The sequence below is a fragment of the Triticum urartu genome, chromosome 2 (genome assembly GCF_003073215.2).
Source record: "Triticum urartu cultivar G1812 chromosome 2, Tu2.1, whole genome shotgun sequence".
In the NCBI taxonomy this organism is placed as follows: Eukaryota; Viridiplantae; Streptophyta; class Magnoliopsida; order Poales; family Poaceae; genus Triticum; species Triticum urartu.
In genome coordinates this window covers 404,940,631-405,084,809 of record NC_053023.1, presented here as the reverse complement: position 1 = coordinate 405,084,809, position 144,179 = coordinate 404,940,631, and the positions used below count along the sequence as shown (strand labels likewise).

General features: G+C 44.0%; 4 protein-coding genes across 6 annotated transcripts; 1 reads left to right on the top strand and 3 right to left on the bottom strand.

Annotated features, from left to right (window-relative positions):
* Positions 1-45,376: 45,376 nt before the first annotated feature.
* LOC125537553 (DDB1- and CUL4-associated factor 4) lies at positions 45,377-50,581 on the top strand. The gene is made up of 11 exons (XM_048700870.1): positions 45,377-45,518; positions 45,625-45,887; positions 45,971-46,101; positions 46,448-46,680; positions 46,818-46,994; positions 47,597-47,697; positions 48,036-48,194; positions 48,388-48,440; positions 48,527-48,584; positions 49,298-49,418; positions 49,930-50,581. Exons 1-11 carry the CDS (start codon positions 45,506-45,508, stop codon positions 50,136-50,138), a joined length of 1,518 nt encoding a protein of 505 aa, XP_048556827.1. The 5' UTR covers positions 45,377-45,505; the 3' UTR covers positions 50,139-50,581.
* On the bottom strand, positions 50,515-55,100 carry LOC125537551 (protein DETOXIFICATION 18-like). Its single transcript, XM_048700869.1, has 7 exons — positions 54,075-55,100; positions 51,930-52,474; positions 51,748-51,834; positions 51,600-51,656; positions 51,230-51,468; positions 51,023-51,141; positions 50,515-50,901 (listed from the first exon to the last, which is right to left on the bottom strand). Exons 1-7 carry the CDS (start codon positions 55,083-55,085, stop codon positions 50,773-50,775), a joined length of 2,187 nt encoding a protein of 728 aa, XP_048556826.1. The 5' UTR covers positions 55,086-55,100; the 3' UTR covers positions 50,515-50,772.
* Positions 55,101-91,986: 36,886 nt separating this feature from the next.
* LOC125537550 (glutamate--glyoxylate aminotransferase 2) lies at positions 91,987-97,197 on the bottom strand. Of its 3 annotated transcripts, none has more exons than XM_048700866.1 (12): positions 96,780-97,122; positions 96,568-96,685; positions 96,057-96,138; positions 95,856-95,943; positions 95,596-95,754; positions 95,000-95,173; positions 94,634-94,765; positions 93,991-94,056; positions 93,709-93,773; positions 93,512-93,603; positions 93,206-93,362; positions 91,987-92,352 (listed from the first exon to the last, which is right to left on the bottom strand). In XM_048700866.1, the coding sequence occupies exons 1-12, from the start codon at positions 96,963-96,965 to the stop codon at positions 92,232-92,234; spliced, it is 1,440 nt and encodes a 479-aa protein (XP_048556823.1). In that variant the 5' UTR covers positions 96,966-97,122; the 3' UTR covers positions 91,987-92,231. The 3 variants fall into 3 exon arrangements, with proteins under 3 accessions (XP_048556823.1, XP_048556825.1, XP_048556824.1); XM_048700868.1 differs by having other exon boundaries at positions 92,200-92,467; positions 96,780-97,197; XM_048700867.1 differs by lacking the exon at positions 91,987-92,352 and having other exon boundaries at positions 93,309-93,458; positions 96,780-97,180.
* Positions 97,198-118,642: 21,445 nt separating this feature from the next.
* Positions 118,643-119,771, bottom strand: LOC125541588 (protein C2-DOMAIN ABA-RELATED 4-like). Its single transcript, XM_048704958.1, has 3 exons — positions 119,377-119,771; positions 119,173-119,268; positions 118,643-119,079 (listed from the first exon to the last, which is right to left on the bottom strand). Exons 1-3 carry the CDS (start codon positions 119,485-119,487, stop codon positions 118,801-118,803), a joined length of 486 nt encoding a protein of 161 aa, XP_048560915.1. The 5' UTR covers positions 119,488-119,771; the 3' UTR covers positions 118,643-118,800.
* Between the last annotated feature and the right edge of the window lie 24,408 nt (positions 119,772-144,179).

The following is a 144,179-nucleotide window of genomic DNA, read 5'->3' as shown; positions in this document are numbered from 1 at the left end:
GTAAATTAAGACCATGTATTTCTTCAATAGGAGGTAAATTCTTAACATCTTCAGCTTTTATACCTTTTTCTTTCATAGATTTCTTTGCCTCTTGCATATCTTCGGGACTGAGAAATAGAACACCTCTCTTCTTCGGAGTTGGCTTAGGAATAGGATCATTAATTGGAGCAGGAGCTGGTTCAGGAGGTGCCCAATTATTTTCATTTGTCAACATATTATTCAATAAGATTTCAGCTTCATCCGGTGTTCTTTCCCTGAAAAGAGAACCAGCACAACTATCCAGGTAATCTCTGGAAGCATCGGTTAGTCCATTATAAAAGATATCAAGTATTTCATTTTTCTTAAGAGGATGATCAGGCAAAGCATTAAGTAACTTGAGAAGCCTCCCCCAAGCTTGTGGGAGACTCTCTTCTTTAATTTGCACAAAGTTGTATATTTCCTTTAAAGCAGATTGTTTCTTATGAGCAGGGAAATATTTAGCACAGAAGTAATAGATCATATCCTGGGGACTATGCACACAACCAGGATCAAGAGATTTAAACCATATCTTAGCATCACCCTTTAATGAGAACGGAAATATTTTAAGGATATAAAAGTAGCGAGATCTCTCATCATTAGTGAACAGGGTGGCTATATCATTTAATTTAGTAAGATGTGCCACAACAGTTTCAGATTCATAGCCATGAAAAGGATCAGATTCAACCAAAGTAATTATATCAGGATCAACAGAGAATTCATAATCCTTATCAGTAACACAGATAGGTGAAGTAGCAAAAGCAGGGTCAGGTCTCATCCTAGCATTTAGAGATTGCTTATTCCATTTAGCTAATAACCTTTTGAGTTCATATCTATCTTTGCAAGCTAAAATAGCTAAAGAAGCATCTTGATCAAATAAATAACCCTCAGGAATAACAAGTGATTCTTCATCATCACTTTCATCTTCATAATCAGATTCAATATTTTCAATCTCTCTAGCCCTAGCAAGTCGTTCCTCGAGAAAATCACTAAGTGGCATAGTAGTATCAGGCATAGAGGTAGTTTCATCATAAGTATCATGTATAGCAGAAGTAGCATCATCAATAACATGCGACATATCAGAACGAATAGCAGAAGCAGGTTTAGGTGTCGCAAGCTTACTCATAACAGAAGGTGAATCAAGTGCAGAGCTAGATGGCAGTTCCTTACCTCCCCTCGTAGTTGAGGGATAAATTGTTGTCTAGCGTCTTTCAAATTCTTCATAGTGTCTAGCAGATATAAATTCCAAGTGAGTCAAAGAATAGAGCTATGCTCCCCGGCAACGGCGCTAGAAATTAGTCTTGATAACCCACAAGTATAGGGGATCGCAACAGCTTTCGAGGGTAGAGTATTCAACCCAAATTTATTGATTCGACACAAGGGGAGCCAAAGAATATTCTCAAGTATTAGTAGCTGAGTTGTCAATTCAACCACACCTGGAAACTTAGTATCTGCAGCAAAGTAATATGATAATGATGGTAACGATAACAAAAGAGTAATGAAAGCAAAGTAATGTTTTTGGTATTTTGTAGTGATTGTAACAATAGCAACGGGAAAGTAAATAGGCGTAAACCAGTATATGGAAAGCTCGTAGGCATTGGATCAATGATGGATAATTATGCCAGATGTGGTTCATCATGTAACAGTCATAACATAGGGTGACACAGAACTAGCTCCAATTCGTCAATGTAATGTAGGCATGTATTCCGAATATAGTCATACGTGCTTATGGAAAAGAACTTGCATGACATCTTTTGTCCTACCCTCCCGTGGCAGCGGGGTCCTAATGGAAACTAAGGGATATTAAGGCCTCCTTTTAATAGAGAACCGGAACAAAGCATTAGCACATAGTGAATACATGAACTCCTCAAACTACGGACATCACCGGTAAGTATCCCGATTATTGTCACTTCGGGGTTAACGGATCATAACACATAATAGGTGACTATAGACTTGCAAGATAGGATCAAGAACACTCATATATTGATGAAAACATAATAGGTTCAAATCTGAAATCATGGCACTCGGGCCCTAGTGACAAGCATTAAGCATAGCAAAGTCATAGCAACATCAATCTCAGAACATAATGGATACTAGGGATCAAACCCTAACAAAACTAACTCGGTTACATGATAAATCTCATCCAACCCATCACCGTCCAGCAAGCCTACGATGGAATTACTCACGCATGGCGGTGAGCATCATGAAATTGGTGATGGAGGATGGTTGATGATGACGACGGCGACGAATCCCCCTCTCCGGAGCCCCGAACGGACTCCAGATCAGCCCTCCCGAGATGTTTTAGGGCTTGGCGGCGGCTCCGTATCATAAAACGCGATGATTTCTTCTCTCCTATTTTTTTCTCCCCGAAAGCAGTTATATAGAGTTGGAGTTGGAGTCGGGGGGTCTCCAGGGAGCCCCCCACCCTCGTGGCAAGGGTGTGGGCCCCCTGGTCTTCATCTTTGGCAAGGATTTTTTATTATTTATTGTAAGATATTCCGTGGTGTTTCAGGTCATTCCGAGAACTTTTGTTTTCTGCACATAAAACAACATCATGGCAATTCTGCTGAAAACAATGTCAGTCCGGGTTAGTTCCATTCAAATCATACAAGTTAGAGTCCAAAACAAGGGCAAAAGTGTTTGGAAAAGTAGATACGATGGAGACGTAACATTGAGGTGACCGGCTTGCTGGCAGGGAGCGTTGCATGCTTTGGCTCGTGAAAGGCCTATCTCCCAGAGCTGGATCCGGCTCAACTGGCTGAAGGATTCCCAGAGTTCAACGTAGATGGGACTCCTTTCTCAAAGGAGGATTATATGTGTTGCATGAAGTTGAACTAGGTGGCGGTGACCAAGATCACAGAAGAGAACGACTTATCCAAATTTCAAGCTGCCTACCCTGACGCCGGCAAGCGCCTGAATCGGCCAACGCCGCAACCCTTTGAACTGAATCCACCACGTAAGAAAATTTTCACTCCTGACGTCAATACTTCCACTATGATGAACAAAGATTCAATTTTTGAAGCTTCAGAATCAATCCAGTGGCTGGCAGACGAAGAAACAACCTCCAAGGACCAAAGAAAGCCGAGACGGAATGAGCCGGTCGCTCCTGGCGTATGATGGTCTTCACTCCATAGGCTTCTTTGGTCAACTTGTAGTGAAATTGTCGCCGACTCAATACTTCATGAAATACTTTGATGAAATGTGGCCCATCTTGTGGCATGTAATATTTTGGTAGAAAACTCCTGTTGATATTTCCATGCCTTCGTGCATTGAATATACTGTTACTTTGGTGTTATCATAATATGATGAAGTTGATTTTTGGTCAACCTGATAATAAATCTTTGATATTTTGTCGTTCTAAAAACATGGGTTGTCTTCAGGAAAATGACTCGGCAAAGGGATGTATAAAATAATCCTATGTTGTGATATATTTCCAAAACACAAAACACAAAACAAATTATGTAAGTCCGGGTCAAACTTGTGACCCAATCATTATATATAAGCTGGTACAGTATTAGAAATAAATATCTGCAAGTAAAATATAGAAAAACTGGCAATGATATAAAAAGTATACAACATAGAAAAAAGTTAAGCCGGCATTGCACAGCAGAAAGACCGGCTTTCGAGGCACGTGTCTTGCTTCAGTGAAGCACACCTCATAGCCTAACAGTTTGTCCTTTCTCTCTGAAAGCCGGCTCTCACATGACTTAAACTATTGTTTTAACCTTGGTAAGTTCAGGGTCAATACAGGTCGTGATAGGCATCAGTATGATTGACTTATAAAGAGTTCAGTCGGGTCATCTTTTTGGAGTGGCATCTTGCTAACAGGCAGGTTTAACTAAATATCATAGTGGCATATGATGGGTCAAAAGGGATGTTAGTAGCTAAACTCGATGAGTTGGAAGGCCCCAAGTGACCAGTGACCAAAAAATAAAGGCTCAATACACAATTTCTGAGTTGAAACGACAAAGTATGTATTCCAGAGGTGCTGACTTTATTTCATTGATCACCAAATACACACACACACACACATAAATACTATTTTGATCATGGGATCAGAAATAATATTCTGATAACTACCCGACCTGTCGTGGTAGTAGTAGTTGAACTTCACCCAAGGACAGGTTGAAGTTCTACGGACATTGTCCACATGAGCCTTGCGTTATACCATTAGAAAGCTATGGACATGTGGATCACAATGTAAGTTCATTTTTTGTCAAAATCTACACAGATTAAGATAAGTTTTATAAACCATTTTTCTTCATACAGGAAAACATGAATCGTATTTTTCTAAACCATTTATTGGAATGAGTCAAAAAATACGGCATTCGAAAGTTGCTGCAAATCCGCTCATTATATATATATAGCTTTCTCAAATTACCTACGGTTAAAGAGCAATTTGAAAAATGGCAGAATTTCTGAAACCGAACAACCAAGCTCGTTTTTTTGGCCTAATTTGAAAACGGCTAATCGGATTGATGCAAATGATATGGTGTTGGAAATCTTATGAAAATGCGCTTCCTTTTCATATAGAAAGTTTGTTCCAATTATGAACGGTTTAAAAGTAATTTAGAAAACTGTCAAAGTTCCTCTGAGTTCATATTTTTGGGTTATTTTTAAATGGTTCATTGGAATGCAGCAAAGGATATGGCGTTCAAAATCCTGAACAAATACTAAAAAAATTGTATATAATATTTCTCACAATTCTGTACAGTTTTAAGTCAATTTCAAAAATAGCTAAAAATGTTTTTTGGCCATAATTTTTGCAAACTTTGTTGGAATGGGGAACATAATTTACCATTGGATATCTATCGAAAATGTGAAACTTTTCCATATAGAAAGTTTTCTCTGATTTGTAGTCGCTTTTACGTAATTTTGAAAATGGCGAGATCATGCGTTCTGCCTTCATCGCAAAAACAGAGTCTTCGGAAATGCACTGCGTGAAGAAGTTAAACTTCTGAGGCATGTCTGTTTGAACTTCACTTTATTTTCACGTGTTGTTTTTTGCCTGTAACTCCCCAACTACTTACCGGAATTGAGCAAATGATATATCAATGAAAAGATGTTGAAACATGCAACTTTCCCATGTTGATCATTTTTTCATACTCGTAACAGTTTGAAAGATTTTTTTAATACGTAAAAACACGTTTTTAACGGTATACATGAAACTTTTAACCCATTCATAAGAATTTAGCATATAATATACCGTTGGAAAGCTTATGAATAGGAGCAACTTTTTCATGTAGACAGTAGTTACAAATTTGTTGATGTTTGAGAGTAGTTTTAAAAATGGCAAAAACAATGTAGTTTTTGCCTTTTAAAAAACATTTAATAGAAGGTCAGAAGTCTCGCGGTATAATTTTTGAACCGTGTAGGGAGGAGGACATGAACTTCTTGCAAACAACCTTTTAGGCTTTCAATTTTTTATTCTTTTCTTTCTCATCTGAAATGCATCCCGTGTAGTAGTTGAACTGCTCGCTATTTTCACTTTGAACTTCCATCACGTATTTTTGTTCATAATTCCTCACCCATTTTATCAGAGTTGCACAAATGATATACCATTAGAAACTTGTTGAAAAGACGCAACTCTTTTCATACGGTTAAACTTTTCTTTTCGAACAACATACACCAATTTATTTTAACTGTTTATTTTGGAATAAGAATGGTATACAACCTTAGAAAGTTATTGAATATGAGGAACTTTTTTCATGTAGAGCATTTTTGCTTCAAATTTGTAATGGATTGAGAGAATTTTTGTAAACACCAAAAACAAATTTTCGTGTGTGTTTTTGAACATGTAAATACACGGTGAACCTCTCTCAAAAGAAGGTTTGAAATTTCCCATGCCGAGCACCAAAACTTCTAGCAACAATCTTTTTATACTTTGCCTTCTTATTCCTTTTTCTCATATCAAAACACACACCATGCAGTATGTGGACTTCTCATTATTTTCAATTTGAACTAATCTCTAACTTTTTTGCCGTTGACTCCTAAAGCACTCATCAAATTTGACCAACTGATACCAATAGAAAACTATTGGAAAGTGTTTTTTTACAAAACATGACGGGTTATGAGCATCTTTTTGAACATGCTAAAACTTGTTTTGAACGATATACAAGAAAGATTCAAACTATATTACGGGAAGAATGTGTATGATATACCATTGAGAAACTTATGTTATAGAAGTAATTTTTTCATGTAGACAACCTTTTCAAATTCATTGTCATTTATGGGTAGGTTTGAAAATGCTAAAAAATGGCATCGATTTTTTAACTTGTAAATTCTAGGTTTTTTTAAACTTTGAACTTCTTTGTTATTTTAATTTGAACTTCTCTGGGTTTTTTCTAACTCATGACAGTTTTAAGAGCTTTTTTGAATATGTTGAAAGTTATTTATTTTTTGAAATGATATAGACCAAAATTTAAAACCATTTATCGGAATAGATCATATGATTTTTTTGTTGGAGGGAGTTTGAATAGGTAGAAAGCATGGCATGTAGAGAGTTTTTAATTTGACTATTTCGTATACATCAAACTATTCCGTTTTTAATTTGAACTTTTTGATTTTATTCTCTATGTACAAGGAAACTCTTACTTTTTTGAACATTGAACTACTCTACTTTTTACTTTGGACTTCTTGGTTTTTATTCGTAAGTACAAGAAAAATCTCGGTTTTGTAAATTTCGAACTTCTCCACTTTTTGAAGTTGAACTTCTTGGCTTTTTTCATTACTAACGAGGAAAATCTGAGTTTTTTTATATAGAGTGAACTACTCCGTTTTTTAAATTTGAACTTCCTGGTTTTATTCTTTTGTATTGAGGTAAATCCCCTTTTTGTAAAATTTAAATATGTTTTTTTAATAAAACATACCTCTTAAAATAACTTTTTATAACTTATATACAAATATACCCAAACATAACTCATTACATTGTCTTCCTTGTCCAACTTCAACTAATTTTCTCAAGTTTGAAAATAATTAATGGGTATTCACAATCATAAAAGATGTCCCAGATAATATATTTATATGTGAAAGTTCTCTTCATTATGCTAATCATTCATGAATTGCTTGTATGACCAGCATTGTGATTGTCAAACTTCAATAGATTTTACTTTCTAAACCCAATGTGGAACTACTACTAGGCATGATACAAGCATATGAAGCACATATAATTTAAAATTTATGATATTCAATTCCTTCAACAATTTACTCTTAGGATATAAGTGAAGAACGAGAGTAAATGACAAACTACTCCAAAAAGATATAAGTGAAGATCAAATGAGTAGTCAAACAATTAAGTAGCTATGTGAGGACTCTCTCTCTCATTTAAATTTTTCAGATCTTAAGTATTTTATTCAAAAAGCAAACAAAGCAAAATAAAATGACATTCCAAGAATAGCACATATCATGTGAACAAGTAAAAACTTAGGCTCAACCAAAACTAACTGATAGTTGTTGATGAAGAAAGATGGGATGCCCAGGCTTAGATGCTTGAGACTTCTTGGACTATTAAATTGGGATGCCTTGGGCATCACCAAGCTTGAGCTCTTGTGTCTCCTTAATTCCTCTCATATAACGGTTTCCCTAAATCTCAAAAACTTCATCCACACAAAACTCAACAAGAACTCGTGAGATAAGTTAGTATATAACAAGGCAAAACCTTATCATTCTCTCCTGTAGAAAATCACTAAAATTATAATTTGACATTGCATACTAAATGCATCTGCATATTTAATACTCCTATCCTCAAATAGAATCATTAAACAAGCAAGCATATGCAAACATAACAAAATTCTGTCAAAACAGGATAGTTTGTTAAGGATGCAAAAAGGTTCATTCTTCTTTAACTCCAAAAAATATGAATTTTTCCACACCGTAGAAAATTTATCATAGCTCACTGTGTAAAAAATTTAGGATTTTATCACATTCCGACTTTTCTGAAGAATTCATACAATGATAGAAAACTTTCTATTTTCAAACAGCAAAATATAAGCTTGCAAAATAAGCATGGTAAAGGCTATACTTGACACATTTACTGAAATAAAATATTCAAAACATTATTCTAAATAACAGCAAGAAAATCTTAACAAAATAAAGTAACGCTCCAAGAAAAACTCATATCATCTGATGAATAAAAATATAGCTCCAGGTGAGGTTGCCGATAATGTTGAAGACGAAAGCGGGGATGCCTTCCGGGCATCCCCAAGCTTGGATGCTCGGGTATTCCTTAAATATTACCTTGGGAGCACCTTGGGCATCCCCATGCTTAGGTTCTTGACACTCCTTATGCTCCTCATATCGATATCTCACCCAAAACTTGAAAACGTCAATCACACAAAACTTAACGGAACATCATGAGATATGTTAGTAAGATAAAGAGCAAATCATTCACTTTGGTACTATAAAGACAAGATTGAAAGTTGTTCTCAAAAAAATGCCAACTGTACCCTAAAATTTCTACAATTTATACTGACCAATATAAGCCACAGAAACTATAAAACAAGCAAACTATGCATTGAAAATAGAATATGTCAAAAACAGAACAGTATGTAATGATTGAACAGCATCCATACTTATGTAAATCCAAAAATTCTCAAAAATTAGGGAAACTTAGAAAAATTATATACTAATCGTTTTAAAAAAAATCAAAATTTTATCACACTCCAGGAAATCTCAACAATTCTGCTACTGGACACAAAAGTTTCTATTTTTTGCACATAATCAAGTCAACTATCATCCACACTATCCCATAGGTTTTACTTGGTACTTTATTGAAATAAAAGCTATAAAATATGATTACTACAGTATCTTAATCATGTGAACACAGAAAAATAGTAGGGGTAAATGTTGGGTTGTCTCCCAACAAGTACTTTTATTTAATGCCTTTTTAGCTAGGCATGATGATTTCAATGATGCTCACATAAAATATAAGAATTGAAACATAAAGAGAGCATCATGAATCACATGGAAATCACACTTAAGCCTAACTCACTTCCTATGCATATGGATTTTGTGAGCAAACAATTTATGGGAGCAAGAATCAACTAGCATAGGAAAGCAAAACAAGCACTTCAAAATTTTCACCACAAAGAGAAGAAACTTGATATTATTGCAATACCTACAAGCATATGTTCCTCTCTCATAATAATTTTAAGTAGCATCATGAATGAATTCAACAATATAAATATCACATAAAGCATTCTTTTCACGATTCACATGCATAAATTTTTTATACTCTCCACATAAGCAAATTTCTTCTCCTCAATAATAGTGGGAGCAAATTAAATGAAATAACTATCATATGATACTTGATTTACATAATCAAATTGTGCATTAAAATCACGATGAAAAGTTTCATGGTCATAATTATTATTTACAACATACATGTCATCACAATAATCATCATAGATAGCAACTTTGTTGTCATAATCAATTTAAACCTCTTCCAAAGTAGTGGATTCATCACTAAATAAAGTCATGACCTCGCCAAATCCACTTTCATAATTATTGCAATAAGATTCAACACCCTCCAAAAAGGTGGGACCATTACTACCTAGAGTTGACACTCTTCCAAACCCACTTTCATCATTGTAATCATCATAAATAGAAGGCATGCTACCATCATAATAAATTTGCTCATCAAAACTTGGGGGACTAAAAGTATCATCTTCATCAAACATACCATCCCCAAGCTTATGGCTTTGCATATCATTAGCATCATGGATATTGAGAGAATTCATACTAACAACATTGCAATCATGCTCATCATTCAAAGATTTTATGCCAAACATTTTATTGAATTCTTCTTCTAACACTTTGGTACAATTTTCCTTTCCATCATTTTCATGAAAGACATTATAAAGATGAAGCAAATGAGGCAACCTAAATTCCATATTTTTGTAGTTTTCTTTTATAAACCAAACTAGTGATAAATCAAGAAACTAAAGATTCAATTGCAAAATCTAAAGATATACCTTCAAGCACTCACCTCCCCGACAACGGCGCCAGAAAAGAGCTTGATGTCTACTACATAACTTATTCTTGTAGACTCGTGTTGGGCCTCCAAGCGCAGAGTTTTGTTGGACGGTAGCAATTTTCCCTCAAGTGGTTGACCTAAGGTTTATCAATCCATGGGAGGCGTAGGATGAAGATGGTCTCTCTCAAACAACATTGTAGTTAAATACAAGAAATCTCTTATGTCGCCAACACACCCAATACAATGGCAAATTGTATAGGTGCACTAGTTCGGTGAAGAGATGGTGATACAAGTGTAGTATGGATAGTAGATATAGGTTTTTGTAATATGAAAATATAAAAACAGCAAGGTAGCAAGTGATAAAATAGAGCACAAATGGTATAGAAATGCTTAGAAACAAGGCCTAGGGTTCCTACTTTCACTAGTGCAATCTCTCAACAGTGCTAACATGATTGAATCATATAACAATCCATCAACGTGCGACAAAGAGTCACTCCAAAGTTCTTATCAAGTGAAGAACATAAGATGAAATTATTGTAGGGTACGAAACCACCTCAAATTTATACTTTTCGATCAATCTATTGAGCTATTCCTATAAGTGTCACAAACAACCCTAGAGTCCGTACTAAAATAACACCATATGATACGCATCAACCAACTCTAATGTCACCTAGATACTCCAATGTCACCACAAGTATCCATGAGTTGATTATACAATGTGCATCAAATAACTTCAGATTCATAATATTCAATCCAACACAAAGAAATTCAAAGAGTGCCCCAAGATTTCTACCAGAGAAAGTAGGACAAAAGCGTGCATCAACCCCTATGCATAGATTAGCCTAATGTCACCTCGGGAATCCATGAGTTGAGTGCCAAAACATACATCAAGTGAATCAATATAATACCTCATTGTCACCACATGTATTCATATGCAAGAGATACATCAAGTGTTCTCAGATCCATAAAATTATTCAATCCGATAATAGTGAAACCTCATAGGTAAAACTCAATTCATCACAACAAGATAGAGAGGGAGAAACACCATATGATCAAACTATATAAACAAAGATCGCGGTACATCAAGATCGTGCCAAATCAAGAACACGAGAGAGAGAGAGAGGGAGAGATACAGAGAGATCAAACACATGGCTATTGGTACATACCCTCAGCCCTGAGGGTGAGCTACTCCCTCCTCGTCATGGTGGCTGCCGAGATGATGAAGATGGCCTTCAGTGGTGATTTCCCCCTCCGGCCAGGTGCCGGAACAGGGTCCTGATTGAGTTTTCGTGGATACAGAGGGTTGCGGCAGCATAATTTCTCATCTAGGGTTATTTCTGGGGGTTTAGGTATTTATAGGAATTTTGGCATCGGTTTCATGTCGAGGGGGCCCATGAGGGAGCGACAAGGTTGGGGGGCAGGCTTGTCGTGCCGTTATGGATCTTCTGGCCTAGATCCAGTGCTTTGTGGGTCTCTTCTAGTCCACAAAAAATCACCGCAAATTTTCAGCCCATTTCGAGAACTTTTATTTCTGCACAAAAAACAACACCACGGTAGTTCTGTTGAAAATAGCATCAGTCCGGGTTAGTTCCATTAAAATAATACCAAAAGCATATAAAATTGTTGTAAACATGGCATGAATACTTCATAAATTATAGATACATTGGAGACATATCATTGGACACTAGAACCGAGGCCAATACCTGTAAATGACACCGTTAGCTTCCTCGGATGACATCGATCCATTGGTCGACTTCTTCTTTCCGACCAGGGTCGCGGGGACTACCGTATATTCATTTCCATACAGGTTTAGTTTCTATAAGACCCCCGAGTAAGATCTTGTTATCTAACTCAGGGCTCGGGGGCTACTATGGTTACACATCCATGGTGCACGTCCGCAGTGACATAAGTCCTCAGACAATTTTATCCGCTAAAGGTCTACCAGATATATCTAGTGGTAATAGCTTTTTGCATTGATGCAAATTCTGAAAAATAACCGAAGGTTACCTCAAAGCCTTGATAGAGGCCCTTGAAGGCCTCCCTTATACCGGCCTCTGTGGACCGGTAGCTTTGCAGCACCGCGCCTAGAAGGACGCGGTGCTCGACAATGATGGAGGATCCTATCACGGACGCCTCCATCTCTTCCATCCACCTCGCAGACGCCTGCTCTTACACAGGCCAGGACAGATGGGCCACCTTGGTTCTCCCCATCATAGAGGAGCGACTGTCGTGGTAGGCTATCGGGGTGGCTCCGGGTCGATGGGGCCGAAGTTGTCATCTGCCCCAGTTTCTCCCCCTCCATAGAGGTGGGGTTCTTCCCCAGCAGGTCCTCAGGGGCCTCTGCCTCGGCCATGGAGACATCGGCGCTGCCCCCCATGGTAGGCACGGGTGGGGCTTGCTGAGAGGTCGCCTCCCCTAGCCCATCATGGGAAAGAGGGGAGGGGTGACGCTCCTCCGATGTGGTGGGTGAAGGAAATATGCCCTAGAGGCAATAATAAAGTTGTTATTTATATTTCCTTATATCACGATAAATGTTTATTATTCATGCTAGAATCGTATTAACAAGAAACTTGATACATGTGTGGATACGTAGACAAAACACAGTGTCTCTAGTAAGCCTCCACTAGACTAGCTCGTTAATCAAGGATAGTTAAGTTTCCTAGCCATAGACATGTGTTATCATGTGATGAACGGGATCACATCATTAGGAGAATGATGTGATGGACAAGACCCATCCGTTAGCTTAGCATAATGATCGTTAAGTTTTATTGCTATTGCTTTCTTCATGTCAAATACATATTCCTTCGACTATGAGATTATGCAACTCCTGAATACCAGAGGAATACCTTGTGTGCTATGAAACATCATAATGTAACTGGGTGATTATAAAGATGTTCTACAGGTATCTCCGAAGGTGTTTGTGGGGTTGGCATAGATCAAGATTAGGATATGTCACTTCGAGTATCAAAGAGGTATCTCTAGGCCCTCTCGGTAATGCACATCATTATAAGCCTTGCAAGCAATGTGACTAATGAGTTAGTTGCGGGATGATGCATTAAGGAACGAGTAAAGAGACTTTTTGGTAACAAGATTGAACTAGGTATGAAGTTACCGTCGATCGAATCGCGGGCAAGTAACATACTGATGACAAAGGGAATAACATATGTTGTCATTACGGTATGACCAATAAAGATCTTCATAGAATATGTAGGAACCAATATGAGCATCTAGGTTCCGCTGTTGGTTATGGACCGGAGAGGTGTCTCGGTCATGTCTACATAGTTCTCGAATCCGCAGGGTCCGCACGCTTAACGTTCGATGACGATTTTGTATTATATGAGTTATGTGATTTGGTGACCGAATGTTGATCGGAGTCCCGAATGAGATCACGAACATGACGAGCAGTCTCGAAATGGTCGAGAGGTAAAGATTCATATATAGGACGATAGTATTCGGACACCGGAAGTGTTCCGGGGGTATCGGGTATGTATCGGGTCAGCGGAAGGGGTTCCGGGCAACCCCCCACAAACTATATGGGCCTAATGGGCCAAAAGAGGGACAGACCAGCCCCTAAGGGGTTGGTGCGCCCCCTATAGGCCGAATAGGAGAAGTAAAGGAAGGGGAGAGAGAAGGAAAGGGGAGGATTCGGCCTCCCCCTCTCTTTCCTTCCCCTCCGATGTATATGGAAGGGGGAGGCCGACTTGGAGGAGGCGCCCAAGTAGGATCCCTCCTACTTGGGGCGCCCCTTGCAGCCCCTCTCCCTCTCCCACCTATATATATGTGGGGGGCACTGCTAGAACACACAACATTGATTCCTAGCCGTATCCGGCACCCCCCTCCGCAGTTTACGCCTCCGGTCATATTGTCGTAGTGCTTAGGCGAAGACCTGCGCGGATCACTTCACCATCACCGTCACCATGCCGTCGTGCTAACGAAACTCTCCCTCGACATTTTGCTGGATCAAGAGTTTAGGGACGTCATCGAGCTGAACGTGTGCAGAACTTGGAGGTGTCGTACGTTCGGTGCTTGATGAGTCGGAATGAGAAGAAGTTTGACTACATCAACCACGTTGTCAAATGCTTATGATTTTGGTCTACGAGGGTACATGGACACACTCTCCCCCTCTCGTTGCTATGCATCTCCTAGATAGATCTTGAGTGAGCATAGGAATTTTTTTGAAATTGCATGCTACGTTCCCCAACAGTGGCATCCGAGCCAGGTCTATGTGTAGATGATATGCACGAGTAGAACACAAAGAGTTGTGGTGGTGATCGTCATACTGCTTAACACCTATGCCTTATTTTGATTCTATGGTATTGTTGGATGAAGCGACCCAGACCAACCTTACATGACCACGTTCATGAGACCGGTTCCACCGACAGACATGCACTAGTTTTGCATAAAGGTGGCTGGCGGGTGTCTGTTTCTCCAACTTTAGTTGAATCAAATTTGACTGCGGTCGGTCCTTATTGAAGGTTAAAATAGCAAATTTGATAAATCACCGTTGTGGTTTTGATGCGTAGGTAAGAACGGTTCTTTCCAGAAGCCCGTAGCAACCACGTAAAACTTACAACAACAAAGTAGAGGACGTCTAACTTGTTTTTGTAGGGCATGTTGTGATGTGATATGGTCTAGACATGATGTGATATACGTTATTGTATGAGATGATCATGTTTTGTAGAAGTTATCGGCAACTAGAAGGAGCCTTATGGTTGTCGCTTTATTGTATGAAATGCAAACGCCATGTAATTGCTTTACTTTATCACTATGCATTTGCGATAGTTGTAGAAGCAATAGTTTGCGAGATGACCACGACGCTACGATGGAGATCAAGGTGTCAAGCCGGTGATGATGGAGATCATGACGGTGTTTTGGATATGGAGATCAAAGGCACAAGATGATGATGGCCATATCATGTCACATATTTTGATTGCATGTGATGTTTATCTTTATGCATCTTATTTTCCTTAGTACGACAGTAGCATTATAAGATGATCCCAAACTAAAATTTCAAGGTATAAGTGTTCTCCCTGAGTATGCACCATTGCGAGAGTTCATCGTGCTGAGACACCATGTGATGATCGAGTGTGATAAGCTCTACATTCACATACAATGGGTGCAAGACAGTTTTGCACATGTGGAATACTCGAGATAAACTTGACGAGCCTAGCATGTACATACATGGCCTCGGAACACTGGAGACCAAAAGGTCGAATGTGAATCATATAGTATATATGATCAACATAGAGATGTTCACCATTGAAAACTACTCCATCTCACGTGATGATCGGACATGGTTTAGTTGATATGGATCGCGTGATCATTTAGATGACTCGAGGGATGTCTATCTTAGTGGGAGTTCTTAAGTAATATGATTAATTGAACTTAATTTATCATGAACTTAGTCCTGATAGTTTTTGTATATCTATGTTGTAGATCAATGGCCCGTGCTACCGTTCCCTTGAATTTTAATGCGTTCCTAGAGAAAGCTAAGTTGAAAGATGATGGTAGCAACTACATGGACTAGGTCCGTAACTTGAGGATTATCCTCATTGCTGCATAGAAAAATTATGTTCTTGATGCACCGCTAGGTGACAAGCCCCCTCCCGCTAATGTAGACACTTTGAACATCTGGCAGACGCGGTCTGATGACTACTCTATAGTTCAGTGTGCCATGCTCTACGGCTTAGAATCGGGACTTCAAAGACGCTTTGAGCGTCATGGACCATATGAGATGTTCCAGGAATTGAAGTTAATATTTCAAGCAAATGCCCGAGTTGAGAGATATGAAGTCTCCAACAAGTTCTATAGCTACAATATGGAGGAGAATAGTTCTGTCAGTGAACACATACTCAGAATGTTTGGGTATCATAACCACTTGACTCAGCTGGGAGTTAATATTCTAGATGATAGTGTTCTTGATAGAGTTCTTCAATCACTGCCACCAAGCTACAAAGGCTTCATGATGAACTATAATATGCAAGGGATGGATAAGACAATTTCCGAGCTCTTCGCTATGCTGAGAGCTATGGAGGGAGAAATCAAGAAACAGCATCAAGTGTTGATGGTTAACAAAACCACTAGTTTCAAGAAAAACGGCAAGGGAAAGAAGGGGAACTTCAAGAAGAATGGAAAGCAAGTTGTCACTCCTGGGAAGAAGCCTAAGTCTGGACCCAAGCCTGAAACCGGGTGCTTCTGCTACAAAGGGACTGGTCACTGGAAGCGGAACTACCCCAAGTATTTGGCGGATAAGAAAGATGGCAAAGTGAACAATTGTATATTTGATATACATGTTATTGATGTGTACCTTACTAATGCTCATAGTAGCGCCTGGGTATTTGATATTGGTTCTGTTGCTCATATTTGCAACTCGAAACAGGGGCTACGGATTAAAGGAAGATTGGCTAAGGACGAGGTGACGATGCGCGTCGGAAATGGTTCCAAGGTCGATGTGATCGCCGTCGGCATGCTACCTCTACATATACCTTCGGGGTTAGTTTTAGACCTGAATAATTTTTGTTTGGAGCCAGCGTTGAGCATGAACATTATATCTGGATCTTGTTTGATGCGAGACAGTTATTCATTTAAATCGAAGAATAATGGTTGTTCTATTTATATGAGTAATATCTTTTATGGTCATGCACCCTTGAAGAGTGGTACATTTTTGTTGAATCTCAATCGTGGTGATACACATATTCATAATATTGATGCCAAAAGATGCAAAGTTGATAATGATAGTGCAACATATTTGTGGCACAGTCATTTAGTTCATATTGGTGTAAAGCGCATGAAGAAACTCCATGCAGATGGACTTTTGGAATCACTTGATTATGAATCATTTGATGCTTGCGAACCATGCCTCATGGGCAAGATGACTAAGACTCCATTCTCCGGAACAATGGAGCGAGCCACTGACTTATTGGAAATAATACATACAGATGAATGCGGTCCGATGAGTGTTGAGGCTCGCGGCGGGTATCGTTATTTTTTGACATTCACAGATGATTTGAGCAGATATGGGTATATCTACTTAATGAAACACAAGTCTGAAACATTTGAAAAGCTCAAAGAATTTCAGAGTGAAGTAGAGAAACATCGTAACAAGAAAATAAAGTTTCTACGATCTGATCGCGGAGGTGAATATTTGAGTTATGAGTTTGGCCTTCATTTAAAGCAATGTGGAATAGTTTCACAACTCACACCACCTGGAACAGCATAGCGTAATGGTGTGTCCGAACGTCGTAACCACACTTTATTAGATATGGTGTGATCTATGATGTCTCTTACCGATTTACCGCTATCATTTTGGGGTTATGCATTAGAGACAGCTGCATTCACTTTAAATAGGGCACCATCTAAATCCGTTGAGACGACACCGTATGAACTATGGTTTGGCAAGAAACCTAAGCTGTCATTTCTTAAAGTTTGGGTTGCAATGCTTATGTGCAAAAGCTTCAGCCTGATAAGCTCGAACCCAAATCGGAGAAGTGCATCTTCATAGGATACCCAAAAGAAACTGTTGGGTACAACTTCTATCAAAGATCCAAAGGCAAGATCTTTGTTGCTAAGAATGGATCCTTTCTAGAGAAGGAGTTTCTCTCGAAAGAAGTGAATGGGAGGAAAGTAGAACTTGATGAGGTAATTGTGCCTTCTCTCGAATTGGAAAGTAGCTCATCACAGAAATCAGTTCCAGTGATGCCTACACCAACTAGAGAGGAAGCTAATGATAATGATCATGAAACTTCAGATCAAGTTACTACCGAACCTCGTAGGTCAACCAGAGAACGTTCCACACCTGAGTGTACGGTAATTGTCGGTGTCAAAACCGGCGGATCTCGGGTAGCGGGTCCCGAACTGTGCGTCTAGGATCAATGGTAACAGGAGGCAGGGGACACGATGTTTACCCAGGTTCGGGCCCTCTTGATTGAGGTAATACCCTACGTCCTGCTTGATTGATATTGATGATATGAGTATTACAAGAGTTGATCTACCATGAGATCGTAGAGGCTAAAACCCTAGAAGCTAGCCTATGGTATGATTGTTGTATATTATCTATCGACTAGCCTGGCCTCAGTTTATATAATGCACCAGAGGCCTAGGATAACAAGAGTCCTAGCCGAATACGCCGGTGGGGAGCAGTCCTTGTCTTGATCACCAAGTCTTGTGGAATCTTCCATGTATGCGGTAGCTGTCCGAACTGGCCCATGAGTATACGGCCATGGGGGTCCTCGGCCCAATCTAACAGATCGGGAGATGACGTGTTGAGTACCCCCTAGTCCAGGACACCGTCAGTAGCCCCCTGAACCAGTCTTCAAGTTAGGGACGCTCCTCGATTCTTCCGAACTATTCTTCATCTTCGGTTGTCGGTCTTGAAAACTGGTTCAACAAATCTTCTCATCTTTGATCTTGAGGATCGCCGAAATGCATTCGACGAGTTTATACGTCGGGTATCCGAGGAGCCCCTTTAAGTTTCTAGCTTTTATCAATGCCTTGTTATTTTTATGCCACACCTCGGGTTTGAAGTTGTTCCCAGGAGGCAGTGTCCTCTTGTGTCCGAGCTCCAACGCCGGACTGCATTTGAGGTATCTTTTGCAGATGAGCACCAACGCCAGACCGCTTCCGAGCTCCAACACCGGAATGTATCCGAGCTCCAACGCCGGACTGTATCCAAGCTCCAACGCTGGACTATGTCCAAGCTCCAACGCCGGACTATGTCCAATCTCCAACGCCGGACTGTCATAAATCACCTTGGTTCAAAAAAGTTGAAGGAGTTTAGCCGAGCTTAATGCCGGAAATGCCCTCTATGGAGCCAGCCACTAGCGCCTGAGCTTTATGCCGGACTACTTCCGAGGTGGTGCACCACCCCGACTGTGGGCCGGTTTTTTGTCAATATTTTTGATTGATGCAATTTATTCTCTGCCGAGATATATAGCCAGTAGCCCTCAAGGTGTGTATCAGTCTAAAACCCGAGATGCATCTGAAGGATGACGTAAGACCGCTGATCCCAGTAGCCGCTGAGACTCAGGTTGATTTGCAAAAATCGGCCTAAGGATCAAGTCCTAGCTCGGCAGAATACTTCGGGACACAAAAAGTGGCGTGCTCAGTCCTCGAGACTCAGGTTGGGTGCGGCCGACCAACCTGGGGATCAAAATCTCCTCGGAAACTGTATTGCACTTAAAATTTTATGCATTGGACAAGCAATGCAGTAGCCCCCGAGACACTGGTCGGGTGCCAACACCAGATCAGGGGATCGATGTGCCCCCTTAATATTTGTAAATAATAAGCCCGAAGCCCAGTAGCCTCCGAGCCTTAATGCGGGCACGGGTGGCCGAATTAAGGATCGATATCCATAGTAAAATCACAAATTATGTGTAATGACTCTATGTATCCAAGTACTTTACGTCATTAATGCTCGGATCCGCATTGTACAAAACTTTGTTGACCGACCATCGGCTTCAACCTCCTCGGCCAATAGCCGAGGAGTGTTTGTCCTACTTTATAAAGCCTTTATGTGTAACACCCCGGAGACCGTTGCCAGGTGTCGTCCAGTTATTCTGTTGTTGCGTTGTCTTTGCTTGCGTGTCATGCATTGCCATATCATGTCATCATGTGCATTGCATTTGCATACGTGTTCATCTCATGCATTTGAGCATTTTCCCCGTTGTTCGTTTTGCATTCCGGCGCTTCATTCTCCTCCGGTGGTCATTTCTACCTTTCTTTCGTGTGTGGGGATTAAACATTTCCGGATTGGACCGAGACTTGCCAAGCAGCCTTGGTTTACTACCGGTAGACCGCCTGTCAAGTTTCGTACCATTTGGACTTCGTTTGATGCTCCAACGGTTAACCAAGGGACCGAAAAGGCCTCGTGTGTGTTGCATGCCAACACACCTCCAAGTTGGCCCAAAACCCACCAAAACCCTCTCCATCATCTAGAGCATTTGATCATGATCGCGTGGCCGAAAACCGCACCTCATTTGGACTCTCCTAGCTCCCTCTATGTCTATATATAGAACCCCCTCCTCAAATCCCGGGTCTCTTCTCCTCCTAACCCTAAGATTCCTCGCGCCACCGCCGGACATGTCCGTCTCCGTGCCGGACACCACCCCGCGCCAATAGACGAGCGCCACGTGGTGGCTCCTGCCCTCGCCGCCGCCGAAGCCCGCCGGGCCCAAGGCCGACCCTCTCCGCCCCGCGCCCGGGCCCCGCCTCCTCCTCCCGAGCGCCTCGCCGCGCCGCCCCTTTGCCTCGTCGTCCGGCCGCCGCGCCGCCGTGGTCGCCATCGCCGCCTGGCGCCGCCTCCTTGTTCCGGCGTAGCCCCGCCGCGATGCTTCCGCCGTCCGACGCCGCCGCGCTCCGGCGACCGTGCCGCGCCGGCGCCGCCTCCTCCACGTCGACGAGTCCCTGGGCCGGACCTCCCCTCCAGCCGCCGTCCGCAGCTACTCCGGCGAACTCCCCTACTGTTCCGGTGACCTCGGTTCCCGTGCACGAACTGGATCCAGATCTGGATCTGAGGTTGGCCTAATCTCGCCCGAAACCATAACTTTTTGCGTTTTTCATCATGCTATAACTCCGCATCCGTAGCTCCGTTTTGGGCATATAGCATATCAAAATGTTTGTCTCAAAGAGCACATCATTTCATCTCATTGCATCATTTTCATTTGAGTCCATCTTGATGCCTGAAATGCTGTTAGAAGAATGCTATTTGAGATAATTGTCAGATCTGCTGCTCCAATTAGATATTTGTCATTTTTGCCATGATTATTGTGTGCATGATATGCCCCTGAGCTCTACATATGTTTTGTTATGTGCTTTGTCATCTTTCCAGTGGTGCCATCCATGTATTTTTGTGATGTGTGTGGTGACTAGCACAAGCTTGCAAAGTGGAGCATTCGTTAATGCTGATTTCAGGGACTTAGCATTTCCACTAAGTCCTTGAGCTGTTTATCTCATATTGTCATATGTTCATGTTGTTTCCTAGTGATCCGTGCCTCTTTTGAGGATGATCAGTAAGGATGTTTTGTTAGTCTTGTAGTGATCTATCCATCCATGCCTTTGTTTGCAATTATGGAGCACCCTAGCTTGAGTCAATCGAACTCTACTTTTGTCATTTCGTGAATCTGGGCAGATTGTCTACTTGTTAGCAATTTTGCCGAGGATGTTGTAGTTGATCTGTGGATGCTATGTTATTGTTCTTGCCATGTCTAGCTTGTATTTTGTGTATTCTTGATGGGTGTATGCTTAGTTTGTCATGACATGCTCTGTAGTGAGTGCATCGAGTTCGTAAACATGCCTACTTGATATCTGTTTTCAGCATGCTCCAGTTTTCACTAAGTCTATGATCTGATTATGTTTTTGCCATGTTCACATGCTTGCAAATGTATTTTCTTATCCCTTTTGGCTCAAGGTCACTAAGGGACTTTTGTTAAGATCTTTGAGTAGCTCCATGCCATGCTTTACTTTGCCATGTTCAGGTCCTATAGCATATAGTTTTCATGCTCCAAAGAGTGATATCTGATCTGAAATTCCAGACAAGTGTTAATTTCACTAAGTCTGAGATCTGTTTGCCAAATGCATTTTTGCCATGCTTGTTTGAACCTGTTAATGGATGAATTGGCCGTAGCTCAGTGCTAGTCTTTTGTTAAGCATCATGAATGGATCCCTGCCATGTATTTTGATGCCATGTTTGGGTGCTGTAGCATGTTTATCTTGTTGCATCTAGTTGGCTACTTGCTGTAAATCGCAGAACGTGGTCATTTTTGAATTGCTTGCCATTTCCAAACCGTAACTCTGATTCCGGCGTTCTTTATATCGTTTTCAAGCGATTTCATCTCATCTTTCCAGTGGCACACTTGGATTTCCAAGTTGAGGCCAGGTTCATTCTTTCCTTGTCAAATCTTGCATATGCATCACATATTGCATCCCGCATAGCATACCATCTTTACATCATGTTGTTTGAGTTTGCACGTGGTTGATTGTGTCCTTGTTGCTTGTTTGTCTTGTTTGGGTAGAGATGGGAGACGAGTTCGCTAACGAGGAGCCCGTTGAGTTTGCTTTCGAGGATCCAGTCAACTCTGACAACTTTGCAGGCAAGATGATCATACCCTCGAAATCACTACTATCTTTGCTTTGCTAGATGCTCGCTCTTTTGCTATGCCTATGCTACGATGCCTACCACTTGATTATTTGCCTCCCAAATTGCCATGTCAAACCTCTAACCCACCATGTCCTAGCAAACTGTTGATTGGCTATGTTACCGCTTTGCTCAGCCCCTCTTATAGCGTTGCTAGTTGCAGGTGAAGATTGGAGACCGTTCCTTGTTGGAACATTATTTACTTGTTGGGATATCATTATATTGCCTTGTTATCTTAATGCATCTATATACTTGGTAAAGGGTGGAAGGCTCGGCCTCTCTCCTAGTGTTTTGTTCCACTCTTGCCGCCCTAGTTTCCGTTAGATCGGTGTTATGTTCCCGGATTTTGCGTTCCTTACGCGGTTGGGTTATGATGGGAACCCCTTGATAGTTCGCCTTGATTAAAGCTTTTCCAGAAATGCCCAACCTTGGTTTTACCATTTGCCACCTAGCCTCTTTTTCCCTTGGGTTTCCGGAGCCCGATGGTCATCTTATTTTAAACCCCCCGGGCCAGTGCTCCTCTGAGTGTTGGTCCACTTGTCAGCTGCCGGTGGCCACCAGGGGCAACTCTGGGCTGGCCTACCCGTACCTAGAACAATCTGAGTGTGCCCTGAGAACGAGATATGTGCAGCTCCTATCGGGATTTGTCGGCACATTCGGGCGGTGTTGCTGGATTGGTTTTGACTTGTCGAAGTGTCTTGATGAACCGGGATACCGAGTCTGATCAGAATGTCTCGGGAGGAGGTCCATTCCTTCGTTGACCGTGAGATCTTGTCATGGGCTAAGTTGGGACTCCCCTGCAGGGATTTGAACTTTCGAAAGTCGTGCCCGCGGTTATGGGCAGATGGGAATTTGTTAATGTCCGGTTGTAGATAACTTGAACCTTAATTTAATTAAAATGAATCAACTGTGTGAGTTACCGTGATGGTCTCTTCTCGGCGGAGTCCGGGAAGTGAACACAGTGTTGGAGTAATGCTTGCCGCAGGATGCCCTCTAGTTACTCAATCGCGCTTTGCCTCCTCTTCTCGCTCTCTTTTGCGAACAGGATAGCCACCATACATGTTAGTCGCTTGCTGCAGCTCCACATATTTTTCCTTTGCCTTACCTATAAGCTTGAATAGTCGTGATCGCGAGGGTGCGAGATTGCTGAGTCCCTGTGGCTCACAGATTACTTCCAAACCAGATGCAGGGCCTGATGATTCCGTTCCAGATGACGCGCTTGAGCTCAAGTGGGAGTTCGACGAGGACTCACGCCGATACTACGTGTCTTTCCCTGATGATCAGTAGTGGTGCCCAGTTGGGGTGATCGGGACCGTGTCGCTTGTTGGGTTTATCTTTTATTTTGGCGCCGTAGTCGGGCCATGAGTGTTTGAATGTTGTAATGCTATTTATGTACTTGATTGACGTGGCGAGTGTAAGCCAACTATGTTTCTCCCTTTTTTATCTATATTACATGGGATGTTGTGAAGATTGCTTAACTTGCGACATTGCTTTCAATGCGGTTATGTCTCTAAGTCGTGCCTCGACACGTGGGAGCTATAGCCGCATTGAGGGCGTTACATTATGAGGGCAAAGATTTACGACAAACAAGGCAAACTGGCCATACGGTTTTATAAACAAAGGTACGCAGAGAGATATGTTATATTACTGTTTAACATAAGAAATGTCTTCCAAAGAAAATAGTCCCGCTAGCAGTTCCTTTCTTTGGGTTGTCATGCTAAGCATGATCATGAAACCTCAGCTCTAATGTAAGAGCAAAATATTGAGGATTTAGTTTGGAAGGCCAGTTACTAGCCCCCGGTAGTGTTCGGCAACAGTCGAGGTCAAGCCGTAAACACTTTGGCCAATGTTATGAATGGCCCATCATATAACACAGTCATCGGATCGCTGACCAGTTTACGCTTATTGTGACAGTCAATTTTTGGCTTTCTCCACTGAGGTGCTTAACAATGTGAGCTGGAAGCACAATCGCAGTGGTTCTCCCTTTGCACACCTAGCCGAACAAAGCGGAGCGTAGGAGGCAAGCGTAGGAGCCGGGCAACCCAACTATTGACCGAAGACACAATTTGAAACCGATGCATATATAGCAATATCCGAGAATGTTTTTGCCGAATCTCTAAAGGTGTCCGGCGTTGCACTGCAAGACTTGTGCTGAAAACACACAAATAATTTAAAAGTGCCAAGAGCTTGGAAAACCAAAAAATGTCAGTAAAAACATGACGTCCGAACAAGATCAAGTGTTCGGTGCCAATCCGAAATTGATCTTAAAAAAAGAGTGCTTCTGTCGTGCTTTAACATGACACATCCTATCTCAAGACTCCAAGTGGGTCAGCCTACGGCTTCAACCTCCTATCCCGAAGGCGGAGTACTTCTCATTAGGCCAGTTTAGCAAACTAAACTCTAGCGTCTTTGAGAGAGAAATTAGGCTCCCCGACTAGTGACCACACACTCGTGTCGAAAAAAGGAGTGATGAATAATAATAGTAATAAAAACTTTGCAACAACTAAGAAGAAGAACACTTATTATAAAATGGCTCGTATAAATTTAAGAGCCGCCAAGTGACTTTGGTAAAAGAATTTTATGTATAATGATTATATGTACCAAAGTACTAATATCATATCTTTGTTCACCCGGACTTTAAACGCGTCTTAACCGACTGTCGGCTTCTCCCTCTTCGGTCAAGGACCGAAAAGTGTTATGTACTCCACCTGTCGAGAATATCGACAGTGTTTCTGATAACCAGGCAACCGGGCCATAAGGCTGTAACAGACAAAGCGCGCTCAGGGAACTTATGCTATATTACAGACGAAGTGTAAGAAGCATCTTCGAAGAAAATAGTACCCCCACCGATACCTTTCTTCGGTGCTCATTATTACTATGAGACTTGTGCAATAGATTTTTTTGTACTCATGAGTTCCGTTGTGTGCCGACCATGATTGAAAACAATAAGAGCGCTAGCTTTCGGCTTCACCTAGTCTGAGGTCAGAGCTTGGATGACCCGGTCGTGACAATCGCAGAGGTGCTCCCTTTACTCCCTAGCCGAACAATCGGGAACGTAGGGGTAAGCACAGGAGCCAGGCAACCCAGCTTGCAAATCGCTTAAGTCAATATGGTGCATATTGTGGCGTAATACACGAACAAGGAACGAAGCCGTACAAGTATAATCATATGCAAGAGGAAAATGCTTCATGAAGGAAGCCCCCAAGTGAACTGGGTATTTGAATTTATGTGTCACAAACAAGGTTATGACAAGTAATTTTTTTCACAAACAACTTTTTTCCAAAAAGTTGTAATGCTAGGTTGAACCGAACACAAGTTAAAAATTTAAAACTTTGAGCATGAAGGCAACTTAGCTGGTTAATGTGTTCGGCATTGATGACGCGGTCCGAGCTTGATGCGGGACAAGGTTCCATCCCCCAAGCCGGTCCCGAGGTGGCGGAGCAAAGAGCTCGGCACTCCGAAATGGTGACATAGCACGGTCAATGCGGGCTGGCAGAGTGATGCCGAAGTCCCTGGCATGGGGTAATGAAGTGTTGACCAAGCCCCCCGTCCAACCGAGGTGGCGTGGTATGTAAGTATGCCGAGTTGACGATACTGCCCAATCCGGATCATTTTCCTGTGCATAAAAAATGGTGCAAACCGGAGATAATAGTAATAATAATAATTAAAAAAATCATTGCATAATGAATAATTTATGCAAAGTGAGTAATAAAAGAAATATGGCCCGGCGCCGAAGTCAAGGCGGGGGCATCGGCATGATGCGGTAAAGGTGTGGCAAAGCCTGAATTCACAGGTCGGTCCGAGTTCCGGATGCGGCGTTCATCGGACTATGTACGGAAACTGGCCGAACCACCACGCGATTGTCATTAGTGCAGCCGTCATTCGATAGACCTGTGTACAAATGATGGAACAAACCAGAGTAATAATTTCTTGGGAAAAATAAACCCCAACAAGCAAAAAATACCAGGATTAATAGCACCTGGTTTATTTGTTGTAGCAATCCGAAGAGAGGTGATTCTGAAAATTGGGACTCGATCCGCACACCCATTACCTGATGGGCGATAAAGCGATGGCATGGTGATGCTGGCAAAGGTTGGCTCGCCGAGGCAAAGCCCTTGGTCCAGCTAACATGATGGAGCTGGTCGGCTATTGACACCGAAGTCTCCGGAGTAGGTTGATGAAGAGATGGCAAAGCCCCCAGTCCAGCCGAGATGTCGAAGCCTCGATGTCAGCCGATGAGTCGAAGTAGGTCGGCGTGATGGACACCAGCTTGAAGAAGCAATAGTGCGGCCCTGCCGATGCAGGTCGTGACGTGGTCGATGCCAGCTTGATGAAGTGACCGTGCGGCGATGCCGGTATGCCCGCTCCGTGTAATCCGTGGGGCGGCGATGTTGGTGATGATTTATCCTTCATGATGCCGGACTCTTATTCGGCTTGCCGAGATGATGATCCAAAGAAGTTGAGCTCGGCTCAACAAAGTGACGACGTGTCTAGCGCAGGTCGGCAGCCTTGGAGCAATATTGTCGGACTGGTTTGACACCAGCATGATGATCAAGATGACCTCAGGGGAGGCTTAAAAATTTATGGGCATGTGTTTAAAAACAACGCACAATACCCTAGAAGAGAATTCCTCTAAAAAGGTTGTCCAATATCACGTTCATAAAGAAATATGAATTCAGGTCGGATCCGTATTCGCGCAGAAAACAGATCCGAAAATTGGTCCACTCATCGGAAGATTCCCGAAGTTTGAACCGTCGGATCGAGCTGAAATTTGGAGGGGTGGTAGATATGGGAATTCGCAATATATGAACGGTTGGATCTTCCAAAGGACCTCCGAGCTGGGCTCTGGAGACCATGCCCTAAACTCGTCCAGATTCCCGTCCAGATTTGACAGGGCTCCGGTATATCGTAGATTGTCGGAGATTCCTTCATCGGAACTCGACGAAATTTTGCATGGCTGTTGTAGACATAATTCCGCACTATTTCACCGAAGCAATCGTCAAACCGACGCTCAAAGAGGTGGTGACGGCGAATACAAGTTTGTTGTCCATAAAAACAGCATGACCGCCCGAGGGTAATGTTGACGTTGAGCCATCGAGCTCCATGGATGACTCCTCTATGATCATGATAGAGATCGGAGTTGATGTTGAAGAAGGACCCCGTACGAACATGATGATCGGAGATGGAGCACGATCCTCGGTCGAGCCAAGGTGACCAGTCGAGCCGACGACGAAGATGCCGGCGTCGCAGTTGACCTGCGGGCGAGCCATTGATCCTTTTGCCGATCACACAGCGGAACTCTCAATGAAAGCACCAATGTCGGTGTCAAAACCGGCGGATCTCGGGTAGGGGGTCCCGAACTGTGCGTCTAGGATCGATGGTAACAGGAGGCAGGGGACACAATGTTTACCCAGGTTCGGGCCCTCTTGATGGAGGTAATACCCTACGTCCTGCTTGATTGATATTGATATTTAAGTATTACAAGAGTTGATCTACCACGAGATCGTAGAGGCTAAAACCCTAGAAGCTAGCCTATGGTATGATTGTTGCATATTATCTATCGACTAGCCTGGCCTCGGTTTATATAATGCACCAGAGGCCTAGGATAACAAGAGTCCTAGCCGAATACGCCGGTGGGGAGGAGTCCTTGTCTTGATCACCAAGTCTTGTGGAATATTCCATGTATGCGACACCTGTCCGAACTGGCCCATGAGTATACGGCCATGGGGGTCCTCGGCCCAATCTAACAGATCGGGAGATGACGTGTTGAGTACCCCCTAGTCCAGGACACCGTCAGTAATCCTGTTCTGGAAGTCATGTTGCTAGAGCATGACGAACCTACGAACTATGAGGAAGCGATGATGAGCCCAGATTCCGATAAATGGCTTGAGGCTATAAAATCTGAGATATGATCCATGTACGAGAATAAAGTGTGGACTTTGGTTGACTTACCCGATGATCGGCAAGCCATAGAGAATAAATGGATCTTCAAGAAGAAGGCTGACGCTGATGGTAATGTTACTGTCTACAAAGCTTGACTTGTTGCGAAAGGTTTTTGACAAGTTCAAGGAGTTGACTACGATGAGACTTTCTCACCCGTAGCGATGCTTAAGTCTGTCTGAATCATGTTAGCAATTGCTGAATTTTATGATTATGAAATCTGGCAAATGGACGTCAAAACTGCATTCCTTAATGGATTTATCAAAGAAGAGTTGTATATGATTCAACCAGAAGGTTTTGTCGATCCTAAAGGTGATAATAAAGTGTGCAATCTCCAGCGATCCATTTATGGACTGGTGCAAGCATCTCGGAGTTGGAATATACGCTTTGATAGTGTGATCAAAGCATATGGTTTTATACAGACTTTCGGAGAAGCCTGTACTTACAAGAAAGTGAGTGGGAGCTCTGTAGCATTTCTAATATTATATGTGGATGATGTATTGTTGATTGGAAATGATATAGAATTTCTGGACAGCATAAAAGGATACTTGACTAAGAGTTTTTCAATGAAAGACCTCGGAGAAGCTACTTATATATTGGGCATCAGGATCTACAAAGATAGATCAAGACGCTTAATTGGACTTTCACAAAGCACATACCTTGATAAAGTTTTGAAGAAGTTAAAAATGGATCAGTCAAAGAAAGGGTTCTTGCCTGTGTTACAAGGTGTGAAGTTGAGTCAGACTCAATGCACGACCACTGCAGAAGATAGAGAGAAAATGAAAGGCATTCCCTATGCCTCGGCCATAGGATCTATCATGTATGCTATGCTGTGTACCAAACCTGATGTGTGCCTTGCTATAAGTCTAGCAGGGAGGTTGAAAGGATCGAGATGGACCTAGAGGGGGGTGAATAGGTACAATTACAAATTTTAATTATTACTTAGCAATTTTAGGCAATAATGCGGAATATGAAAGTGAGCCTAACAATTGCAAGTAAGATGTTAAGAGCTAAGCAAGATAAACAAGTAACCCAAGTATGTGAGTAAACAAGCACAATAAGATATATGTAAGTGCTAAGAGACAAGTAACCATAAGTGGAGAGTTAGGGTTAGGAATAACCGCAACTTCGGGAGACGAGGATGTATGCCGATGTTCACTTCCTTGGAGGGAAGCTACGTCACCGTTAGAGAGGTGGATGTTACCACAAAGGCACACCAACGCCACGAAGGCTCACCCTATTCTCCCTTTGAGACAACACCATGGAGGTGTTTCTCAACCACTAGTGGTAGACCTTGGGGTGATCTCTAAACCCTCACAAACTTTTCCGGGGTAATCACAATGTTCAATTCCTCTCCGAAAGACTCCTACCGCCTAGGAGTCTCCAACCTCCAAGAGTAACAAGAACGTTTGGAAATGCTCAAGAACTTGCTCAAATCATGAATTCCTTTGGTGAGAAGACGGGGAAGGAGTGGATCTATCACTTGATTGGAGAACTTCTCTCAAATGTTCTCAAATCCCTTCGGGATCTAGGATTTAGTGTAGGGAGTCAAGAGAGGGAGTGAGATGTGTTGTTAGTAAGCTCAAAGTGAATGGTCAACCTTATCCCGCGGGAGGGAGGGGGCTATATATAGTGATAGTATAAAACTGGCCGTTGAGCCACACAGTGTACTGGAGCTGTCGGACGTCTGGTGAGTACCGGAGGTCCGATGACTCAGATTAGACCGGACGTCCGGTCGGGCCGCCGGTCATCTGGTCGCTGGAAGGCCTACCAGGCCACAGAAAAGACATGAGGCACACAGCCAGCGGACGTCCGGAAGATGCCGGTCGTCCGGTGACCGGACGTCCAGAGAGGTCGGAGATCCGCTAATAAACATTTTGTTGGGGCAGTACCGGATATCCGGAGAAGGATGGTCGTTCGGTGACCGGTCGTCTGGTAAGACCGGATTTCTGCTATTTTATTTTCTGTGCAGATGCACCGGACATCCGGGAAGAGCCGGATGCCCGGTCGGCTGTGAGAGATCGAACATCCGTAGAATTTTGGACGTCCGGTGATAGCTGAACCCACTAGCTTAGAATCACACCAGTTTTTCTGCACAAGGTAGATGAAGAATTAGAGATGAAAGCAAGATGATGTGAGAGGGTACTTTGTGGGTTTTGAGCAAGTTCTTTCACGAAATCCGATGATCCCCTCTTAATAGTGCGGGATCCCTATACTCAAGAACAAACCGGAAAAGAGCCGAAGCTTTTGTCTTTGTCTTGTATCTCCGCTCTTGAGTGATATATATATTTATGTCCGTAGTCATGATCCACACACGACCCTTGAGACATAATCCTGAGATATACTTGATAAACATGATTAGTCCCAGTATGCATGTTGTCATCAACATCAAAATACGATTAAGGGCATGATTGCACTTTTAGAGGTACCAAACTAATCCAGGAGTGGATCACTGGATAGCGGTCAAGAACATCCTGAAGTACCTGAAAAGGACTAAGGATATGTTTCTCGTTTATGGAGGTGACAAAGGGCTCGTCGTAAATAGTTTGCTAGCTTTGACAATGATCCAGATGACTCTAAGTCACAAACCGGATACATATTTATATTGAATGGTGCAGCTGTCAGTTGGTGCAGTTCCAAGCAAAGCATCATGGCGGGATCTATGTGTGAAGCGGAGTACATAGCTACTTCGGAAGCGATGAATGAATGAGTCTGGATGAAGGAGTTCATATCCGATCTAGGTGTAATACCTAGTGCATTGGGTCCAATGAAAATCTTTTGTGACAATACTGGAGCAATTGCCTTGGCGAAGGAATCCAGATTTCACAAGAGAACCAAACACATCAAGAGACGCTTCAACTCCGTCCGTGATCAAGTCAAGGAGGGATACATAGAGATTTGCAAAATACATACGATCTGAATGTGGCAGACCCGTTGACTAAGCCTCTTCCATGGGCAAAACATGATCAGCACCAAGACTCCATGGGTGCTAGAATCATTACAATGTAATCTAGATTATTGACTCTAGTGCAAGTGGGAGATTGAAGGAAATATGCCCTAGAGGCAATAATAAAGTTGTTATTTATATTTCCTTCTATCATGATAAATGTTTATTATTCATGCTAGAATTGTATTAACCGAAAACTTGATACATGTGTGGATACATAGACAAAACACAGTGTCCCTAGTAAAGCTTATACTAGACTAGCTCGTTAATCAAAGATGGTTAAGTTTCCTAGCCATAGACATGTGTTGTCATTTGATGAACGGGGTCACATCATTAGGAGAATGATGTGATGGACAAGACCCATCCATTAGATTAGCATAATGATCGTTAAGTTTTATTGCTATTGCCTTCTTCATGTCAAATACATATTCCTTCGACTATGAGATTATGCAACTCCCGAATACCGGAGGAATACCTTGTGTGCTATCAAACGTCACAACGTAACTGGGTGATTATAAAGATGCTCTACAGGTATCTCTGAATGTGTTTGTTGGGTTGGCATAGATCAAGATTAGGATTTGTCACTCCGAGTATCGGAGAGGTATCTCTGGGCCCTCTCGGTAATGCACATCATGATAAGCCTTGCAAGAAATGTGACTAATGATTTAGTTGCGGGATGATGCATTACGGAACGAGTAAAGAGACTTGCCGGTAACAAGATTAAACTAGGTATGAAGATACCGACGATCGAATCTCGGGCAAGTAACATACCGATGACAAAGGGAATAACATATGTTGTCATTACAGTATGACCGATAAAGATCTTCGTAGAATATGTAGGAACCAATATGAGCATCCAGGTTCCGCCGTTGGTTATTGACCGGAGAGGTGTTTCGGTCATTTCTACATAGTTCTCGAACCGTAGGGTCCGCACGCTTAACGTTCGATGACGATTTTGTATTATATGAGTTATGTGATTTGGTGGCCGAATGTTCTTTGGAGTCCTGGATGAGATCACAGACATGACTAGGAGTCTTGAAATGGTCGAGAGGTAAATATTCATATATATATATATATATGACGATAGTATTCGGACACCGAAAGTGTTTCGGGGGTACCGGGTACGTATCGGGTCATCGGAAGGGGTTCTGGGCAACCCCCGGCAAACTATATGGGCCTAATGGGCGTAAAGGGGGACAGACCGGCCCCTAAGGGGCTGGTCTGCCCCCTATAGGCCGAATAGGAGGAGAAGGAAAGGAAGGGGAGGGAGAAGGAAAGGGGAGGATTCGGCCTCCCCTTTCCTTCTCTCCCCCCTCTCTTTTCCTTCCCCCTCCGATGTATATGGAAGGGGGGAGGCCGACTTGGAGGAGGCGCCCAAGTAGGATCCCTCCTCCTTGGGGCGCCCCTTGCAGCCCCTCTCCCACCTATATATATATATATATATATATATATATATTAACACACAACATTGATTCCTAGCCGTGTGTGGCACCCCCTCCACAGTTTACGCCTCCGATCATATTGTCGTAGTGCTTAGGCGAAGCCCTGTGCGGATCACTTCACCATCACCGTCACCATGTCGTCATGCTGACGAAACTCTCCCTCAAAACTTTGCTGGATCAAGAGTTCGAGGGACGTCATCGAGCTGAACGTGTGCAGAACTCGGAGGTGTCGTACGTTCGGTGCTTGATCGGTCGGAATGAGAAGAAGTTCGACTACATCATCCGCGTTGTCAAACGCTTCCGCTTTTGGTCTATGAGGATACGTGGACACACTCCCCCCCTCTCGTTGCTATGCATCTCCTAGATAGATCTTGCGTGAGCGTAGGAATTTTTTTTGAAATTACATGCTACGTTCCCCAACACTGGGTGGAGGTAGCCCACTCGACGACGATTTGTCGCTGATGTGGGAGCGTTGTGGGCTGCGAAAAGATGAATAATCAAATAGATTTATAGAAATTAGGAACCAGCATGCATACGACGCATACAAGATTAAGGTGTACCTCCTTGGCGGCATCCTTAGCCAGTGCGGCTCGATGAGGCCGTCCTCCATTTCAAAGGAGATGATCTCGGCCGCAGCAGGGTCCTTGCGGGGTGCGGTGTCGACGACCTTCACAAGGTGACGGCGGGTTTGGGCGGTGTTGGCCTCCGTGGCGTCTTCAGACGCCGCCCTCTTTCTCTGTAGGGAAGAAGAGCCCTCCTCCCCTTCTTATTTCTCTCTCTCTCTTTCCTCCTCGTCTGAGGAAAGAGCTCGGATGTTCTCGGACTTAGGGTCTGAGGGGTCTCGGATCCAAAGACCCTCCCTTTTCTTCTCCGGCTCCATAGCCTTGGCCGGAGCCTTTGGGGCACCACGGCCAAAAGGGCTTGTAGCTCGGGGGTCTTGTTGTCTTTGGGCAGCGAAACAACACATTTGACGAGTGCCTCCATGGACGCCCACTTCTGAAAATGGAGGGGGAAGACTTAGGAAAATGCGGAATATGGAGTTATTATTTAACATACGAAACGATGGTTACCTCAGAGGGGCCACATGTGGCGCTGTAGCCTTGTCCGTCCCATCTTCAGGGAATTCGTTTTGGGACGGCTTGAAGAGAGCCGTCCACATCCCATCTATGTTGGTGTGGAAGAAGTTCCGCGGTGTTGCTATGTCCTCGGGCTTTGAAGGAAATATGCCCTAGAGGCAATAATAAAGTTATTATTTATTTCCTTATATCATGATAAATGTTTATTATTCATGCTAGAATTGTATTAACCGGAAACATAATACATGTGTGAATACATAGACAAAGTGTCACTAGTATGCCTCTACTTGACTAGCTCGTTAATCAAAGATGGTTATGTTTCCTAACCATGAACAAAGAGTTGTTATTTGATTAACGGGATCACATCATTAAGTGAATGATCTGATTGACATGACCCATTCCATTAGCTTAGCACCCGATCGTTTAGTATGTTGCTATTGCTTTCTTCATAACTTATACATGTTCCTATGACTATGAGATTATGCAACTCCCGTTTGCCGGAGGAACACTTTGTGTGCTACCAAACGTCACAACGTAACTGGGTGATTATAAAGGAGCTCTACAAGTGTCTCCAAAGGTACATGTTGGGTTGGCGTACTTCGAGATTAGGATTTGTCACTCCGATTGTCGGAGAGGTATCTCTGGGCCCTCTCGGTAATGCACATCACTTAAGCCTTGCAAGCATTGCAACTAATGAGTTAGTTGCGGAGATGATGTATTACAAACGAGTAAAGAGACTTGCCGGTAACGAGATTGAACTAGGTATTGGAATACCGACGATCGAATCTCGGGCAAGTAACATACCGATGACAAAGGGAACAACGTATGTTGTTATGCGGTCTGACCGATAAAGATCTTCGTAGAATATGTAGGAGCCAATATGAGCATCCAGGTTCCGCTATTGGTTATTGACCGGAGACATTTCTCGGTCATGTCTACATTGTTCTCGAACCCGTAGGGTCCGCACGCTTAAGGTTTCGATGACAGTTATATTATGAGTTTATGAGTTTTGATGTACCGAAGTTTGTTCGGAGTCCCGGATGTGATCACGGACATGACGAGGAGTCTCGAAATGGCCGAGACATAAAGATTGATATATTGGAAGCCTATGTTTGGATATCGGAAGTGTTCGGGTGAAATCGGGAATTTTACCGGAGTACCGGGAGGTTACCGGAACCCCCCGGGAGCTAGATGGCCATAGTGGGCCTTAGTGAAAAGAGAAGGGGCTGCCCAAAGTGGGGCTGCGCGCCCCTCCCCTCCCTTGGTCCGAATATAGACAAGGAGAGGGGGGCCGGCCACCCTCTCTCTCTTCCCCCTCCGCGAATCCTATTCCAACTAGGACTTTGGGGGGGGGGGAATCCTACTCCAGAGGGAGTAGGACTCTCCTGGCGCGCCTCTTAGGCCGGCCGCACCCCCCCCTTTAGTCCTTTATATACGGAGGTAGGGGCACCCCAGAAACACACAAGTTGATCCACGTGATCTTATTCTTAGCCGTGTGCGGTGCCCCCTTCCACCATAGTCCTCGGTAATATTGTAGCGGAGTTTAGGCGAAGCCCTGCTGCTGTAGTACATCAAGATCGTCACCACGCCGTCGTGCTGACGGAACTCTTCCCGACACTTTGCTGGATCGGAGTCCGGGGATCGTCATCGAGCTGAACGTGTGCTAGAACTCGGAGGTGCCGTAGTTTCGGTGCTTGATCGGGGCCGTGAAGACGTACGACTACATCAACCAAATGCTTTCGTTGCGATCTATAAGGTACATAGATCATACTCTCCCCTCTCGTTGCTATGCATCACTATGATCTTGCGTGTGCGTAGGAAATTTTTTAATTACTACGAAACCCAACAGTGGTATCAGAGCCTAGGTTTTATATGTTGATGTTATATGCACGAGTAGAACACAAGTGAGTTGTGGGCGATATAAGTCATACTGCCTACCAGCATGTCATACTTTGGTTCGGCGGCATTGTTGGACGAGATGACCCGGACCAACCTTACGCGTACGCTTACGCGAGACCGGTTCCCTCGACGTGCTTTGCACACAGATGGCTTGCGGGCGACTGTCTCTCAACTTTAGTTGAACCAAGTATGGCTACGCCCGGTCCTTGCGAAGGTTAAAACGGAGTCTATTTGACAAACTATCGTTGTGGTTTTGATGCGTAGGTAAGATTGGTTCTGCTTAAGCCCGTAGCAGCCACGTAAACTTGCACAACAAAGTAGAGGACGTCTAACTTGTTTTTGCAGGGCATGTTGTGATGTGATATGGTCAAAGCATGATGCAGAATTTTATTGTATGAGATGATCATGTTTTGTAACCGAGTTATCGGCAACTGGCAGGAGCCATATGGTTGTCGCTTTATTGTATGCAATGCAATCGCGGCTGTAATGCTACTTTTATCACTAAGGTAGCGATAGTCATGGAAGCAAGTTGGCGAGACGACAACGATGCTACGATGGAGATCAAGGTGTCGCGCCGGTGACAATGGTGATCATGACGGTGCTTCGGAGATGGAGATCACAAGCACAAGATGATGATGGCCATATCATATCACTTATATTGATTGCATGTGATGTTTATCTTTTATGCATCTTATCTTGCTTTGATTGACGGTAGCATTTATTAAGATGATCTCTCACTAATTATCAAGAAGTGTTCTCTCTGAGTATGCACCGTTGTGAAAGTTCTTCGTGTGAGACACCACGTGATGATCGGGTGTGATAGCCTCTACGTTCAAATACAACGGGTGCAAAAACAGTTGCACACGCGGAATAATCAGGTTATACTTGACGAGCCAAGCATATACAGATATGGCCTCGGAACACGGAGACCGAAAGGTCGAGCGTGAATCATATAGTAGATATGATCAACATAATGATGTTCACCAATGAAACTACTCCATCTCACGTGATGATCGGACATGGTTTAGTTGATTTGGATCACGTAATCACTTAGAGGATTAGAGAGATGTCTATCTAAGTGGGAGTTCTTTAAGTAAATTAACTGAACTTAAATTTATCATGAAACTTAGTACCTGATAAGTATCTTGCTTGTTTATGCTTGTTTGTAGATAGATGGCTCGTGTTGTTGTTCCGTTGAATTTTAATGCGTTCCTTGAGAAAGCAAAGTTGAAAGATGATGGTAGCAATTACACGGACTGGGTCCGTAACTTGAGGATTATCCTCATTGCTGCACAGAAGAATTACGTCCTGGAAGCACCGCTGGGTGCCAGGCCTACTGCAGGAGCAACGCCGGATGTTATGAATGTCTGGCAGAGCAAAGCTGATGACTACTCAATAGTTCAGTGTGCCATGCTTTACGGCTTAGAATCGGGACTTCAACGACGTTTTGAACGTCATGGAGCATATGAGATGTTCCAAGAGTTGAAGTTAATATTTCAAGCAAATGCCCCGGATTGAGAGATATGAAGTCTCCAATAAATTCTATAGCTGCAAGATGGAGGAGAACAGTTCTGTCAGTGAGCATATACTCAAAATGTCTGGGTATAATAATCACTTGATTCAATTGGGAGTTAATCTTCCAGATGATTGCATCATTGACAGAATTCTCCAATCACTGCCACCAAGCTACAAGAGCTTCGTGATGAACTATAATATGCAAGGGATGAATAAGACTATTCCCGAGCTCTTCGCGATGCTGAAAGCTGCGGAGGTAGAAATCAAAAAGGAGCATCAAGTGTTGATGGTCAACAAGACCACTAGTTTTAAGAAAAAGGGTAAAGGGAAGAAGAAGGGGAACTTCAAAAAGAACGGCAAGCAAGTTGCTACTCAAGAGAAGAAACCCAAACCTGGACCTAAGCCTGAAGCTGAGTGCTTCTACTGCAAGCAGACTGGTCACTGGAAGCGGAACTGCCCCAAGTATTTGGCGGATAAGAAGGATGGCAAGGTGAACAAAGGTATATGTGATATACATGTTATTGATGTGTACCTTACTAATGCTCGCAGTAGCACCTGGGTATTTGATACTGGTTCTGTTGCTAATATTTGCAACTCGAAACAGGGACTATGGATTAAGCGAAGATTGGCTAAGGACGAGGTGACGATGCGCGTGGGAAACGGTTCCAAAGTCGATGTGATCGCAGTCGGCACGCTACCTCTACATCTACCTTCGGGATTAATATTAGACCTAAATAATTGTTATTTGGTGCCAGCGTTAAGCATGAACATTATATCTGGATATTCTTTGATGCGAGACGGTTATTCATTTAAATCAGAGAATAATGGTTGTTCTATTTATATGAGTAATATCTTTTATGGTCATGCACCCTTGAAGAGTGGTCTATTCTTATTGAATCTCGATAGTAGTAACACACATATTCATAATGTTGAAGCCAAAAGATGCAGAGTTGATAATGATAGTGCAACATATTTGTGGCACTGCCGTTTAGGTCATATCGGTGTAAAGCGCATGAAGAAACTCCATACTGATGGACTTTTGGAACCACTTGATTATGAATCACTTGGTACTTGCGAACCGTGCCTCATGGGCAAGATGACCAAAACACCGTTCTCCGGTACTATGGAGAGAGCAACAGATTTGTTGGAAATCATACATACAGATGTATGTGGTCCGATGAATATTGAGGCTCGTGGCGGATATCGTTATTTTCTCACCTTCACAGATGACTTAAGCAGATATGGGTATATCTACTTAATGAAACATAAGTCTGAAACATTTGAAAATTTCAAAGAATTTCAGAGTGAAGTTGAAAATCATCATAACAAGAAAATAAAGTTTCTACGATCTGATCGTGGAGGAGAATATTTGAGTTACGAGTTTGGTTTACATTTGAAAAATTGTGGAATAGTTTCGCAACTCACGCCACCCGGAACACCACAGCGTAATGGTGTGTCCGAACGTCGTAATCGTACTTTACTAGATATGGTGCGATCTATGATGTCTCTTACTGATTTACCGCTATCGTTTTGGGGATACGCTCTAGAGACGGCCGCATTCACGTTAAATAGGGCACCATCAAAATCCGTTGAGACGACGCCTTATGAACTGTGGTTTGGCAAGAAACCAAAGTTGTCGTTTCTGAAAGTTTGGGGCTGCGATGCTTATGTGAAAAAACTTCAACCTAATAAGCTCGAACCCAAATCGGAGAAATGTGTCTTCATAGGATATCCAAAGGAGACTATTGGATACACCTTCTATCACAGATCCGAAGGCAAGACTTTTGTTGCTAAATTCGGAAACTTTCTGGAGAAGGAGTTTCTCTCGAAAGAAGTGAGTGGGAGGAAAGTAGAACTTGACGAGGTAACTGTACCTGCTCCCTTATTGGAAAGTAGTACATCACAGAAAACTGTTTCTGTGACACCTACACCAGTCAGTGAGGAAGCTAATGATGATGATCATGAAACTTCAGAACAAGATACTACTGAACCTCGTAGATCAACCAGAATAAGATCCGCACCAGAGTGGTACAGTAATCCCGTTCTGGAAGTCATGCTACTAGATCATGATGAACCTACGAACTATGAAGAAGCGATGGTGAGCCCAGATTCCGCAAAGTGGCTTGAAGCCATGAAATCTGAGATGGGATCCATGCATGAGAACAAAGTATGGACTTTGGTTGACTTGCCCGATGATCGTCAAGCAATTGAGAATAAATGGATCTTCAAGAAGAAGACTGACGCTGACGGTAATATTACTGTCTACAAAGCTTGACTTGTCGCAAAAGGTTTTCGGCAAGTTCAAGGGATTGACTACGATGAGACCTTCTCACCCGTAGCGATGCTTAAGTCTGTCCGAATCATGTTAGCGATTGCCGCATTTTATGATTATGAAATTTGGCAGATGGATGTCAAAACTGCATTCCTGAATGGATTTCTGGAAGAAGAGTTGTATATGATGCAACCAGAAGGTTTTGTCGATCCAAAGGGAGCTAACAAAGTGTGCAAGCTCCAGCGATCCATTTATGGACTGGTGCAAGCCTCTCGGAGTTGGAATAAACGCTTTGATAGTGTGATCAAAGCATTTGGTTTTATACAGACTTTTGGAGAAGCCTATATTTACAAGAAAGTGAGTGGGAGCTCTATAGCATTTCTGATATTATATGTGGATGACATATTACTAATTGGAAATGATATAGAATTTCTGGATAGCATAAAGGGATACTTGAATAAGAGTTTTTCAATGAAAGACCTCGGTGAAGCTACTTACATATTAGGCATTAAGATCTATAGAGATAGATCAAGACGCTTAATTGGACTTTCACAAAGCACATACCTTGACAAAGTTTTGAAGAAGTTCAAAATGGATCAAGCAAAGAAAGGGTTCTTGCCTATGTTACAAGGTGTGAAGTTGAGTAAGACTCAATGCCCGACCACTGCAGAAGATAGAGAGAAAATGAAAGACGTTCCCTATGCTTCAGCCATAGGATCTATCATGTATGCAATGCTGTGTACCAGACCTGATGTGTGCCTTGCTATAAGTCTAGCAGGGAGGTACCAAAGTAATACAGGAGTGGATCACTGGACAACGGTCAAGAACATCCTGAAATACCTGAAAAGGACTAAGGATGTGTTTCTCATATATGGAGGTGACAAAGAGCTCATCGTAAAAGGTTACGTTGATGCAAGCATTGACACTGATCCGGACTATTCTAAATCGCAAACCGGATACGTGTTTACATTAAACGGTGGAGCTGTCAGTTGGTGCAGTTCTAAACAAAGCGTTGTAGCGGGATCTACATGTGAAGCGGAGTACATAGCTGCTTCGGAAGCAGCAAATGAAGGAGTCTGGATGAAGGAGTTCATATCCGATCTAGGTGTCATACCTAGTGCATCGGGTCCAATGAAAATCTTTTGTGACAATACTGGTGCAATTGCCTTGGCAAAGGAATCCAGATTTCACAAGAAAACCAAGCACATCAAGAGACGCTTCAATTCCATCCGGGATCTAGTCCAGGTGGGAGACATAGAGATTTGCAAGATACATACGGATCTGAATGTTGCAGACCCGTTGACTAAGCCTCTTCCACGAGCAAAACATGATCAGCACCAAGGCTCCATGGGTGTTAGAATCATTACTGTAATCTAGATTATTGACTCTAGTGCAAGTGGGAGACTGAAGGAAATATGCCCTAGAGGCAATAATAAAGTTATTATTTATCTCCTTATATCATGATAAATGTTTATTATTCATGCTAGAATTTTATTAACCGGAAACATAATACATGTGTGAATACATAGACAAAGTGTCACTAGTATGCCTCTACTTAACTAGCTCGTTAATCAAAGATGGTTATGTTTCCTAACCATGAACAAAGATTTGTTATTTGATTAACGGGATCACATCATTAAGTGAATGATCTGATTGACATGACCCATTCCATTAGCTTAGCACCCGATCGTTTAGTATGTTGCTATTGCTTTCTTCATAACTTATACATGTTCCTATGACTATGAGATTATGCAACTCCCGTTTGCCGGAGGAACACTTTTTGTGCTACCAAACGTCACAACGTAACTGGGTGATTATAAAGGAGCTCTACAGGTGTCTCCAAAGGTACATGTTGGGTTGGCGTACTTCGAGATTAGGATTTGTCACTCCGATTGTCGGAGAGGTATCTCTGGGCCCTCTCGGTAATGCACATCACTTAAGCCTTGCAAGCATTGCAACTAATGAGTTAGTTGCGGGATGATGTATTACAGAACGAGTAAAGAGACTTGCCGGTAACGAGATTGAACTAGGTATTGGAATACCGACGATCGAATCTCGGGCAAGTAACATACCGATGACAAAGGGAACAACGTATGTTGTTATGCGGTCTGACCGATAAAGATCTTCGTAGAATATGTAGGAGCCAATATGAGCATCCAGGTTCCGCTATTGGTTATTGACCGGAGACATGTCTCGGTCATGTCTACATGGTTCTCGAACCCGTAGGGTCCGCACGCTTAAGGTTACGATGACAGTTATATTATGAGTTTATGCATTTTGATGTACCGAAGTTTTTTCGGAGTCCCAGATGTGATCACGGACATGACGAGGAGTCTCGAAATGGTCGAGACATAAAGATTGATATATTGGAAGCCTATGTTTGGATATCGGAAGTGTTCCGGGTGAAATCGGGATTTTACCGGAGTACCGGGAGGTTACCGGAACCCCCCGGGAGCTAGATGGGCCATAGTGGGCCTTAGTGGAAAAGAGAAGGGGCTGCCCAAAGTGGGCTGCACGCCCCTCCCCTCCCTTGGTCCGAATAGGACAAGGAGAGGGGGCCGGCCACCCTCTCTCTCTTCCCCCCTCCGCGAATCCTATTCCAACTAGGATTGGGGGAGGAATCCTACTCCCAGAGGGAGTAGGACTCTCCTGGCGCGCCTCTCCTAGGCCGGCCGCACCCCCCCTTTAGTCCTTTATATACGGAGGCAGGGGCACCCCAGAAACACATAAGTTGGATCCACGTGATCTTTTCTTAGCCGTGTGCGGTGCCCCCTTCCACCATAGTCCTCGATAATATTGTAGCGGAGTTTAGGCGAAGCCCTGCTGCAGTAGTACATCAAGATCGTCACCACACCGTCGTGCTGACGGAACTCTTCCCCGACACTTTGCTGGATCGGAGTCCGGGGATCGTCATCGAGCTGAACGTGTGCTAGAACTCGGAGGTGCCGTAGTTTCGGTGCTTGATTGGTCGGGCCGTGAAGACATACGACTACATCAACCAAACGCTTCTGTTGCGATCTATAAGGTACATAGATCATACTCTCCCCTCTCGTTGCTATGCATCACTATGATCTTGCGTGAGCGTAGGAATTTTTTTGAAATTACTACGAAACCCAACAGGGCTTGTAGAGCCACATAGGGCTAACCCGGAGCTGGAGTGAGAGGATGTATCGCTGGAGCATCACATCCACCACGTCTACTAGCTTGAATCTCTTCTTGAGGCCCCTGATCCTGTCTTGAAGAGCAGTGACCTCGTCTGGGATACCCCATTCCAGGCCCTGCTTCTGCCAGGACACCAGCTTCCTCGGCGGTGTACCCTTGAAGACGGGGACCGCGGCCTAGCCTGGGATGAGCGGTTCAGTGATGTAGAACCACTCGCGCTGCCAGATCTTCACGGTCTCGATGAACGTGCCCTCCAGCTAGTCTGGCTTTTGGAGCTTGTTGATCATGGCACCACCGCATTCGGCGAACTCCGCGTCGCAGCTCTTCGGCTTAACGCAAAAGGTCTTTAGCCATAGGCCGAAGTGTGGCTCTACGCATAGGAATGCCTCACACTATGATAAAAGTGGTGAGGTGCATGATGGAACTCAGGGCTAGATTGTGGAAATCTAGCCCGTAGAAGAACAAGACCCTCCCCCCCCCCCCCCGCACAAAGGGGTGGAGGGGGAATCCCAGACCTCGGATGAGGTGGGGGATGAAGATGACCCGCTCCCCAAGGATGGGAGTGGGGACACGTTTGTCGGGCTCTGGGCCCTACAGCCGGAGTCGGCAGGAATGTATCCCGCCGTGTGGAGCCCGACGATGGTGGCGTCAGTAACCTTGGAGGCCACCCACCTTCCCTTCAGATTCGCATCGGCCATTGGTGTGGGAAGCGGACAACTGGGGAAAGCGTTAAGCTTGGAAAGGGGATTGGGGGTGTCGAATCTTGGAGAATTTGAGCGCCGGAGTAGAAGGAGAGCGTGGGAGTATGGATTTGCCCCTCCTGCTCTTTATAAGTCAGTAAAAGGCGAAATGTCCCCTCCGTTGCACCGTAAAAATTGCCATGTTTCGGATGGCCATGCTGTTATGGCCGCTTTGGGTGAAATAATCGATTGATGATATCCCCTAAAACGCGGGGCACGTCTCTGTTTAGGTGCGACATGCCAATGAGAGGGCTGCCTCAAACCGCGATTCGAATAAGTAATAACTGATGCATATGGTGTCACGGGTGGTGACGCTTTGGAAAAAGTTGTCAGTAATTGACTGCTGAACACACCTATGCTTCCAGTCTTCAAGATTACGCAAGCCATGCACTTCGAATGAGTGAAGATGCGTTTTGGGTAGTGCGTGGTCGGTTGATCTTATCCCTTGTCAGAAGGGGGGTATGATCCGATTGGGGATCTACAAGCTTTGTGCGGATGCTTGGCCTGGGGCGGAACCTTCCTACTAAGTCATACATCATCCAGCCAAAGACAGTATCCAAAAAAGATTATCATCCTCGGCTTCGAAGACAAGTTCGGGGGCTATTGACAGTGTCCTGGACTAGGGGGCCATAGCCTAGCTGGCCTAGTCCATGGGCCGAGCTGACAGCTCGTTAATGAGGAAGGACTCTGGAGGCCTGTGACCAGTGCATATCGAGCTTCACCGAGGACTTGGCCTGTACTCCAAGAAGATCTAGTAGATTTGGCATGTAATCCTTAGATGGCAACCGACCATGCATAACCCTAGATACCCCTGGTGCCTATATAAACCAAAGGGTTTATTCCGTAGAGGATACTTGATTCATTCATCATAATACCCCTAGGGTTTAGACCACAACTCACGATCTCGAGGTAGATCAACTCTGTACTTTTATGCACTCACAATATAAGCAAGAGCAGGACGTAGGGTTTTACCTCCTTAAAGAGGGCCTGAACCTGGGTTAAAACACCGTGTCCTCTATCTCTTGTTACCCATCAATCCGATCTCACAGCTCGGGCCCTCCCTACCCGAGGTCTGCCGGTTTTGACATCGACACATACCTTGGCCTTGCCGGCATACCCAACGGTTCCCATATGATGTGGGTACTTGTTCAATTTGGCAATTTCATTGTGTTTCTGGCCTTTTCTTTAAATTTCGGTGTGGTCTTTGCCACACAAATTCATCCCACACACATGGCTGAATTTGAAAATAACATTGTAAGGGAGCTGCATTCTGGAAAACGAACTTCGTCGTCAAGGTGGACTTCCATCCAGGGAAATATTCCTAGTGGTAAGAAGAGTTGCTCACCTAACATCCTTCATGTGTTCCATATCTACAAGGAGGTACATCATGATCTCGTTAATGAACGGTTGCCAATGATTATCCGATACTGATTTCCATTTCTCAACGTGCATTGTACTCGATCACGAACCATAATCCCAACAACCCTTTGAACTTATTTATAGCAATATCCGATGACAGTGGAGTGCCCATTGTCGAATTGACATCGGTAATCCTAAATATGGATTCCGGCCTTTGGGCAACTCCTCTACACCCGATCACTGTTTTTTCTCGCATTTGTCTGCGTGAAATTGGATATGGGAAAGCAGAAAAGGAAAAAAAAGTACAAACCCCTCGCTGTTTGAACTTGCTGGGGTGGAGAGTCATGGTGGTGACAGTGGATGTGGTAGCGTAGATGTTTTTGGCATTAACTGTGGCGTGGATGAGGGCAGAAGGAGTCAGCAGCGATGGAGCTGACAGAGATGTAAAAGGAGACAACATCTTTCTTTTCCTTTTCAGTTTTTCTTCACCAATTTTTTAATTTTCTTTTGGATTTTTTCATCTTATGTTTTTTCTTTTATTGTTTTACTTTTTTTAATTTAGAAACAATTTTTGAATGCATATTTTTTAAGTTCATAATTTTTTTGAATTCAAGATCTTTTTTAATTTATGAATATTTTCAAATTAATTAACATGTTTAAATTCACAAATATTTGGCTTGTTCGCAAATGCACCACACGGCACGGGCCACAAAAAAGGAACATCAGATTTTTTTTTAGGGGAAAAGAAACATCAGATTTGTTTTTAGGCAAAAAAGAAACATCAGATGCAATAGCACCATCTATCAATGTGGGTTGCTCAAAAAAAAAATCTATCAATGTGGGTGGGCCGCAACAATTGGCCCGTTTCGCAACCGGCCGCGCGTTGTCGGTCCGGTCCGGGTCCAGTCCAGACAAGAACCAGGTGTCCACCCTTCCCGGCGACAACAACGCGCCGCACACCGTACTCCTGTTCCGCGCCACCGCCGTCCATCCCCCGCCGCCTCTCAAGCTGACTCCAAACACCACGCCGGCGACATGCCGCCCAAAGGTTGGTCCTTTTCCTCTTCTCCACTAGGCACTCCTCCCCACTACTTCTGCACGAACGGCCAACTTGTCGCGCTGCGCCTGACCTCGACGCGATTGATTGGCTGCAGAGCTGCCTGGGTTCTACTACGACCCGGACAAGAACCGCTACTTTCCCACCAAGGGCCGCATCCCCGGCGCCGCCAACCGCCCTCCTCGCCCTCCGCCGCCGCCCGCTGAGCCCTCGCCTCCTCCCACAGAACGCAGGAAAAGGACGAGGCAGTCCGAGCTGCTGCATGCCAGAGAGATGTACGGCGGTGGTGTGATATTCTCCAAGAACAACAAGTCCACCTTCAAGCAGCAGTGCCAGTACACACAGGCGTCGCAGCCCATGGTGCTGATCCGAGCTTCTCTTTTGCTGCAGCTTTCCCTTTCGTTTCGTGCAATATATGCTGATACCATAGCGCTGCTTGGTAGGTTTGGAAGTACCAAGGCACAACCTTAGTGGCTGATAAGGCACTGGAGGAACTGCACGCCATGGTTCAGACACCGAGTGGGCTGCGTGAGTCCAAGCTATTAGCGACCGGCAGCACGAATGGTTCAATCAGGTGAGGTTTGCCAAAGCACTCATTTTCTGTCCGTGTAGTGAAAAAGCTTTAGAACTTGACAATTGATTGTCGGGAGTATAGATGTACCATCAGTTGAGGTTATCCTGAATTCTTGATACCATACCGCCAACATACTCCAACGGCTAACAAGCTATGCAATAATGGATTTTGAAAACGAAATTACTAAAACACAAATACAACAATTTCTCTTTTCTTGAAGACAGAATGTGCATGGCTTTATAAGTTTAAAAAATTGTTGGATTCTTTGATATTCAGTTGTTCTCTTTGAGTATAAGCGTGACCATACTGGTGTTTCATGTCGCATGACATATTTTTTATCTGGCAGATTATTTGGGTTGGGAACTGCTCTAGAGAATTTTGAGGATGAGATGGAGTTTTTACCTCAGCCTGTTTGGACTCCCTTGGGAAAGCAGAAAGCAGCAGTGAATTCTCCACTTGCAAATATCTGGTCATCTGAAACAGCTTTCTCAAACTTCTCATCCAGTATATCTTGCATAAAAAAGTTTGGGCACAACTTCCATGATGCAGCCAGCGCCAACTCATCGGTTCAGCGAGCATTGTATCCTCAAAATTGTTTCTTCTATTATGCATATTACTGTTGTCATAATTACGTGTGTTTCGACTTGTGCATTTTATGTTCTGTACTATTGCCTGGTAATTGAACATGAGCTTGGGTTACTTGACATCGTAAAACATGGTGGCTACTCTTGGATCTGGAGGATCCGGTGGTTCTGTTTATATTATGGATATGTCAACTATCGACTCTGCAACGGTTTCACGGAATGCCCATGAAAGAATTGAAAGAGTTGCTTCATTTGATCGTACAGTATGGACTGCTGATTGTAATTCTGATGGCACACAAGTAGTTCTAGGTGAGTTGGCTGACTGGACTTCAGTTTAGGCCATGCCCAAAGTTCCCCTGTTACACAGAGTAACGAATTTGTTTTTTTTAATAATCCTTTCAGCAGTACTTTATGCTATTTAATACTCCCTCCGATCCAAAAAAAGTGTCGCAGCTTTGAACTATTAGTTCAAGCTGCGACACTTATTATAGATCGGAGGGAGTGGTAATAACACTATGAAGTTTGCTGCATTCAGAATCTTTGATAATCTTTTTAATGTATTGACATGGCAAGATCATTCTATAAGAATTTATACATAGAAACTGACTACAATTACACAAAAAGATTAGCTTGCTATTATGAGTATGTATAATTGCCTCCCACCATAACTTTGTTATACGTGTTCATTGAATTTTGAAGTCATTTGTTTCATTAGGTGGAGGTATTGTAGTAACTTGTTGTCACAACTTAGCTTTTTTTAGAACTGTACCAGCTTTGCAAGTTGCCTATTTTATACAAGGAAAGTGGAAGGTCCTTTTTTCTTGGAATTATGGGAGTAGGCAGTGGAAGAACTTCTTCTGTATCAATTAAGCTTGTGGATTATTAAGCATTTTTGCTCATATTATTTCTAGGTACAAACACTGGCGCTGGTTTGCTTAATTTGGAGACGGGGACATTATCATGGCTGTATCGTTGTAAAAGTGACATTCTCTCCCAGCAATTTGTGCACTCGGTAACAAATTATTTTAAATGTATACATTTCCACTTAGTAGTAGGTTTCATATGTCCAATGGTCTGTTAGGTGTGTATCGTCAGGAGAGTCACCAAAACTTTTTGTCTTCTATGAATAGCTGAATAAATGCCTAATGCCTTTGTTTTGTTCTATAGAGCTCTAGACGGTACATATATTTGTATGAGTTCTCTAGCTGGTTCCTGAACTTTGAGCTTTCATCTGTGATTTGATTATTAAATGGTTGCTGTTGCTACCAAATTGCCACGTTTGGCGTAGTTACTACAACATACCTTTGCCTGTCTCCACTATGCTCATGTAATTTTGCTCATTTTGTTCAGGGAAATGTGGTGCTATGTGGACTACGGAATGGGAGCATAGTCCCTGTTGATGTGCGGGAAAGGCACAGTAATCAACCTACTGGTCGATCTTCACCTAGCACTGCTAGGGGGACAGTTCCCATGCTGTCTGCAAGGCATAATGCCAGAGGGAGAAACCAGGTAAATACCACTATTAGCTCACAGTGTGTTTAATGTAGCCATCAAAAGTTACCATCTCGGCATTGTTCAAGTTTTTTTTTTGTACTTTGACATATCACTAGAATAAAATGATATTTTGAATGCCTAATTAGGCAATTCAGCCCATCAATGAATGTATCATATGATTGTGGTTTGGAAATAAAAATCCTTGCAGGCTGATAAGGCAAAATCATCTAGGGTTATCTCTATGCCTTCAGCAGTTTGCAGGTAACCATTATTATTCTTGGCTTGCTGACACTCTAGTTTGGACATGATCAAGTTTCTTGGTGCTAAAAATTGATATTGTTACCCAGCCTGGTTTCTCTGTCATCGGATGAACACTACTTCTTAGGGAGTTCCATGGATGGATCGGTAAGCTTGTTCTTAATCATTTTTTGTGGTATCAATGAATGAGTAGATGTGCTCATTCACAGGATTGATTTGCCACTAATGATAATATTTTCTTAAAACTCAGTGCAGTTTAACAAGATGTTTATTTGCGGGGGTAACAAGATGTTACCTACAGTAATAGAAAAAATGAGGCTGAGAGTAGCCCCCCGACACATTATTTAAAGAAGATAGTGAGAATATAAGATACACTGGTTTATTTGCCCCGTGAAATAAATCAATGAGATTTAGTCCTCCCCAAAGGGGTTATTGCCCAGTTCCCAGATGTTAACTAATACTCCCTCCGTCCCAAAATAACTATCTCAACTTTAGTACAACTTTGTACTAAAGTTAGTACAAAGTTGGGACCCTTATTTTGGGACGGAGAGAGTATTAGTTAAAGTTTCGTGTGTTAGCAGCATAATGAGTTAAAAGGATTACATGTTTCCTGCATCTTCATTACAAATATTAGCAGCATAATGAGTTGACGCTTTATTGTATCCAGCGAATTTCAAATTGATACAATTTCAGCATTTTGGGACAGATAAATTATACAGTATTATTTAAAATGAATTATAATTCTGTCTTATCTGAAATTATTGCCTCTGAAGTGAGGAAAGTACAGAGCATCATGCTTCTCTGAGATGGTAACAAATGTTTCATGCAGCAGCTTGACTTTTGTGTTTTCTGTTGTACAGATCAAGCTATTTGATCTCCGTCTCATTCAGAAGGGGGCTATACAGTCTTATGCAGGGCATGTGAATTCACACAATAATTTACCACTTGTTGTTGATCCATCTGAAACCCTACTTATGTCAGGTAAATTTATTATTGGTTCTAGACATCATTGTGGTTGTTTTTGTCATATACTGCTACGAAGAATGTCTTTTGAGGTTACCCATTGAAACTGAATGTGGTTTTTTGGATCGATAAAAACATTTCGATGTATTATTTGCATTTTCACTCGAGTACCTCACTTCATACTCCAGTTTGTGAGCATTAGACTTAAATTTGATAAATGTCAGCAGCTATGCTTGTTCATGCAGTGTGTCAGTAACAGATGCATTGGTATTAAAAAGATCCCCACCTATAGTTTTTCTGTATGATATACAAGTGTAAGAGGGCTTTGGCATTCCTGGAATTACTGCAACATCGAATCATGAGTTTGTGAAAGCTAAATTTCGAGAAAACTATGCTGTTACTAGCTGGTCCATGTTTACTTTATTAGGCTATACAGGACAATGAACAACATAGTGACATCTTTATGAACGTGCATGGCTAGAACATTCCTGGCAAATTGCCATTTTCAGCAAATCCTTATTCTTGGCAGGTGGGGAGGACTGTACCGTCCGTATTTGGAGCATCAAAACAGGCGAGCAAATATTTGCGAAGAGCGTGGCTGACACTCTCTTCACTGCACTTTGCTGGCCAGAAAGCAACCTTGACTTGGATGGTTCTTCTTCGCTGTTTGATCTAAACCACAGTTGGGGGGCTTGGATGGGATCACGTGATGGCCTGTTCTACATGCATGGTACTTAAACTGGCTGTGCACTGATACAAACTCTGGAGCGGACGGATGCAATTACTGCTTTTTCTTCGGGAAGATGCATCGAAGACGATTGATCCTGTTGGTTGGTTCACCGAAAAGTGTGCTCAAGCTGGTGTCGCTGGAGGGATCTCAGCGGTCGTAGTTGATCCTGTTGGTTCTGGAAGCGAGGGTTAGTTATATGGGATCTGCTCCTCTTAGAGTAATAGTGATGATGATCATGTTGTTTCTCTTAGTGATAGGTAAGTCACCTGTCTAGTTTGGTATCTGAGTTACCTTAGGAAAGCAGACAATATTGTATCATATGCTTTTTTAGCATCGCTAGTTAGTCAGCAATGTGATATTTTCTGCAATATTAGCAAACATACATATTTCTGAACTCTGTTTGTATTCTAGCATCATATATTCATAATAGCAAACACTGCTTCGGAGGTATCGGTACACCATTCCAGATCTTTTTTATCACACAAAACTGGTGCGACATTTTATTCAGCTCTTCCTACTTGCTACTAGCTACACCCAAGCATGTTCAGGGTATGTTGCTTGGTACTGTCTACATTTACAACACTTAATCTCTCAAACTTCCAGCCCCATGTTCAAGTTAAACCTAACAAGCTTTATAAATTCTCAACAGATAAGGTCACCCTCTTTGCTGTTTGTCGCCAGTTCCAATCTTTCCCACTTTGTTCGGAGCGTGATGAACAGGAGAACGGCGTTCTGGCAAAGGAGACCGCATATCTGACCCATCCACAATCCCTGAAACAGGTAATTGCACATGATCAGTGAGGAGAACAGTAGTTTGTACTTTGTAGCGGTGGTTTGTGCACAACAAACATGCCTGAGATCGATGCTGAATTTCAGAAAGACATGTCTGTACCTTAGTATGAAAGCCAAGCTTGAATCCAAGTAGGAGAGACAATGGCAAGCCTATTATGTAGAAGGCCACCAAGTTGGTCCATGCTACCAGGTGCTGCCAACCACAGCCTCTTGAAACCCCTACAAGTTTATCCACAGGTTACTGCCAAATGGCCTTCACCTGAAACAATAAGATTGAAACACATTTAGAGAGATCCATTGAACTAACCTGACAGGACTCCCTGCGTGGAGTCCAGCACCACTGACCCAATGAGAAATGGAGTCATCGAAGCAAATGCACTTATCACTGCCTCACTCTTGCTGAACAGCCCAGCCCACAAATTATGGCCAAGACCTAGGAGCAGAAGAAATGTCACTCCCAGGAGTAGGGAGAGCGCGAGCGTCACCTTGAGTGCCTTCTTTGCCTTGTCAATGTTACCTGCTCCCAGCTCATTCGATACCCTTGTGCTGTTGAAATGAAACAGCACTTTTTAAGTCAGCATTGTCAACTTAATCTTAAAGGACATTTTTTTTCTTTTTGTTGCAAAATCCTCAAGGGTTGATGACATGGGTGTCATCAGTTATCGTAGCAGTATTACCTGATGGCAGCAGCGAACCCGTAGGTGATCATGTATGAAATTGATTCCGTGTTTGCACTGTCAGGTTGCATCACACTGATGTTAGCATTTTATGGACACATAAACATGATCTTCAGTACTCAATATGAAGGGATAGAAAGATAGTTACCACATCGCAATAATAGAAGTGCTCATTTGAGAATCTGGCATCAGCCCAGCAAGCAACACCAATATCTCAAACGCCCAGTACTCAAAGCTGCCATTTGTAGGTAACAATCATATATTCTCAGTATGGGGATATATTAAGAGGCGATCAATGAATGGATCTGAGATCGTTGTAAGTGTACTAACCACACCATCATTGCAGAGGGAACAGCTAACTTGAGGCCGGGCAGCACGTACTGAAACGCTTCTGTTGAAAATCCCGCCCAGGTCTGCTTGAATCTCGTCGACAACATCACATAGGATGCGAGCATAATGAAAGATAGCCACAGAGACAGCGAAGTTGACATGGCTGGGCCTGCGAAGCCAAGCCCCAGGTAGTGCACGGAGGCATGGGTAATCCCGACATGGAACACCAGTGGCAGGAGCGAGAACGCCACCAGTGGCATCACCACGGACTGTGTCTGCAGGAACCTGAGGATACACTGGATGAAGCCAAAGGCAAACTGTGCCGGGATTGTGTATCGCAGGAACACCGCTGCCATTCTTGAGACCTCGGGGTCTTGGTGCAGGAAAATGAGGAGTGGCTCGGTGTAGAGCCACAGGAGTGAAACGAGGACTGAAAAGAGAGCCGAGGTGATGATGGATGCCTGGAGGTACACGCCGAGCATGCGGTACACCTTTGCGCCATAGCCTTGGCCGCAAAGCGTCTCCAGAGACCCGCTTAACCCAGTCTGCATGGGAACAAGGTAGTCAGTTCATCAGTATGCGCTGTTCCTCTTGGTTTCTCTACTAAAATATGCATTGCGTAAGGTTTTGTGGTAAACTGAAGGGATGGAAACATCAAACTGTTGCAAAGTTGAAAATTCTCAATAGGAACAACCAGTCTAACCAGGGCTGAAGAAATCACAGCAACATACTGCACTACCATAGTAGTACTAGTACAGTTCAGGATTTGACTTCCTCAGTTGTCTCAACCTGTGACCATGTGCTGTGTTTATTCTGAAGCCTGACATATGCTTAATTCCTGGGATCCGGATAAAGGGCATGTGCAAATCTGTCTACATTGGCGATGAAAGATCCATGGCAATCTTACAACAATGGTCCTAGCCTGACAAACTTTTGCCTATTATAACGAAGCATACTTGAGAGTTGACTCTATGCTTCACAGCCAACACTATCTTTGCAACCACAACACACTAGTACTGACATATATATAGCCATGAATATAGGAGTTGACCAGTCTTATAATACCTACCGGCTAGACAACTGATCATAGCTCATGTACTGAAATGGCACAGCATGGCATTGCTTTCATCTTAAGAGAAAAAAGAGATTCTGTGCATAAATTTCTGCTGCACTTTGATGTTTCCTTGTGTTGAATTTGAAGCCAAATGGCATGTTGAAGTTTTGTCTGTGTATTCCTTGCATCCATTTAAAATTCGCAAGTAGGTTAGGCCATAGTCAGGCAAATGCGCAAGGACTTTTCCTTTTTTAGAATAAATGTGTAAGGACTAAAGCGACAGGTTTTAGGTGCCAGCATAATAGGGGTTTTAGAATTTGTCTGGTCCAAGTCCTCTGTATCCTTGTCTAGACAAGTCCTCTCTTTGAAACATTCTTCTCAAAAAGAAGTATCAATGCTGGATGTTCATATTGCCCAGTGACTGCAACATAACCCAACACTGAAAGAATATCATACCAGTTTATTAATGCATTCATTTATTTATCCTTTAAGAAAGCATATTCACAAGCTAATCCTGTGCAATGGCTATGATTCCTTATACACCAAAGCTCGTGAAAAAGCCTCAAGTAAACGTCCCAATCCAAGATTGAGAAGCCATTCGCGTCATTTACACCATAATTAATATATTTAACAAAGCTTAGATAACCACTACAGACCTATATAGTACAGTACATGTCAAGGACCTAACCAAATACGCTTTAGGATATTAACTGATACAACTAGTTGTTCATTTATTTATTTATGGTAACTCTAGTCTGAGTAATTAATCTGCAGACAGATCAAAGTGAGTAATTGTTATTCTAGTTTTGGAGACAGATCTAAGTGATACAATGAATGATGGAGCATATGTCTATGACGGGCAACTTAGTTGAGCAATGGAGACTATGGAGTGGTGGCAGTAAAAATTAAATACCAAGCTCATATGAGCTCAAGCTGAGAACAGCACATTCGGTAGGTAAACATTGTTTTCGATGCATACAGGGAGGGACGGCGAAAGGGACAGAGAGGAGGAGAAGCCGGCCCCTTCCCTTGGAATCAGATCAAATCAATGGAGAAGAAGGATGAGGCGAAATATGGTATATAATTGGTACCATGAGCGCGATGCCTGTGACGGTGGCCCACGAGTTGCCGAGCGTGGCGCCGGCGAGCTCGAGGTCGCCGATGCGGCCGGCGTACATGACGGAGACGAGCGGGATGGCGTAGAAGGCCATGCTGGTGGCCACCATGGGCGCCGCGAAGGCAACCTGCCCCACAGCCTCCTCCGCGTCCCACAGGCACCGCCACCACCTCCTTCTCCCTGCTGCTGCTGCCGCCTCTCCGTCGCCATTTTCGCTTCTCCTCGCGTTAAGCTTCCCATCCAGCAACGGAGCAGCTGCCCCTTCTTCGCCCATTCCCTCTCTCTGCAGGCTTATTGCTTGTGCTCTGTGATGTGTGTGTACGGAGCAGCAGGTGAAGCAAGCGCAGGGAGGACAGGGCACGTTGGTGTTGGTATATAAAAGGGTGGCAGTGGCAGTGGCAGGGGCGATGGAACACGAACCAGTCCAGCTACTTGTTCTTTTTTTAACAGCATCTCCACTCGTGCCCTCAACAGCCCCAGGCAAGTTTTTTCGTGCCGACGCCGAGAAAATCCCCCAGTCGCATCCCAGAACGACGAAATCCGCTGGCTCGACCCATTTTTTTGGGCCGGCGATCCGAGGCCGCCGAACCCAACGCACTAGGGGCGCTCCGGGGAAGGAAAACCCGCAGGCGAAAAAGCATCTTTCACTTCCAGATTTCCCCCTCCCCCGCGTGCGTGCACGCCCTTTCGTCGCCGTGCCGATCCTGGCGCTGCCTACCCACCCACCGCCGCTAGAAAGGACATTCCCCGCCCGGAAAAGAGAAGGTTCGCCACGGCAGCCTCCACCCCGCTCCTGGGCGAGCTTTCCGATGCTCCGGCCACGCAGGGCGGGGATACTGGCGGTTGCGCGCCTACCACACCCGCCAGGTGTTTGACGATTTGTCTGATCGGCAATGGACTCAGACAACGAGGAGGCGTTCACGGCGCTGCTGGAGGAGGAAGCCGATGGCGACACCCAGGAGGAAGAGCATCTCATGGTCCTCATCGCACTGGCTGGCCTGTTCGTGAGCAATGCAAAGCCGCAGCGAGGTGGCTCGGCGCCGGGCCGGCTGAAGGCAAAGCAGAGGCATCGCCTGGAAGGCTATTGCTTGCTCTACTCCGACTACTTTGCCGACGCTCCACTGCACGGTGAGAAAGTATTTTGGCGCCGTTATCGGATTAGTCGAAAGCTTTTCCTCAGGATTGTGAATTCCTTCTGTGAGTTTGACAACTACTTCAAGTGCAAGAAGGATTGTACCGGCACACTTAGATTCACCCTCACTCCATAAGTGCACGACAGCTATGAGGATGCTTGCATACGGAGATCCCGGTGATTCACTGGAAGACTATGGACGCATGGCCGAGTCCACGACCATTGAGGGTTTGTACAAGTTCTGCAGGGCAGTGGTGGCAGTGTTTGAACCTCAATACTTGCGATCACCCAATGTTGAAGACACTGCTCGGATCCTAGCACATAATGCAGCAAGAGTATTTCCCGAAATGCTTGGAAGCATTTGACTGCATTCATTGGAAATTGAAAAACTATCCATTTGCTTGGCAGGGGATCTACAAAGGCGCCAAAGATGGTTGCAGTGTGGTACTTGAGGCAGTGGCCACACACGACCTCTGAATTTGGCACTCCTTTGGTATGCCAAGAACTCACAATGACATCAACATACTGCAGTGCTCGAATGTCTTTGTCGAGCTTGTTAAAGGTCATGCTCCTCCGGTGAAATTTGAGGTCAATGGGCGCCACTACAACAAGGGATACTACCTAGCAGATGGCATCTATCCGAAATGTGTTGGAAATATGAGCAAATTACTACGAGATTTAATCCTAATAAACAGAAGATAAATCATCACTGCAATAGAAGAGATTAAACTAAGCATGCGAACTAGCATAGTAGATGAACAGATCACATCTAGGACACATACTAGAAACATGAATTCTACCACGATCTCGAACAGGAAGGATAGAATCACATACGGTGCAGTGGGAGCAGCACCGCCGACGTTGACGTTGTCGCCCATGTCGTCAAGGATGAGGTTGCCGAGGTCGGGGAAGAAGTCGTCGTTGGCGAAGTCATCGCTGCCAGCAGTCGCGCGAGTGTGCTTCCTAGAAACCTGATCGCCTCTCTCCCGTACAGGATCACGAGAGGCGGGGGTCCAGAGGCCTGCTGTCCCTTCTCCTAGTGCACGCCGAAAGGAGGGATGGAGAAGACTTGCTTGGCGGCGCAATGATCTGGAACGGTGGTGCGACAGTGGCGGCTAGGGTGGACGTCTGCCTGACTATATAGTGCGGGTCGGGTAGGTTGTCGGAGGTAAACCCCATGTCCGAGTCATCACGATCCAAAAGAATCGGAAACGGTTCAGTAATTAACACGTTCGTTAATTATTAATTAATGACTCGTTAATTTTTCCTGAGCAGCAAAAATATAGACAATGTGCATAGCTCTGTCCTTGGCTCGGCTCAATCCCGCAACCCGCGGCACGTCGTGACGAGGCGAGGTGTGGCGAGGCGAGCGAGGAGGAGGAGCGCGTGTGTAGGTCTCATCTTCTCATGCTCATACAAGTGGTAGAAGAGCTCACATTATAAAGAGGTGCAAGTCTCTCTTAACTTCCCTGGTGGGACTAAACTCTAGTCTCACTCATTCCACTCACATGTGTGCATGAATGGGCCAAGAGAATTTCAGAATTTTAGTTGGGCTTTGGGGCAAAGGCCTACTAGCAAAATTCCAACAATCCCCCACAAAGTCTCATTGGCACATCTCATCATTTAGTTTCAAAACATTGTTTATATACTGCTGCTTAGTGGAGACTATGAAGTTGAACTTTCACTTAGAGTTTTATGTTCGCTAGATCACAACTTGAATAGTGGGCTATGCCTTGAACTACAAGTTTTCTGCTGATACGTCTCCAACATATCTATAATTTTTTATTGTTCCATACTATCATATTATTTGTTTTGAATGTTTAATGGGCTTTAATATGTACTTTTATATTATTTTTGGGACTAATCTATTAAGCGGAGGCCCAATGCCAGTTTCTGTTTTTGCCTATTTTAGTGTTTCGCAGAAAAGAATATCAAACAGAATCCAAACGGAACGAAATCTTCGTGAGGATCTTTCTTGGAACAAACGTAAACCACGAGACTTGGAGTTGAAGTCTGGAACTCCGCGAAGCTTCCATGAGGCAGGAGGGCGCGCCCCCACCTTCGTAGGCCCCACAGAGCTCCATCGACGTACTTCTTTCGCCTATATATACTCTTATACCCTAAAAACATCAGGGGAAGCCAAGAAACCACTTTTCCACCGCTGCAACCTTTTGTACCCGTGAGATCCCATCTGGTGCCTTTTTCGGTGATCTGCCGGAGGGGGATTCGATCACGGAGGGCTTCTACATCAACACCATAGGCTTTCCGATGATGTGTGAGTAGTTTACCACAGACCTTCGGGTCCATAGTTATTAGCTAGATGGCTTCTGGTTCTCAATACAAAGTTCTCCTCGATGTTCTTGGAGATCTATTCGATGTAATACTTTTTGCGGAGTGTTTGCCGAGATCCAATGAATTGTGAATTTATGATCAAGTTTATCTATGAACAATATTTGGTTCTTCTCTGAATTTTTATATGCATGATTTGATATCTTTGCAAGTCTCTTCGAATTATCGGTTTAGTTTGACCTACTAGATTGATCTTTCTTGCAATGGGGGAAAGTGCTTAGCTTTGGGTTCAATCTTGCGGTGTCCTTTCCCAGTGATATAGGGGCAGCAAGGCACGTATTGTATTGTTATCATCGAGTTTAAAAAGATGGGGTTTATATCATATTGCTTGAGTTTATCCCTCTACATCATGTCATCTTGCCTAAAGCATTACTCTGTTCTTATGAACTTAATACTCTAGATGCATGCTGGATAGCAGTTGATGTGTGGAGTAATAGTAGTAGATGCAGAATCGTTTCAGTCTACTTAACACGGGCGTGATGCCTATATTTCATAATCATTGCCTAGATATTCTCATAACTATGCGCTCTTCTATCAATTGCTCGACAGTAATTTGTTCACCCGCCGTAATACTTGCTATCATGAGAGAAGCCACTAGTGAAATCTATGGCCCCCGGGTCTCTTTATTATTATATTGCATCTCTTTTATTTACATCGCATCTTGTTTACTATTTTGCAATCTATATAACAAAAATACCAAAAATATTTACCTTACTATCTTTATCAGATCTCACTTTCGCAAGTGACCGTGAAGGGATTGACAACCCCTTTATCGTGTTGGTTGCAAGGTTCTTGATTGTTTGTGCAGTTACTAGGTGACTTTTGTGTTATCTCCTACTGGATTGATACCTTGGTAATCAAAAACTGAGAAAAATACTTACGCTACTTTGCTGCATCACCCTTTTCCTCTTCAAGGGAAAACCAACGCATGCTCAACAGGTAGCAAGAAGGATTTCTGGCGCCGTTGCCGGGGAGATCTACGCTCAAGTCAAGATATACCACGTACCCATCATAAACTCTTCTCCCTCGCATTACATTATTTGCAATTTTTCTCTCCCCCACTTCACCTTTGTCGTTTTATTCGCCCCTTTTCGTTCGCCTCTTTTCGCTTGCCTCTTGTGTGATTGTGTGTTGGATTGTTTGTCTGTCACGATGGCTTAAGATAATACTAAATTATGTGACATTTCCAATACCAACAACAATGATTTTACTAGCACTCCGATTGCTCCTATTACCAATGCTGAATCTTGTGAAATTAATGATGCTTTGTTGAATCTTGTCACGAAAGATAAATTTTCTGGCTTTCCTAGTGAAGATGCCGCTACCCATCTAAATAACTCCGTTCATTTGGCTGCTAGTGTTTTCACGATTCCAAAAACTTTGTGTGATGTGTTAGGTTTCTGTGAATTTGATAATTGTTCTTTAAATTTGCATCTTGCGGATTTCACCATTAAGAAACCTATGCGAAGAATTAATGATGTTTTTATTGTTGCAAATAGGAATTATGTGCCCGTAGATTTTATCGTTCTTGATATAGATTGCAATCCTACATGTCCTATTATTCTTGGTAGACCTTTTCTTAGAACGATTGGTGCAATTATTGACATGAAAGAAGGAAATATTAGATTCCAATTTCCGTTAAGGAAAGGCACGGAACATTTTCCTAGAAAGAAAATTAAATTCCCTTATGAAATTATGAGAGCCACTTATGGATTGCATACCAAAGATGACAATACCTAGATCTATTCTTGCTTTTATGCCTAGCTAGGGGCGTTAAACGATAGCGCTTGTTGGGAGGCAACCCAATTTTATTTTTGTTCTTTACTTTTTGTTTATGTTTAGTAATAAATAATTTATCTAGCCTCTGTTATGATTGTGTTTTTATGTTTTAAGTAGTGTTTGTGCCAAGTAAAGCCTTTAGGATCTTCTTGGGTGATTGTTGTTTGATCTTGCTGATAAAAACAGAAAGTGTGCGCTCACAAGAATAATTTTCATTTTTTACCAGAGAGCGATAAAATACCAATTCTAACTGCAGTAGATCAACATACAAATTATGTAGGTCCTCCTAATTTTTCAGAATTTTTGGAGTTACAGAAGTATTCAAAACCTCCAGATTGCTACAGACTGTTCTGTTTTGACAGATTCTGTTTTTCGTGTGTTGTTTGCTTATTTTGATGAAACTATGGCTAATATCGGGGGTATGAACCATAGAGAAATTGGAATACAGTAGGTTTAACACCAATATAAATAAATAATGAGTTAATTACAGTACATTAAAGTGGTGGTTTGTTTTCTTATACGAACGGAGCTAATGAGATTTTCTGTTGAGTTTTGTGTTGTGAAGTTTTTAAGTTTTTGGGTAAAGATTTGATGGATTTTGAAATAAGGAGTGGCAAGAGTCTAAGCTCAGGGATGCCCAAGGCACCCCAAGGTAAAATTCAAGGACAACCAAAATCATAAGTTTGGGGATGCCCCGGAAGGCATCCCCTCTTTCGTCTTCATCTATCGGTAACTTTACTTGAGGCTATATTTTTATTCATCACATGATATGTGTTTTGCTTGGAGCGTCTTGTATGATTTGAGTCTTTGCTTTTTAGTTTACCACAATTATCCTTGCTATACACACCTTTTGAGAGAGACACGCATGAATCGGAATTTATTAGAATACTCTATGTGCTTCACTTATATCTTTTGAGCTAGATAATTTTGCTCTAGTGCTTCACTTATATCTTTTTAGAGCACGGTGGTGGTTTTATTTTATAGAAATTATTGATCTCTCATGTTTCACTTATATTATTTTGAGAGTCTTTTAGAACAACATGGTAATTTGCTTTGGTTATAAAATTAGTCATAATATAATGGGCATTCAAGATGGGTATAATAAAAACTTTCATATAGAGTACATTGAATAGTTTGATACTTGATAATTGTTTCGAGATATAAAGATGTTAATATTAGAGTCGTGCTAGTTGAGTAATTGTGAAATTGAGAAATACTTGTGTTAAGGTTGGCAAGTCCCGTAGCATGCACATATGGTAACCGTTGTGTGACAAATTTGAAGCATGAGGTGTTCTTTGAGTGCCTTCCTTATGAGTGGCGGCCGGGGACGAGTGATGGTCTTTTCCTACCAATCTATCCCTCTAGGAGCATGCGCGTGCTTGGTTTTGATGGCTCGTAGATTTTTGCAATAAGTATGTGAGTTCTTTATGACTAATGTTGAGTTCATGGATTATACGCACTTTCACCCTTCCACCATTGCTAGCCTCTCTTGTGCCGCGCAACTTTCATCGGTACCATAAACCCATCATTTGTCTTCCTCAAAACAGCCACCATACCTACATATTATGGCATTTCTATAGTCATTTCGAGATAAATTGCCATGCAACTTTCCACTGTTTCGTTTATTATGACATGCTTCATCATAGTCATATTGCTTTGCATGATCATGTAGTTGACATCGTATTTGTGATATGGCCAACATTCATAATTTTTTATACATGTCACTCTTGATTCATTGCACATCCCGGTACACCGCCGGAGGCATTCACATAGAGTCATATTTTGTTCTAAGTATTGAGTTGTAATCCTTGAGTTGTAAGTAAATAAAAGTGTGATGATCTTCATTATTAGAGCATTGTCCCATGTGAGGAAAGGATGATGGAGACTATGATTCCCCCACAAGTCGGAATGAGACTCCGGATGAAAAAAAGAGGCCATAAAAAAGGAAGAAGGCCCAAACAATAAATAAATAAATGAGAGAAAAAGAGAGAAGGGGCAATGTTACTATCCCTTTTCCACACTTGTGCTTCAAAGTAGCACCATGATCTTCATGATAGAGAGTCTCTTATGTTGTGACTTTCATATACTAGTGGGAATTTTACATTATAGAACTTGGCTTGTATATTTCAATGATGGGCTTCCTCAAATTGCCCTAGGTCTTCGTGAGCAAGCAAGTTGGATGCACACCCACTTAGTTTCTTTTGTTGAGCTTTCATACACTTATAGCTCTAGTGCATCCGTTGCATGGCAATCCCTACTCACTCACATTAATATCTATCGATGGGCATCTCCATAGCCCATTGATACGTCTAGTTGATGTGAGACTATCTTCCTCCTTTTGTCTTCTCCACAATCACCATTCTATTCCACCCATAGTGCTATGTCCATGGCTCGCGCTCATATACTGCGTAAAAGTTGAAAAAGTTTGAAAAGGCTAAGTATGAAACAATTGCTTGGCTTGTCATCGGGGTTTTGCATGATGGGAGCATTTTGTGTGACAGAGATGAAGCATGGCCAAACTATATGATTTTGTAGGGATGAGCTTTCTTTGGCTATGTTATTTTGAGAAGACATAATTGCTTGGTTAGTATGCTTGAAGTATTATTATTTTTATGTCAATACTAAACTTTTGTCTTGAATCTTTTGGATCTGAACATTCATGTCACAATAAAGAAAATTACATTGAAAATTATGTTAGGTAGCACTACACACCAAAAATTCTGTTTTTATCATTTACCTACTTGAGGACGAGCAGGAATTAAGCTTGGGATGCTTGATACGTCTCCAACGTATTTATAATTTTTGATTGTTCCATGCTATTATATTATCTGTTTTGGATGTTTAATGGGCTTTAATATGCACTTTTATATTATTTTTGGGACTAACCTATTAACCGGAGGCCCGGTGTCAGTTTCTGTTTTTTTGCCTATTTTAGTGTTTCGCAGAAAAGGAATATCAAACCGAATCCAAACGGAACGAAACCTTCGCAAGGATCTTTCTTGGAACAAACGCAAACTAGGAGACTTGGAGTTGAAGTCTGGAACTCCGCAAAGCTTCCACGAGGCAGGAAGGGCGCGTCCAGGGGGGTAGGCACGCCCCCACCCTTGTGGGCCCCACGGAGCTCCACCGATGTACTTCTTTCGCCTATATATATACTCTTATACCCTAGAAACATCAGGGGAGCCACGAAACCACTTTTCCACCGCCACAACCTTCTGTACCCGTGAGATCCCATCTGGGACCTTTTCCGGCGATCTGTCGGAGGTGGATTCGATCACGGAGGGCTTCTACATCAACACCATAGCATCTCCGATGATGTGTGAGTAGTTTAACACAGACCTTCGGGTCCATAGTTATTAGCTAGATGGCTTCTTCTCTCTCTTTGGTTCTCAATACAAAGTTCTCCTCGATGTTCTTGGAGATCTATTCGATGTAATACTTTTTTCGGTGTGTTTGCCGAGATCCGATGAATTATGGATTTATGATCAAGTTTATCTATGAACAATATTTGGTTCTTCTCTGAATTCTTATATGCATGATTTGATATCTTTGCAAGTCTCTTTGAATTATCGGTTTAGTTTGGCCTACTAGATTGATCTTTCTTGCAATGGGAGAAGTGCTTAGCTTTGGGTTCAATCTTGCGGCGTCCTTTCCGAGTGATAGTAGGGGCGGCAAGACACGTATTGTATTGTTGCCATCGAGGATAAAAAGATGGGGTTTATATCATATTGCTTGAGTTTATCCCTCTACGTCATGTCATCTTGCCTAAAGCATTACTCTATTCTTATGAACTTAATACTCTAGATGCATGCTGGATAGCGGTCGATGTGTGGAGTAATAGTAGTAGATGCATAATCATTTCGGTCTACTTAACACAGACGTGATGCCTATATTTCATAATCATTGCCTAGATATTCTCATAACTATGCACTCTTCTATCAATTGCTCGGCAGTAATTTGTTCACCCACCGTAATACTTGCTATCATGAGAGAAGCCACTAGTGAAACCTATGGTCCCCGAGTCTCTTTATTATTATATTGCATCTCTTTTATTTACATCGCATCTCGTTTACAATTTTGCAATCTATACAACAAAAATACCAAAAATATTTACCTTACTATCTTTCTCAGATCTCACTTTCGCAAGTGACCGTGAAGGGATTGACAACCCCTTTATCGCGTTGGTTGCGAGGTTCTTGATTGTTTGTGCAGGTACTAGGTGACTTGCGTGTTATCTCCTACTGGATTGATACCTTGGTTCTCAAAAAATGAGGAAAATACTTACGCTACTTTGCTGCATCACCCTTTCCTCTTCAAGGGAAAACCAACGCATGCTCAAGAGGTAGCATCTGCGAAACTAGTTTCACACAAATTCTTGACCGATACTGGGCTGCCGCAAGGCTTCCCCGCGGGTGGAGCGTATACATCATACTCTAGGGCCTTTCATGAATTTATTAGAGAACACCCAATTCTCATAGACTGCGACGTTAACAGTCAAATTCAAATAGGTGTGTTCCTCAGGAGATGCTCTACAGGACAACATCTCTGCTTACTCAAATAAGCCACTTGGAACACATTAAGATAAATATCAAGCTGCCATGCAGATCAAGAGAGTATTGCATCTTCACGGAGTTGGATAATTAAAATAGGTATACTCTCCTCTCAGCTGACCAACAGCTTGTCTCCCACTTCTACTTCACGGGATCTCTGATCACATAGAGTGGGTTACCACTATGGACAACTCATGCGGTGGGTCTCAGACCCATCTCCATCGATGCATTATCTATCACATTACATGATAGACCCTTTGTGAAGGGATCTGCCAAGTTTTTCGACGTTTGGATATAATCCAACACAATAACTCCGGAGTTCCTCGGTTTTCTGACAGATTTTAGTCTCCTCTTCACATGCCTTGAGGACTTCATATTGTCCTTACAACTGTTTATCTTAACGATCACGGTTTGATTATCACAGTTCATCAGGACAGGGGGCATTGGTTTTTTCAACCATAGGTAAGTCCATCAAGAGCTCCTGAAGCCACTCTGCTTCAACAGTGGTAGTGTCTAATGATGTGAGTTCTGCTTCCATAGTTGACCTCGTTAAGATGGTCTGCTTGCAAGACTTCCAGGAAACAGCGCCACCACCAAGTATAAAAATATAACCACTTGTGGCCTTAATCTCATCAGCATCAGATATCCAGTTTGAGTCACTATAACCCTCCAGTACCCTTGGATACCCGGTGTAGTGAATCCCATAGCTCACAGTGCCTTTCAATTAGCGCATAACTCTCTCAAGTGCATGCTGATAACCCATAAGTATAGGGGATCAATTGTAGCCTCTTTCGATAAGTAAGAGTGTCGAACCCAACGAGGAGCTAAAGGTAGAACAAATATTCCCTCAAGTTCTATCGACCACCGATACAACTCTACGCACGCTTAACGTTCGCTTTACCTAGAACAAGTATGAAACTAGAAGTACTTTGTAGGTGTAACGAGATAGGTTTGCAAGAATATAAAGAGAATGTAAATAAAAACTAGGGGTTGTTTTAGGTAAAGAAGCAATAAAGTTAGTATAGCGAGTGTGGAAAAGTGGTGGTAGGAGTTGCGAAATTGTCCCTAAGCAATTGACTACTTTACTAGACCGATAGCAAGTTTTATGTGGGAGAGGCCACTGCTAGCATGTCATCCCTGACTTGGAATTCTATGCACTTATGATTGGAACTATTAGCAAGCATCCGCAACTACTAACGTTCATTAAGGTAAAACCCAACCATAGCATTAAGATATATTGGTCCCCCCCTTCAATCCTGTATGCATCAATTTCTATGCTAGGTTGAAGCTTCTGTCACTCTTGCCCTCCAATACATAGTCCTATCAACATACAACTAACTGTAACGCCCTCGATGCGGCTATATCTCCCACGTGTCGAAGCACGACTTAGAGGCATAACCGCATTGAAAACAATGTCGCAAGTGAGGTAATCTTCACACAACCCATGTAATACATAAGGGAGAAAGATACATAGTTGGCTTACAATCGCCACTTCACACAATTACATGAATAAAGCATTACAACATCCAGATACAATCAAGGTCCGACTACGGAACCAAAATAAAAGAAGACTACCCCAAATGCTACATAGATCCCCGATCGATCCCAACTGGGCTCCACTACTGATCAACTAGAAAGAAACAACACGAAGGACAAGATCTTCGTCGAGCTCCTCCTTGAGCTTGGTTGCGTCACCTGCCGGTTAACATTGGCACCTGCAAACTGGTTTTGGAAGTATCTGTGAGTCACAGGGACTCAGCAATCTCACACCCTCGCGATCAAGACTATTTAAGCTTATAGGAAGGGTAAAGGTATGATGTGGAGCTGCAACAAGCGACTAGCATATTTGGTGGCTAACATACGCAAATAAGAGCGAGAAGAGAAGGCAAAAGCACGGTCGAACAACTATGATCTAGAAGTGATCCTAGAACAACCTACGTCTAGCATAACTCCAACACCGTGTTCACTTCCCGGACTCCGCCGAGAAGAGACCATCACGGTTACACACGCGGTTGATGCATTTTAATTAAGATCAACTTCAGGTTTTCTACAACCGGACATTAACAAATTCCCATCTGCCCATAACCGCGGGCACGGCTTTCGAAAGTTCAAATCCCTACAGGGGAGTCCCAACTTAGCCCATCACAAGCTCTCACGGTCAACGAAGGATATTCCTTCTCCCAGGAAGACCCGGTCAGGCTCGGAATCCCGGTTACAAGACATTTCGACAATGGTAAAACAAGACCAGCAACACCGCCCGAATATGCCGACAAATCCCGATAGGAGCTGCACATATCTCGTTCTCAGGGCACACTCAGATGAGCGCTTCGTACAACTAAAACCAAACCTCGAGTTTCCCCGAGGGGGCGCTGCACAGGACTCTAGTTTGGACCAACACTCAGAGGAGCACTGGCCCAGGGGGGTTTAAATAAAGATGACCCTTGAGCCCGCGGAACCCAAGGGAAAAAGGGGCTAGGTGGCGAATGGTAAAACCAATGTGGGGCATTGCTGGAGGAGTTTTATTCAAGGTGAAGTGTCAAGGGGTTCCCATTATAACCCAACCGCATAAGGAACGCAAAATCCGGAAACATAACACCGATATGACGGAAACTAGGGCGGCAAGAGTGGAACAAAACACCAGGCATAAGGCCGAGCCTTCCACCCTTTACTAAGTATATAGATGCATTAATTAAATAAGAGATATTATGATGTCCCAACAAAATATCCATGTTCCAACAAGGAACAAACTCCAATCTTCATCTGCAACTAACAACGCTATAAGAGGGGCTGAGCGAAGCGGTAACATAGCCAAACGACGGTTTGCTAGGACAAGGTGGGTTAGAGGCTTGGCTCAACAATATGGGAGGCATGATAAGAAAATGGTAGGTATCGTAGCATAGTCATAGCAAAAGAGCGAGCAATCTAGCAAGCAAAGATAGAAGTGATTTCGAGGGTATGGTCATCTTGCCTGAAATCCCGCAAGGAAGAAGAATGAGTCCATGAAGAAGACAAATGGACGTAGACGAACGGGTCCTCACAAATGCGACGTTATCGGAACCAACCCGAAGAAGCAACACCGGAAAGAAGCACACAACATAGTAAACAACCAACACATGAACATGGCATGGTATGCGGGATGCGGTATGTGATGCATATGCATGATTTCGAAAGGAATGATTGAATCTGGCCTCAACTTGGAAATCCAAGAGTGCCACTGGAAAGAGGAGATGATTTCGGTTGAAATCGATATAAAGATCACCGGAATCGGATGCACGGTTTGGAAATGGCAAGCAAAACAAATATGGTACCGGTCTGCGATTAACAGCAAGTAGCCATCTAAATGCATCAAGATACATATGCTACAACACTCAAACATGGCAACAAAATACATGACATTGATCCACTCATGATGCTTGACAAAAGATGAACACTGAGCTACGGCTAATTCACTCATTAACAGGTTCAAACAAGCATGGCAAAAGAGCAAACGATACCAGGTTACAGACTTAGTGAAATAACAACAAATCAGGAATTTATCATCAGGAAGCAATCTTTAGATCAAGAAAACTACATGCTATAGGAACATATCATGGCAAATCAAGGCATGGCATGAAGCTACTCAAAGCATATAACAAAAGTCCCTTAGTGACCTTGAGCCAAAAGGGATCAGAAAATACATTTGCAAGCATGTGAACATAGCAAAAATATAAACAGATTCAGACTTAGTGAAAAACTGGAGCATGCAAAACAGATTAACAAGTAGGCATGTTTACGAGCTCGATGCACTCACTACAAAGCATGGCATGATAATCTAAGCGTACATCCAGCAAATAGACATGTCATAGAAGCTAGACATGGCAAGAACAACAACATAGCATGCACGGATCAACAACAATAAGCTCGGCAAAATCGCTAAACATGTTAACAATCTGCCAGGAACATTTTATAGCAAAAGTAGAGCTCGATTGACTCAAGCTAGGGTGCTCCATAATTGTAAACAAAGACATGGATGGATAGAGCACCACAATATTAACAAAACATCTTTACTGATCATCCTCAAAAGAGGCACGGATCACTAGGAAACAACATGAACATATGGCATAAAAATAAGGATAGGGCAAGGACTTAGTGAAATTCTAAGTCCCTGAAATCAGCATCATTGAGTAAGCTACTTTGCATGCTTGTGCTAGTCATCACAAATATCAACAAAATACATGGCATACACCCCTGTAAAGATGGTATGGCATTCTACAAAACACATGTAGAGCTCAGGATCATAGCATACACACATTAATCATGGCAAAAATGATAAAAGGCCATTTGCTGAAACAGATCTGTCAAATTCATCACATAGCCCTCTTCCAACAGCATTTCGGGCATCAAGATGAGCTCAAATGAAAATGATGCAATGATATTAAATGATGTACTCGTTGAGGCGAACATTTTGATATGCTACACGCACGAATCGGAGCTATGATGACAGAGTTATGATGCGATGAATATGCTCAAAAAATACTGAAATCTGGGGGACTTAGTGAAATTTGGACCTCTCCGGCAAAAGTCAACCCGGGACGAAGCGGTGCGGGACGGAGGGATCCGGATCTGGACGGAGGCCGTTTGGATGGAGGGGTTGGTGGATCTGGTCCACCCTCTTCAGATCCGGTGACGGAGGGGATCTCCGGTGAGGGGTGGCTCCGGTCGCCGGAGCTTCTCCGGCGAGCTCGAGCGGGGCCAGGGCGGTGAGGTGGGGCGGAGCAAGGCGGTCCGGCGCGGTCCATGACGACGAGGAGGCGCGGAACCGCGGAGAACGGCGGCGAGCTCTGGTGGCCGGGCAGCGGCGCCGGCGAAAGCGAGGCGGCGGCGCAGAGCGGCTCCGGCGGAGCTCGCCGGCGCGGGGGCCAGTGAAGGCGGCGGTGGCGAGGTGCGCTGTAGGCGGCGGGGAAGGACAGCGCGCGGGGTGCGGGGCGCTCGGGCCCGGGGCGGCTCGGGCGGGCCTAGTGCGGGCCGCGGCGGGCCTCGGTGGCGCGCGGTGGAGAGAGAGGGAGGCGGCGGACAGGTGGCAGTGCGGGAGTGGCTGAGGGTGGCGGCGGAGCTGAGGTGGCATGACAGGATTGGCCCGAGCGATGTGGAGGGCGGACATGTCCGGCGCGGGAGGAAGAAACGTCTGGCGGCGCGAGGAGGACGAAGGTTAGGGTTTCATCTGCGTGAGAATTTCGGAGGGAGACACATATTTATAGGTAGAGGGAGCTAGGAAGCTCCAAATGAGGTGCGGTTTGCGGCCACGCGATCGTGATCAAACGCTCTAGATGATGGGAGAGGTTTAGGTGGGTTTTGGGCCAATTTGGAAGGGTGTTGGGCTGCAACACACACAAGGCCTTTTCGGTCCCTCGGTTAACCGTTGGAGTATCAAACGAAGTCCAAATGACACGAAACTTGACAGGCGGTCTATCGGTAGTAAACCAAGGCCGCATGACAAGTCTCGGTCCAATCCGAAAACGTTTAACACCCGCACACGAAAAGAGGTAGAAAGGGGCACCGGATGACATAGGAGCGTCGGAATGCAAAACGGACAACGGGGAAAATGCTCGGATGCACGAAATGAACATGTATGCAAATGAAATGCACATGATGACATGATATGCAATGCATGACACGTAAGCAAATGACAAGGCAACACCAGCGAATAACTGGAAGACACCTGGCACATCGGTCTCGGGGCGTTACACTAACCCTATGGTGTGATCCACGCGTGCGCTCATATGATGGGCACAAAGGACAACAACATAACCACAAGAAAATTAAACCAATCATAGCAATTCACCAATTACCAATAGGACAACGAAAATGTACTCAGACATCATAGGATGGCAACACGTCATTGGATAATAATATGAAGCATAAAGCACCATGTTCAAGTAGAGGGTACAACGGGTTGCGGGAGAGTAGACCGCTGTAGATATATGGGGGAAGGTAATGAAGATGTTGGTAAAGATGACAGAGGTGTTGGTGTAGATCTCCGTCACACAATGATGGCCCCGACGGTGTTCTGGCGCCACCGGGAGAGAGGGGGAGAGAGCCCCCCTTCTTCTTCTTATTCCTTGATCTTCTCCCTAGATGGGAGAAGGGTTTACCCCTAGGCCATGGCTTCCATGGCGGCGGAGGGGAGAGAGCCCCTCCGAGATTGGATTTGTCTCCTTGTATCTCTCTCTCTCTCTCTCTCTCTCTCTCTCTCTCTCTCTCTCTCTCTTTCTGCGTTTCAGATTCTGGCCTTTCACCGTTTCTTATATTCCTGGAGATCTGTAACTCCGATTGGGCTGAAATTTTAACACGATTTGTATCTGGATATTGGCTTTCTTGCGGCGAAAGAAGGGGACCAACCGCCTTACGGGGTGGCCACGAGGGTCAGGGGCGCGCCCACCCCCTGGGGCGTGCCCCCTGCCTCGTGGCCCCCTCGGGCATCGTCTCGCGTTGATTCTTCTTCCGAAAAATCACATATATTCCCAAAAAATCTTCGTAAGTTGTTATCCCGTTTGGACTCTGTTTAATATGGATTTTCTGCGAAACAAAAAACATGCAACAAACAGGAACTGGCACTGGGCACTAGATCAACATGTTAGTCCCAAAAATAGTATAAAAAGTTGCCAAAAGTATATGAAAGTTGTATAATATTGGCATGGAACAATAAAAAATTATAGATACGGCAGAGACTATAGAATACTCAAGCTTAAGTCCTGCTCGTCCTCGAGTAGGTAAATGATAAAAAAGTTAATTTTTGATGTGGAATGCTACCTAGCATAATCTTGATCATGTAATATAATCATGGCATGAATATTAAGACACGAGTGATTCAAAGCAATAGTCTATCATTTGACATTAAGACAATAATACTTCAAGCATACTAATAAAGCAATCATGTCTTTTCAAAATAACATGGCCAAAGAAAGTTATCTCTACAAAATCATATGGTCTGGCTATACTCCATCTTCACCACACAAAATATTCAAATGATGCACAACCCCGGTGACAAGCCAAGCAATTATTTCATACTTTTGATGTTCTCAAGCCTTTTCAACTTTCACGCAATACATGAGCGTGAGCCATGGATATAGCACTATAGGTGGAATAGAATATGATGGTGGAGGTTGTGTGGAGAAGACAAAAAGGGAGAAAGTCTCACATCAATTAGGAAAATTAATGGGCTATGGATATGCCCATCAACCGATGTCAATGCGAGGAGTAGGGATCGCCATGCAACGGATGCACTAGAGCTATAAGTGTATGAAAGCTCAAACTGAAAACTAAGTGGGTGTGCATCGAACTTGCTTGCTCATCAAGACCTCTGGCATTTGAGGAAGCCCATCATCAGAATATACAAGCCAAGTTCTATAATGAAAATTCCCACTAGTATATGAAAGTGACAACGTAGGAGACTCTCTCTATGAAGAACATGGTGCTACTTTGAAGCACAAGTATGGTAAAAAGGATAGTAGCATTGCCCCTTATCTCTTTTTCTCTCATTTTTTGTTTTTTTGGTGGGCTTCTTTGGCCTTTTTTATCTGGGCTTCTTTGGCCTCTTTTATTTTTCATAAAGTCCGGAGACTCATCCCAACTTGTGAGGGAGTCATAGCTTCCATCATCCTTTACTCACATGGGACAATGCTCTAATAATGATGATCATCACACTTTTATTTACTTACAACTCAATATTACAACTCGATATCTAGAACAAAGATATGACTCTATATGAATGCCTCCGGCGGTGTATCGGGGTGTGCAATGATCTAGTGTAGCAATGACATCAAAAAATGGACAAGCCATGAAAACATCATGCTAGCTATCTTACGATCATGCAAAGCAATATGACAATGATTCTCAAGTCATGTATATGAAGATGATGAAAGTTGCATGGCAATATACCTCGGAATGACTATGGAAATGCCATGATAGGTAGGTATGGTGGCTATTTTGAGGAAGATATAAGGAGGCTTATGTGTGATAGAGCGTGTCATATCACGGGGTTTGGATGCACCGGCGAAGTTTTCACCAACTCTCGAGGTGAGAAAGGGCAATGCACGATATCGAAGAGGCTAGCAATGATGGAAGGGTGAGAGTGCATATAATCCATGGACTCAACATTAGTCATAAAGAACTCATATAGTTATTGCAAAAGTCTATTAGATATCGAAACAAAGTTCTATGTGCATGCTCCTAGGGGGTAGATTGGTAGGAAAAGACCATCGCTCATCCCTGACCGCCACTCATAAGGAAGACAATCAATAAATAAATCATGCTCTGACTTCATCACATAACGGTTCACCATACGTGCATGCTACGGGAATCACAAACTTCAACACAAGTATTTCTACAATCCACAACTACCCACTAGCATGACTCTAATATCACCATCTTTATATTGCAAAACTATTGCAACGAATCAAACATATCATATTTAGTGATCTACAAGTTTTATGTAGGATTTTATGACTAACCATGTGAATGACCAATTCCTATCAACTCTCTAAATAGATATAAGTGACGCATGAGAGTTTAATTATTTCTACAAAAGATATGCCCACACTCTAACAAATATAAGTGAAGCAAAAGAGCATTCTACAAATGGCGGTTTTCTATGTGTAGGGAAACAGGCAATCCAAACTTCAAATGATATAAGCGAAGCACATGAAGCATTCTATAAAGCCATACTCAAAAGATATAAGTGAAGTGCAAAGATCATTCTATAAATCAACCATGGACTATCTCATACCAGCATGGTGCATCAAATAAAAGTGAAAACTAAATGCAAAAGACGCTCCAAAATTTGCACATATCACATGAATGAAACGAATCCGAAAACATACCGATATTTGTTGAAGAAAGATGGGATGCCTTCCGGGGCATCCCCAAGCTTAGATGCTTGAGTCTCCTTAAATATTTACTTGGGGTGACTTGGGCATCCCCAATCTTGAGCTCTTTCCTCTCCTCCTTCTCCTCATATCGAGACCTCCTCGATTTTTGATCACTTCATCCATACAAAACTCAACAGAAAGCTCGGTAAGATCCGTTAGTATAATAAAGCAAATCACTACTCTAAGTACTGTTGCAAACCAATTCATGTTTTGTTTTTGCACTTTAGCTACTGTAATATAACTTTTCCATGGCTTAATCCACTGATAGAAATTGATAATTTCATCAAAACAAGCAAACGATGCATCAAAAATAAAATCTGTCTTAAACAGGACAGTATGTAGTAATCTGAACATTCACCATAATTCTGTTAATCCAAAAATTCTGAAAAAATTAGGAAAAATAAACAATTTGTATAGAAAGACAGTGAAAAAAATTTCAGAACCGTTTGACGATCTAGTAAAAAATGTAAAATCACGCACTACAGCCAAAGTTTCTGTTTTGCACCGCACAAACCAACAAGCAATGTAAACATCCTAAAGGCAAATATTGGCACATTATTTTTATGATACAATGGATTTGTACAAGGGGATAATTATTTTTTTTGAAAAGTTTCTGTAATCAAGGGTCACGAAGTTTCCATGGGCATGAACAAAGTTCAAGGCTAGCTCCCACTTTAACAATTCTCGTCTCTCACTTTCGCTTTTCTTTTTGAAAAAGTTTTAGGTTCCCCTCTTTATTTTTTTTGTTTTTAAACTTTATAAAAGCACACAACAGAAATAAAATGACTCTCTAAAACTTCTGGGTTGTCTCCCTGACAGCGCTTTCTTTAAAGCCATTAAGCTAGGCATATAGTGCTCAAGTAATGGATCCACCTGGATCCCAAGGTATATCAAAGCCAATTTTAATTAACAATGATTTATGATTTAGTAGTGAGCACAAAGTAACATATATCATGCAACAATGAAGTCTAACTCTCTTCCTATGCATCGGCATGTCATAAAAGAACAATTCATGCACACATAGTAAAGGCCAATGCATAGTATAAACGGTTTCTTGCAATTTTATCATATTAGAAACATGGAGAGGCGGAGATGTAGTTCCTCTCTCATAATAATTGCAAGCAGGAGCAGCAAGCACATGCATATTATATCTATCAAAATCATCATGTGTAGTAGTAAAACGCAACCCATCAATATAATCCTTAATAAGGGCAAACTTCTCCGATATAGTGTAGTCGGGAGAATTCAAAAAGATAATAGGACTATCATGCGTGGGTGCAATAACAACAATTTCATGTTTAACATAAGGAACTATAGCAATTTCATCTCCATAAGCATAATTCATATTGGCATCTTGGCCACAAGCATAGCAAGCATCATCAAAAAGGGATATTTCAAAAAAATCAACGAGATCATAACAATCATCATAGCATTCATCCTTCAGTAAATTCGAAGGGAAATTAAACAATGTATGGGATAAAGAGTTACTCTCATTAGATGGTCGGACCAGGTGATCAATCCGCTCTTCCTCCTTTTGTTCTTCGCTCTCCTCCTCATCTTTTTCATCCAATGAGCTCACAATGTCATTAATTTCTTCTTCCATAGACTCCTGCAAAATATTAGTCTCTTCTTGGACAGCGGAGTAGTCCTCAATATATGGTTTAATATAAGGATTAGAAGCATAATTATCATAGAAATATTTAAGTATGGCCAAATTTTCAGATTTGTAGAGAGTAGTATCACACTCTTCAATAAAAGAAGCAATTTCACAAGTACCCCTAAAAGCAACAAATTCTTCAATTTGTTGAACATCATAGTAATTATAAACACCCTTAGTATATGAAGGTACGATTCCATTATCACTAAACTCACATTGGTAAGTAAGGTGTTTCTTAGGGTCTTTAGAACAACAAGTACAATCATATATTTCACATAAATTCCAAGCATAGCACTGCAAATGATGAATTTGATCCAGTAAAAGTTTCCCTTTTTCAGATATGCGGTGTCGCACATAACAAGCATGCTCATCTAAAGATTTGCCCTCAACTAAGCTAGTTGGGGTTTCGGCCCGAGCACATAGGGATCGAAGATGATCCAAATAAAAAGCTTCAGTAGTGTGATAGATTTTGAGTGGTTCTTCAACCATTGGTTCAGTAGGTACCACTATTTTTTTTGGTATTTTGTGTTTCCTACCCATAACTAAAGATAGAAAACAATAGCACAAAATAAAAACTACTTAGTGATAAAGCAAACAAGCACACACGAGAATATTCACCCCACACTATAACTCCCCGGCAACAACGCTAGATAAAGGTCTTGATAACCCACAAGTATAGGGGATCAATTGTAGCCTCTTTCAATAAGTAAGAGTGTCGAACCCAACAAGGAGCTAAAGGTAGAACAAATATTCCCTCAAGTTCTATCGACCACCGATACAACTCTACGCACGCTTAACGTTCGCTTTACCTAGAACAAGTATGAAACTAGAAGTACTTTGTAGGTGTAATGGGATAGGTTTGCAAGAATATAAAGAGCACGTAAATAAAAACTAGGGGCTATTTTAGGTAAAGAAGCAATAAAGTTAGTATAACGAGTGTGGAAAAGTGGTGGTAGGAGTTGCAAAATTGTCCCTAAGCAATTGACTACTTTACTAGACCGATAACAAGTTTTATGTGGGAGAGGCCACTGCTAGCATGTCATCCCTGACTTGGAATTCTATGCACTTATGATTGGAACTATTAGCAAGCATCCGAAACTACTAAATTTCATTAAGGTAAAACCCAACCATAACATTAAGATATATCGGTCCCCCTTCAACCACGTATGCATCAATTTCTATGCTAGGTTGAAGCTTCTGTCACTCTTGCCCTCCAATACATAGTCCTATCAACATACAACTAACCCTATGGTGTGATCCACGCGCGTGCTCATATGATGGGCACAAAAGGACAGCAACATAACCACAAGCAAATTAAACCAATCATAGCAATTCACCAATTACCGATAGGACAATGAAAATCTACTCAAACATCATAGGATGGCAACACATCATTGGATAATAATATGAAGCATAAAGCACCATGTTCAAGTAGAGGGTACAACGGGTTGCGGGAGAGTGGACCGCTGTAGATAGATGGGGGAAGGTGATGAAGATGTTGGTGAAGATGACAGAGGTGTTGGTGTAGATCGCCGTCACATGATGATGGCCTCGGCGGCGTTCCGGCGCCACCGGGAGAGAGGGGGAGAGAGCCCCCTTCTTCTTCTTCTTCCTTGACCTTTTCCCTAGATGGGAGAAGGGTTTACCACCTGGTCCATGGCTTCCATGGCGGTGGAGGGGCGAGAGCCCCTCCGAGATTGGATCTGTCTCTCTCTGTTTCTGCGTTCCAAATTCTGGCCTTTCACCGTTTCTTATATTCCCGGAGATCTGTAACTCCGATTGGGATGAAATTTTAACACGATTTGTATCTGGATATTGGCTTTCTTGCGGAGAAAGAAGGGCACCAACCGCCTTACGGGGTGGCGACGAGGGTCAGGGGCGCCCCCTGCCTCGTGGCCCCCTCGGGCATTGTCTCACGTCGATTCTTCTTCCAAAAAATCACATATATTCCAAAAAAATCTCCGTAAGTTTTTACCCCGTTTGGACTCCGTTTGATATGGATTTTCTACGAAACAAAAAATATGCAACAAACAGGAACTGGCACTGGGCACTAGATCAATATTTTAGTCCAAAAATTAGTATAAAAAGTTGCCAAATGTATATGAAAGTTGTATAATATTGGCATGGAACAACCAAAAATTATAGATACGACGGAGATGTATCACATGCCAATGATCATCTCCCAGTTTTGACACAAACCGACTCAGCTTGCTCACAGCAAAGGAGATGTTAGGCTTCGTGGCACTCGCCAAATACATAAGTGAGCCAATAATCTGAGAATACCTCAGTTGATCTCTAGCAATCCATCGATTCTTTCGAAGCAACACACTAGCATCATATGGAGATGGAGAAGGCGTGCGGTCGCTATACCCAAAACGACTCAAGATCTTTTCCATATAGTGAGACTGAAGCAGTGTGATCCCACCATTCTCATCTCTCAACAGCTTGGTCTTTAAGATACCATCAGCTACTCCTAAATCCTTCATCTCAAAGCAACGAGATAAGAAATCCTTAACCTCCTTGATTAAATCAAGTTTGGTTCCAAAGATCAGTATGTCGTCGACATACAGACAAAGAATAACTCCTTCGCCCCACCATAGCGATAGCACACACACTTGTCACCATCGTTTACTACAAAGTCGGCAGCAGTTAATGTTCTTTCGAACTTCTCATGCCACTCCTTAGGAGCTTGTTTAAGATCATATAAATACTTTAATAACTTACACACCTTTTCTTCCTAACCAGGTACTACAAAACCATCTGGCTGATCCATGTAAATTTCCTCCTTCAACTCTTCGTTGAGGAAAGCCGTCTTAACATCTATTTGATGAACGAGAAGACCACGTGAGGCAACCAGTGATAGTAGCACCTGAATTGTGGTCAGTGTAGCCACGGGTGAGTAAGTATCAAAGAAGTTTTCACCTTCTTTCTAGGTATAACCCTTAGCCACAAGCCGTGCCTTGTACTTTTCAATCGTACCATCAGGTCTAAGCTTCTTCTTGAACACCCACTTACATCCTATATGTTTGCACCCATAAGGACGGTCAGTGATCTCCCAAGTTCCGTTAGCTAAGATAAAATCCATCTCGCTACGAACAGCTTCCTTTCAGTAGTCAGCATCGGGAGATGCATAGACTTCTGAAATAGTCCTGGGTGTGTCATCCACAAGGTACACAATGAAGTCATCACCAAAAGACTTTGCAGTCCTCTGTCTCTTACTCCTCACAGAAGTTCCATTGTCACCCTCAACAGGATTCTCAACGTGTTCCATCGCAATGGTGGATTCAAGAATTACAGCAAATTCCTCACTAGATGGAGTAGGTATCTCCTGATTTGATGAACTCGACATATCCTTCATAGGAAATATGTCCTCAAAGAAATTTGCATCATTCGACTCCATAATCATACCAACATGTATGTCGGATACTTCAGATTTTATTATCAAAAATCTATAGCCAATGCTATGAAAAGCATAGCCCAGAAAAACACAATCCATGGTTTTTGGTCCAAGCTTGCGCTTCTTGGGAATTGGTATATTGACTTCCGCCAAACAACCCCAAGTATGTAGGTAAGAGAGTTTCAATCTTTTCCTTTCCCATTCCTCAAATGGAGTCATGGTCTTATGCTTTGCGGGAACTTGGTTTAGGACATGACACGCAGTCATTAGCGCCTCCCCCCATCATTCCTTGGAGAGACCCGATGTGTCTAACATGTTGTTAACCATATCAGTTAGAGTTCGGTTCTTTCTTTCGGCTACCCCATTTGACTGAGGTGAGTAGGGAGGCGTCCTGTCATGGATTATACCATGTTCCACACAAAACAGATCAAATTCATTGGAAAAATACTCTCCACCACGATCGGACCTAAGCCTTTTAATTTTTTGATCAAGTTGGTTCTCTGTCTTAGCTTTATAGTTTTTGAAGGACGTTAAAGCCTCATCTTTTAATTTTAGAAGATACACATAACAATATCTAGTGGAGTCATCAATCAACATCATGAAGTATCTCTTTCCACCTTTTGTCAACACGCCATTCATCTCACAAAGATCAGAATGTATAAGCTCTAGTGGCGCCAAGTCTCTTGCCTCTGCAGTCTTATGGGACTTGTGAGGTTGTTTAGCTTGCACACATACTTGGCACTTAGAGCCTTTGACAGTAGAGATATTCAGAATTAAATTCATATTGGCTAGCTGCTTCATGCAACCAAAGTTGATGTTACAAAGTCGTGAATGCCAAATATCAGACTCGCTATTATGGCAAACACTATTAATAACTTTAGTGCAAATATCTGACAAAGACAGGCGGAACAAGCCTCCGATCTCATAGCCTTTTCCAACAAATTGTCCATACTTATAAATTACAACTTTATTGGACTCGAAAACCAACTTCAAACCATCTCGACATAAACGGGAACCGCTAACGAGATTTTTATTGATGAACGACACATGATGAACGTTCTTCAGACGCACGGTCTTCCTCGAAGTAAACTTCAGATCGACCGTATTGACACTGTAACACCCACGATGCGGCTATATCTCCCACGTGTCGGAGCACGACTTAGAGGCATAACCGCATTGTAGGCAATGTCGCAAGAGGGGTAATCTTTACACATCCCATGTACTGAATAAGAAAAGAGATACATAGTTGGCTTACAATCGCCACTTCACCCAATACATAAATATAGCATTACAATCATCCAGATACAATCAAGGTCTGACTACGGAACCAAAATAAAGACAACCCCAAATGCATAATGTCCCTGATCGCCCCAACTGGGCTCCACTACTGATCGTTTGGAAAGGAAACGTAGTATCATCCTTAGTCCTCATCGAACTCCCACTTGAGCTCTATCGTATCTCCTGGAACGGTATCATCGGCACCTGCATCTGGTTTTGGAAGTAAACTGTGAGTCACGGGGCCTCAGCAATCTCACACCCTCGCGATCAAGACTATTTAAGCTTCTGGGTAGGGAAAAGGTAAGAGGTGAAGCTGCAGCAAGCACTAGCATATATGGTGGCTGACATACACAAATGAGAGCGAGAAGAGAAGGCAAAGCACGTTCGAGAATCTATGATCAAGAAGTGATCCAAGACTACTTACGATCAAGCATAACCCGAGACCGTGTTCTCTTCCCGGACTCCGCCGAAAAGAGACCATCACGGCTACACATGCTGTTGATCCATTTTAATTAAGTTTAGTTTCAGGTTTTCTACAACCGGACATTAACAAATTCCCATCTGCCCATAACTGCGGGCACGGATTTCGAAAGTTCAAAACCCTGCAGGGGTGTCCCAACTTAGCCCATCACAAGCTCTCATGGCAACGAAGGATATTCCTTCTCCCAGGACGGCCCGATCAGACTCGGAATCCCGGTTACAAGACATCTCGACAATGGTAAAACTAAATCAGCAAAGCCGCCCGAATGTGCCGACAAATCCCGATAGGAGCTGCACATATCTCGTTCTCAGGGCACATCGGATGAGCCAGACGTCGGGTTGGCATAGACCCTGGTTGCCCAGGGGGCGCCGGACATCGCTCAGGTTGGACCAACACTTAGAGAAGCACTGGCCCGGGGGGGTTAAAATAAAGATGACCCTTGAGTCCGCGAAACCCAAGGGAAAAAGGCTAGGTGGCAAATGGTAAACCAAGGTTGGGCCTTGCTGGAGGAGTTTTATTCAAGGCGAACTGTCAAGGGGTTTCCATTATAACCCAACCGTGTAAGGAACGCAAAATCAAGGAACATAACACCAGTATGACGGAAACTAGGGCGGCAAGAGTGGAACAAAACACCAGGCATAAGGCCGATCCTTCCACCCTTTAACAGGTATATAGATGCATTAAGGTAAACAAGATATAATAATGATATCCCAACAATAAACATGTTCCAACAAGGAACAAACTCCAATCTTCACCTGCAACTAACAACGCTATAAGAGGGGCTGAGCAAAGCGGTAACATAGCCAAACAACGGTTTGCTAGGACAAGGTGGGTTAGAGGTTTGACATGGCAATATGGGAGGCATGATAAAGCATGTGGTAGGTATCGTAGCATAGGCATAGCAATAGAGCGAGCAACTAGCAAGCAAAGATAGAAGTGATTTCGAGGGTATGGTCATCTTGCCTGCAAAGTTCTCCAAGTTGACGTAAGCTTGATCCTGGTAAACGTTCTCAACGGGTTCCTCGATCACGTACTCGTCTCCCGGCTCTACCCAAAGCAAGAACACAAGCAAAGGGAACCACGATCAAGCACGGTGCAATGCGCAAGCAACATGATGCAAAACATGGCATGATATGCGGGATGTCATATGCAATGCATATGCGTGCTTCGGAAGGGAAAGATTGAACCAGGCCTCAACTTGGAAAACTAAGAGTGCCGCTGGAAAGATGAGTTGATTTCGGTCGAAATCGATATAAAGATCACCGAAATCGGATGCATGGTTTACAAATGACAAGCAAAACAAATATGGCACCGATCTGCGATTAACAGCACGAGGCCATCTAAATGCATCAAGAACATCAAGCTACTGCACTCTAACATAACAACAAAGCACATGGCAGTGATCCACTCAAGATGCTTGACAAAAGATGAGCACTGAGCTACGGCTAATTCACATAATAGCAGGTTCAAACAAGCATGGCAAAAGTGCAAAAGATATCAGGTTCACAGACTTGGTGAAAATAACAACATGACAGGATTTAACATCAGGAAGCAATGTTTAGAGCAAGATAACAACATGCTACAGGAACATATCATGGCAAAGCAAGGCATGGAATGAAACTACACAAAGCATATAACAAAAGTCCCTTACTGACCATAAGCCAAAAGGGATCAGAAGATACATTGGCAACCATGTGAACATAACAAGTTTCGTTAACAGATTCAGACTTAGCAGAAAACTGGAACATGGCAAAAACAGATTTACGTAGGCATGTTTGCGAGCTCGATGCACTCACCACAAGAGCATACACCCAGCAAGTAGACATGATAAATAAGCTAACCATGGCAAGAACACTCTCATAGCATGCATGGATCAACTACAACAACCTCGGCAAAATTGCTTAACATGTAAACAATCTGCTAGAAACATTTTATAGCAAAAGTAGAGCAAGATTGAGTCATGCTAGGGTACTCCATAATTGCAAACAAAGACATGGATGGATAGAACATAACAATATCTCAAAAACATCCTTACTGAACATGCTCAAAATAGGCATGGATCACTCTGTAGCAACATGAATACATGACATAAAAAATATTATCAGGGAAAAGACTTAGAAGAATTCTAAGTCCCTGAAATCAGCAACATCACGAGAGCTACTTTGCATGCTTGTGCTAGTCACCACAAAGATCACAAAAATACATGGCATACACCCCTGTAAAGATGGCACGGCATACAACAAAACAAATGTAGGGCTCAAGATCATAGGAGGCACACATTTAACATGGCAAAAATGACAAATGTCCATAATCTGATAAGAATCTGAAACTAACATTACATAGCACTGTTGCAACAACATTTAGGGCATCAAGATGAACTCAAATGAACATGGTGCAATGGAATGAAATGAAGTGCACATCCAAACGAACAATTTGATATGCTACATGCCCAAAATGGAGCCACGGATGCAAAGTTATGACATGATGAAATATGCTAAAAATACTGAAAACCGGGACAGAAGTCAACCCCTAGGGTTCGTCCCAGATCTGGATCCAGCGCGCACGCGAACCGAGGTGGCCGGACTCTCGCCGGAGTCAGAAGGAGAGCTCGCCGGAGAGGGGATCCGGTGACGGGGTGCTCGCCGGAGAGGGGGGCGGGGAGGCGCGGCCGGGCGCGGGACCCGAGTGGGCGGCAAGGGGCGCGGGCCCGGGGCGGCGAGCGGCGATGGTGGCCGCGGTCTGATACGTCTCCAACGTATCTATAATTTTTGATTGCTCCATGCTATATTATCTACCGTTTTGGGTAATATTGCGCTTTATTATCCACTTTTATATTACTTTCGGGACTAACCTATTAACCGGAGGCCCAGCCTAGATTTGTTGTTTTTTTGCCTATTTCAGTGTTTCGAAGAAAAGGAATATCAAACGGAGTCGGAACGGAACGAAATCAATTGGAGAAGTTATTTTTGGAAGGAAACCTACCAGATAGACTTGGACCCTACGTAAGAAGATGAAGGAGGAGCTCACGAGGGTAGGGGCGCGCCCAACCCCTTGGGGCGCGCCCCCCTGCCTCGTGCCCCCCCTTCAGTCCACTGACGTACCTCCTACACCCATATATACCTACGTAACCTAAAACTTCTAGAACAGAGATTAGATCGGGAGTTCCGCCGCCAGAAGCCTCCGTAGCCACCAAAATCCAATCTAGACCCGTTTCGGCACCCTGCCGGAGGGGGCAATCCCTCTCCGGTGGCCATCTTCATCATCCCGGTGCTCTCCATGACGAGGAGGGAGTAGTTCTCCCTCGGGGCTGAGGGTATGTACCAGTAGCTATGTGTTTGATCTCTCTCTCTCTCTCTCTCTCGTGTTCTTGATTTGGCACGATCTTGATGTATCGCGAGCTTTGCTATTATAGTTGGATCCTATGTTTCTCCTCCCCCTCTTCTCTCTTGTAATGAATTGAGTTTCCCCTTTGAAGTAATCTTATTGGATTGAGTCTTTAAAGACTTGAGAACACTTGATGTATGTCTTGTCGTGGATATCTGTGGTGACAATGGGATATCACGTGATTCACTTGATGTATGTTTTGGTGACCAACTTGCGGGTTCCGCCCATGAACCTATGCATAGGGGTTGGCACATGTTTTCATCGTGATTCTCCGGTAGAACTTTGGGGCACTCCTTGAGGTCCTTTGTGTTGGTTGAATAGATGAATCTGAGATTGTGTGATGCATATCGTATAATCATACCCGCAGATACTTGAGGTGACATTGGAGTATCTAGGTGACATTAGGGTTTTGGTTGATTTGTATCTTAAGGTGTTATTCTAGTACGAACTCTAGGGCTGTTTGTGACACTTATAGGAATAGCCCAACGGATTGATTGGAAAGAATAACTTTGAGGTGGTTTCGTACCCTACCATAATCTCTTCGTTCGTTCTCCGCTACTAGTGACTTTGGAGTGACTCTTTGTTGCATGTTGAGGGATAGTTATGTGATCCAATTATGTTAGTATTGTTGAGAGGACTTACACTAGCAAAAGTATGAACCCTTGGCCTTGTTTCCTATCATTGCAATACCGTTTACGCTCACTTTTTTCACTTGTTACCTTGCTGTTTTTATAATTTCAGATTACAAATACCTTTATCTACTATCCATATACCACTTGTATCACCATCTCTTCGCCGAACTAGTGCACCTATACAATTTACCATTGTATTGGGTGTGTTGGGGACACAAGAGACTCTTTGTTATTTGGTTGCGGCGTTGCTTGAGAGAGACCATCTTCATCCTACGACTCCTACGGATTGATAAACCTTAGGTCATCCACTTGAGGGAAATTTGCTACTGTCCTACAAACCTCTGCACTTGGAGGACCAACAACGTCTACAAGAAGAAGGTTGTGTAGTAGACATCACATCCGCCAGTGAACTGCGGCGGTGGGGCGGTGAAGCTCCGGCGGGGAGCGGTCGGCGGCGCTCGGGTGGCTGAGGACGGGCGGCGGAGGAGACGAGCCGGGCTCGGGCGGCGCGACTTGGGCCTCGGGGGCCCTCCGCGGGCTCTGCGGGCCGGTGAAGTGGGCGCGCGGCTCGGCGAGTCGGCGGCTGACACGTGGCGGCGGCAGGCGGTGGCGGACACGTCCGGCCGTCTCAGACGTGTCCGGCAGCGACGGGGGAAGAGGAGCTAGGGTTTGACCCGAAAAAGAAGGAGGGGGAGGCCTATTTATACATAGAGGGAGCTAGGAGGCTCCAAATTGAGCATGGTTTTTGGCCACGCAATCGTGATCGAATGACCAAGATGATGGAAGGGGTTTAGGTGGGTTTTGGGCCACTTTGAAGAGGTGTTGGGCTGCAACACACACGAGGCCTTTACGGCTCCTCGGTTAACCGTTGGAGTATCAAACGAAGTCCAGATGGCACGAAACTTGACAGGCGGTCTACCGGTAGTATACCAAGGCCGCATGGCAAGTCTCGGTCCAATCCGAGAACGTTTAACACCCGCACACGAAAAGAGGTAAAATGGGACACCGGAGGACATAGGAGCGCCGGAATGCAAAACGGACAACGGGGAAAATGCTCGGATGCATGAGACGAACACGTATGCAAATGCGATGCACATGATGACATGATATGAGATGCATGACAAAGACAAAAGCAACATGGAGACAAAACCCAACAACGAGGAATCTCATAACTTAGTGCCGGAAATGGCAAGAGTTGGGATACAAATATGGCAAGTTACATATGGGGCGTTACAGACACCTCGAACAATGGCATGTAACCCGTTTCCCATCAGCACGGAAGAATTCCCTGTGACCTGGCAAGAATAAAACATGGAGGCGTCAGCACAAACATGTACATTGGCACCGGTGTCAATTAACCAATCAGGAGATTGAAGTACTGAAAGGATGGTAGGAAGAATACTGTACCCAAATTCCTTCATATCAGTATCACTGATGACAACATTAGCGGACTTGCCACTCTTCTCATGTTCACACTCCTCAAAGCGGTTAGGACACTTCGGAGCCCAGTAATTAGGATCACCGCAGACATGGCAAAGTCCCTTCCCCTTCTTATGAGAATTCTTCTTGAAGTTGGTAGAGTGTGACGGCTTGTTCTTTGTATCAAATTTGCCTTTGCCCTGAGTTTTGTTCTTGTTATTTTTAAACTTGTTGGGCTGGAAGTTCTTCTTCCATACCATGTGGGCACTAGAAGCTCCTTTGGCAACTCGAGCACGTGTGTCCTTTGCTCTCGCCTTCTCTTCAACATCAAGAGTATCAATGAGATCCGCAACGGAAAACTCATGTCCCTTGTGTTTCAGGGAAGTAGCAAAATTGTTACACGAAGGTGGAAGCTTGGAAATAATGCCTCCGGTAACAAATTTTTCCAGCAACACACACTTGAAGTACTCGAGTTCCTTTTGCGAGTGACTGTATCTCATGAGCTTGTCGTACAACAGAGCTCTCATCAGTCATCTTATAGTCATAGAATTGCTTCATGACGTACAACTCGTTGCCGGCGTCCGAGGCACCAAACTTGGCCTTGAGCGCAGCCCACATGTCCTTGTCGTTGTAAAACGACATATACAAATCCACAATGGAATCATCAAGAACACTCAGAAGAGCGCCTTTAAAGAGAGTATCGATCTTCTCAAAAGCTTCCAGCTGTGTTGGATTAAGATCGCCCTTAGGCTTGCCCTTAGTGGCATCATAGCATCCCATGGTCTGAAACTAGTAGGCTGCTCTCGTGCGTCACCTCTTATATTGCACCCCCTTAAAGGCAGGCGGCTTCAGATGCGCAGCAAAACCACTCAGAGTAGAATGCCTATATTCAGGTTTTTGGATTGTTGGAAATATGAGCAAATTACTACGAGATTTAATCTGAATAAACAGAAGATAAATCATGACTGCAATAGCAGAGATTAAACTAATCATGCGAACTAGCATAGTAGATGAACAGATCACATTTAGGGCACATACTAGAAACATGAATTCTACCACGATATCGAACACGAAGGATAGAATCACATACGGTGCAGTGGGAGCAGCACCGCCGGCGTTGACGTTGTCGCCCATGTCATCGAGGATGAGGTTGTCGAGGTCGGGGAAGAAGTCGTCGCTGCTAGCAGTCGCACGAGTGCGCTCCCCCAAAAACCTGATCGCCCCTCTCCCGTACAGGATCACGAGAGGTGGGGTTCCGGAGGCCTACTGTCCCTTCTCCTGGTGCACGCCGAAAGGAGGGATGGAGAAGACTTGCTTGGCGGCGCAATGATCTGGAACGGTGGTGCGAAACCATACGAAGCGGCAGCGGGGTAGACGTCTGCCTGACTATATAGTGTGGGCCGGGTAGGTCGCGGGAGGTAAACCCCACGTTCGAGTCGTCACGGTCCAAAAGAATCGGAAACGGTTCAGTAATTAATGCGTCCGTTAATTATTAATTAATGACTCATTAATTTTTCCCGAGCAGCAAAAATATAGACAACGTGCATAGCTCTGTCCTCGGCTCGGCTCAATCCCGCAACCCGCGACGCGTCGTGACAAGGCGTGGCGCGGCGAGGCGAGCGAGGAGGAGGAGCGCGCATGTAGGTCTCCTCTTCTCATGCTCATACAAGTGGTAGAAGAGCTCACCTTATAAAGAGGTGCAAGTCTCTCTCAACTTTCATGGTGGGACTAAACTCTAGTCTCACTCACTCCACTCACATGTGTGCATTAATGGGCCAAGAGAATTTCAGAATTTTAGTTGGTCTTTGGGCCAAAGACCTACTAGCAAAATTCCAATAAGATGGTCCACATTTGTGAAGACTATCTCAAACCCTTGTTGGGGAACGTAGTAATTTCAAAATTTTCCTACGCACACACAGGATCATGGTGATGCATAACAACGAGAGGGGAGAGTGTGTCCACGTACCCTCGTATACCGAAAGCGGAAGCGTTAGCACAACACGGTTGATGTAGTCGTACGTCTTCACGATCCAACCGATCCAAGTACCGTACGTACGGCACCTCCGAGTTCAGCACACGTTCAGCTCGATGACGTCCCACGAACTCCGATCCAATAGAGCTTCGAGGGAGAGTCCCGTCAGCACGACGGCGTGATGACGGTGATGATGATGCTACCGACGCAGGGCTTCGCCTAAGCACCGCTACGATATGATCGAGGTGAATTATGGTGGTGGGGGGCACCGCACATGGCTGGGAGAGATCAACAGATCAACTTGTGTGTCTTGGGGTTCCCCCTGCCCCCGTATATAAAGAAGCAAGGGAGAAGGAGGCCGACCCTAGGAGGGGCGCGCCAAGGGAGTAGGATTCCTACTCCTAGTAGGAGTAGGTTTCCTCCTTTCCTAGTCCAACTAGGAGAAGGGGGGAAAGGAGGGGAGTGGAGAAGGAAGGGAGAGGGGGGTCGCGCCCCAAACCCTTTGTCCAATTCGGACTGGGCTTGGGAGGGGCGCGCGCCACCTCCTGGTTGCTGCCTCTCCTTCCCACTAAGGCCCATTAAGGCCCAATACTACTTCCCCATATTCCCATAACTCCCTAGTACTCCGAAAAATACCCGAATCACTCGGAACCTTTTCGATGTCCGAATATAGTCGTCCAATATATTGATCTTTAAGTCTCGACCATTTCGAGACTCCTCGTCATGTCTTTGATCACATCCGGGACTCCGAACAACCTTTGGTACATCAAAACTCATAAACTCATAATATAACTGTCATCGAAACTTTAAGCGTGCGGACCCTACGGGTTCGAGAACTATGTAGACATGACCGAGACATGTCTCCGGTCAATAACGAATAGCGGAATCTGGATGCTCATATTGGCTCCCACATATTCTACGAAGATCTTTATCAGTCAAACCGCATAACAACATACGTTGTTCCCTTTGTCATCGGTATGTTACTTGCCCGAGATTCGGTTGTCAACATCTCAATACCTAGTTCAATCTCGTTACCGGCAAGTCTCTTTACTCGTTCCATAATACATCATCCCGCAACTAACTAATTAGTTGCAATGCTTGCAAGGCTTAAGTGATGTGTATTACCAAGTGGGCCCAGAGATACCTCTCCGACAATCGGAGTGACAAATCCTAATCTCGAAATACGCCAACCCAACAAGTACCTTCGGAGACACCTGTAGAGCACCTTTATAATCACCCAGTTACGTTGTGACGTTTGGTAGCACACAAAGTGTTCCTCCGATAAACGGGAGTTGCATAATCTCATAGTCATAGGAACATGTATAAGTCATGAAGAAAGCAATAGCAACAAACTAAACGATGAAGTGCTAAGCTAACGGAATGGGTCAAGTCAATCACATCATTCTCCTAATGATGTGATCCCGTTAATCAAATGACAACTCTTTGTCTATGGCTAGGAAACATAACCATCTTTGATCAACGAGCTAGTCAAGTAGAGGCATACTAGTGATACTCTGTTTGTCTATGTATTCACACATGTATCATGTTTCCGGTTAATACAATTCTAGCATGAATAATAAACATTTATCATGATATAAGGAAATAAATAATAACTTTATTATTGCCTCTAGGGCATATTTCCTTCAACCCCGTGTCAGGAGGCAAGAACTCCTACTTTGCCAAATGTCAGGAGGCTTGCAGGAAGGATGTCGAGCGGGCATTTGGTGTGCTCCAATCTCAATTTGCTGTTGTCCGGTACCCCGCTCAGACCTGGTCGAAAGATCAAATGTGGGAGGTCTTAACTTGTTGTGTCGTCTTGCACAACATGATCTTTGAGAGTGAGCAGGAATAGCCAGCTTTTGACACTGAACCATATTACAGGCAGGGTCCTCTTACCCAAGTTGATCACCAGCTACCGGCAACCTGGATTGCCTTCCTCAATATTCGTCAGGAGATCCGAGACCCATAGATGCATCAACAACTGCAGCAGGATCTGGTAGAGCACCTATGAAGGCTCAAGGGCAATGCCTAGCTTGACGTGTGATGAAATATGAGTTTTTATTTGTTGAACTATTTGATTTGTATTGATTTGTTGAACTATTTGATTGGTATTGATTTTCTGTGATGAACTATGTGATAAAAAATAGCTTCTGTCGAATTTGTGCCGAAGCACGCCGAATATGGGTTGAAATCGGTCCAATTTACGCTAAAAGTTGGCTGAAAGTGGGCCGAAATCGACGCCTATGGGGCGACCTTGGGGGGCGGCTGAGAACCCAAGCCCCCTCATATCGATTTTTCCGCCAACACGCCCTCAAATGGCGCTATTTCAAACCCCTGAAGGGCCAAACGGCTGAAGATGCTCTAACAGAAGCGTAACTACTTTAGTAGAACTAGCAGTACTATAACACTAGTCTACTGGGTCAGTGGTCCTGTTTGCCTCGAGAAAAGAAGACCCACGTTGGCTGCCTTTCTCTTTCGAGACTTGTAACATGGTCATTGATTTTATTTATGAGGAAAATGCTCAAGCGGCCCGTGTCCATGTGAACTTTTTTTTTTCAGGTGATGTGAACCTAATTTTCAGAACTTGCACCTTGTTTTGGCTCCCCAAAATTGGCTCTATTATTCAAAAACAGGAATTCGATTCAAGATACATGACTGCCGCAAAATTAGAATCGTCAATTTGAAATGCAATTCCAATGAGTTAGGATATCACCAAACGTGCAAACATGTGCTCTGTGATTGGTTTTGCACTTTTTTTTTTGAAAAGTTGGTTGAAAACCCCTCGTCATCATTGTGATGTACACAACCATATTTATTAAAGTACTTCCTCCATTCCTTTATATTAGTAGTATAAGACCATTATAAAACATACATTTTGCATCTATACAAGGTCACTAACAGTAATCGAGGCAAAAATTAATGATGTTTACTAGCAACTTGTTTAATACTTGTATGCATGTAGTCATAATGACATTGCGCTATTTTTCTCATTCCTTTTTTGCATGCACGCGAGCGTATTAATGAGCGTATTAATGATCCTAGTAACAATAAGAAAAGTTGGCTTGCAAAGTACTCCCTCCGTCCCAAAATAGATGACTCAACTTTGTACTAACTTTGTACTAAAGTTGGGTCATCTATTTTGGAACGGAGGGAGTAGTCATTAAATTTTACCTTGATAGTTGTAATCTCAGTTTGTGGCCTTATATAAGGGAATGGAGGAAGTATATTGGATAGTGTAGGGTTAGAAGACATGGTTTTGCTTTTTTTTTTGTGTGTAGCTTGAACCACATATTTCCTCATGAAAATTTTAGGGGATGTAGTATACGCCCCTGGGTTCACGTGTAATTTTCCTAAATATTTTTTTTGAAACTTAAAAAAATGGTTTTTGTATTTTTCAAAAATCTAAGCTTCATGGAGCTCAGGGTCCAAAAGCAATTTCCTTACAACCATGTATTCCCTCTGTAAACTAACATAAGAGCGTTTAGATCATTACTTTAGTGATTTAAACGCTCTTATATTAGTTTATGGAAGGAATACTATCCATTTATATTGCAGTGAATTCGCATGGATCTAAGGTTTTATGTTGATTTTTTTCTAAGAAGTTGGTTTCACTTCTTTTCTCACCCCGTGTTGTATCCAAATATAAAATATTACTTTCTCTGTCTCATAATATAAGAATATTTTTGACACTAATGTAGTGTGAAAACCGCTCTTATATTACGGAATGGAGGGCGTACTAGCTAGATGAGGTTTCTTGTGCGAGTTATATTGAATCATGGTTGCAGATGCAGTAAAAATGATAAAAGTCCAAATACCTGGCCACATATTATTGCATTTTTTTACATCAAAACCTTCACTTATTCATTGGTAATCAGGGTTTTGAGTACATCATTTACATATGATGGCATTAACTGTTAGTCAAAGTTTAAATCTTGAGATGTGTGACTCGGTACAAGAGGGGGAAGAGTCTTGAGATCATGTCGGACGCCTTGTACTCGGCCGTAATTGGCAGAGGGTAGGATAACATAGTCTGGCCACAAGTAGGGGTATATATATAATATATTTCCCCTGATAGTGTGCTCAATAGCTATATGTTTTTTTGTTGTTGCGGAAACTCAATAGCTATATGTGACTGGTTCTTGTGAAAATGGGGACTGGGACTTGTGAACATCTAGAAGCATAAATACAGTACTGTATTATTCTTTGACTTACACTGGGCACGGTACTACAAAGTCGGCACGATTTCTCGTCGGTATGCAATTGGCACTCAGTCCTCTCCTACAATTTTAGTTTAATTTGCCACCACAGCAACTGCCTTGGTTTTCCTTCCCACGCTACGATACGATGACGGGAACGCGTATGGCTATTATTTTCGCCCATGTTATCTTCAACTATCTGAAATTCTTCACAAGACTTGTGTTAATTAAGTGCCTTTGGAGTCGTCACTTGCCAGTCTTCTTCAGGACTGCCCTTATAACAAACTAAGTTAAAAGGACGAGCGTTAGCAGCCAGGCATATGCCATTCAATTCAGGGGGTGCATATTTTTGTAGCAAAGTCAGAAGCAGGGAGTAGGTATTGCTGTTTTGTATCAGAAAACAAACTGATTGATAAGTACGGCAGTATATACTAGTATATGCTTCCTTCGTTTCATAATGCAGTGCATATATATTTTCTAGAAAGACAAGCCTTGCAAACTTTGATCATGTTTATAAAGAAAACTGATTATATCTACAATGCCAAATATGTACAATATGAAAATACGTCTTGTGATGTATCTAATGATATGTAATTTATATTCCAGATGTATATGTTTTTTCTCTGCAAAAGTTTGACTTTCCAAAAAAATCTGTAAGCACTATATTGTGGATCGGAGGTAGCAGTAGGTGCTGTGTGTCAGCATGCATCCATGCATGCATACCGCCTTAGCTAAGCTCAAACTACAAGGGCGATCAAGCTCAAAGGTTGTTTAATTATTTATTATGGATCAATATTGGAGCCAACAATTACAGTATCATCATATTATGTAGTAAATGGACCGAATATTTCCGCATATATCTTCCCCCCTATACATATCAAGCATAGCAACCAGTTTTCTTCACCATAGTTACAGCTTACAGCTAATTAATCAACTTTAATTGCTGGTAGAAAAGAGCAGCATTGTATTATATGTAGATGCGGTTGTCTTCTTCTCTCTTCACAGCCTCGAGTGGTCCTGGTATTGCTCCATGAACGAGTCGTTGAACTTCTTGAAGCTCGACATGATCGCCGGCATGTCCTCCTCCGCGGGCAGGATCGTCGTCCTCAGATGGAACACCCTGCAAATTGTTCCATATCACAAAGTGCAATCTTATTACTGAGCAAGGACAAACGGTGATTGGTTCTGCAGTAAAAAATATGATGATAATGGTGATGAACAGGAGGACTGGTTTCCTACAATGGTTCAACCAAGATGGGAATGGGCTGACGTCACCCATTTTGACACTGGCCCCGCCCAAAATTTCCAGTCCAATGGGTTTTTTGGGTCGGATTCGTGTGGAGACAGGGCCAGCGGAGTCGATCCTCATCAGCCCATCAGGATGAGTGGGTCGACCCAAATTTGGTTGCCCGGGGCTGTAGTATGCCGTTATGATAGTATATACCTTTGCAAGGGTTGTTAGGCTTGTGCTTACAGGAAAGTTTCAAACTATTGACCCAAGATTGCTTTTGTTCCAGAAATGCAAATATGCTAAGTTGTGGACTTGTGGTGCTAACATCTTCATGGTAGTAATAGAAACCAGGTCCAGGCCGGAGCAGGCCAGCCCATTCCCATTCTTATCAGGTTCATGATTAGCATAAGCCCAAAGTGCAGTGACAATTTCCATGTGTATCACAACACTGATGATGGGCCACTGTTCTCATATGCCCAGTTTATCATGCTTCACTTCTACTCCCTCCGTTCCTACATATAAGCCTTTTTAGAGATTCCAATACAGACTACATAAGGAGCAAAATGAGTGAATCTACACTCTAAAATGCATCTATATACATCCGTATGTGGTCCATAACTCCATATTGAAATCTCTAAAAGGTCTTATATTTAGAAACGGAGGGAGTAGCTAGGATCTCTTACACCTTGTAACTAAAAAAAATCGTTAAAACAATAACTGATGATATCAGAAAAGCACTTACCCTTCTTTCTGACCAAAACCTGAGCCTGGAACAGTGGAAATTCCAGTGGCTTCCAGAAGCTTGAGGCAGTAGTAAACATCGGGCGCTTTGCCAGCGCTTTTTGCTACATCCATAGCTCTTTGCGGCAGCCGTATTTGCGGGAAAGAATACATAGCCCCTGCAAAAGCATAATAGCATAGAACATCAGAGACAAGCTTCTTTGCCATTGAAAAATATGCATTGCAGCGTATTTACGGGCAAGAATACATAGCTCCTGCTACAGATAATAGCCAGATAAAAATATGCAGTTTAGAGCTTTTATGTTACCTTCTGTGAAATTGCAGACAACATTTCGGCAACTATTGAAACCGTCTGTCATTATTTGTGCCCTCCTCCTCAAAGATTCAAGGATAGACTTACTGCAACGTCAGTTTGAAGCATGTTAGTACCAGCTAACACGCTAATGTTCTTTCATATGGGAAGTGAGGCATATAGTAAGAAATACGAAGGGCGGTGTTTTTAACCTTTCAGCAGAGTACTTCAGGTACGAGATGTCTCCAGGTTTAGGAGGGTTCACCATAAGCCCCATCTGCGAATTAAAGAATCAGAACCATTGTATAACTTCTTAAAATAAAGCAAGATAACTGCAAAAAAAAATAGTATGCTGATCACAACACAGAATACAACAGTGAAAACGAGGTTCTGATTTTCAAGAATTTCAATAGTAGTTCATGGATTGCCTCCTACTACCCCCACCCCTCCCAACCAAAAACAACAACAGAATCATTAAACTTTGTTTCACTTACAAAGATCTGCCCAGGAACATTTGGACTCAGCGCGATTGATGCAACCTTGTAAATCTCGTCGACAGTCTGTCAGAACAAACAGAAGAGCAATTTGATTATGGGTATTTAAGAAAGTATGTGTTACCATCCAAACTTGAGTGTAAACGTTTGTACAATGTTATAAAGTGCCATCCTTATTTATGTGACTTGTCTTATTTACACGTTCAATCTCAACTTTCAAAGCTTTGAGGTTGGACACAGCTAGCAGCTGTAAATGAACATCGAGGGACTGGTGACATACATATAACTCCAACATGCATTGTTCATTACCCAACAGTTTTGGTGGTATCCACAAAGTGCACTCCATTAATAAAAGGAATATGTTGGTGCAACAAATGTAATTGCAACAACCTAGCTAGTACAGGATGGGTTTAGTGGATCATATTGCACATTGTAGTATATACACAACTGTACTGCTAAGAAAGAACAATAGCAAGTCCAGGAAATTCTGATGCAGTTTTTTTTTTGCAATAATACATGAATTATGTAAAATCTTATTTATATATGTATTTCGTTTTTTTATAGCTGCATTCTTCATACATAGTAGTAAGTAACTTGTTCATAATCTTTAAGATAAATCATAAATTCTGTAGTAGAATGTTACCTTGGGAGGAATATTTGTCATTTCAAAGTACCCACCACGTTGTCCACACTCTCCCCAATATCCTTTGGACACAGTATGGAAAGAAATCAGCTGAACTTCCCTGCTTACTGGAGGACCCATGTCAAACATAACCTAGAACATGTGGAGAAAGGCCATTGTGGTCAGCGCAATTGATATTTGAGAAAAAAAATCCGATTATCTTTCAGTGTAACACAGCATGAGCTTAATCTCTTGTAGTAGTTTCTCGGCGTGCGGAAGCAAGTACTTGTCAATATGTGTTACTTAAGGGCAACTTAGAGTGCTCACTAGATTATAGACTTGTCACATGAAAATTATAAGCTTGAGTGAAGCTGTAACCATCGGTACCTTTCTTGCACTTATAAACGGACGCTCATCTTGATAAACATTCTGTTGATAAACTTCATCTGCAAGCAGAACCAAGTTTTCCTGATAGCAGAAGTTCAAAAGTTCCCTAATATTTGCTTCACTTAGGCATTGACCAGTAGGGTTTCCTGGGTTTATTATCACCATTGCTCGAACCTAGATTGGAGGGAAAAAAATATCATCAGAGCCAAATACAACTAGTATACATTAAGGATAACAATTTTATATAAGCAGCATGCCTACAACGATATAGAAAGAAGAAGAAAATCATGAACTATGAGAAGGTGAAACAAATTACACTGTCAACACAAAACATCCAACAAACAATTTTACAAGTGTTTCTTTCTTCAAGCTAACTATTAGACTACTGATCTTTCTTCCCAAGAGTTAGTAGAGGTTTTAGTGTAGAGAATGAAGATAGGCAAGGGTCTGATTGCAGAGACGACAAGCATAGCATTCTAGTTGGATAAAAATAATATGTAACCCCCTAATTGGTTACATCTGGTATTTCTGATGAGTATGTAAGACAGGATGAAATATACTACATGCTAAGTCCTAAATTATCGGTAAACACTTACAGTGATTCCCTTTGACCGTGCTTCTGCAACTGATTGCCGGGTACTGACAAGATCAAGTCCCCAGTTAGCCTCTTCTTCCAAATAATACGGGACAAGAGAACCACCAAAGAGGGAAATAGCAGCAGAATAAAGCGGGTATTGTGGAACAGGGACCAAAATCTGCCAAGAAAGATACATGCATCTCAACCACATTGGGTTTATTTACACTTAGTCTTAAGTAAGAATTTGGAGAAAGATGCGGCTTTCAAGGATAACCATACCCCGTCCCTCTCGTTTCTGATAATGGCGTTGAGCATTTGCATCACACCTTTGCTGGCACCATCAGTGAGGTAAATAAGCTCTGGATCACTGCAGTAAGTAGACCATAGAATACCAGTGTGAGGAGGGAGGAAGGATGACCAGAAAAACTGAGATGTGCAAGTAGATAGGATATTTTCATGGGCGCTCTTGTTCAGTCTGACCTTGGATACCCATCACGCCTCTGAATGAACTCGGCAACTTCCTGCCTAACCCCAGGGATACCTCGGGAGTCACTGTAAGCACCTGGTGAGATAGATTACAAGTTGTGTCAGTCAAACACACACACACACACACACGCATATAGAGTATATACGTAAGACTACAGAAACAATGGAACATACTCCCTCCGTTCGGAATTACTTGTCTTGAAAATGGATGTATCTAGAACTAAAATACATCTAGATACATCCATTTCTACGACAAGTAATTCCGAACGGAGGGAGTAGTACTGTAATACATGAGTGAGTAGATAAAAGTGTATAAACTCTTATTTGTTATGTGAAGAAATTAAAAACCGTCAGCTCTGCATTTGTTATCCACTTCCACTTGCATGCATATATATGGAGTAAAAAAAAGGCACAAGTGTGCGTGCCTGAAGAAAACCTAGAAACATCCTGGATTAGGAGTAGTAGAAAAGAAGGGATGGATTTTGGGCGGACGAGAATATGTTACCTAAACCGCCGGGCGCGAGGGAGAGGTAGTGCTTGGCCCTCGCGATGGCATCGGCGGGGAAGATGAGGCCGACGTTGGGATCATCGAGCAGGAAGGGAGCCTGGCAGAGCGCCACCACCTGCGCACCGAAAGGACAAGTGAGCACACCCACCAACCTCCAATCAATCCTGTTTCCTACTGTAGGTTGGTGAAGAGAAGAAGAGGATAGCAACCTGGCGGGGGAAGGTGAGTGGCTTCTGGCCGAGGGCGTGCGGGTTGCCGACGTTGGTGAAGATGATCCTCTTGCCCTCCTTCTGGAGCTCGGAGGCGCGGAGGTAGAGCTCCCCGCGCACGGCGTACTGCACCTTCTTGACGTTCTCGTTGAGCTCCTCGTAGTCCAGGGCCTTCCTCCCCATCATCTTCTCGTCTTCTCCAGATCCCTCGTGCGCCGCCGCAGAGGGGAAAGGTGGGTGTGGGGGGTGATGTGGAGAAGAAGGGAACCAAGAAACAGGGGAGCAGGTGGGATTTTGTAGTGTAATGGCAGGGCAGCGAGATTCCTTGTCGCGTTGCTGGGCGTGCGCAGTGCAGATTAATCAAGCGCGGATAATGTGGAGGAGACGAGACGGCATCCGCTCAATTTTCTTGCGCACCGAAGAGAATGAGATTTGCGCCCCGAAATTGAGTGGGGAAAGGACTAGGAACTCGGGATGGAGATAAGAGCGGGAATGGCCACAGGTTGGGTTATCACCTCGCCTGCGGTGGACAAGGAACAAGCTCCTCTTGCCTGCCTGCCCGCCCCTTGGCACCTGGAGGGGAGCGCAATAATGCAGCAGCAGCAACAATTCTCTTCCTTGTCTCCATCTATCCGTCTATCCATCTTCACACACGTAACTGGCTCTGCTTTGTTCTCCATGGGATAGGAAAGATGCAAAATGGTGCTAGTAAATTGTTTCAGTTTCAAGAAAACAAGACTGAAACAGGGTAGTGTTGGGCATGTCCTAGCACCAGCAGCAAATTCAGGCCAGATTTAGTAGCATCTCATATTGCATTGCAGCAACACTAGGAACACAAATTACCCCATTTTGTTTTCCTCTTTGTATTTTTTTTTTCAAAAAGGGGGCTCCCCAGCCTCTGCATCAGAGTGATGCATACGGCCATCTTATTAACCAAATAACAAAATGTGCCAACAAGGTTCCAAAGTCTCCAGCTCAAAGAAAGAAAAAGGATAAATGCAGCTCACACAGAGCTAAAAGAGGCTAGACACAGGGAAAGGTGCCACAACCGGCTGGCTAAAAATAGATAGGAAAACTAATTGCCTATCCTATTACATGACCGCCATCCAAACCGGTTGAAGATATCCCGAGCTACCATCTCCCAACGGATAGGTCCAGTAACCAAATGCTCCCTGGCCTTCATCGGAGTGAGTAGCGACCACGAACGGATTAGTGCCGTAGCTCGGAAAATAACCTGCAAGAAATGAAACCGTGATGTTCCTCTTTGTATCTGCATCCACTGCAAATTCAGAACCAACTAGGGATGGTTCATGGTGCTTGCTGAGCTAATGTGGTACTCGTTTTTTTTTGTATATATATATGCATCTGTTACAAGTTCAGAACCAGGGAAAACTAATCTATACTAGTATCATTTTTCTTTTCAGGTTATATACAGTACTCGACAATATGGGTGAAACAAACAGGTTACTGTCCCCTTTGTCTTGTGCTGCTCTCAGGGCATTTCTAACCGATTCCTAAAAAATAGCAGAGTATCCCGCCGAGTAAACCTCCATTAAGTTTTTATCGGTTCTAGCCGATCCCCTAAACTTAGCGAAGTAAAATGTAAATTTGCATAAATTCAACTTAATTTCAACCAAAATTTGCATGCATTTAAACATAAGTTCAACATAGATAAGTCTTGACAACCAAACATTAAACATAAATTCAAACTTAAACTACACTAAAAACTACTTATCTTCATCAGCCATAGTGGAGGTCGAGCCAATCCTTCTTCAACAAGCCACCCTTGATGAGACATGGGTCCGGGCCAGTGCCGTCGTCGTCGCAATCAGGAAAGATGCTCCGCCACTCCTCGACGTTGAACTCCTCTTCCTCGCCGCCCTTCTTGCCGCCCTCCACTACCGGGAAAGGTCTTATAGGTGAACTCAATAGAGTGGCGGGCGGGTCGAGGCACCCGACACAACAAGTTAGGAAAAGCAGCAGTGGCGGGGAACAAAACATGATCGCCAGAGCTAGCGGCACACCAGTGGTGGGTGAAATACGTCACCCGCCACAATAAGAGCAACTCCAACGGGCCGTCCCAAACGGACGGCGATTTTGTCCATTTTTGTCCGTTTGGGTCGGCCAGACGGACACGGATGTCCGCTTCCGCATTTGGGTCGGCGCGTGCGTCCAACGCTGGCCTGAACCCATTTTGACGGCGCTAGAAAAAAATGAAGGCATGCATATTAAAAAAGAGAAACAACATTAATTAAACATTAAAGCCGGCCACGAAGGGCGGCGAGAGTCCACGCGTCCACATTTGCATTAAAAAAATTAAAAACTGCCTAAACTACGAGGCGGCGCGCTGCCCAAGACGTCGTCGTCGTCCTCGGGGTCCGTGAGGTCGATGAGCGTCGGCGCCGGCCCGGCCCAGGCGAACGCCGTGTTCCAGAGCGCCGTCATGTCGGGCAGTGCCGGCGCGGGGGGGGGGGGGGGGGGGGGGGGGGGGGGGGGGGGGGGGGGGGGCGGCCGCATGTGCAGCCGCGGCCTGGCGCGCCTCCTCCTCGGTCTCGCGCTGCTCCTCCTCGAGGTCGCGCTCGAGCATCTCAAGGTACTCGCCGTCGCGGCGCTCCTCGGCCACCCTGATCTGGCGCCAGTGCTCGAGGTACGCCGCCTCCTGCGCCGGCGTCGCTCCCATCCAGACCGACGGCGCGCATACCCACTCGCGCACTACTCCCGTCCAGGAGTAGCGCTCGATGAGGGACGGCTCCCGCTCCGTCTCCGGCTTGATAGGGGACGGCGGGGCCACCGGCGGCACCACGCTGTCGCCCGCCGCGGAGAGAGCAAGTGCCTGCGCCATTGTCGCCTCGTACCGAGCCTCCTCTTCCGCCTTCGCCCTGCGCCGCTCGTCCTCCTCGCTCTCCCAATAGATGGCCGCAAGGGCCGCCTGGTCCTCGCGGACAACGAGCGCCGGTGGTGGCAAGCTCCGGTCGACCTCGCGCACGCCCCGTCGCCTCGCCTCCTCGTGCTCAAAGGCGAACCACCTCACCCAGTTGGGCGAGTCGGATGCGTAGGCGGCCTTGCGGCGCTGCTCCGGCGTCAGCAGCGCCCGCCGGCGCCGCACCTCCTCCGCGTGAGCCCGAGCCGTGCGCGGCGCCGCCGGCACTAGGATCCTATCTGGATCCAGATGCCAGTCGTGCGACAGCGTCACGTCGGGATACGGCAGAGGCTGGCGGTGCTGCCAGTGCCACTCCGCCTGGTGCACTGGCACGTTCACGCGCTGCCTCTACCGGCGAGGCGCCGGCACCGGCGGAGGCGGGAGGAACTCTAAGGGGAAAGGGGTGGCGGGGGCCTTGCCCTTGGCCTTGCTGCCGCTGGCGCCAGAGAAGAGGCCCATCTCACTGTGGTTGTGGTGGCTAGGGTTTGCCGGCGACGAGGGAGCAAAGGTTGGCAGATGTGGACGGCGAGTTTGGATGAGGTCGGCTTAAAAAAGGACGAGCGCCGTTGTTGACGCGTGGGCCCGTGGTCATAAATTAAGCTGATCGCATGGGCAGCAGGTAGTTGGACGGCCGTCATGTGGGGACGCGGCGGATAGCGAGAAGGCGCGCGAAGCGTCCGTTCGGCATCCGCGCCGACGCATTTGGGGCACAAATTTGGGCCGCAAATGCGTCGGCGCGAACGCGACGCGGACGTGATTTGAGTCGGCGCGTTGGGCCGCCACTTTTGTCCGCGCCGACCCAAACGGACGCAGGCGGACGAAATGGGTCGGCCCTTTGGAGTTGCTCTAAAGCAGTGATGAGCGTGCTATGCCACGAATGTTTGCTGTGGCTAGTGGCTCTGCTCACCCGCCATTGTTGTTATAGGTAGCAGTAGCGGGCAAAACGAAATCCCCGCCACAGCTAAAAGCCTGCAATCAATTGTATTTTTTTATGCAGATACTAGCTGTGGCGGGCAGCCGGTCGCGCCCACCACACATAGGTTAGCAGTAGATTGTCCAAATTCAACTCGAAGATTGCCGCCCGCCACCCCAAATTAGCAGTGGCGGGTCATCCACTCCCACTCCCCCCCACCTCGCTCTCGTCGCCGCCCTCGCCCTCCACCGCGGCGCTGCCCACGTCGCCACTGCCGTAGTTTTAGTTTTTAGTTTCTAGGTATAGTTGTAGTTTCTAGCTAGTTTTAGTTTGATAGTTGTAGTTTGTAGTTGTATAGTTTTTAATGCACACACTAAAACAAATTGTAGTTGTAGTTTGATATTTCTAGTTGTAGTTTATAGTTGTAGCAATCAAAACTAGACGTATATATGAACTCAACAGCCGTATAGTTGTAGTTTATAGTTCTTTACAGAGATACATACTATAAGCGCTAAAGTTTTGGCGAAGCGTTGATTTATTTCTATTTCACCAAATTTTTAGCACTTAATTTGTCCATTTTTATGAAGAGGTCATGCCAAATTTATTTGTTTATTTTTTATTCATATTGTGCTGTAGTAGATGTCTTTATTTCTTTACAAGGATTTATACTATAAGCACTAATGTTTTGGCGAAATGTTGATTTATTTCCGTTTCGCCAAATTTCTAGCTCTTAATGTGTCCATTTTTATGCAAAAGTCATGCCAATTTTTTTTTTGTTTTTAATTTCATATTGTGTTGTTGAAGATTTCTTCAGTTCTTTCGCCAAATTTATTTATCTGTATGTTTTAGGTCATTTTGTTTTTGAAATGGCGGACAACAGCAGGTACCGTGGTGTTTTCCATAGGCCCTGGGGAAGTGGGGCGCCCAAATCCAAAACACCGTCACAGGCAAGAAACAATGGCTCGACATGTTTGACTTAGCTGAGGATGTGGTGTGCGCTTACGATGCCATGGCGCTCGAGTACTAGGGGCGAAGGGCCCAGCTCAACTTTCATCAGGATGCTTGGCGCGCAAGTGAGATAGCGCCTCATAACATGAGGATAGTCTCCAAGGTCGATAAGAACGAGCACCTGAAGGCCGAGGCGCTCATCAGGGCCCGTGAGCGTTAGAGCACCTATCCCTTGGTGGAACGGTATCTTCGGGATGGAACGCATCTGTACGCCATTAACGAGGCGTTGTTGATGACCGCACGCAACCAGAAGGATGCCGAGGATGACTCGATAGACTAGGATTATCTCGCCGAGGAGTCCGACGAGGGTGACGATGACAACTTCGGCTGTGACGTTGACTTAGATTAGGAGTTGATATCTTCACCGTGCCTAGTCATATAACTCCGTGCTTTAGATGTTTGAACCTTTAATATAGTACTTATGAAACTTGCTATGGCGTACTATATATGTCCGTGGCTTTGTGATAAACCTGCTTATATATACATAGTCGTACTACCTAGGTGGTGCAGTGTTGGTAATATGTGATCATATCTCATCGTGATGACATTTTTTCCTGCCGATTTTTTATGCTGATTCTCAATGTTACTTTCATGACATAGCACCAATGTTAACAATGTTTAACTTTTTGAAGGAGAGGATCAATCATGGTGCTTAAGGTCTGTAATGTGTGCAAAAATCCCTGTAGGGATAGTGTTGGGGATATGACTATTAGGTATGACCCGCCCAGGAGGGGCCGGGTCATCCCTATGGCGGTTCATCTCAATGAAGCCCAAGAGCATATTAACAATGGCGGTTCATAGATAGGCTTAGTAGAGGGCCCAAACCCGAAGGTGGCTTAAGGCCCGCGGATATAAACCGCCATGTATATAGACTTGTATTATAAGGCATGTAAGAAAGGTCACCGAGCCGGATACATTGTATAAGTCAGCAGGGACTCTATAGGCCGCAGGGTGTCAACCCGTGTATATAAGGGGACGACCCAGCGGCAGCTTAGGACAAGAAAACAACAGATCGATAGCCGGGTCAAGCGTATTCGCTCCCTGCTCATCGAAACCCTACCAATACCACCTCCAATTGGATTAGGCTTTTACCTTCATCGTAAGGGGCCGAACCAGTATAAACTCTTCGTGTCCTTTGTCCTGATTAACCCCTTTAAGCTAACCTCATCGCGATGGCTCCACGACTAAGTCCTCACACTAGGACGTCTGCCGTGACAATTCCACGACAGTTGGCGCCCACCGTGGGGCTATCGCATGATGGTTTCAAGTTCTTAGAGGGCAACTTCGAAGGGATCAAAGGATACGCCATGGGCCGGATGACCAAGAGTCGTCGCGACAAGCTCTACATCGACAACGCGGGCTGGGGCCCCGAGGCCGGCTCAATTGAGTACGGGTACCGGGTCCCCTTCGGTGGAATTCATGTCTTCATCGGCAAGATCGGCGAACCGGGCCCTGAGCCGGTTATCTGCACCAACATCATCGAGACGGCTCAGCGTGCAAGACCCGCCCGGATTCGGCCCGCCATAAATCGTGCCTTCGTGGGATTTATCCATGGAGCGGAACCTGAGGATAGATCGGCATCTGGTGGTGAGACCGTCGTTTATTCTGATGGCGAGTCATCCACTGGTGAGACTGAGTCATTGTATCAACTACAAGAGGGCCGGCTTGGGGGCTGTTCCGATGGCGACAGTATTCCGGACCCCTGTGAGCCGCCGAACTGGGTTGCAATCTTCTGGCTGTTCAGGATGTTCTGGTACAATAGTTGGCTGATCCGATTTAGTGGCTTTCGGACCCTCGGTCGGCTTTGTCGCCTTCGCTTTCTTGTTGGGCTTTTGCTTGACCGCTAAAAAGAATTTGGACAAGTCAGCATAATGATAAAGATATAAAGGTACAAAAGAAAGATACTTATTGTTACCCAGGGGCAGTCTTGAAAGCCGGCAGTTGAGTCTGCGATGAATCGCCAGAGGAGGAACGAGAAATCTCCTGCAAAGATGGAATCAAAAGAATTAAGTGGTTAACGAAAGAAACTCGCCGGTAAATACAAGAGTTAAGGTTAAAAAGAACCTCATTTTGGCGTTTCCGAGGAGTGTTTGGTAAACCGGAGGATAAATCTTCACCTCCACCAGTCCGGGTCTGGCGGTGGCTCTCATGTTGCTGTCTTTTAAGAGAAAATGAGGATCTAAATAAGCCAAGGGGTGTGAAAACCTTACTTTCCGGGTTACCCGCCGAAGTTTCTGCCTTGGTAAAGGTTCTGAGTCAGAGGAAATAGTAGTTACCTCTTCTTCGACTGCTTGGCTGGCTCCCGTATCATCCTGGCAATAGTCAGTGTCAATAAGGTTGTTAAAAAACAAGCCAAGGGAGTCAAGGGCTACCTCCGACTCAAAGGTTTCATCCATCTTAAGCAGTTCAGAGGCACTTGGTTTCTTCCTAGACCTCCTGATGGTCTTTTTGGCGGCTTTCACAGCAGCTTTAGCCTTTTTGGCAGCCTCATGGTCGTATTTGGCCTTCCAGAAGTTAGATTTAGTCTGTGGAAGGATAACATATTTGAGTTCATGCAATGTTTAAGTGCTGAAGGAAAAAGAAATCAAAAGATTTACCTCTAGCGCCGGGTTAAGCTTGCAGAAAGGATTCAAACCCACTTTGCTGCAGTCTTCAAATTTGCTATTTTACAAGCGTGGTTGCCATCTCAACGATGCCCTCTTCAGTCAGACGCAGAGAGCTATGACGTAAGGGATCATCTGTTCCTCCGATATATGTACACATCAAGCCGGATCGGTGGCTAAAGGGTATGATCCGCCATCGACCCAGCAGCGGATTAAGTTGACTCCGGTTAAACCATTTCCTAGCAAGGCTTGAACTTTTCTGATTGTAGGGACAAGCTTCTTGTGTTCGGCGGTGGTAAGTTTATCAGGGAGTTGGTAATTTGAGTCGAGACGCTCATCACGATAACCCGACAACGGATTTTCATCAGACGACGAGATATCTTTGCAGTAGAACCATGTTTGATTCCAATCCTTGGGATGGCTTGGCAGAGCTACTTGAGGGAAGATGGCATCTCGTCTGCGTTGAATTGAAATCCCGCCAAGTTCCAAGCTGGGCCTATTTGTGAACTCATTTTGTCGGTCCAGGTAGAAGTATTCCCTGAAAAGCTCAACACTAGGCTCTTCTTGAAGGTATACCTCACAAAAGACTTGGAAGTTACAGATGTTTGATATGGAATTGGGTCCAATGTCTTGCGGATGGAGTTTGAAGAAGTGCAGGATATCTCTAAAGAACTTAGAGCCGGGTGGCGAGAAGCCCTGGTTCATATGATCAGTAAATACGATAACTTCACCGTCCTTTGGCTGAGGTCTCTCTTCGCCCGAGTCAGGAGCACGGTAATGCATGACACTCTTATCTGGCAAATATCCAACGGTGATAAAATCCTTCAAGGTGCTCTCAGTGACGGTGGAGGGAACCCAGTTACATGTCGTAATTGTCTTGGGCGGCATGGTGAAAGGACAACCTAAAGACAAGAAATAATTTGTCGGCTCAAATTAATTGGTGGGATACAAGTCAACAATTGCAGTGCATGTTCAGAATGGCGGCTTAAGTAAGGGATAATGATATATGAAGTAATGATAAACCGGCAGAATAAGCCGCCATGACTAAAGGCATTCAAGATCTACCAAGAGTAAAAACTTGCTAAGTATTAGGACAAACAGGTTCCACGGATTGAGGCTATAAATTTGGATCTATCGCTGTTCAAAAAAGGGAGTAAATTCGAAATATACAAAGGTGACAGTGGAAAAGCAGAGGTGCCTTAAGAGGAAGATGTGTCGCGATAAGGATATATTCTGATAATAGAAACAGGTGCTAAAATTACTATCGCGCAAGATTTATGCGGTTTTCGGATCTAATCCATGGATCTAAACAATGAGAAAGAAGGGCGGCGATGAATACCGGAGAACACCGACGAAACCTAATGACAGATCTATGATGAAAGAGGACTTACTGATGCTGATAGGACAGCAGAGTGGTGCCGCAGTTTTTCTGGTCCGTTCAGGGTGATGCAGCAGCCGGAGTTGAGGTCAGAGATGAAGGTCGACGGCGGCGGGGTTCGTGCAAGGTGGTGCGTCGCTAGGAGTAAGAAGACGAGAAGGAAAAGGAGAAGAATGGAAGGTGACTCCGTGGCCCTATTTATAGGCTTGGAAGTACAAACGGCAGGCGCGAGAATCGAGGAACAGTAAAATGGATATGTGTCGGCACGGGCACCTCGATTTTCGGAGGGTCGGTAAAGAAAGAGATTTATTAAGATTTGGATTCTATATAACATTAATTGCAGATGACGTCATGTTGGGTTATCGCAACTTTTGGATGCGACGTCATGGCAGGTTAAAATACTTCCCAATAAGAGGAGGAAGGATTTTTCTAAGTGTTGAAGATTGACATGAACAAGTTCAAATCAACATGGGACCTAATGTTGGGGATATGACTATTAGGTATGACCCGCCTAGGAGGAGCCGGGTCATCCCTATGGCGGTTCATCTCAATGAAGCCCAAGAGCATATTAACAATGGCGGTTCATAGATAGGTTTAGTAGAGGGCCCAAACCCGAAGGTGGATTAAGGTCCGCGGATATAAACCACCATGTATATAGACTTGTATTGTAAGGCATGTAAGAAAGGTCACCGAGCCGGATACGTTGTATAAGCCGGCCGGGACTCTGTAGGCTGCAGGGCGTCAACCCGTGTATATAAGGGGACGACCCAACGGCGGCTTAGGACAAGAAAACAACAGATCGATACCCGGGTCAAGCGTATTCGCTCCCTCTCATCGAAACCCTAGCAATACCACCTCCAACTGGATTAGGCTTTTACCTTCACCGCAAGGGGCCGAACCAGTATAAACTCTTCGTGTCCTTTGTCCTGATTAACCCCTTTAAGCTAACCTCATCGCGATGGCTCCATGACTAAGTCCTCACACTAGGACGTCTGCCGTGACAATTCCACAACAGATAGTTTATCCCATGTAGTAGAATTTGGGCTCTTCTTGAGGGATAGATTCAAAAAAAATGTGGTAACAATGTTCATCATTCAATTCTAACCATTTTCTGAATTCTTGTATTGTGCATATCATTAATTGTTAATTGTATTATTCTTAATTGTCACATAGTGTATCCCATGCAACGTAAGGGTCCAATTCAATAATTTAATCGGTGACAGTTTCAACTTTTCAGATGGTCAAGGGCAACCATACATAATTGACGTTTGTAAACAAAAGGATAAAATATCATAGGAGGCGATGGATGGAACACGTACATTTCAAATAATAAGTTCACCGGGGGAGAGTACATAGGCTTTTACTTGAAAAAAGCTGTCAACAAGTTAAGGATTAAGTATTTCTCTGACCAAAATAATGAGCTTGAAGAAGATGATGTTGAGGATTCCTGGGATGATGAGGATGATGATGATGAGAGCCAGAATGATGATGATTCTAGCAAGGATGACGATAGCCAGGAGCATGAGGATGAGGATGATGATGAGGGTACCGGAGATGATGATGATGATGATCCATAAATTATGCATTTTTCTCTCAAAGAATGAAAGAGCTTAATGCGGATCAGAAGACCAATCTCATTGTGATCCTACCATCAAGTGTGCACTACTTGAGGAGTCCATGTGTGCATCGCTTTATCAAGACTAACATCGTGAAACACACTATGGTATGTTTGCATCTTTTATCTTTTTTTGTTCATAACACTATATGGCAAGATGTATAACATTGCATGCTCCATTTTGCTTTTAATCACGGGGATCATAGAAATTACCTATGAAGATGATTTCTGCCGAGGACATCCTTGCTACCGGCATGGCTGGAGTACGCCTTGGAGCAGCATGTTCTGTCACCAGCGTTCGATATAAGACAGACACAAACGTCCGCATATCGTTCTATGAGGTCGGCCGGCGGGAATTCCTGAAGGGAAAGAGACGATGACTAACGGTTGACACAACAGTGGTCATCACGATAAGGAACAAACAAGAACAACAACTTCCAGATGATGGTTGTTGTAGATCTTATTTAGAAATAAGGTCCAATCAAATATCTCCAAGCAAATGAATTCTTAGTTACTTACTTAAGATGTTTGTGATACTTTGATGTTGGTTTGATAACTAGAGAAAATTTGAAGTGTTAGTAGTTGTTATGAAAAGTACTAATTACTTAGTGAACATGCATGCCTAAGCTTACAATGCGTGCTTTATTTGAATGTAGTATTGAATTTCTTATATTGGATTTATGCAAAACGCAGCCATGGCAGCATATTTGATTCCGTGGCTGGAAATTTTTTAATTCGCATGAATAAGTCTGCAGTGGAGGGCGCTCTAGTATGCCCGCCATTGCAACATGAATAAATAGTGGCGGGCAGGTAAGCACTGCCCACCACCAAAGAAACCCAACCAGTGGCGGGCCAGTACGCATCGCCCGCCACTGCAGGCCTCTGCTAGTGGCGGGCGGGGCGCCCTCCACTGATGCGGTTATAGCAGTCGCGAGAGGTCGGTGGCGGGCGCCCCTAACAGCCTGGCCCTCCACTATTGGTGTTTTTGCGCCCGCCACTGCTATGCATTCCTGCAATATCGCTCCTAGCCGCCTTGCACCTCGCCATCGGAGATGACAATGACCTCCCCGCCATTCTCGACGAATATCGCCCGCTCCGCCTCCACGAGCTCCGGGTGCTGGTGGCAGAGGTCCTCCATGTACGCCTCAAGGCGCTCCCTCGCCTCTCGGTCCTCCCGAGCCATCGCCGCACTCACCACACCCTACTTCGGCGGGACAAGGTGAACCGGCGCCGTCCCGATCAGGAAGTTCAGCCTCGCATCGCGATCGTGGAACTGGACTTGCCACCGGTCATACTCCATTGCCGTGAGCTCCGCCGTGTGAAACGACCTGACCCACTTCCTCTTGTGGGTCTCCCGGTCGATGATCTCCGCCACCCATGTCCCGCACGAGCGCTACCAGACGCTGAGGAAGGTCCTCTGCGGCAGCCTGGCGGAGGGAGCTCTGGGAAGTCAGCGAATCGGGTGGGGAGGGGGGATAGGGCGAGCGGCGACGGCTCGAGGATGCGCCGCTAGACGACAACCCGTGGGAGTGGCGGTGCGGATTTGCGCTGTGGATCGGCGGCGGGGACCTCCATCTACCGCATCCGCCCATTGGAGGAGAGAGGGCGGGCGAGAAGGGCGGGGGACACGCTGGCGGCGGGGCGAGGGGGAGAAGAGGAGGCGGAGGAGGGGAAGAGAGGAAGAGATTTTTTACCCGGTCGCCGAGCGGTGGAGTAATATAGAGAGATTTGCGGCGGCCAAGTAAACTTTTTGCTGGAATTTTGTCTATTTTGGGCCTAGCCCAATAGCAGTTTCAGAAATTCCTAATAAATCCTAGAGGCCCACGCAACCCATTTGTGCAAGGCAAGAGGTGGAACTAAAGTTTAGTCCCACATTGCTAGTTTAGAGGGAGTTGGACCTCTTTATAAGTGAAAGAACATGCGGTGCCCCCATGTTTGGTTTTGGTAATTGATGACAATCTCTATGGACTAATGGTTTCCTTGAGTTATATTTGAAGGTTTTGTCCATAGGCTTTTCTTGGAGTACATGTGTTGGTTTCAAGGAGAGTTTGTGTCGACCAAGGTGTTATTCAAGGAATTATCCAAAGATTGGTCATTTGAGAGTTGAGCTTATTGCAAGCATGTCTTGAAGAAGAAGATTGTGTGGTCATTCATGTTTACCTTCAAGACATCATCCAAACGAAGATAGTTGGAAAGATTCAAGGTTGATCAAGACTAAGTCAAGAGTGAATCAAGTTGATCAACTCACAAAGAGTAGAAGATGTACCGAGAGGGATCAAGTGATCCCATGGTATGGTAAGCATTGTCCATTGCACTTTGTGTACTAACCCATGGTCTATGTGAGAGCCTATGTGGGGTTAGGTACATGTCCATGGGCTTGCGTCAAGAGGATGATATCATACAACCCATGGGAAGGATGACATCAAGTGGTGATCGTCATCAAGATTGCCGTGTGCAATTTCAAGTGGAGAATCACGAAGAGATCAAGTGCTTGAATCTTGTCATCCATTATGGTGTCAATGGACTTGTGAAGATGTGCCGAAGAGTGGCTCACCCATAGTGGAGTATGGGGGAGCAATCATCTAGTCTTCATCGACCCAACGCAATCAAGAAAGGTGGTCCATCTTGAGGAGGACACGATCGTCATCATCTAACTCAAGTGGATCATGTGCAAGTCAAAGGTTTGCCCTTGATAGGTTTTCTATTTTACCGGTCTCATGGTGGTAGTTGGGAGACCGGGTTATAGGATCGATAGTCGTACTATCAAGGGGGGCTCTCAAGTGAGTAGCTTGATTGTATCGTTCGTCGAGAGCTCAAACCATTGCATCCTTGCATCATGTTTCTTGGTTCTTGTTTGGTTCTCTTTGTTAGTCTTAGAGCTTATGGTCATCTTGATGACAAGCTTGAGTTCATCGAAAACGGAGTTCGCATGCGTCTTCTATGATGTTTTCGGTGTTGTAGGTTTTACCGGTCTTATCTGAGGAAGGGTCCTCACCATTTTCTTATGGGCCTTTTATAATTTGCTTCTTATTGATATTTCTTTCAATATTGTGTTAGCCCTTGTCGCTAGCTTTCCAACAAACTTGGTTTCATCGAAAACGGAGTTCGCATGCGTCTTCTATGATGTTTTCGGTGTTGTAGGTTTTACCGGTCTTATCCGAGGAAGGGTCCTCACCATTTTCTTATGGGCCTTTTCTAATTTGCTTCTTATTGATATTTCTTTCAAGATTGTGTTAGCCCTTGTCGCTAGCTTTCCAACAAACTTGGTTTCATCGAATTCGGAGTCCGTTTGCAAAAGTTGTGGCAGTTTTGGTGTTATGAAAAGGTTGCAGCGGTACTACCGCGAATTGGAGCGGATGTAATTTTTTACTACCACTCCAGAGCAGTACTACCACGGCTCCTACAGCGGTAGTACCGCTCCGGACCAAAAACTCGTCCCAAGTCTTGCGATGGTAGGCCGGATGTATTTTTTTAGTACCGCTCGCAAGCAGTAGTACCGCTACCATTTGCGGTAGTACCATGAGGTCGGGCGGTAGTACCGTGAGGACGAGCGGTAGTACCGCTCCGGCGGTTCTTCTGGCCTTTTGCCTCCTCGCTGTTGTTTTTCAAAGGGGTACTTCCACCCTAGCGGTAGTACCGCTCCTTGGAGCTGTAGTACCGCTCTGTGCGGGCTGTGAGCATAACGGTTGGATTTTTCCCCACCTATAAAAGGGGGTCTTCTTCCCCAATGAACCTCAATCCTTTTAGCTCGTGTTCTTCCCCCATTGTTGACCTTCTTCGAGCTTGCTAACTCTCAATCCCTCCAATGATTCTTGCTAGTTCTTGAGGGAAAGAGAGAGGAGATCTAGATCCACGTTTCCACCAATCACTTTCTCCTCTAAGTGAGGGAAACCCCTTGGATCTAGATCTTGGAGTTCTTCGTGTTCTTCTTTCGTTCTTCCTCTCATTTTCTTCCCTAGCATTAGTTGCTTTGGTGGGATTGGGAGAGAAGGACTTGGGCACTCCGTGTGCCCTTGCCATTGCATTTGGTGCATCGGTTTGAGTTCTCCACGGTGATACGTGGAAGTGAAATTTGAGAAGCTTGTTGCTCTTGGGTGCCTTGGTGCCCTAGACGGTTGGTGGTGTTCGGAGCTCAATCATTGTGGTGTAAAGCTCCGAGCAAGCGCCGGGGTCTCCAATTAGGTTGTGGAGATCGCCCCGAGCAATTTGACGGGTACCGGTGACCGCCCCCAAGGGTTGCCAAAGTGTACGGGTTCGGTGACCGCCCCCAAGGGTTGCCATTTGTATGGGTTCGGTGACCGCCCTGAAGGGTCCCTTAGTGGAATCACGACATCTTGCATTGTGCGAGGGCGTGAGGAGATTACGGTGGCCCTAGTGGCTTCTTGGGGAGCATTGTGCCTCCACACCGCTCCAAACGGAGATTAGCATCCGCAAGGGTGTGAACCTCGGGATACATCGTCGTTTCCGCGTGCCTCGGTTATCTCTTACCCGAGCTCTTTACTTATGCACTTTACTTTGTGATAGCCATATTGTTTCTTGTCATATATCTTGCTATCACATAGTTGCTTATCTTACTTAGCATAAGTTGTTGGTGCACATAGGTGAGCCTAGTTGTTTTAGGTTTTGTGCTTGACAAATTAACCGCTAGGTTTATTCCGCATTTGTTCAAGCCTAAACCGTAATTATTTTAAAAGGCCTATTCACCCCCCCCTCTAGGCGACATCCATGATCTTTCAATAAGGGAGGTTCTTTCTCCACTTGTATGAGCATAAGAACAAGAGGTACATCCACGCGCGGTCCTCCTCCGCCGTCTGCCTCGCCTTGTCACGACGCGCCGTGGGTTGCGGGAATGAGCCGAGCCGATGTCTAAATTTTTGCCACGCACTACGGGTATACGAAAGGTCACACGGAAGCTGAAAAGATTTTTGCGAAAGTGGAGTTTGAATGCGAACGGTGCATCCCTTCGGCTGCTGGCTGTTCGCTTCATCTCCGTCTCTTCGTTTCGCCTCCCGTCGCTGCCCTCTCGCCTCCTTCTCTTGCGCCTATAAAAGGGAGGTCGCTCCTCCGAGAGAGATGCACCAGAACTACTCCTTCCCTCGCTGTCGGTTCCATCTCTGAGCTGCTGCTGTTTTCCTCATCCCGGCTTGCGGCGTGCACCGCACGTCGGGACAGTAGGCCTCCGAAACCACACCTTTTGAGTCCTGTACGGGAGAAGGGTGATAAGGTTTTTGGGGAGCGCTCAGCGCGACTACTGGCTGCTTTATCACGGACGATCCGGTCGCCGACAACTACTTCCCCGACGATGACTTCTTCCCCGACGTCCACGACCTCCTCGACGACATGGCAGGCGAGGACACCGACCCCAAGTCCAGCGCTTCTGCTGCTGCTATCCCGTACATGTTCTTCTCCTTTCTATTAGAGGTTCTGCTATAGTTCCTTGTTCTAGTATTTGCCCTAGATATGTTAGACTCTATTTCATATATGCAACTTGCTTTTCTGTCTGCTCTAGATATGTTTAGTTACAGTTCATATATGAAGATGTTGTTTACCTTCTCTTTGTCAAATCGCATGGCTTGTTTTATCACTACTACACTGGTCATGCTTTATCTAGTATTTCTGTTAATAAAATCATTCGGTAAATTGCTCATATTTCCAACAATCCAAAAACCTTATTATAGGCAATTTACCCCAAGTGGTTTTGCTGCTTCCGTGAGACCTCCTATGTTTGAGGGTATCCACTATAAGAGGTGGCGCGTGAGAGCAGTCTTATGGTTTCAAACCATGAGTTGCTATGACGCCACTCTTGGCAAACCTGAAGGAGAGCTTGATGCTCAACAGGCACAAGCCTTTCAAAAAATGGATACTCTGTTTAAGGCTGCTCTCTTGAGTGTTCTTGGTGAGAACATAGTTGATGCTTATGCATCAATTGATAATGGAAAAGATATGTGGGATGCACTCGAGGCCAAGTTTGGGGTCTCGGATGCTGGCACTGAGTTGTACATCATGGAGCAATTCTATGCTTACAGGATGACTGAAGAGCGCTCCGTGGTTGAGCAAGATCATGAGATACAGTCATTTGCTAGAGAACTTGAGCACTTTGGTTGTATGCTACCGGACAAGTTTGTTGCCGGAGGTATCATCACTAAACTTCCTCCTTCATGGAGGAACTTTGCTACCTTGCTGAAGCATAAGAGGCAGGAGTTTTCCGTCCCGGATCTCATTGGCACTCTTGATGTGGAAGAAAAGGCGAGAGCAAAGGACACACATGCTCGAGGTATTGAGGGAGGATCTAGTGCCAATGTGGTACAGAAGCAGAACTTACAGCCCCACAAGTTCAAGAACAAGGGCAAGTTTGATGGTAAAGCAAAGTTTGATGGGAAGAACAAGGCTGTCCAGCACAAGAACTTCAAGAAGAAGAATGACAAGAAGAAAGGTGTCTGTCATGTGTGTGGGGATCCTGATCATTGGGCTCCTAGTTGCCCTAATCGCTATGACAAGCTCATCCTGGGAAAGGCGGCAAGACCGCTAATGTTGTCATTGGAGACACTGATACGAAGGATGCTGGGTATGGTATATTTCCCACTATTCTTTCAGTATGTCATTCTCCTGATTGGTTGATTGACACGGGTGCTAATGTGCATGTATGCGGTGATATTTCCATGTTTTTGTCTTATCAGACCGCAGGGACTTCAACCGTGCTGATGGGCAACGGTTCAAGTGCTTCTGTTCGTGGTGTTGGCACGGTCGATCTGAAGTTTACTTCGGGGAAGATCGTGCGGCTGAAGAACGTGCATTATTTCCCCTCCGTCAATAAAAATCTTTTTAGCGGATCTCTTCTGTGTAGAGATGGCTACAAGCTTGTCTTTGAGTCGAATAAATTTGTAATATCCAAGTATGGAACCTTTGTTGGTAAAGGTTATGAGTCAGGAGGCATGTTTCATTTATCCTTATCAGACGTTTGCAATAAAGCTGTTAATCATATTTGCAACAATAGTGAATCAAATGTGTGGCATTCACGTCTTTGTCATGTTAACTTTGGTTGCATGTCGCGACTAGCGAAGTTGAACTTAATCCCTAGTGTCACCACTGTCAAGGGATCTAAGTGTCAAGTGTGTGTGCAAGCTAAGCAACCTTGTAAGTCTCACACGACTGCGGAAAACGAGAAATCTTGCACCACTAGAGCTCATACATTCAGATCTATGTGAAATGAATGGTGTTTTGACAAAAGGTGGAAAGAAATATTTCATGACGTTAATCGATGACTCCACTAGATACTGCCGTGTGTATCTTTTGAAGTCTAAGGATGAGGCTTTGAACTTTTTCAAGATCTATAAAGCTGAAGTGGAAAACCAACTTGATCGAAAAATCAAGAGGCTTAGGTTTGACCGTGGTGGAGAGTATTTTTCCAATGAATTTGATGCTTTTTATGCGGAACATGGTATAATCCATGAGAGGACGCCTCCCTACTCACCTCAGTCAAATGGGGTGGCCGAAAGAAAGAACCATACTCTAACTGATTTGGTTAACGCCATGTTAGACACATCGGGTCTCTCCAAGGCATGGTGGGGGGAGGCGATATTGACAGCATGGCATGTCCTAAACTGAGTCCGCACAAAGAACAAAGAGATAACTCCATTCGAGGAATGGGAGAAGAAAAGGTTAAAACTCTCTTATCTGCGAACATGGGGTTGTTTGGCGAAAGTCAATGTTCCAATTCCAAAGAAGCGGAAGCTTGGACCAAAGACTGTGGATTGTATTTTTCTAGGATATGCTTTTCATAGCATTGGCTATAGATTCTTGGTTGTAAAATCGGAGGTACCTGACATGCATGTTGGTACGATCATGGAGTCAAATGATGCGAATTTCTTTGAATATATCTTTCCCATGAAGGATATGACTACCTCATCTAATCAGGAGATGCCTAGTTCATCGAATCAGGAACCAATTACAATTATCAAACCTGCCATTTCGATGGAACACTTTGAAAGTCCTGTGGAGGAAAATAATGAAGTTCCTACTAGGAGTAAGAGACAGAGGACTGCAAAGTCCTTTGGTGATGATTTTCTTGTGTATCTCATAGATGACACTCTCAGTTCTATTTCAGAGGCCTATGCATCTGAAGATGCTGACTACTGGAAGGAAGCGGTTCGTAGTGAGATGGATTCCATATTAGCGAATGAAACTTGGGAGATAACTGGTCGTCCTTATGGGTGCAAACCTATAGGATGCAAATGGGTATTCAAGAAGAAGCTTAGGCCTGATGGTACTATTGAAAAGTACAAGGCTCGGCTCGTGGTTAAGGGTTATACCCAAAAGGAAGGTGAAGACTTCTTTGATACTTACTCACTTGTGGCTCGACTGACCACTATTCGAGTTCTACTTTCACTAGCTGCCTCACATGGTTTTCTCGTTCATCAAATGGATGTTAAGACTGCTTTCCTAAATGGAGAGTTGGACGAGGAAATTTATATGGAACAACCAGATGGGTTTGTAATAGATGGTCAGGAAGGGAAAGTATGCAAGTTGCTGAAGTCTTTGTACGGACTTAAGCAAGCACCCAAACAGTGGCATGAGAAGTTTGAAAGAACTTTAACAGCTGCAGGCTTTGTTGTAAATAAAGCTGACAAATGTGTGTACTATCGCCATGGTGGGGGCGAGGGAGTTATCCTTTGCTTGTATGTTGATGACATACTGATTTTCGGAACAAACCTGAATGTTATTAAGGAGGTCAAGGATTTCCTATCTCGTTGCTTTGAGATGAAGGATTTGGGAGTGGCTGATGTCATTCTGAACATCAAGTTGTTCAGAGACGATGATGGTGGTATTACATTGCTTCAATCTCACTATGTGGAAAAGATCTTGAGTCGCTTTGGCTACAGTGACTGCAAGCCCTCTCCAACACCATATGATGCTCGTGTGTTGCTTCGAAAGAATCGAAGAATTGCTAGAGACCAATTGAAGTATTCTCAGATTATTGGCTCGCTTATGTACTTAGTGAGTGCTACAAGACCTGACATCTCTTTTGCTGTTAGCAAACTGAGTCGGTTTGTCTCAAAACCAGGAGATGTGCATTGGAAAGCTCTACAGAGAGTTTTGCGTTATTTGAAAGGCACTGCAAATTATGAAATTCACTACACCAGGCACCCAAAGGTGCTTGAAGGGTATAGTGACTCAAACTGGATCTCAGATGCTGATGAGATAAAGGCCACGAGCGGATATGTATTCACTCATGGAGGTGGCGCTGTTTCTTGAAAGTCTTGCAAGCAGACCATTTTAACGAGGTCAACAATGGAAGCAGAACTCACAGCACTAGATACAGCTACGGTCAAAGCAGATTGGCTTCGTCGGCTCTTGAATGACTTGCCGGTTGTTGAGAAACCTGTACCGGGTATCCTTATGAACTGCGACAATCAAACTGTGATCACGAAAGTGAGCAGTTCAAAGGATAACATGAAGTCATCAAGACACGTTCAGAGAAGGTTAAAGTCTGTCAGGAAAATGAGAAACTCCGGAGTTATTGCATTGGATTATATCCAAACGTCTAAAAATCTGGATTATATTCAAACGTCTAAAAATCTGGCTGATCCTTTTACTAAGGGTCTATCACGCAATGTGATAGATAATGCATCGAGGGAGATGGGTATGAGACCCACAATATGAGTTGTTCATAGTGGTAACCTATTCTTTGTGATCGGAGATCTCGTGAATTAGATGTGGAAGACAAGCTGTTGGTCAACTAAGAGGAAAGTATCCTTACTATTAACAATACCACTCCATGAAGATGCAATACTCTTCTAATCTGCATGACAGGTTGATGTATATCTTAATGTATTCTAAGTGGCTCTTTTAAGCAGAGATGTTATCCTGCAGAACATCTTTTGAAGAACACACCTATATGAGTTTGATTGTCAAACCTCACAATCTATGAGAGTAGGGTTCTCTCTAGTAAACTCATGAAAGCTCACGGAGTATGACGCATAAACTCCACCCGCGGGGAAGACCCACAGTAGCCACGTATCGGTCAAGGCTTTATGTGAAGCTAGATTCGCAGAAAACTTGCAGTTTAAAGCCCAGTCCACTGTTCAAGTTGCTTACTAATGTAGCATAGAGTTCTAGGTGGAAGTTCAACTTAACAGTCTCCACTGCAATACCGGTATATAAAACAGTGTTTTGGAACTAAAGGCAAATTTTGTGTGCCTCTGAGATCTGGTGGGGGATTGCTGGAATTTTGTCTATTTTGGGCCTAGCCCAATAGCAGTTTCAGAAATTCCTAATAAATCCTAAAGACCCACGCAACCCATTTGTGCAAGGCAAGAGGTGGAACTAAAGTTTAGTCCCACATTGCTAGTTTAGTTGGAGTTGGACCTGTTTATAAGGGAGGTTCTTTTCCCACTTGTATGAGCATAAAAACAAATGGGACATCCACGCGCGCTCCTCCTTCGCCGCCCGCCTCGCCACGACGCGCCGCGGGTTGCGGGAATGAGCCGAGCCGATGTCTAAATTTTTGCCACGCACTACGGGTATACGAAAGGTCACACGGAAGCTGAAAAGATTTTTGTGAAAGTGGAGTTCGAATGCGAACGGTGCAGCCCTTCGGCTGCTGGCTGTTCGCTTCATCTCCGTCTCTTCGTTTCGCCTCCTGTCGCTGCCCTCTCGCCTCCTTCTCTTGCGCCTATAAAAGGGAGGTCACTCGTCCCAGAGAGATGCATCAGAACTACTCTTTCCCTCGTCATCGGTTCCATCTCTGAGCTGCTGTTGTTTTCCTCATCCCGGCTTGCGGCGTGCACCGCACGTTGGGATAGTAGGCCTCCGAAACCGTACCTTTTGAGTCCTGTACGGGAGAAGGGTGATAAGATTTTTGGGGAGCGCTCAACGTGACTACTGGCTGCTTCATCACGGACGATCCGGTCGCCGACGACTACTTCCCCGACAACGACTTCTTTCCCGACGTCCACGACCTCCTCGATGACATGGCAGGCGAGGACACCGACCCCAAGTCCAGCGCTTCTGTTGCTGTTGTCCCGTACGTGTTCTTCTTCTTTCTGTTAGAGGTTTTGCTACAGTTCCTTATTTTAGTATTTGCCTTAGATATGTTAGACTCTATTTCATATATGCAACTTGCTATACTGTCTGCTCTAGATATATTTAGTTACAGTTCATATATGAAGATATTGTTTACCTTCTCTTTGTCAAATCGTATGACTTGTTTTATCACTACTATACTGGTCATGTTTTATCTAGTATTTCTGTTAATAAAATCATTAGGTAAATTGCTCATATTTCCAACACTTTTTACTCCAGCATGATCTATTAGGGATCGGTTAGGTAGAGGAGTAAAATCGAGATTTTACTGCTCTAATCGGTTATTGGGATCAGAAATGCCTTTGCAAACAATGTCCTGGACTGTCAGCGTTTAGAAATCCATTTTCTTTTCTAACTACACACAGCACAGCGGGGCGGGGTGTAATCAGATAAGTTAATTTGCTGGTTACAATCCGACATCTGCAACGGACGGACGGATGGATGGATCGAGATATACTGTACAGTACTCTGCATGCATGTGCATGTTGTTGATCATGCCGGGTCACTTCTTCATATTGACCCACTCCAGCTTCAGCATTATTTCCCCGCTCTCGACGTCCCTGAGGCGCAGGATCATGTCCTGGACGAACTTGCCGTTCTTCCAGCACACGCGGCTCTCCTCGGCGAGGCAGTTCCCGCTGCTCGGCGCGACCAACCGCACCACGGTGCCGTTGCGGATGCCCTCGGTGTCCAGTTCCAGGACCTCCGTAAAGGGCAGCACCTCGATCTCCGCGTTCCCCATTGGGTCGTCCTTGCTGAAGGTGTCCTTGTCAAACACCGCCTGTACAGTACAGCACAGCACAGCACAGTTTTCTTCAACGTAGACGGAACGTGTTTGTTAACGGATTGCAAGAAAACAGTAGGCAGTACTCACAAGCTTGATTGGTGCATTCGGGTTCGTGATTGACAGAGTTAGCTCCTCATGCCAGATAGGGTTCACAGATCGCCTCTTCACGCTGGTCTTCAGTTTCTGCAATCGCACAATTTAAACAGAAAACAGTACGGGGACAATTAATAAGTAATACAGTCATACAGAATCATGGACAAGAAGAAGAAGAAACAATGAGAGAGCGGACACCTGCTTGCCGAGGCGAAGGACAACATATGGATCACTGCCTCTTGCGTCGCGGTAGGCAAGGTTGATCCCACGCACCACGCGCACCTTCAACAGCCCAACCAAACCATCCATGCTCGATCTCAATTCGATCGATACTCGGTTTAATTAATTTTATGCTATGCTATTATTTTACGTACAGAGGAATGTGGTCGGTGTGGCGTGGCGTGGCTTGGGACCAAGAAGCGCCTAATCCAATCCTCGAATAAGAATTAGGCGACTTCTTGCGCCCCGCTTTTTTCTTCCTCCCTCTCTTCTCATGGGCATAAATAGAGTAGCCTCACACATGAGCCTATAAGAGACAGACGGTCTCCGCCGTAGGAATTGTGCTGACCATTCCTCATGTGCCTTGCGTCCAAACAAAACCAGTTGTTGCCATTTTTGGCATCTCTCTTGCACTGCATTGCGTGAGCAAAAAGTGGTACTTGTTTTTTACAAAATAAAAATAAAGCAAAAGTGGTAGTTTTTTTGGCTGTCAGTTAAAAGTATTGTATTGTATGTACATATGTGATTTTAGCTGTTAAGAAACCCTTTCCGATATAAAAGTGATTGTCCTAGCTTTGCCACTGCTTTTTACCAGTGGGCTCGAGTGGAAAGTATGTGAATGGTGCGAGTCTTTTGTGCATTTGTAAACTTTTTTTGATTTTTTATCTAACAACCTAAAGCATCATAGCTCAAGTTCAAATACGAAGTTGCTTACTGCACGTACCGTATGGTTTTAAACTTTTGGTTAGATAAGAGGTCAAGCAGATGCTGTTTACTGCAACCTTTACATTTGTTTTCATTTAAAACTCACTATATATTCAGCGCTCTGCAAGTTGGTTTATATATGCTTGCTTAGTACACTTAATCAGCAAAACATGATGGTATGGTAATGATGCAAGAACTTCCCAATATGGATGAGCCAACTCCAAATGCTGATGAGCCCACCCCGGTACCAGCTTCACACAACTACGAGATGTAAGTTTCTGAGAAGATACCTTGTAGGGTGACACTCCACATTAGGCCAACTCCAACGCACGACTGCCGGTGTACTAAGATTTGGGCCCTTAATAGTCTAGACTTATGCACAGGCAGTAGCAGCCTTCCCAACGGCAAGGCTTGCCGGAGGACAACCAAAGATAAATTCACGACCAAAATACAAAGGTACAAAGAAGATCTCTGAGACAGAGATAAGAAATACTGAACATCCAGCTTGAAGACGTAGCAAGATCCTTGCGGGGAGGGGGGTGGGGGGAGGGGGGCTGGCGAAGCCCGATAAGAATCCCACTACCTTGCCACGGCTCCACCTCATCGAGCAGGACGATGGACCGGCGACCTTGGCATCGGCCATGGGGTCGATCCGGCCAACTCGATCCAAAGCAGAGAAGCACGGCATGGGTGTAGGAGGTTGGAGATTGAGGAGGCTGCGGGTTGGGGAGGGGAAGGAGAACAGGAGGTCAGCGGATGGCCGGAGAAGAAGATCGGCGGCGGCGGCAGTCGCGGCTGGAGAGGAAGCGGCCGGAGAGGACGTTGTGCGTTTATTAGCCAGCTAAAGAAAGGATCGCAGGTTGAATACTAAAGAGTGTAGGGTTCTTTTAGTAAGAGTGAAACGTTTTCTCATATACCCACTTTAAAAAGGAGTGCCGGTTGAATAGCAAAAATAGAAGGGGCGTTCTTGCAAAAACGCCGCGACGGCGAACCCGACAGACTCAACCCGTGCTTTATTATTAGGGAAAGAAGAGACAAACGGTCTCCGCCGTAGGAATTGTGTTGACCATTTCTCATGTGCCTTGCGTCCAAACAAAACCAGCCGTGCCATTTTTGGCATCTCTCTTGCATTGCATTGCGTGAGCAGAAAGTGGTACTCGTTTTTTGCAAAATAAAAATAAAGCAAAAGTGGTAGTCTTTTTGGCTGTCAGTTAAAAGTATTGTATTGCATGTACATATGTGATTTTAGCTGTTAAAAAACCCTTTTTGATATAAAAGTGATTGTCCTAGCTTTGCCATTGCTTTTTACGAGTGGGCTCGAGTGGAAAATATGTGAATGGTGCGAGTCTTTTGTGCATTTGTAAACTTGTTTTGATTTTTATCTAACAACCTAAAGCATCATAGCTCAAGTTCAAATATGAAGTTGCTTACCGCACGTACAGTATGATTTTAAACTTTTGGTTAGATAAGAGGTTAAGCAGATGTTGTTTACTGCAACCTTTACATTTGTTTTCATTTAAAACCCACTATATATTCAGCGCTCTACAGGTTGGTTTATATATGCTTGCTTAGTACACTTAATCAACAAAACATGATGGTATATATATGCTTGCTTACTACACTTAATCAACAAAACATGATGGTATGGTCATGATGCAAGAACTTCCCAATATGGATGAGCCGACTCCAAATGCTGATGAGCCCACCCTGATATTAGCTTCAGACAGCTACGAGTATTTTTTATCCCAATATGTTGATGCCATTCCATGATAGCATGCCAAGGTTCATGAATTTTAGATGGGTTTTGGATTTACTAGAATTACAAAAGCAAGTACCTCAACATTTGCCGGAGAGCCACGGTGTCGTGGTGTTCGAAATTCATCCACATTTCTTGCATGGGACATAAGCATAAACCCATGGATACATATATGATTTTACAACCCATGTTGGTACACCAGAGCATGTGTATGTAGTTTAATTTTAAATTGTGCACCTGAAATGGTTAGAAAACCAATTCAATGTATAAAATGTCCAAACCAACCCTGAATAATTCCATTTTTTTACGACACACATATAGTTGCCTCTTCACAGCAGATAAAAGTTCTAGCGATTCAAACACCGCCCATTGCCACCATGACCCCATTATGTAATTCAAATCAAGATGAAAAATCAAGTAGATCCCACATAGTTTATTATCACCAACCATGTGAGATGCGGTGCAAAATATCCTGAAGCAGCGTTGGTGTATAGTATGCCTATGGCTTACGCGAGAAGGTGCGTCGGCTACAGTCCACAACCGGCGTATCAAGCACACTAGCTCGCTCCCCAAATATTATTTCACTCTTCAATCATCGCTGGTGAAAGATGGGGACATGGACCCACATCGTGAGGGCAACTTCGGTGGCCACTCCGGCGAGAGCGTGGCCGCAGCCGCCATGCACGTGCTAACAAGGTGCATGAGCGCGACCGCAATCTATGACCGGGCGGCCAAGTCAGCCCAAACAGCCGATGTTGCTTCTCAGGTCGCGGCAGCAACATGTGCCTCGGGGATAGCAACTAGCGAGAGCAACACATCAGTTGTCCGTTCCGCAGCGGCGGCCTTAGCCCTGATGGAGGCCACCCACGACCATGTCGAGGCCGCCCACGCCTAGCTCGTGGCGGTCACCGCACAAATCGAACGAAGCTTCTTCGACAACGGTCGGCAACCCATGGCCGAAGAGTTGGCAATCACCGAGAGCGTTCAAGCAGCCGTCCGTTCCTCCGCCGCATACCTTGCCACGACGAAGCCCGTCCACGCCCAGATCGCGGCTACCCATGCCCAGCTCGTGGCAGCCTTTTCCAAAGAGATGGCAGACGCGGATGGGGAGAGGCTTGCCGAGTATGGTGCGATGGATGCCATGGAGCCCCTTCCCCAGGAGACCGTCGGGCGCGAGCTAGACATGGAGGAGGCGGCAGAGATCGACGAGCACCAGCCATAGTAGTACTCTTTGTTTTGTTTAATTAAGAGCGGCGATCATTAATTTGTTAGATTAATGTTTAGGTCAGCTAGCTCTGTTTAATTTCTGAAATTGCTCGATTAAGAAGTGTGGGTGCGCTGTGGTCTCCTTTGTGTATGCAAATTATGCAATGATGTGGATGACCACTGTAACCAGGGAGATTCAAACCAAAATTTTTGACGTTCAGACTCATCACACAGGTTAAGCTGTCTGAATCGTTTGTGATGTTCACATATCATACACAGTGCTGAATAAGGGACCGTGTCTGATGACACTTTGCGCACCAGTTTTTTCGCTGAGCCGATTCAAAATTTTCGGTTTCCGCGGAAATATCTATCTCCCAGCCCCTGCTCCTTACCAAAAGTCACATTTCCCCTGTTTCCACCTTTCGTTCCAAGTTGAAACCTTCACTCCTTGCTTGCAGCACCGCCTCCTCGCCGGTGACCCTCCTTCACGCTGCTCGGCATCGTCTATCCTGGCAGGTAATCCATACCCGACCCCATCCTCCTCCTTCCACATCCCACATGCCCCGATCGCCGGCGCGATACCTTCCACCCAAATCACCGACCTCTCCACCAAATAAGCGTTGCCCTAAGGCATGGTGCATGCAGTATAACCAGGAGCTCAAGGAGCATTTGTTTGCGGAGAAGTAAATCGTGGCCGCACGCACGGATGAGGTCACGATGATTGCCATTCGTGCCGACTCCCAGATCTTGGAGGAGCACCTTGCCATTTGCTTGCTATGTCGGTTAAGCATATGCTCGGTTGACCCGTTGCGTGTGCTGCTCCTGCCTTTCCTTAACAAATTCTAGTGAATTGTGTTATGTAATTTTACCATGCAATCTGTTGCTCTAGTGTATATGTTCTATATGTCATGCAGTCTGGTGCTCACTTATTAACTGTTTGGTTAATTAGTTGTCATCTTCAGTTAACTGTTTGGTTCAATTCTGCAAATGTGATGTTCAATTCTTTAGGGTGTAATTTTTTATTGTCTTCCATGTGAGAAATAAATCGAATTTATCTTTACAAAATACATGAGAAACGAATACAATTGCTATATTTCTAAGTTTTCAAGCATGCTTGGTTATACATTGTGCAATGTGGTGCTCAGTTAACGTTTGGTTCATTTGTTGTGGTGTTTAGTTAACAGTTTGATTCAATTCTGCAATGCCATGTTCAATAGTTGTGGGTGCATTCTGTTATTGTATACCATGTAAATCGAATTTGGTTGTACTAAATACATGAGAAACAAATACAATTGCTACATTTACAAGTTGTTAAGCATGCTTGGTTTGGTTAATTGTCCGATCTTCTATTAGGAGTATGTTATATTGTGCAATGTGATGCTCAGTTGACGTTTGGTTCATTTGTTGTGGTGTTTAGTTAACTGTTTGGTTCAATTCTGTAATGCGGTGTTCAATTGTTGTGGGTGCATTCTGTTATTGTATACCATGTGAGGAATAAATTGAATTTGGCTGTATTAAATACATGAGAAACAAATACAATTGCTATATTTCAAAGTTATTAAGCATGCTTGGTTTGGTTAACTGTCTGATATTCTATTAGGAGTATGTTATATTTTGCAATGTTGTGCTCAGTTAATGTTTGGTTCATTTATTGTGGTGTTTAGTTAACTGCTTGATTCAATTCTGCAATGCGATGTCCAATTGTCGTGGGTAGAATTTTGTATTATTGTGCATGTGAGAAATAAATTGAATTTGGCTGCACTTAATACATGAGAAACATATACAAGTGCTATATTTCCTAGTTCTTTATCATGCTTGGTTTGGATAAATGGGTTTTCCATGTGGCTTGAATTAATTTGATGAATCTGTAGTGTGCTTATTTTTCATCAACATATTTTACTGATAGTATATGAACCCTTACTTAACCTGATGACTAACTACCTTATATGTGTTGCAGGAAAACAATGAGAAGCACTGAGGTTTACAGTCGAGGTAAGCACGTGCATAGTCCGTTGTCTAATAGCACATTATTGTGCAATTGTTGGAACCATTCTAATATTTAAGTTTTTAACAATTTGGTCTTGCACTCCTGCTGTCAGATGTTTTGACCCATTGTTCGACCCTATTTACATATGGGGAAATGAGTTGTTCATGAATATCAATCAAGTCAAAAAACTCAGAAAGATTGTTAGGATAAAGAAATTAGCGACAAAAAACAACAAGATCTTTGTGTGCACAATGAAGAAGACATCAGTTAACTACAAGATGGTACTAACTATTATACCTTACCTTTTTTATTCCTTTGCCCCATTTCCAATATAGAGAAGATATTTATGCATATCCTTGTTTTCAGGCCTTTTCAAAGCAGTTCACGGATGATGACCTCTCAAACCACCTCTATGGTCAGGAGGCGAGGAAGGTTTTCATACAACACCCCATGGTTCAATATTGAAGTGTTCCTGAAGAGGACGAAGGATGGACGGTCAATCATCCACAGGCACTGGCCGAAAGTTGCGAAGACCTTCAACATGAATGAAGGCTCAATATTCGCCTTCCGCTTCAGCAGTTTTTCAGATGAGATGCATCTGTCTATGTACCGTATATGATGCTAATTTCGAAAGGTTCTAGATGTTGCATGTGAAACTTGGTGCTGGTGCAGTTGTGTAATGGGGTAGCTAAGTGCTGAAGCTATATCATGTTGTACTCTGATGAATTTTAATTATGAAATCCTGCTTCCTTAATATGGAAATGAAATATATTATGCGCTTAATATGAATGTCAATTATATTAATAAATGGATTATTAATAATAGGGGAATTAGCATGCTAATGGCCAATTAGCCTGCTAATTGGGTTTTTCTGTTGCAACCAGTTATTTAGAAAACACCATGGGCGATGACCTCATGCAACGCACATATTTTCTAGGAATAAACCATGTTGGATCAATGAACACGACATTCTCTTGAAAACTATTTGCGTTAGGCCACCTTGCGCAAACGTTTACCATATAGAAACTGTGTGTGATGGACAGCCTTTGCCACACAGTTTTCTTCTACGCACCGTGTGTGATGCATTCAGTAACGGAAATGATAAAATTGTTAATAAAATTTTTAATATAGTGTGCAATGGTAACGCTATCACAAATGATTTAACGGGGAAAATTGTGTGTGATGTACCTGCAAACGGAAATGTTTTCCTTGGGGCAACTGTGTGGGATGTAGATACGAACAAAAATGTTTAGCGGGGACTGACTATGTGGGATGTGCTTACGACCGGAAACGATTTCGTCTGTATAATTGTATTTTTAGCACTAATGTACGTATAACCATATTTGATCGCTCGTTGTTCGCACACGGCCTCATTTTACCGAGCGTGTGTGCCAGGAGGGCATATCCCCGACGGTTTCTGGGTCATGTGGGAAGGAACCCCCTATCGCCCACACTCACTTGGCGACGGTTCCAAATGCCGTCGCGGAAAGGGGTTAAAAACCATTTGTATAGCACCTCGCTCTATCAGTGGAGCCTAGCATGTACAGACATGGCTTCGGAACACCGGAGACCGAAAGGTCGAACGTGAATCATATAGTAGATATGATCAACATAGAGATGTTCACCATTGATGACTACTCCTTCTCACGTGATGATCGGACATGATTTAGTTGATTTGGATCACGTATCATTTAGATGACTTGAGGGATTTTTATTTAAGTGGGAGTTCTTAAGTAATTTGATTAATTAGACTTAATTTATCATGAACTTAGTCCTGATAGTATTTGCATATCTATGTTGTAGATCAATGGCCCGTGCTACCATTCCCTTGAATTTTAATGCGTTCCTAGAGAAAACTAAGTTGAAAGATGATAGTAGCAATGATGTGGATTGGGTCCGTGATCTGAGGATTATCCTCATTGCTGCACAGAAGAATTATATCCTTGATGCACTGCTAGGTGACAGACCTATTGCAGGAGCAGAAATAGACGTTATGAATGTTTGAGAATCTCGGTATGATGACTACTTGATAGTTTAGCGCGCCATGCTTTACAGCTTAGAACCGGGACTTCAAAAAACATTTTGAACGCCATGGAGCGTATGAGATGTTCCAAGAGCTGAAATTGGTATTTCAGACTCATGCCCGTGTCGAGAGGTATGAGACCTCTGCCTACAAGATGGAGGAGAATAGCTCAACCAGTGAGCAGGTGCTCAGAATGTTTGGGTACTACAATCGCTTGAATCAAGTGGGAGCTAATCTTCCAGATAAGATAGTGATTGACAAAGTTCTCTAGTCACTATCACCAAGCTACTAGAACTTTGTGATGAACTATAATATGCAAAGGATGACGAAAATGATTCCCGAGCTCTTCGTGATGCTGAAATCGGCGATGGTAGAAATCAAGAAAGAGCATCAAGTGTTGATGGTTAACAAGACCACTAGTTTCAAGATAAAGGGCAAGGGAAATAGAGGGAAGTTCAAGAAGAATGGCAAGCAAGTTGCCGCTCCCATGAAGAAGCTCAAAGGCGGACCCAAGCTTGAAACAAAGTGCCTCTACTGCAAAGGAAACGGCCACTGGAAACGGAACTACCCTAAATACTTGGCAGATAAGAAGGATGTCAAAGTGAACAAAGGTATATTTGATATACATGTTATTGATGTGTACCTTACTAGTACTAATAGTAGCCCCTGAGTATTTGATACCTGTTCAGTTGCTAAGATTAGTAACTTGAAACAGGAGTTGCAGAATAAACAGAGACTAGTTAAGGGTGAGGTGACGATGCGTGTTGGAAGTGATTCCAAGGTTGATATGATCACCATCGCACACTCCCTCTACCTTTGGGATTAGTGTTGAACCTAAATAATTGTTACTTGGTGTTTGCGTTGAGCATGAATATGATTGGATCATGTTTATTGCAATACGGTTATTCATTTAAGTCAGAGAATATACATGAATAAAACCTTCTATGGTCATATACCCAATGTAAATGGTTTATTGAATCTCGATCGTAGTGATACACATATTCATAATATTGATGCCAAAAGATGCAAAGTTGATAATGATAGTGCAACATATTTGTGGCACTGCTGTTTAGGTCATATTGGTGTAAAGCGCATAAAGAAGCTCCATGCAGATGGGCTTTTGGAATCACTTGATACTTGCAAACCATGCCTCATGGGCAAGATGACTAAAACTCCGTTCTCCGAAACAATGGAGCGAGCCAATGACTTATTGGAAGTAATACATACCGATGTATGTGGTCTAATGAGTATTGAAGCATGCGGCAGGTATCATTATTTTTTGACCTTCACAAAAGATTTGAGCAGATATGGGTATATCTACTTAATGAAACATAAGTCTTAAACATTTGAAAAGTTCAAAGAATTTTAGAGTAAAGTGGAGAATCATCATAACAAGAAAATAAAGTTTTTACGATCCGATCGCGCAGGCAAATATTTGAGTTACGAGTTTGGCCTTCATATAAAATAATGTGGAATGGTTTCACAACTCACGCCACCTGGAACACCCCAGCATAATGGTGTATCCAAATGTCGTAACCGTACTTTATTAGATATGGTGCGCTCTATGATGTTTCTTACCGATTTGCCACTATCATTTTTGGGTTATGCATTAGAGACAGTAGCATTCATGTTAAATAGGGCACCGTCAAAATCCGTTGAGATGACACCGTATGAACTGTGGTTTGGCAAGAAACCTAAGCTGCCATTTCTTAAAAGTTTGGGGAAGCGACACTTATATCAAAAGGTTTCCAGCCAGATAAGCTTGAAACCAAAGCGGAGAAGTGCATATTCATAGGATACCCTAAGGAAACCATTGGGTACATCTACCACAAATCCGAAGGCAAAAATCTTTGTTGCTATGAATGGATCCTTTCTAGAGAAGGAGTTTCTCTCGAAAGAAGTGAGTGGGAGGAAAGTAGAACTTGATGAGGTAATTGTACCTTCTCTCGAATTGGAAAATAGCACATCAGAGAAAACTATTCCCATGATGCCTACACCAACTAGAGAGGAAGAAAATGATAATGATCATGAAACTTTAGATCAAGTTATTACTGAACCTCGTATGGAGCACAATCCGCACCAGAGTGGTGCGGTAATCCTGTCCCAGAAGTCATGTTACTAGACCATGGCGAACCTACGAAATATGAAGATGCTATGATGAGCCCAGATTCCGACAGATGGCTTGAGGCCATGAAATCTGAGATAGGATCCATGTATAAGAACAAAGTGTGGACTTTGGTGGACTTGCCCGATGATCGGCAAACCATTCAGAATAAATGGATCTTCAAGAAAAAGACCTACGCTGATGGTAATGTCACCGTCTACAAAGCTTGACTTGTCGCAAAAAGTTTTCGACAAGTTCAAGGGGTTGACTACGATGAGACCTTCTCACCCGTGGCAATGCTTAAGTAAGTCTAAATCATGTTAGCAATTGCCGCATTTTATAATTATGAAATTTGGCAAGTGGATGTCAAAACTGCATTTCTTAATGGATTTCTTAAATAAGAGTTGTATATGATGCAACCAGAAGGTTTTGTCGATCCTAAAGGTGCTAACAAAGTGTGCAAGCTCCAGCGATCCATCTATGGAATGGTGCAAGCATCTCAGAGGTGGAATATACACTTTGATGAGGTGATCAAAGCATATGGTTTTATACAGACTTACGGTGAAGCCTGTATTTACAAGTGAGTGGGGGCTTTGTAGCATTTCTGATATTATATGTGGATGACATATTGTTGATCGGAAGAGATGTAGTATTTCTGGATAGCATAAAAGGATACTTGAATAAGAATTTTTCAATGAAAGACCTCGGTAAATCTACTTGCATGTTGAGCATCAAGATCTATAGAGATAGATCAAGACGCTTAATAGAACTTTCACAAAACACATACCTTGATAAGATTTGAAGAAGTTCAAAATGGTTCAGTCCAAGAAGGGGTTCTTGCCTGTATTATAAGGTGTGAAGTTGAGTAAGACTCAAAGCCTGACCACGGCAGAAGATAGAGAGAGAATGAAAGTCATTCCCTATGCCTCAACCATAGGTTCTATACGATATGCCATGCTGTGTACCACACCTGATGTGTGTCTTGTGACTTATCTGGCAAAGAAAGTACAAGAGTGATCCAGGAGTGGACCACTGGACAACAGTCAAAATTATCCTTAGGTGCCTTAAAGATGACTAAGGAAATGTTTCTCGGTTATGGAGGTGATAAAGAGTTCGTCATAAAGGGTTACGTCGATGCAAGCTTTAACAACGATTTAGATGACTCTGAGTCTCGATCTTGATACATATTGAAAGTGGGAGCAATTAGCTAGAGTAGCTCCATGCAGAGAATTGTAGACATATAAATTTTCAAAATACATACGGATCTGAATGTGACAGACCCGTTGACTAAACCTCTCTCACAAGCAAAACATGATCACACTCTAGTAAACTCTTTGGTGTTGGTCACATGGCGATGTGAACTATGGGTGTTAATCACATGGCGATGTGAACTAGATTATTGACTGTAGTGCAAGTGGGAGACTGAAGGAAATATGCCCTAGAGGAAATAATAAAGTTGTTATTTTATATTTCCTTATGCATGATAAATGTTTATTATTCATGCTAGAATAGTATTGATCAGAAACCTAAATACATATGTGAATACATAGATAAATAGTATGTCCCTAGTGAGCCTCTACTTGACTAACTCGTTGATCAAAGATGGTTAAGGTTTCCTGACCATGAACATGAGTTGTGATTTGATAACGGGATCACATCATTAGGAGATTGATGTGATGGAAAAGACCCATCCGTTAGCTTAGTATTATGATCGTTCAGTTTTATTGCTATTGCTTTCTTCATGTCAAATACATATTCCTTCGACTATGAGATTATGCAACTCCCGGATACTAGAGGAATGCCTTGTGTGCTTTCAAACGTCACAACATAACTAGGTGATTATAAAGATGCTCTACAGGTATCTCCGAAGGTGTTTGTTGAGTTGGCATAAATCAAGATTAGGATTTGTCACTCCGAGTATCAGAGAGGTATCTCTAGGCCCTCTCGGTAACACACATCATAAGAAGCCTTGCAAGCAAAGTGACTAATGAGTTAGTTACAAGATGATGTATTACAGAACGAATAAAGAGACTTGCAGGTAACGAGATTGAACTAGGTATGAATATACCGATGATCGAATCTCGGGCAAGTAACATAACGATAGATAAAGGGAATTGCGTATGTTTTCAGAATGGTTCAACCGATAAAGATCTTCATAGAATATGTAGGAGCCAATATGAGCATCTAGGTTCCACTATTGGTTATTGACCAGTGAGGTGTCTCGGTCATGTCTACACAGTTCTCGAACCCGTAGTGTCTGCACGCTTAACGTTCATTGACGAATAGTGTTATATGAGTTATATGATTTGGTGACTGAATGTTGTTCGGAGTCTCGAATGTGATCACAGACATGACAAGGAGTCTTGAAATGGTCAAGAGGTAAAAGATTGATATATAGGACGATAGTATACGAACACCGGATGTGTTCCGGAGTGTATCGGGTATTTATCGGAGTACCGGAGGGGTTTCCGGAACCCCCGGGGGGAATATATGGGCCATGAGAGGGGAGCACACCAGCCCACAAGGGGTGGCATGCCCCCCTATGGCAGGAGGCCGAATTGGGAGAAGGAAAAGGGGGGGTTCGGCCCCCCTTCCTTTCTCTCTTCCCCCTTCCTTTTCTTCTCCGATGAAATAAGGAAGGGGGCGCGCCACTTGGGGAAACCCCAAGTAGGATTCAGATCCTACTTGGGGCGCACCCTGGATGCCTCCCCTCTCCCTCTCACCTATATATATGTGGGGAGAGTGCGCCTAGAATAGACACCATCAATTGTTAGCCGTGTGCGGCACCCCCCCTCCATAGTTTACACCCCCGGTCATATTCTCGTGGTGCTTAGGAGAAGCCCTGCGCGGATCACTTCACCATCACCGTCACCACACCATCGTGCTGACAGAACTCATCTACTTCCTCGACGTCTTACTGGATCAAGAAGATGAGGAACGTGACCAAGCTGAACGTGTGCAGAACTCGGAGGTGTCGTACATTCAGTGCTTGATCGGTCGGAGCTAGAAGAAGTTCGACTACATCAACCACGTTGTCAAACGCTTCCACTTTCGGTCTAGGAGGGTACATAGACACACTCTCCCCCTCATTGCTATGCATCTCCATGGATAGATCATTGCGTGTGCGTAGATTTTTTTTGTTTTTCCATGCAACATTTACCAACATCAAGGGGCCTTGTCGGCAAAGCTTTCCGGTAAGGTTTCTATTAGCTCACTGCCCTCCAGGATGCAACTGAGCTAGTAACCAAGTGTGAAGCATGTCAATTTCATTTGAAGCAATTACATCAGCCAGCTCAAGCTCTTCAGACAACCCTCTCTACTGGCCCTTCTCGGTCTGGGGGCTCAACATACTAGGCCCCTTCCCACGCGCTGTCGGGGGCTTTGAGTACTTGTATGTTGCAATCGACAAGTTCACAAAGTGGCTAGAAGTGTAGACAGTGAGGAAGGTGACAGCACAATCAGCAATCAAGTTTTTTTAAGGACTTGTTTGCCGTTTTGGAGTGCCCAACAGGGTCGTCATCGATAACGACACACAGTTCATGAGCCGCACCTTCATGCAGTACCTCAAGGACCTTGGCAACAAAATTTGTTTTGCATCAGTTGCTCATCCAAGGAGAAATGGCCAAGCGGAAAGAGCAAATGCTAAAGTGTTGCATGGTCTCAAGACGAGAACTTTGGTAAGTTGCACAAGTGTGAAAGACGCTAGATTGATGAGTTGTCAGTGGTTCTTTGGTCACATAGGACACCAAATCGAGCTACTAGCCAGACACCCTTCTCCCTAGTCTATGGTGCAGAAGCAGTTCTCCCGATGACAACGACGTTCAAGTTAATATTCCATGACAAGAAATACAACAAAGAAAAGCTAAGTTGAAAAAGTTTCAAATAAATTACTTGTTGTAGAGCTACTTTCCCTTGAACGTTTTTGGCTTTTTGTAAGTGCATCTAGTGCCACCCCTAGTTGGTTTTGGAGTATTGACGACAAACCTAGTTGAGGGACTAATGTGTTTGTGAGAATTGCATGATAACACAGGTAGAAGTCCCTCATTGATTCGGTTTTCGTACCAGGGATGACCCCTAAAAATGTATGAAGACATTGATGTCAAAAGGTGGTATATGAAGATATTCACATTGAAGACTATGACAAGAGAAGACATCGCATGAAGCCTATGGAGCTCGAAGACTTAGATTTTTCGTAGTTCTCTTTCTTCTTTGTTGAGTCATAGGAACCACCGTACTGTTAAGTGGGGTCCAAGAGAACCAGTCAGAATGACTAAAGTGATGCTTAACTAAAACCTATGTCTTCGAGTGAAGACTATGAGAGCAAATCTTGTCCAGAGTCGGACAAGTCAGCTTTACTTGTAGCCCAAGTAAAGTTGCCGTGTGAGTTTGAAATCTGACCGTTGGAACACGTGTCAATTCCTTAGTGACCCAGGGTCATTTCGGACAAATCAGGTCGGGTTGCCTAGTGGCTATAAATAGCCCACCCCCTACAACCATAAACGGTTGGCTGCTCAGAGTTAGAGTACGGCTTTTGTCGTTTGAGAGCAACCCACCTCGAAGCCTTTGAGAGAGAATTCCTTGCGAGGATAAAGCCCTAACCACCCAGAGCCAAAGAGTGTTAGGCATCACTTAAGTCTTTTTGTCTGTGTGATCTGAAGACTTATTACACTTGAGGACTGTGAATCCTCCAGCCGGTTAGGCGTCGCGTTTTGAGCATCCAAGAGACATTGTGGATCGCCTGTGAACGAAGTGTGTGAAGGTTTGGGAGTCTACCTTGAAGACTTACCAGAGTGATTGGGCGAGGTCTGTGTGACCTTAGCTCAAGGGGAATACGGTGAGGACTGGGTGTCCTGAGCTGCGTGTTCAGGACTGGGTGTCCGGGACTGTGTGTCCTCAGGTTTAAATACCTAGCCACCCTGACCAGACGTACAGTTGTCACAGCAACTGGAACTGGTCCAACAAATCATTGTCTTCAATGAGTCACTGGTTTCATCCTTCCCTTCCCTTTACTTACTGTTGGTCCTTGTGAAGTCATTGTATGATTGCACTATCTTTTGTCTTCACTGAGTGACTGCGTGTTCTGTTTGGCTTCATAATATCTTCCTACCTGATCCCTACTACTTAGCTGCTATTAGTCACTGTGCTTTCACTTCATTGAATACTTGACTATGGTTTGCCTAATGTAGTCTACCTTCCGCTGCATGGTAATAGGTTTATTTCTATCGTTTGTCTTCGAAACTTCCATTTTTGAAGAATTTCATAAAAATCGCCTATTCACCCCCCCTCTAGTCGATATAACGCACTTTCAATTGGTATCAGAGCAAGGTACTCCCTTGTTCTGTGTGATTCGGTTTAACCACCTGGAGTTTTAGCTATGTCGACTGCAGGGATAATTAAAGTCTTCGCTGCGTGCCCCGTCTTTGATGGAACTGAATATCCCTACTGGAAGAATAAGATGCGCATGCATCTTGAAGCCATTGACGTCAACCTATGGTATGTCGTCAAGAACGGTGTTCCCAAGGCTGGAGAAGGTGTCACTGCCGCTGACGTCAAGAAGTTCGTTCAACTGGACTCTACTGCCAAGAATATCATCTGTGGTCATCTGACCAAAGGACTGTATGGCCGCGTGAGTGCTTTGGAAACATCTAAGCTAGTCTGGGACTGGCTCTCCAAGGTCAACGAAGGCGTCTCAACCCAGAGAGATCAGAGAATCAGTGTTCTTCGCAACCTATTCAACCGCTTCAAGAGAAATGACAATGAGAATGTCCAGCTCACGTTTGATCGACTCACTGACATCACAAATGAGCTTCAAGCCCTCGGCGCTACTGAGATCACCAAGCATGAAGTCGTCAAGACACTCCTGAGATCACTTGACAGTTCGTTTGACACCCTAGCCCTGAGGATTCAAGAACGTCCTGATTTCAAGACACTCGATCCATCTGACATACTTGAGAGGCTCAACACACATGAGTTTCAGCTTTCTGAGAAAAGAGATATTTACGGTCCCAACTATGGGCGAACTCGTGCCTTGAAGGCAAAAGCTGTCTCCTCATCTGAAGAAGAATCTGACAGCAGTTCTGATGACCCTGAAGACATTGGAAAGGAACTTGCTATGCTTGTGAAGAAGTTCCAAAAATTCACCAAGAAGAAAGGCTTCAGAAAGTCTTCAAGATCAAGCTCAAGGAATGATGAAGCTTCTGCTCATGACTACAAGAAGAAAACATGCCACAAGTGCAAGAAAACTGGCCACTTCATCTTTGAGTGTCTGCAGTGGGACAATGAGAACAAAAAGAAGAAGAAGAGCAAGGAATATGACTCTGACGACAAGAAGAAGAAGAAATACTCAAAGTCTTCTTCCAAGTCATCCTCAAAGTCTTCATCACACAAGAAGAGCTCATCTGGCAAGGCACGTGCGTTTGTTGGCAAGGAAATGGATTCAGAGGAGGAGTCCGCTTCTGAGGAGGCGGAGGTGGAGTCTGAGAAGGAGTCCGATTCTGGCGTTGCAAGTCTGGCTACAGCATACGTTGCCAAGTCCATCTTCAACACTGAAGACAATGACTTCATCACCGACACCGATGCAAATGACAAGGACTACTCCGCTCCTACCTACTACTTCATGGCACGCGGTGCCAAGGTAAACACACGGACTACTCACTATCAAACATCTAGTGAAGATGACTCTGATTGTGATTCAAGACCCAGCTACAAAACACTTGCTAAAATTGCAACTGAACAACAGAAAGCTATGGAACATATTCAAAAACTGTTAGACAAAAGCGATGATCTGTTAGGCGCTGAAATGACTCGATCTGAGTCCTTAATTGAAGACATAAAAAATCTTCATGTTAAGTATGAGGAACTTGAAAGTCGTCATGAAACACTCTCAACAACTCATGAAAAGCTTTCCTATGATTATCTTCAAAGGAAGCAAGATCTTGATAAATTGAGAGCGGCTCATGAAGATCTTCAAAAGGAAAACGAGTCACTTCGCGCCGAACAGATCAGTTCCACTCAAGAAGGATTTGAACCACCATGTCTTAAATGCATTGAGCGTGATAATGCTACTTCTGTTGCTGAATGTTCTACTGCTCCTACTGTTGCAATATCTTCAACTGTTGATGTGGGAACTAACCCCTCTGCTGAGGATACCACTACTATTGCTGATGAGAATGCTAGGTTGAAGACATTGCTTGAAACAGGGATGTACAGAAGTCTTAAAGGGCATCAGACACTATGTGATGTCCTCAAAAGGCAGATCCTGAACCGAAACCCGAGGAAAGAGGGTGTTGGGTTCGTAAGGAAAATGAATGCTGATGGCTCTTACTGGAAACCTGAGCAGTACCCCAAAACCACATGGGTTGCTGCAAAGGAACCTTCAGCAGATCCATCCAATCTATCGGGCTTCACTTGTGCTAACCCCATTGTCATTGATGAATCCTTTGATGCAAACTATAAACTGTTTAAGAATCAGAATGGTGAAGTGTTTTCCAGGTATATTGGTACTAACTGCAGGAATGGGCCGCCTATGAAGAAGATCTGGGTATCGAAAAAGTGTCTGGAAAATCTTCCTGTGAATGTCATCATGACACCACAGGTGAAGAAGACAAACCCCGGACCACAGGCTTCATACGGTCCAAAGGCTTCATACAGACAGAGGACTCACCTAAGTCGCACTAACGCAAATGTTTTGCAGGGAAACCATACTCAGGCCTATGAATATGAGCGCGGTTCATCAAACCGCCATGTTCATAAGACCAAGAACTATTCTGCTTATTCTTATGAGTACTATTGTCCACCTGCAAGACTGTTTGCTAGGGCTCCAAAGCCAAAGTTCTCAGATGCTGCACTTAGACTTATTGCTTCTAAGCCACCCTTGAAGATGTGGGTGGCTAAGAAAGCTTAACTTTCTTTTACAGGGAAAGGTCTCCAGCAGAAAACCAAAATCGTCTGACGCTATTGCTGGGGACCTTAAACATCTTGTAGGGCGCAAGATCAAATGCCCGAATGGTCTTACTATGTACTTCGTTCCTGAATCGCTTGCTACTCTCCCTATTAGTCCTAATCTAGATCTAAGCTTTCATAACCCACTGGTTCGTCAAATGTTTTTGCTTCACAATTATCTTCGTGAAGCCTATCCCCCTAACTGCACTGTAGGGTACGACACCAGCGTCTTTAGAATGGATTATTGATAGTGGGTGTACCAATCACATAACTGGCAAAAGAAGTCTTCTTATGGACTCAACCTTACGTCCATCCGACGAGATTCACATCACATTTGCTGACACTGGTAAAAGTAAGGTATTGGGTCTAGGTAGAGTTGCAATCTCAAAGGATCAACACATGGATAAATTCATGCTTGTTGAATCCCTTGGCTTCAACTTAATGTCTATCTCAATGCTTTGCGATTTGAACATGATCGTAATATTTGGAAAATATCGTTGCCTTGTTCTAATGGAATCTGACAAGTCTCTAGTGTTTGAAGGGTATCGGAAAGATGATTTGTACGTGGTAGATTTCTCAGCAGGACCATAGCTTGCCGTATGTCTTCTAGCAAAAGCTTCAGAATGCTGGCTCTGGCATCGGAGGCTAGGGCATGCTGGCATGAGGAACCTCCACACCCTTGCAAAGAAGAAGCATGTCATAGGCATCGAGGGCGTCAAGTTCAAGAAAGATCACTTATGCGGTGCCTGTGAAGCAAGAAAGATGACGAGGGCCAAACATGCCTCAAAGACAATCATGACAACTACTCGACCCTTCGAACTGCTCCACATGGATCTTTTCGGTCCTACTCATTACTCAACTCTTACTACTACTGCTTGTGCCTATGGCTTTGTCATTGTTGATGATTATTCTAGATATACTTGGGTGCACATAATCCTCTACAAGACTGAAGTGCAGGATGTCTTCAAATGCTTCGCCAATCGAGCAATGAACAACTATGGCGCCAAGATAAAGCACATCAGAAGTGACAATGGCACTGAATTCAAGAACACTGGCCTTGATACATATCTTGATACTTTGGGCATCACACATGAATTCTCAGCCCCGTACACGCCACAGCAGAATGGCGTCGTCGAACGCAAGAATAGAACACTCATTGAGATGGCGCGAACGATGCTTGATGAATACAAGACTCCAAGAAAATTCTGGCCTGAAGCCATTGATACTGCATGCCATACAATCAATCGTGTTTATCTTCACAAGCTTCTGAACAAGACATCTTATGAGCTCCTTACTGGCAAGAAGCCAAATGTCAGTTACTTCAGAGTATTTGGAGTCAGGTGCTGGATCAAGGATCATCACACTTCAAAATTTGCACCAAAAGCACATGAGGGTTTTATGCTTGGATATGGAAAGGATTCGCACTCCTACAGAGTCTTCAATCTCTTTCATTATAAAGTGGTTGAAACAATGGATGTGTGGTTCGATGAGACTAACGGTTCACAGAGAGAGCACCTGCCAAATGTGCTAGATGAAGTTCCATCCAGTGAATCAATCAAACTAATGAGAACTGGAGAAATCATACCCTCTGAAGCTCAACCTAAAGAGGAACTTATCATCTCCGCACCTGATGAACCTGAAGACAATGCTCAGCCTGAAGACAATCCCACTAACAATGACAATGATCAGCAAGAGCAAAATCTTCGCCCTGTACATCCTCGTGTTGCCAATGAAGTGCAGATCGAGAGAATAATTGATAGCATCAATGCACCTGGTCCGCTCACTCGTTCAAGGGCAACCCAGCTGGCAAATTTCTGTGGGCACTTTGCATTCGTCTCAATAACAGAACCCAAGAAAGTTGAAGAAGCCTTCATGGAACCTGAATGGATTCAAGCTATGCAAGAAGAGCTTCAACAGTTTGAGCTGAATAATGTATGGGAACTGGTTAAGCGTCCTGATCCTCGGAAGCACAACATAATTGGCACCAAATGGATATACCGCAACAAGCAAGATGAGCATGGTCAAGTTGTCAGAAACAAAGCTCGTCTCGTTGCTCAAGGATATACTCAAGTGGAAGGCATTGACTTCGATGAAACATTTTCTCCTGTGGCTCAACTTGAAGCCATACGCATACTGCTGGCCTATGCAAATCATCATAACATACTTCTATATCAAATGGATGTGAAGAGTGCTTTTCTCAATGGCAAGATTGAAGAAGAAGTGTATGTTGCACAACCACCTGGCTTTGAAGATCCAAAACATCCTGACATGGTATACAAGCTCAATAAGGCACTGTATGGTCTCAAACAAGCCCCTCGGGCTTGGTATGACACACTCAAATACTTCTTGAAGAGCAAAGGCTTCATACCTGGTTCCCTCGACCCCACTCTCTTCACGAAGACATGATGGTGAACTGTTTGTGTGCCAAATATATGTGGATGACATTATCTTCGGCTGCACCAATCAGAAGTACAGTGAAGAGTTTGGATATATGATGCAAGAGCAATATCATATGTCCATGATGGGAGAGCTGAAGTTCTTCCTTGGTCTTCAAATACGACAGCAACGCAATGGCATCTTCATATCTCAAGAGAAGTATCTCAAAGATTGCCCGAAGAAGTTCGGTATGCAAGACTGCAAAGGCTTCACTACACCAATGCTAGCCAAACATCATCTGGGTCCCGACGACAATGGTAAAGAGTTCGATCAAAAGGTATACCGCTCCATGATTGGTTCTTTACTTTATGTATGTGCATCTAGGCCAGATATTATGCTTAGTGTTTGCATGTGTGCTCGTTTCCAAGCGGCACCAAAGGAGTCGCATCACTTAGCTGTGAAGCGAATTCTTCGGTATTTGGCTCACACCCCAACTCTAGGATTATGGTATCCAAAGGGCTCAGAGTTTGATCTGGTTGGATTCTCGGATGCTGATTATGCTGGTGACAAGGTGGATCGCAAGTCTACATCAGGCACATGTCATTTTCTGGGACGATCACTTGTATGTTGGTCTTCAAAGAAGCAGAACTGTGTATCTCTCTCCACTGCTAAATCTGAATACATTGCTGCTGGATCTTGCTGCGCTCAGCTTCTATGGATGAAGCAAACACTCAAGGACTATGGCATTCATCTGAAGCAAGTGCCACTCTACTGCGACAACGAAAGCGCCATCAAGATTGCCAACAACCTAGTTCAGCACTCGAAGACAAAGCACATTGAAATTCGTCATCACTTTCTCAAAGATCATGTTGTGAAGGAAGATATTGATATCATACACGTCAACACTGAAGAGCAATTGGCAGATATCTTCACCAAGCCCTTGGATGAGAAGAGATTTTGCAAGTTACGGTGTGAGCTAAATATCTTGGAATCCTCAAATGTTCTGTGATCAGGCACACATCCTAACACTTATGCATATTGATGACTTAGATGTGCAACACACGAAGTAAAGTATATCTTCAATCAATGAAGACATACATTCTAAGTGTGAATACATTAATGTGGAATTTGACTTCGGAGCGCCACGATAATTGTGCGCCGTGTCTGGGTCTAATACTTCCTATACGGTGGGTAACGCCACCACCAAAGGTTCTGTTCGAAGTGTTTCACTCATGGCGTTACATTTGCTATGTCTTCACATTTGGTTTGGCTTCAATCTCAACATGTCTTCATGATTATCTTCACTATGTTGAATATATATATATATACATATACTAGTGTTCTGTCCTCTACAGCATTCACTTATAGCTATGTCTTCTTGTTGAATCATTTGAACTAAGTGAATGTGATCGGACCCTAACCTCTCTATGCTTTCTATCTCAAACTCTATCTCTCCAAATCATATGCATTCTATCGAAACTGTCGAATGTCTTCTCTGCGTCCTTGTCAGCAGAAGATACAGAGACAAACATTAAGTCCGTTTTCAATGTTCATTCCTTCACCTGAAACCCGGAGAAGTGGGAACGACCACCCAACAATCCAGGCGTGCGTGGGACATGGAACAACCTCCGACATGCTGCATGATGGCCACATGTTCCTCAGATGTGAATCGCCAGGGGCACCTATGTAATAACACTGAGCCGCCCCTGTCCCTATAAATACATGCCTCACCGCAGTCATTATCTCTTCTTCCACTCTCGCACAAACCCTAGCGCCACCGCTAGCCCTCGACGACGCCGGCAACGAAGCGCTTCACTGCCGCAACCTCTCCGACGCCATCTTCACGCCGACCGCGGACATCGTCCTCTCCGCCGTCGCCGTAGGTGTCCTCCGTCGCCAAGTTAGGGCACGGACGATCGAACTGCTCGGCCTCCTCTTCCACTCTGTCTAGCAGTTCTTCGTGTGGTAAATAAAACTTCATTTTTACGGCCCCTTTGATCCTATAGCTTTGTCACTTTCTACCACAAGCAGTTTCTATTCACACAAGTTGTATCTCTTTCATACTGCATCTCATAACATGCCTAGTATATTCACTTATGCTTCACAAAGTAGTTAGATTCCTCACTTGTACTGATCTCTGGATTCGTACAAATCTGGAACCAACTCCTTATCTATGAGTGAATGTCTTCACACGATGAGGTCAATGTCTTCTAAACTGATTTATCTTCAAAAATCTTCTGAGAATGCATATGACCTCTTCCCCTTCCCTCGCACCTTAATGCTGTCACAAGTACATGTCCGTGGGAGAATCCCTTGGTTCTCATAGTCTGCATTCATTTGCAGAATTCTTACAGCATCATATAAATTCTCCCGAAGCCAGTTCTTGTTTGTCCAACAAGCGAAAACCTTTGAAGCCTTTGAACGTATTGAAGCCTTTCAGTTTAAAATTCATGGCTTCAGAGAAATCTGCAAGGAAGGGAGGAAGACAGCGTCATGGCGGAACATCAAGAGATCTGCCTGATGACCTCTCAGAACTTTACAAGACAGATCTTGAAGAGGATTATAATCAGCGCAAGACCCGAATCCAGTGGATTCGAAGATATTGGGCAGAACAATGGTTCAAATACTAGTTTGTGACCCAAGAATATGCTGAGAAAAATGCCATCAAGCGACCGTGGGGAGACATCCTATACAAGAATCTTCAACCCAGGTCCAGAGAAGAAGCCATTGAACAAGGCTTCTATCCTTGCATGGTCCGTGGGCCACAGCCCGCAGATGCACACCCATCGTCACTACTATGGTGTCGTGACGACAATCTGTTCAAGCGCAACTTCCAGTTTGCCAAGAACTCGGCGAAGCAGAACAAGAAGTCTTTGGGATTAGACTTCAACCCTAGTCCCTCTGCTCCCCGTGCCGATGGAACTCGCGAAGCTGAACCCAATCTTCTTGGGCCCTTCTACAACCTTGAAGGTCTCATCACCCATATCGTGGTTCAAGGGACTGCCGTGAATGAGCCTGCAGATGACGCTGACTCAGATGAAGCGCCTGCAGCGCCGAAGCCAAAGAAAATGAAGTAGCCAAAAGCTTCCAAGCCTGCCTCTACACCAAAAATCTCACGGGCGAAGCCATTGGCCACTGCACCTCCTGAAGACAGTGTGCAGTCTGAAGATTTGTCACGCATCTCCAAGCCCCAGAAGGTCAAGATGCCTCTGCCACACACCGGCCAAGAACTGACAGCTGCTGCTGTTCTGCGCAACGATGCCATTGATCTGTCCAGTGATGAAGATCTTGCAGATGACGCTCTTGAGCAGCTGATCAAGAGCAAAGAAGAAGCAGAAATCTTCAACAATTTGCCTCTCTTTGATGTGGCAATCATCCACGACTTCATTGATGAGTGGTTTGAAACGCCCAACCTCAGCTTCGAAGACCTGCAACATTCCATTGGTCTTAGTGTCGCCTTCCATGGCGCCATTGCTTCAGAGCTAGCTCTCGCCCAACGCATCATCGAACTGAAGCAAAAGATTGACTATGAAAAGGCTCAGTTCAAGAAGCATATGGCCAAGCTCAGTGTGCAAGAGGTCAAGAACTTCAAGATCATGCTGCACGAGCTTAAAGAAGCCTTTCTCAAAAAGCGTGAAGAAGCTCAAGGTTCTCGGGAGCGCATGAAGAGCCTGGCTGACAAGTGTGTGCAAGGCTACAACGAGGCTGAGAAGCGCAAGGCCCTTGGGCGTCCGGGCATTGATCCCAAGATGGCTGCTAAGCAGAAGAAGAAACCCACTATGGCCGAACCCAACGCACCAAGGTAGGAAGCAGATCCCATTGTCTTCCCAACTAGCATGACTGGCTCGAAGCCAAAGGCCAGGTCAACCACTTCAGAATTGAAGAAGACGAGGACTGCTGAGGCTGAAGCCAGAAAGAGGAAACATCCTGAAGCCTCTGCTACTGCTCCCTTCAAGAAGAAAAGGAAGACCAAGAAGGAACGGGCTGCTCCCACAGAGCCCTTGATTGTTGAACCCATCTCCACGGTTTGCCCTGACGCTGAACCTCAAGAACGTCAACTGACTGTCCATGAGCCTGCTTTCACAGAGGCTCATGAAGTTGAAGACTTTCCAGCAGCTGATCCCATCGCCGCTGAAGACATTGGTCACCATGACCATGTTGAAGATGATGCAGTTCTTCCTCAGCTCGAGCATCAACAGGTATCATCGCCTGTGCTAACGCACAGCGAACTCATCAGCATTGGTCGTCCTCTGACGCCAATTGCTCAGGATGCATCATGGGCTGATCGCCCACAAGCACAAGAGGAAGAAGACTTTGAGGCCCAGCCAACTCCAACTCCACAGGCATCGCCAGCGTTACGCAGGCTTCGCAAAGGACCAAGGCCTCCAGTCTCTAAGTCTGAAGCTAAAGCCGCTGAAGACATTCCGGCTGCATCAGCCGATGAAGAAGAAACCCCAAAAGCTTCTACTCCCCCGTCCCACCAAGAAGCTGTTCTCGAGGAGAACGTGACTGTGACTGACCCTCCAGCTCATCAAGTGGAGGTTGAGAATCTTGAGGCTGCCACCACCAACACCAATGAAGCCACTGACGCTGTCATGGCTGAAGCTAATGTGGAGCCTTCACCAACCCAAGCACCAGAAGTCAGCGAAGTCACTGATCCCACTGCTTCTGTTCCTGCGCCTGC

Coding starts and splice junctions, on each gene's coding strand:
- LOC125537553 (XM_048700870.1), top strand. Junction 46,995..47,596: donor TGGCACACAAGTAGTTCTAG/GTGAGTTGGCTG, acceptor TATTATTTCTAG/GTACAAACACTGGCGCTGGT. Junction 48,441..48,526: donor ATGCCTTCAGCAGTTTGCAG/GTAACCATTATT, acceptor ATTGTTACCCAG/CCTGGTTTCTCTGTCATCGG.
- LOC125537550 (XM_048700868.1), bottom strand. CDS start 96,965: ATGATGGGGAGGAAGGCCCTGGACTACGAGGAGCTCAACGAGAACGTC. Junction 93,774..93,990: donor ATGTTCCTGGGCAGATCTTT/GTAAGTGAAACA, acceptor TTTAATTCGCAG/ATGGGGCTTATGGTGAACCC. Junction 92,468..93,205: donor GGTTTTGGTCAGAAAGAAGG/GTAAGTGCTTTT, acceptor GAACCATTGTAG/GAAACCAGTCCTCCTGTTCA.
- LOC125537551 (XM_048700869.1), bottom strand. CDS start 55,085: ATGAGGACCATGAGATGCTCTTCCTCCTGGGTGTCGCCATCGGCTTCC. Junction 52,475..54,074: donor TCACAGGCATCGCGCTCATG/GTACCAATTATA, acceptor GTTCCCATGCAG/ACTGGGTTAAGCGGGTCTCT. Junction 51,657..51,747: donor ACTTCTATTATTGCGATGTG/GTAACTATCTTT, acceptor GCAACCTGACAG/TGCAAACACGGAATCAATTT.
- LOC125541588 (XM_048704958.1), bottom strand. CDS start 119,487: ATGGATGGTTTGGTTGGGCTGTTGAAGGTGCGCGTGGTGCGTGGGATC. Junction 119,269..119,376: donor TCCTTCGCCTCGGCAAGCAG/GTGTCCGCTCTC, acceptor GTGCGATTGCAG/AAACTGAAGACCAGCGTGAA. Junction 119,080..119,172: donor CGAATGCACCAATCAAGCTT/GTGAGTACTGCC, acceptor TGTACTGTACAG/GCGGTGTTTGACAAGGACAC.